At 34.6% G+C, this 121896-nt stretch overlaps 7 protein-coding genes across 8 annotated transcripts; 2 read left to right on the top strand and 5 right to left on the bottom strand.

Moving 5' to 3' along the window:
- Positions 1 to 655: 655 nt before the first annotated feature.
- Positions 656 to 11272, top strand: LOC106130680 (serine/threonine-protein kinase pelle). The gene is made up of 10 exons (XM_060950969.1): positions 656 to 848; positions 1567 to 1798; positions 2392 to 2456; positions 4387 to 4470; positions 4927 to 5092; positions 5640 to 5777; positions 6486 to 6612; positions 7530 to 7694; positions 8123 to 8316; positions 8907 to 11272. The coding sequence occupies exons 1-10, from the start codon at positions 732 to 734 to the stop codon at positions 9080 to 9082; spliced, it is 1464 nt and encodes a 487-aa protein (XP_060806952.1). The 5' UTR covers positions 656 to 731; the 3' UTR covers positions 9083 to 11272.
- Positions 11259 to 19630, bottom strand: LOC106130784 (myrosinase 1). Its single transcript, XM_013329711.2, has 8 exons — positions 19483 to 19630; positions 17771 to 17857; positions 16875 to 17447; positions 16403 to 16645; positions 15347 to 15504; positions 14697 to 14833; positions 11880 to 11984; positions 11259 to 11555 (listed from the first exon to the last, which is right to left on the bottom strand). Exons 1-8 carry the CDS (start codon positions 19544 to 19546, stop codon positions 11408 to 11410), a joined length of 1515 nt encoding a protein of 504 aa, XP_013185165.1. The 5' UTR covers positions 19547 to 19630; the 3' UTR covers positions 11259 to 11407.
- Positions 19631 to 21233: 1603 nt separating this feature from the next.
- Positions 21234 to 33888, bottom strand: LOC106130778 (wolframin). 2 transcript variants are annotated; one of them, XM_013329703.2, is made up of 9 exons: positions 33658 to 33888; positions 32837 to 32941; positions 32104 to 32203; positions 30318 to 30437; positions 29566 to 29681; positions 28935 to 29048; positions 27239 to 28425; positions 25996 to 26501; positions 21234 to 23306 (listed from the first exon to the last, which is right to left on the bottom strand). In XM_013329703.2, exons 1-9 carry the CDS (start codon positions 33689 to 33691, stop codon positions 22937 to 22939), a joined length of 2652 nt encoding a protein of 883 aa, XP_013185157.1. In that variant the 5' UTR covers positions 33692 to 33888; the 3' UTR covers positions 21234 to 22936. The 2 variants fall into 2 exon arrangements, with proteins under 2 accessions (XP_013185157.1, XP_013185158.1); XM_013329704.2 differs by having other exon boundaries at positions 28935 to 29045.
- Positions 33889 to 35241: 1353 nt separating this feature from the next.
- On the top strand, positions 35242 to 38305 carry LOC106130758 (protein SHQ1 homolog). Its single transcript, XM_013329681.2, has one exon. The coding sequence runs from the start codon at positions 35461 to 35463 to the stop codon at positions 36877 to 36879; it is 1419 nt and encodes a 472-aa protein (XP_013185135.1). The 5' UTR covers positions 35242 to 35460; the 3' UTR covers positions 36880 to 38305.
- A 603-nt stretch (positions 38306 to 38908) lies between these two features.
- LOC106130759 (peroxiredoxin-2) lies at positions 38909 to 42544 on the bottom strand. The gene is made up of 7 exons (XM_013329682.2): positions 42360 to 42544; positions 42225 to 42273; positions 41874 to 42015; positions 41261 to 41396; positions 40855 to 40957; positions 40335 to 40463; positions 38909 to 39876 (listed from the first exon to the last, which is right to left on the bottom strand). The coding sequence occupies exons 1-7, from the start codon at positions 42390 to 42392 to the stop codon at positions 39785 to 39787; spliced, it is 684 nt and encodes a 227-aa protein (XP_013185136.1). The 5' UTR covers positions 42393 to 42544; the 3' UTR covers positions 38909 to 39784.
- Positions 42545 to 53763: 11219 nt separating this feature from the next.
- On the bottom strand, positions 53764 to 55269 carry LOC106130648 (fumarate hydratase, mitochondrial-like). Its single transcript, XM_013329544.1, has one exon. It carries the CDS (start codon positions 55267 to 55269, stop codon positions 53764 to 53766), a length of 1506 nt encoding a protein of 501 aa, XP_013184998.1.
- Positions 55270 to 98577: 43308 nt separating this feature from the next.
- LOC106130703 (dopamine receptor 1) lies at positions 98578 to 106739 on the bottom strand. The gene is made up of 7 exons (XM_013329604.1): positions 106710 to 106739; positions 106353 to 106437; positions 104790 to 104970; positions 104484 to 104612; positions 102897 to 103142; positions 100007 to 100254; positions 98578 to 98885 (listed from the first exon to the last, which is right to left on the bottom strand). Exons 1-7 carry the CDS (start codon positions 106737 to 106739, stop codon positions 98578 to 98580), a joined length of 1227 nt encoding a protein of 408 aa, XP_013185058.1.
- Positions 106740 to 121896: the final 15157 nt, after the last annotated feature.

Below are 121896 nucleotides of genomic sequence, written 5' to 3'. Positions count from 1 at the left end.
CCCGTTCAATCACGGACGGACGCTATATTAGGTAATGGTAATTTTTTTTTATGCGTATGTAAACATATTCAATCCAAACGAAGTCGGGCTGGACGTTAGTAAAGTGTAAAGTGGCACATGCATCTTGCATTACGCGGTTCGCTTAACCGCAAGACAATGTGTATTGGATACACTTTACCCATTGTTTCTCAAGGGATAATATAGTTATTCTAATAAAACTTCATTAAGCCAAAGATCGGACAAAGTTTAGAAAGAAAATCAGAAGGCGGATCCCCGAAACATTGAAAAACAGAAGAAAGAAAGAGATCATTTTATTGGAGCATATAATATAAAGGTTAAGTGTACCTACAATAGACCGAGCATAGATCAGAGAAAGAAAACAACAATAAAACTCTACATGGCAACCTGTTATGGAAAATAATATGGAAGTTTATGCCGTATGCTACGTAACCGTAGTTGTGTACTTTTCATGTCTCAATATATAGCTATCTTTGCAACAATAAATAATTATGATTTGTAGCTGTCACTGTCAACTATCATATCGCTGTCACTGTTGTTTTTGCTTTGCTAGTAGGTACTTGATAACGTCACTTAACCATTCGTTCATTTCTTGATTTCATTCATGCAAAAGATAATGAACCAAGCAAATGCAAACTAGTTTCATTCCGACACTTGGTTGATCGTGTTTGTTTGTTATTTTGTTGGGAGCAAATGAGGAAAAAGTAGTAAAAATGTATATTTACGATCTTCCTTTTGAAATAAACAAGGAGCTGTGTAGATTGTTTGACAATGACGACGATTGGAAAGAACTGGCTGGTGCAATGCAATATTCCGCCTTCGAAGTTAACGTAAGTAAAATAATGATCACATTACGTTAAAATATCATTTGGGCTTTTCCAATAACATAATAAGCTTGGCTTACGTATCTGTTATTTACGTGGGATTTACTTTAATAAATATGGTAATTAACGAACACTTGAACATTAAATCTTTAACAGGATTTATCTATGCATCTCAGTAAGTATCTATCAAGATTTTTGGAATTACCTAGGTACTTTGTTCTGCATAAACTGGTTTCCCAGCCTTTAACGTAACAGTTTAGAAAGTTTACATGTTTTGAAGTAACATAGCAAAATGCTATAAATTGTTTGCAAAACAAAAACATCCATAAGCATCATAGAACTTATTATGTGAATAAAGATATTATGTACTTTTAACAATCTGATTTGTATCTTAAATGGCAGGCTATCATACTATTGGTCCCAGGATGAGATTTTATTTGTAACACAAGTAGGTATCCTAGATAATCGGTGGTCTCTTATTGGATGTTATTGGAAACCCCATCAAGTGATGTGTTGCTTGATGGGGTATCTAACAACATTGTTACTCATACCCAATAAGAAGATTTGTTTGTCATCTTTGGCACCAATTTCTTTAAGTTTATAACAAAAAATTTATTTCTTTCAATCAAAAGATAGAAACTGATAACCATGAAATCAACAAGCATTATTCACTTACCTTTGTTTTATTGGCAAACTTATATGACTTAAATAAATTTGCCTGTAGGAAATAGAACAAGCAGCCCGTCGTCAGACTTCGTCCCCCACTGGCCAGCTCTTCAAATGTTGGGGCCAGCAAAACCACACTGTGGAAGAATTATTCATCCTTCTGTATCGGATGCAATATGTTCCAGCCATGAAATGCTTAGTGCCGGTAGTGGACGGCCGGTTTCATAACCTGCTGAAGAAGCATATAAGCAGAAATTGTTTGGGCGGGAAAGATAGTACAGCAATTTTTGGTAAGTTTCAGTCATGTAGGTAGATATAATTCACAATGTAGGTAAAACACATAGAATAAAATCATTATTTTCTTGCATTAATTTCCTAGTGAAGGAAGGCTTCTATCTTTTCTATTCCTTCAGCACTTTTTAATGGAATTTGGAAGAGAGATAAGAGAAATAAAAATTGTTATGGCGACAAATGGATATCAACCATTGAAATGTGAAACAAAAAAGGAAATGCATGCATGATTAGATAGTTGTAAATTGTGTGCGTAAAGAAAATTACTAATGTCTTTGAACTAATTATTTTATGATACTTAGTATGTTATTGGATTTGAATTTTACCTCAGCACTGTACCAATAACCCATTTCTAAGTTTGATTTACAAGTTTATATGCTAACCAATGCTCTTACGGTGTGAGAAACATGGTTACAAAACCTGCAATCTCAGGCAACTAAATTTGTAGCCACAACCCAAGCTAGGTAGGGTTTCCGTATGGAAAGTCAACATTTCCTTTAAGTCTATTTCACACTGTTAATTTGACTATTGCTCTATGTACTTTCAAACGTCATTGGTTATTACCAAAGTCATGAAGTTATTCCTGTTTCAGATAATGCCAAAAAGCAAAAAATTAAAACTGACGAGTCATCTATACCTTTGCCAGTTTTAGAGCAGGTAAATTAAAATTAATGTAAAGATCAATTGCTTGTCTGCCTGTGCAGATTCAAGTACTTAGGAACCTGTCATGTCCTTTGCCAGAAAGACAGAGCCAGCAGTCTTGGTGCATGGAATTCTGATTCAAATTGTGACAGGTTACTAGCTTCGCCTACAAGAAGAATGCAAAGCTAAGCCTATCCCTTAGTCGCCTTTTACAACATCCATGGGAAAGATATGCGGTCCTGTTTTTTAGTGCCAGTAAACACATGGCACTCTATGCCTCGTTTTCCTTAAGAATATTGATTTTCATTTTATTATGATTCATAAAACATATTGTTCTATGAGAAATGTGTTTTAAAATGAATAAGAAGATAAATGTCTCGAGGAAAATACGCTGAATTAATTGATAAACATTATTGATACATATAACATAAACTTACTACTTATACGTATATAACTTACTAGAGGCCGCCCGCGACTTAGTCCGCGTGGAATCAATCCCGCGGATACTCCAGGATAAAAAGTAGCCTGTATGTTATTCTGGGTCGTCAGCTACCTACATACTAAATTTCATCGTAATCAGTTTAGTAGTTTTTACGTGAAAAAGTAACAAACATCCATACTGACATCCTGACATACTCACAAACTTTCGCATTTATAATATTAGTATAGATTGGTGAAAATGTAAATATAAACTAAGATAAAAAATTAATAGTCATAATACTATGTTTACCTATTTTACTTTGATGCATACATACATATAGTAACGTCCATATCCCTTGCGGGGTAGACTGAACCAACAAGGTTTTATGATTGGATTGAGATTTAAATAGTGACAGGTTACTAGTTCATCGTCTACAAGAGGATTCCAAGTTCATAATCATATCCCTTATTCGCCTTTTACGACATCCATTGGGAAGATTTGAAGTGGTTGGAAGCCTTAAGTGCTGGAAACCACACAGCTTTGGCATTTACTTCGATGTATGAAATTAACATTATATTGTGGTCATGACAAATATATATAAGTATATTCAAATTATGGGTCTGTAAAGTATGAGTCACTTTAAGAATTACTGTGATTTGTATTGTGTTATTGTATTCCTTGTAACAATACTATCTTTTTATTGATCTTAATATATTTCTTGGTACAACGATGAGCAAAATAACTTGAGCACATCAGTGGTGTACCTACTTAGGTTTATTTTTTTCTCTAATGTAACTAAGAAGGTACCTATAAAAAGGTATCGTTTCGAAAATATCCTGAAAAAAAAGCTAGTGTAAAGTCTGGATGGATTTGCTTAACTATCTTTCTATATTTGTTGAAGTTTGTAGACTGATGGGTGATTAATTTGGGGCGAAAATACATCGAATAGAATAGAATAGATTTATTTTCAAAATTGGATACAAGGTATCACTTATTGACGTCACATAACTTAAATCTAATTATAACTACTACCGCTTCCAAAGCGCATGTGTAGAAGAAGCGGCGGAACAAACTACACTGCAGCATCGTTGTACATATATTCGTAACACGATAACTTTTGAACAGACTTTAATGAAATTTAAACTGTAGGTATGTAGGATCTACAATAGAAATTTTAATTACGCATAGGGCATCAAAATCGGTCAAGTAGTTTTTGAGATATATAATTATATAATTTAGTAAAAAATGAAAGTGTTCGCTAGGGCTAAGTTGGCGACGAAACGACTAGTTATGATTATTAGGTATAGATTTTCTGCGAACGGCCGTTAAGCATTTTATACTTAACTTTTATTTTATGCAGTGGGGATTGCAATAGAGAACACGCAATATGAATTCATTCTTAAGTTCCTTAACGGAATTAAATAGTTTAAGTTATAACTTACTTACGAAACACGAACAGTACTCACGTACATTTCACACCAGAAGATACCATTATTATAGCTATCTTTTTGCCTGCGTCATCAGGTAATCGCGTCTCAGCCTCCATCTAGTTCGAGCAAACAAAATGGCATTCAGCCCACTGATGAGTCAAGCACCGATTTGAGTAAGGTACGTTGCGGTTAAAATATGTATTTACATTGTTTTGAAGCAGGTTTTGAGTTTGCGAAAGGAGGAAATATCGTTTATAAATTTAATACTTTAACTTTTAGGTCAGTATATGTAAGAAGCTAATATTATACTCGTATTTTAATAAATGCATTCCCGAACAATCATATACACTTGTCTCGAGAGACGACCTAGGGCCAATATCATTTAGATATTAAAAATCATTATTTAGATAAAAAAGAATCGTCGCTATAAGCATTTGTTATTTTTGCAAATAATACGATTACGTTTCTTAATATTATTAATGAAAATGTATCTGTTGCGCTTTCACAGCTATAGTGATTTAATAGCGAAATTAGGAATGTACTTAATTACATAATTCAAGATCGGAGTCAAACTTATATACCAGTTTTGGTAGGCCAAGTAATGAATAAAAGCTGGTATTATAATAATTTTCAGACGGTCTCATCGACACAAGGCGGTAAAAGCAATGATGTTAACGACGAAATTATGAAAAATGTTCTTACTATACCCATGCTGAAGTATGAAGACCTCAAAGTGGCCACAGACAACTGGAGCGCCGCCAATTTGCTGGGCAAAGGCGGCTTTGGACAAGTTTTCAAAGGTAAAATAATATATCATACCATACCATATCATATCTTCATCGGTTATATCGCGATGTGCAATACATATATACATACATACAGTCACGTTTATATCCCTTGCGGGGTAGACAGAGCCAGTCTTAAAATACTAAAAGGTCATGTTTAGCTTAATGATAATATTGAGATTCAAATAGTGACAGGTTGCTAGCCCATTGCCTGAATGAAGAATCACAAGTTTATAAGCCTGTCTATAGCCTGGCAGAGATCATGCAGAGATCGTGGCAAGTGGAAAGAGGTAGTCTCTGCCTACCCCTCCGGGAAAGAGGCGTGATTTTATGTATGTATGTATGTATAGCCTGGCAGTTAACTTAGTTTTTTAAGTAATAAACAAAAAACTTTGTCTGACTTCGCAACCCAAGAGCTAGACTAAGATACAAATATATATAAATATAATCACGTCTATATCCCTTACGGGGTAGACAGAGCCATCAGAATTAAATTGAAAATTCTCAAAGGCACTTCAGCTGTGTAGTGAATTTTAAAAATTACTCGTTTATTTACAAACAGGTCTATGGCTGAACTCGCCAGTCGCAATCAAACGCCTCCGGGATACGGACGCGTTGAATCGGGAGCTCATCAGGGAATTATGTCTCAATCAGTACAGACACGATAATATACTACCGCTCTACGGATATAGTTTTGGAGGTAAGCGTCAATCTAATTTGCATAACGTTTTTTTTTTGTATACATAGGTATAGGTAATCTGTCACACAGGTTTTCCTAGTATAGACACCAGTCTCACATAGACCATTATTTTGTATCTGCATGGTTCATCTTACTTCTTATTTTTTAACTGTGTAATTCTATGTGAGAGAGGAAAAATAAAGATTTATTATTATTAAAAAGTTACACATACACATAATCAAGTCTATATCCCTTGCGGGGTAGACAGATCCAACAATTTTGAAAATACTGATAGACCACGTTCAGTTTTTGGCTGGATGATAGAATTGAGATTCAAATAGTGACAGGTTGCTAGCCCGTCTTAGGCGCCTTTTACGACATCCATGGGAAAGAGAAGGAGAGGTCCTATTTTCTTTTTTTTTATTGGTGCCGGGAACCAAACGTGTGCGTTTTAGAAAAAGCAATCACGAAAGCGGCGCACTCCGAACACGATTCGGAGGTGATAACCAGGAGTTTGTTTGTAACAGCCGTGGATATGGGTTATATTCTATTATAGAATAGAATATATATGTGTTCTATAGAATAGAATAGATTTATTTTCAAAATTGGATACAAGGTACCTACCACTTGTTGACGTCACATCACTTATATCTAATTATAACTATTACCGCATTGTTTCAATAACGCAAGAGTTTCTTTTTTTATTGATTGATGATAATATGTTATTAGGTGCCGAAGCGTGCCTAGTGTACCAGTACATGGCGGGCGGTTCCCTGGAACAGAAGCTGCGTTCTAAGTCGCACTTCCCGCCGCTCACTTGGTCGCAGCGGTATCGGATAGCGCACGGTGTTGCCAGGTTAGTGAATTCATTTCTTGCTAGCTTTAAAATTGCGACATACATACATACATATGGTCACGTCTGTATCCCTTGCGGGGTAGACAGAGCCAACAGTCTTGAAAAGACTGGAATGGCCACGTTCAGCTATTTGGCTTAATGATAGAATTGAGATTCAAATAGTGACAGGTTGCTAGCCCATCGCCAAAAAAAAAAGAATCCCAAGTTTGTAAGCCTATCCCTTAGTCGCATTTTACGACATCAATGGGAAAGAGATTGAGTGGTCCTATTGTTTTTTGTATTGGTGCCGGGAACCACACGGCACTAAAATAATATATTTTACGTCCGTGGTAACATTAACCCAACCCAGTTTTAGACATGGTTCACTTATACATTTAACTATTATATTAGGGAAATTGAAAACTTTACTTCGATCAAATTATTTGAATCAAATGAGCCACGTGGTACCCGCACTATAGAATAGGATCACTTCAAATATTTTCCATGGATGTCCAAAAAGGCGACTAAGGGAAAATCTGATAAACTTGGGATTCTTCTTGTAGTCGATAGGCTAGCAACCTGTCACTATTTGAATCTCAATTTCATCATTAAGCCATACATATGATTGACCTTTCAGTCTTTTAAAAACAGGAGTCTACCCCGCAAGGGATATAGACATGATTATATGTTTGTATCAAATCGTAGACATTTGATGAAAAGTCAGGTTAAGGATATTATACACAGATGAGCTTGCATGAATAGTTATGAATGAGAATGAAATATGCAGGGAACATGGCAAGTGGAAAGATGTAATCTCTGCCTATCCGTCCAGGAAAAGGTGTGACTTTATGTATGTATGTACGACGAAATCATCAAAACTTTGTCTTTCAAAATGAGTTCAAATATGTATAAAATATATATAAATATATATGCTCTAGGGGGCTTCAGTATCTTCATACAATGGCTGGGACTCCCCTCATTCATGGGGATATCAAACCGGCCAACATCTTACTGGACCAGTGCCTCATGCCCAAAATAGGGGATTTCGGTCTCGCCAGGAAAGGGCCCTACGGAGAGGACAGAACGCATCTTAAAGTTACCAAGTGAGTTAAGATAATACTTTTAACACGAAAGCCAGTTTTTTTTTAATTTCAATACGAAGTAATATTATGACTTAGGTACTTAGAAAATAAAAGTGGTTTTCTGCCATGAGGTTTCCGACACCAAAAGAAAAAAGAATAGGACCACTATATCTCCTTCTCCTGAATGCCGTAAAAGGCGACTTAGGGATAGGCTTATAAACTTGATATTCTTCGGCAACGGGCTAGCAACCTGTCACTATATGAATCTCAATTCTATCATTAAGCTAAACAGCTGATCGTGACCTATAAGTCTTTTCAAGGTGGCAGGCTCTGTCTAACCTGCAAGGGATATAGACGTGATTATGTGTATGAATGTTTTTGAAAAAAGAGTGTACAGAACTTTATACATCAATGAAGACTCATCACAAATTTTCCCACTTTTCTTAAAGAGTTCACGGCACCCGCCCTTACCTACCCGACGAGTATTTACGTTCCCGCTGCCTATCCCCAGCGGTAGACGTGTTCAGTTACGGCGTGGTGATGGTGGAAATCGCCACCTGTCTACCCCCGATGGACCGGGCGAGGAAGACTCAGTTGTTAAGCGATTATATACAGGAGCAGGCGAGAAACAATGTGGATTTGAGTGAGTATAATTGTAAAATTAAAATATTTTGGTAGCTTGGGATTACGAGAAATGGGTAGAAAAAAGAGGCAAGAGAAACCAGATCTCAATTTTTTATATAAGGATGGTGGCGACATCTTTAATATGTATATGATAAGGTGAGAAACAATGCAAAATTAGTATGAACGAAACTGCAAGCAATCTTCTCTAGAGTGAGAATCATTGTTGAGAAATATATGTTCCTGAGAAAACAAAAAAGTTAAAGCGAAACTTAACACCATGGGCAATGCTTCGCTTCCACATATAATGGCCTCGTGGCCTTTAGACCTAATGCACGTAAGCTTAAATACATACATAAAACTTAATCAAAACAAGTTCTATAGTATTAATTTTGGTTTGTAGTTTTTATTAAACATTTTGAATTTAAATTTAAACATTGGTGAATTAATCATTTTACTATACTAATAAAAAAATTACAAAATATAAAGACGTGAATAGCTAATTATTTAAGCGAATCCAAATGGCCTATATTGTTTCCAACACATTATCAAAATACCTATAATGTGAGAAAAACAATTTATTCATTCATACCTACACTATTTCTTTTACAGTTTCATTGGAAGACTCGAAACTGCGCGGCACTCCTCACTCGAACCCGCCTCTTTGCCGGGAGTTCATCTCGGTCGGTATACACTGCACTAAGTACGACCGCCATCAAAGACCTACCATGTTGGAAGTGTACAAACGATTGGACAGTCTAGATTTTCCTGGAAAGCATTATATGTAGCAGTAGAAATACCGTAAATTCCCGTGGGAAATCCTATCTTGTTGTTTCAATTCCCCAAGGAAAATACAAGCACAATTTCAGATGTCTACGCCCAATAACGGCTATACGTTATTTGTTAGTCTAACAGTTTTATATATTGCCTAATACGAGTAGGTAGTCTTAAGCGGCTTTTTTCGTAGGGAAAAATACAGGAAACAATTGCTTCCATAAAGTGCCTTATAGTGCGTTTCAATTATTATCTATTGAAGTTGATGTGTGTGTAAAAAACAAATTAACTCCGCTTTAGTGTAAACAGTCGTATTACTGGAGCTGAGAAAAAAATAACTAGCCCATTAACGCCCAAAATGAAAATGCAGTATATTTTTCCGTATAGGAGCTATACGGATCTTTAATGAAAACTTTTTCGCCCGGGACAATATTCGATACTGAATGCTTATCGAGTCCCACATATTACGAAGATATAAATATATAAATATATTTAATATGTGTATCTTTGATGGATAAGCATTCAGTAGAAATTATTGCCCTGGGGAAAAAGAAGAGGTAAATGTTTTCATTATGTATGTGCCAGAAAGTAATGAGAATCAGCGAGAAACAGCGTTTTTAATTACACTCTGATTGCTTCAATTTATGAAAGTAATCAAAATATCATTTTTATTCTAAATTTATATAGGTAGGTATTCATATTTTGATTGTTAGGTTTTATATTAAAATATACATATTTTTGTAACATTTTATACATACATATAAAATCACGCCTCTTTCCCAGAGGGGTAGGCAGAGACTACCTCTTTCCACTTGCCACGATCCCTGCATACTTCCTTTGCTTCATCGGTTTCGGGTACTTTTGACCTGACCCTTTACCAGGACGTCCTTAATTTGATCAAGATATGTTCGTCTAGGTCTTCCCACTCCGACCTTTCCCTCCACACTCTCCATGTATATCTGCTTAGTCAACCTGTTTTCATTCATCCTCTCCACATGACCGAACCATCTCAACATACCCTTTTCTATTCCTGTAACTACATCTTCTTTCACATCACAACATTCCCTTATCACGCTGTTCCTTATCCGGTCACTCAATTTCACACCCAACATACGCCTTAACGCTCTCATTTCCACTGCATTTATTCTGCTTTCGTGCTTCTTTTGCCATACCCAACTTTCACTCCCATACATTAATGTCGGGACCAACACGCCCCTGTGCACAGCCAGTCGAGCCTTTTTGGATAGTTTCTGACTGCTCATAAAGGCTTGCAAAGCTCCATTCACCATGTTCCCCGCGTTCACTCTCCTTTCAATATCACTATCACACTTGCCATCTGATGTAAACTTTGATCCTAGATATACAAACTCTTTCACTTGCTCAACTTTTTCTCCTCCAATCAAAATATTACATGCTGTCATTTCTTTCTCCATTTCAAAAACCAGTGTTTTAGTTTTACTTACGTTCACTTTCATTCCTTTCTCTTTTAAAGCTTAATGCATACAGTTTACCATCTCCTGTAACTCCCCCGCTGATGACGCCAGTATAACCTGATCGTCGGCATAGAGCAAACATTTGACGAGTAACTCATTCATCCTTAATCCACTTTCAGACTCTTTCAAATCTGTCAAACAACTATCCATAAATAGGTTGAACAGCCACGGTGACGCAACACATCCTTGCCTAACGCCTTTCTCAATCTTAAACCACTCAGTGTGCGCTCCGTTTATCCTGACACAAGCACTCGAATCCTCATATAAGGATTTCAGTGCTCGTATTAAGAGACTGCTCACCCCATGCAAAGAAAGTGCTGACTACAATTCATTCCTCTCAACTCTGTCATAGGCCTTTTCCAAATCCACGAATGTGCAATAGACTTTTTGACTCTTGGCCAAAAACTTTTCGGCTATGCACCGCAAAGACCTGATCAGTACATCCCATTCCCTTTCTAAATCCTTTTATATATTAACGAAAAGTAAACCTTAAGATAGGTAGGTATTAAAGAAATAATTATTATAAGTTTTGAATAATGAATTTGAAATTGTAATTTAAATTTACTTAATAATGTTTATTAAAAGAAAACATGTACTTAACAATGTTTATTTTTGTAATTATTGACTGTAAATTACATTTTATGTGTTATTCGCTATGGTGCTTTTTTACATGGTTTCAGACTGATAACAATAAATCTATTTTCAAAACGTATATAATTTTGTTATGTTAATTTTTTGAAGTAAGTCACAATTTGTGTTTAATCTAAACTTAATATAATTACTTAGGACAAATATATAACCAATACAGCACATATTTCAAAAATTTAAATCGCCTTTGTACACATGTTAAAATTCAAGTTTCTGAAATTCTGTTTCACGATAGGGATCTAAAATCCTTGTCGCTACCAAATTTCGGAACCAAAATGCAGACATTCTTGGTCTTCTGGTCTTATTACTGTTTCCGTAGTCCGTTTCGAAAATACCGAATTTTATGCTGAAAATAAAAAGGTTTAAGATTATAAAATTATAAGTTAGATAGATCAAAGATTTACACACGTATTAACTCGTTTTGTTCCTCACGAGGTAGACAGAGCCACAGTGTTGCAAAGATTGAAAGGCCACGTTCAGCTTAATGATGTGCTAGTACATCGCCTAAAAGTTCGAATCCGAAGTTTCTTAGCCTTTCCCTTGATTGACTTCTACAATCTGCGCGGGAAGAGAAGCAGCCGGTACACACTATATATTTTTTCATAAAAAAACAAAATACATCAAAAAAATGAATCAAATCTAAAAATTTTTTCATCAAAAAAATAATTGCCTTAATCCATTGGCCCATTCGAAGTTATCCATCAAACTCCAAACTGTATACATTGTGACATTAACTCCGTCAATTTCAACGGCGTCTAAAATTGCATCCATGTACCTGAAAGAAATACTCGTAAAAGAAAACCATCATAATTTATTTCGCGCATCACGTAAATTGTTGTAACGTTCTTGTAATAAATAATTTAATTAATTCATCATCTCACTCTTGTATATTGTGGGATAACATCGTGAGAAAACCTGCAGATTCAGGTAAGTAGATGTGTAACCATAATCTAAAATGGGCTTAGGATCCCCTAAAAAGGTTGCGGAGGTCGTGAGTCGTGTAAAAACCTGACTCATGATCATGGTAAAAAAGTTGCCATATTTTGTGTGGAATATAGAAATGAATAGCCATCAAAAACATCCTGTAAATAATAGTTTAAAAAAAAACTAAAAAACTACGCTTTTATTGCTAATCAAACTAAATAATCAAACTAAAAAATAGAAAATAAAAATTAATGACAAAGGAATTCAGTAGTAGCAAGTTGAACAATCAGTTATAGTCAGTTGTAGTAGTAATTACCTCGGATTAAAATTATAACAAAATTAAATTTTTAAACAAAACAATTTAAATCAGAGTAAAAAGCGTGGGGTGCATTTTACTTCATTTTCATAACTCTCTTGTCATAAATATATGCTAATAGAATGATTTTAATATTTACTACATCAGGCACCCCACGCTTTTTACTCTGATTTAAATTGTTTTGTTTATAAATTTAATTTTGTTACAATTTTAATCCGAGGTAATTACTACTACAACTGACTATAACTGATTGTTCAACTTGCTACTACTGAATTCCTTTGTCATTAATTTTTATTTTCTATTTTTTAGTTTGATTATTTAGTTTGATTAGCAATAAAAGCGTAGTTTTTTAGTTTTTTTTTAAACTATTATTTATTTTCTATTTTTTAGTTCGATTTGCAATAAAACGGGTAGTTTTTTAGTTTTTTTATACAATTATTTTTTGGAAGTTAACACTTCTGGTATAACTATCTTACTAGAAAAGACTTTCGCAACCATGTGCCCATCGCCGGAGGTTTTTACAACTAACTTTCTTAAAGTTATATGTGGCCTGATTGGATTAAATCTCATAATATTCTCATCATCATGATTATTTTTAAGGCGATGGGCTTGCAACCTGTCACTATTTGAATCTCAATTCTATCTTAAAGCCAAATAGCTGAACGTGGCCTATCAGTCTTTACAAGACTGTTGGCTCTGTCTACCCCGCAAGGGATATAGACGTGATTATACATATGTATGTATGATGATTGTTAAACCCAGTTGAAAAGAATTTTATAGTGATAAATCACTGTTAATAATATTTTGACTATCCAGCAAACGTAATAATTTTCGATTGTGGCCTTGCCAGGAATCAAACCACAAGATTAAGAGGCAGATTGATACAGGAACAAAAATATTTCAAACATACCTCCACTGCCTTTACAACCAGGAACGCAACAAAGTTTATCTGAAGACATCGTGGCACTTTTGTTGTAAAATCTGTCTTTCACAAAAACAAACACAAACTTGGGACTCCTATCTCAAATAATAAGGTACTTTTTACAGGAGTCCTATCTCAAAATATCTGCACAACACAGTAAACACAGTCAGAGTCCAATCTCAGATGATAAAATCACACGAATATCCGGAAGAACAAAGCTCGACTCAACGGAAGATTCCAAACTCCAAATAACGACAAGTTATCAGCACAAAACAAAGTGCAAATAGGTAAATACACACGCACCGGTAAAAAACAACAGAAAGAAAGTTTACAGGTGTTCGAATCGAATTCAATCAAAACTTACTGCAAAACTTATTTGACATAAAAAACTGTCACTCATTTTCCAAACGAGTATTACAGTGTTGCTATTATAAATAGGCAAAAGATACCTAATGTTAATTCAAGAATTGCATTAATATGTTATATACGTATTAAATATCGCAAAGTTCTGTAGGTAGTAACTTTATTCTTGTAGGTATTTTTGTAAATTTAGTTGTTCAATTTTCATTTATTACTTTTGTTTTATTACTTATATATTTTTTATTGTTTTAAAATATTCTACTAATTCTACTATGGTTTCTAATGGTAATTCTAAATGGAGCAATGCGATGAAATAAAGAAGCCTCAGGTTAATAGCAACATTATATGGAAATATATTACATTTTTTTTGGACTCCTTATACGTCAGAACTTCTCGGTTTCTTGTATGGAAATGGCTAGCTCTGTCTCTCTTACTCTCTTACGAAGGATCTAAAAATGAATTTATTAATCCTGGCAGTTTTAATAAGGATAATGAGAAACTCTTATCAAAATATTGCATTGTCATCGGTCCTTAATACGTGTGCAAAGTTCCAAGTTGATCAGACGTTTAGAAACCAGTGAAAATTAAGGTCAAAGATTCCGTTACATACATACATACATACCTACATACATACATACAACCCAAGCTAATAAAAGCGTAGTAAAAAACCCAAGTCTCGCAGCTCAGTCTTTCTACCGCAAAAAGTTGTGAGAGTTTCATCTATTTAGTCTCTACTTAAAGGACCTTATGTCTTAAGTTATATACGTTTTAAACAAATAGATCGACTTCGAAATTCAGGCTTCTTGTTTTCGGGGGTCGAAAATAGCCTGAATTGCTTCGAGAAAAGTATGGTACGTCCGTGCCACTTTTTTTTTTGCTCGACTTAGCGGGGGTACTGCCGTGCCCCCAGATAAGGTGCATCACGCGAACGAAAAGCATACAAATTAAAATACATTATACATTACCTCGTGAGATACTTCACTCTGTCATAATCTTGCTGACCTCCCAAGGTGCCGAAACCGTTCTCTATAATGTTCACAGGTGGATTGTCGTAATTATCTTTCACCCATTTCAAGGCTAATCTCATTCCTTCTGGGATTTCCTGGATAGATAAGATGTGTTTGTTTAAAATCAAGATTTTACTTACACCGGAGTCTTCTGATCAGCAGCGTGATGTGACGCAATTGGTGACGTTGACGACATATAGCATACGAGTAAGTGTTTATAAGAGGAAGTCAAAAAATTTGCAGTAGGTATATATTATCAGAGAAAAATTATTACTATTGCAACGAAAAATATATACTTTTTTTTCAAAAAAGGATAAAATGTATTAGTTAACGATGTCAAACACCACTTTTAAATTTACTACAACCGATGAACTAAATCTGGCCACAGCAGCGTAGCACGACACGCGTGACGCCGTTTTTATCGCGCGTAAAACTATCGCTGACCCGTTGCACGTCTTAATAAAAAGCAAAACAGCGATAGTTTTTCGCGTTTAAAATACTTAAAGGTGTTAATGGCGGGCAATCAAAGCCAATAAATTGAAATCTGAACAAGAAAATGGTTCTATAATGAAAAGATTTAACTTAGTACCTATTAAACAATGACTTACAGTGCAATGAACAATCGCAGCTGGCTTGTAATCCTTGTACGAGTATATCGCTGCGAGATCATCTTCATATGACGGTATGGGGTACATTCCGGATTTGAACCCGTTGCGAGTGTAGAACCTGGTTGAGTAGTGGTTGAACCCGTAGAAGTCGCTGGTACCTAGTGGGAATAATCAGTTAAAATCATCATATGTTAACATGTCATATTCATATGTTAACACGTCGTCATCATATGTTAACACGTCGTCATCATATGTCAACACGTCGTCATCATATGTTAACACGTCGTCATCATATGTTAACACGTCGTCAACATATGTCAACACGTCGCATCATATGTTAACACATCGCCATCATATGTCAACACGTCGTCATCATATGTCAACACGTCGTCATCATATGTTAACACGTCGTCATCATATGTTAACACGTCGTCAACATATGTCAACACGTCGTCATCATATGTTAACACATCGCCATCATATGTCAACACGTCGTCATCATATGTTAACACGTCGTCATCATATGTTAACACGTCGTCATCATATGTTAACACGTCGTCATCATATGTTAACACGTCGTCATCATATGTTAACACGTCGTCATCATATGTTAACACGTCGTCATCATATGTCAACACGTCGTCATCATGTGTTAACACGTCGTCATCATATGTTAACACGTCGTCATCATATGTTAACACGTCGTCATCATGTGTTAACACGTCGTCAACATATGTTAACACGTCGTCATCATATGTCAACACGTCGTCATCATATGTTAACACGTCGTCCTCTTGGTTTTTATCCTGTTTGCGTCCTCTCTGGAGACTACTGGAATGGACAGGAAAAATTGAGTCGTTTCAATTTCTCGCAAGACGGTAGTCACTCCACTTTCCACTGTATTTTTTTCGGCTGATTTGGGAGATAGAGAGAAAGATAAGACATGCCTTGACAAAGTTAGTAAATAGCTGTTCGGCTTCTAACTATGAGAGAACACAACTGGAACAAATAACAAGGATAAGATTTGATAATTAAAAAAAAATGTTTATTAACCACCTTTGATAAACACAATTTCCTCTTTAGTAAAAGTAGGCAGCCGGCTTTTTTTGAAACCCTGTTCCTTGCTTCTCTCCGCGACTCTTCGCTTCACGCTTTCCGGAAAATCTCCAGTTTTCGAGAATATCGGATGCGCGTACAAGCCTACTTCAAAGTCCATAGCTTCAGATCCAGCCAGGATGTCTTCTGGCGAGTCCGTCATGCCTGTACGGAAGTCCGTTGCTATTGTGATACCGATTGTGCCTAAAAAATAAATTAATAGTAGGAATAAAAATACCCCCGATTGAAAGAATTTCATAACAAGAATATTCGGTAGTTTTATAGGCGAGTAGTCATTCTCCTGTTACACCCTCAGCCTTTAGGCCTGGCCCCGAAGGCCAGACATTGTCAGATAATAAATAACCATTAGACCGTAGCATTAGTATAGCGTATAATATAATACGATTATAACGTAGAGGACCAAAATACTGACCTTTTTGGTGCGGCCTGAACTGCTTATCATACAGATGCCAGGCTTTAGCGTGCGCTAACAATATGTGTTTTGCCGCCAAATATTCTCCAATTCCATGGGCATTCAAACGAGGCGCCAAATAACTCATTCCATAACCAAACAGACCAATCTGTTTCGGCTCATTAATAGTTATCCATGTTTTAACTCTATCTCCAAATGTTTCGAACAATACCTGCGCGTAATCAACGTACCAGTCAGCTATCATCGGATTTGCCCAACCTCCCAAATCTTGTAAATATTGGGGTAAATCCCAATGATATATCGTTACTATAGGTTCAATATTATTCGCTAACAACTCATCGATCAAATTATTATAATATTTAAGCCCATCATCACTTATTTTGTTCCGGAATCCGCTTGGCAATATCCTGGGCCAAGATATGGAAAATCTGTAGAAATCCACACCAAGGAATTTGATCATTTGGATGTCCCGTTTGTAATACTCGTAAGACTTGCAGGCGTCGTCACCCGTGCTCCCGTCCTTTATGCCGCCAGGAGTGTGGCTGAGGGTATCCCATATGCTGGGCAACTTGTCTGTAAAGAAAACATGATTTATGAACGCTTAAGAACCACAAAACGTATACAAAATCTTTGCCATGTGGAGGATTTAATGATTAATCTCTCTCATCTTAGTGTGTGCCCAGTTACACCTTCCGCCATTAACTTTGAGTTCTAGGGTCCGCTAGTTACGCAGCTAGTCATTGTGGAGTTCAATCCTTGTAACAACTATGCCAACAATAAGAGATACATAGAAGTGAAATGTGGGTGTTTTACACCTATATATCTTTAATCCGGTAGTGGGACAAAATACTAGACCAATAGAATTACTGAGGCATGTGTAAGCTGTTCAGACTGACCTGCTACATTCCATGCCCCCTCCACCTGGTACGCGGCTGAAGCAACACCGAGCTTCATGCCATCTGGGAGTTTTCTTGTTAGTATAGCTGAAAATATAGTTATTTAGATACAGATTAGGCTTATAAACTTAGGATTCCTCTTGTAGGCGATGGGCTAGCAACTATTCACTATTTGAATCCCAAATTCACCATAAAGCTATTATGGCTGAAAGTGGCCTTTCAGTCTTTTTAAGACTGTTGGCTCTGTCCACCCCGCAAGGGATATAGTTAAGTGTAGCTGAAAAATATTTAAACAATAACAATATACTTATTTGTGATTTTACAAAGCCATCGAAATAAAGTAGGTAAGTAAAAAGTCAGCTGATCGTGACGCCGAATCTCGTAATTGACTTTTTACCCCGTTAGAGAAAATATAAATAAATGAGTTAAGTGTTTGTGTGTCACTCATATTCTGTTTGTAACAAATAAACTCAAACTTCTAAACAGATTTTCTCGAAATTTGGCACAGATAAAGAATAAACCTTCGGGAGTTATTAATATAATATAATGAATTTGAATTGATTTATAAATAGGTATTTTATCTTTTTCTTCAGACCGTTTATAACCAGGCCGTTTTCCCTGAGGAGTAGGCAGAGACTACATCCTCCCACTTGCCACGATCTCTGCATACTTCATTCGCTTCGTCCACATTCATAAATGTTTTCATGCTCGGCGGTTTCGGGTAGGTACTCTTGAACAGTGGTTATTATATATTTTTATAGTCATAGCTTACATTAATTAAGTGTAGACTTCCATGATGTCTGGTCGTGCAACAAAAATTTAAATCTAACTGAAAATTAACTTTGTAAGTCACGCAAGTCAGGCAAAAGTTGATTATTAAAGAAATTTTAGAGATAAATTACACAACAATGTGAATTTCATAATGTGACGTCAGAAAAGTCAATGCATTCTTTAATTGCGGCTATCAACAGTTCCACTGATTATTTTTTTAATTACGATGTCATTAATTAAGTCATGTTTAATTTAGTAATTATTTGTTTTCTACTCCTTGGCGGCGTTTATACTTTGTACGCGCGGGATCTTAAATTTCATAAGGTTTTGTGGGTACAGGCAGGCAGGCAGAAAGGCGTCTATTTTCTCTTATAAAACTAACAAAATGAAATGACGAAAACAAAATAAATTTAACATTTTTGTACCTTACTAATTTTCAGATTGTTATCATTAAAATAATGTTAACCATCTACAAATTAGGTACATTAGGTAATTTCCAGTATACTTAGCATCTTTTTACAAGTGAAAGTCACTTATCTAAAGCGATGGCTCCCGCTTAGGGAAGTCTTTGATTTGACCAATAATCAGTTCGTAGTTTCAGACGCTATTCTAGAGTCGGTCTAGGTGCGGAAGTCAGACGGGATTTTCTTGCTTCGTGTAAAATCTTGACTTACCCAGGATCAAGGTCAAAGGGCGCACCCCGGGCTCATCTTCGGATTAGTGAGGATGCAAATAGGGTTATGAAGAAGAGGAAGAAGTAATTGATAATATAACAGCTAAGGCAAGTTCATACGACGTGACTTTAATAGTGTAACTCACAACTATGTAAGTAGTGTTCTTAGAATGTGTGAACGAACCCTAAGTACTACTACCCTACAATTGATAATTCGATACCTACCTACAAGAAAAGACATGAAAACAAGTATTTCGAAAGTACTTACTTTTATTATCATTTTGGCACATCACCACACTAAATAAAACATAAACAACTAAAGAAAACAACATGTTCACCTCGCCGCAGCTAATCCATTAATGCAATTTATCTATAATCCACCTTCGGTAAAATAACAATAAAAGAGATAGCATTAGTTAACAATGAGTAATTAAGATATTTTATGAGTTGACTAGCTCTTTACCGCTACTCTGATCGCCTGTACATACTTGGCACGTCTATCTAAAAACTGTCTATTATTTGAAAAAGTTTCTGAAGAAACTGGTTGAGAATGCCTTTACCATTAACTTTACCCTTTTAATGTGTAAGTATTGTATAGGTAAGTGCCGTGTGGTTCACGGCACTTAAGAATCACAAATGTTCACGAGAGTGTCCTAAGAGGCGACTAAGGGATAGGCTACTGAAGTTAGGATTCTTCTTGTAGGCGATGGGGTAGCAACTTTTTTGAATCTCAATTCCATCTTAAGCCGAACAGCTAAACGTGCCTTTTCAGTCTTTTCAAGACGTGAAGATATGTATCTATGTATGTACTATAAGGAAGTGAGTAAATACTTTGTTCAAAATAGCACATTAAAACTTGAAACAATTAAGTAGAAAGGCAATAGGTATATTCCTAAGTGAGAGTGCTGTGTTGAAGAATTAAGGCTATTAAAGTTTTTAAATATGTAGGTACCTAAATAAAATGTACCACCTTCATGTCAAATACGTAATGACGTGGTATATTTTTCGATATCCATGGTCAACTGTACTTAAAGTTAACCCGAACTTGAAGTACTTACTTTAAAAAATACCACCCGTACTTGTTTAACATTAATTTTACAAATACAGATTACATATTCGTAGAAAAAATGACGGCCTAAATATAGTACCATCTACCAGATTATATTTATAAATAGATACATATGTTACTAACAGGTTTAAATAACAACCCTCCTCTTTGCGTTGCTAGAAGGCAAAAAAGGCAGACAAAAAGATACCTAACAGACATACTGAATTACTGTAGCTGATAAATACAGATATAGCCACCAATATACAAGGTTTATAACACGGGATTCTACGCTATTGTTTTATGATTAGGTCACGGTGAAAGTTTCTCTTTTAATTAACATAAAATAATTGTAGATAATCAAAAAAATTGTTAATTCCTTTTTTATTTTATTGAGTAACAATTAGAAATAAATTAACATCGTTGATTTTATCATTTTCAATAATATAATAATTGTATACTTCAAGTCTTCCTCATGGCTTTAGTCACAGTGTATGGATGCCTGGGATATGCCTTTGACCATGGATCCTGGGTTGGGTGGGAGGTGGGATTCAAGCCTGAGGGTTTCTGCATATCATTAATTTTAACCGGGCATGTTACTGATTAAAAAAATAATAATAATTGTTGCTTATAAACAAGCAGTAATATTCAAACCGACGGCGTTTTTTTCGCTTGTTAGTTTCGTTTTTTTTTTGACGTGAACGGGACAACGATCCTCCAGGTTCACTGCACTCACACACATTTTTATTTTATTTTAAAGAGTTATTGGCCTAAATAAATATTGGCTCTAAGTGACTGAGGAAACAGGTTAACAAGGAATAAACATTGTGTTTAAAGCTTTGCTCATTAATTATCCTTCATTCTTAATAAATATCTTGATTTTCTCTCTTTTATCCTAAAGACGATAGTGCGTGTTCGTAATATTTAATTTAGGAAATCGCTTCATTAGCAAATATAATAAAAAAAATTTAACGTAAATTCATCATGTCATATATTTCGATCAAAATACATTAACTATGCCTGTTTGTTTCTAACAATTCATTTAAAATAGACTTCATTTAACATTTAAACATCAACACATTCATTACATAATATCATTTTAACGCCCATTTTATCTCTAACATAGGGCGTTTCACTAGGTACTTTGATGATATTTTATTTCTTGTCACTTTTTTAGTAAAGAATATTTTAATTTGGTTCTTTACCCTATTAGTTACTGTAAGTTTTTATTATAAACAAAGCAATAAAAAAATGTATCCCCTACCTATGTAGGGGTGTCCCCTAGGGAATACTCTTTATTTTTCATTTGATTATTAGACATCAAGTATAGATATAGATTCTTTATTTGCGTACAAAGTAATAATTTTAATAAATTAAAGCAATGAAAACCATTCCTTGAATATTTGTTTGTTCATAGATGGCAAAATATCTTCTGTATCAGAATCGCTGAAACTTGTGGCAAATTATCATCATAAGAGTAATATCTTTTAATGTCTATTAATTCTTATATAGGTACTTTTGATCTTTTTAATTTTGTCAATCTTTTATTTAATTAATTAAAGTATAAATAGATATATAAATACAAGAAAATATATTATAAAAACAAGATTGACAAAATAAGGTGTTCAAGTTATTAGCGCCCTTTATTTCATCTTGATGCGGCAGACGAATACATACATGATGTATAATATAACAACACAATGAAATATTAAGGAAGATACGTTAGAGAAAAAAACAATTAGTGCACCTTTTTAGGGTAAGATTACTAAAACGTAGTCCCTCTTAATTGCATATGTTTGTTTTGTAGTTACATAAAATAAATAAAATCTAATAATATCTGAGAAGACCTTATAATGTAGTGGTAAATGCATTTAATTAAAGTCTGAAACTAACTTATATATCAATCCACAAACCAAATAATAATATAATCAATTTGTTAATTTTAATATTTTTTGTAGATACATCACATTGATAATTCCAAACAAATATTTTACCATTGATTATAATTTTATCTCTTGTTTCAAACTGTGTATAATCAGACTAATCAGGCTAATATCCCTTTTTATGTCCCCTAGGGGAGTCTCTCAATCTTTAGCTTGTTAACAAAGACATCGATTAAATTTGTGATTTTTTTCATGTGTTTACTGCATTAGTAAAATACTACTTACTAAAAATTTATATTCAGTACTTAATTAAAATTTAGTAATGGGCTTCCAAGACGAACTGGGTTTTCTTTGAACTATTAAAGCCAAAATAATATTGTGTCAGTCTCTGGAGTCTGAGTTTATGAGATTCGATTTCTAGTTCACTGTTCTCACAGATATTCCTAATAGTTTCACATATAAGTAGCGTATGTAAGTAACACATTTAAATACGCATACCTACCTAAATAAATAGTTTTGAAGGCATACTTCAAGCCTGACATTAAACATCTTGATGAAAGACAAGAGATAACTGGTAGTAAGATTGAAAGAAAGGAATTTGAAAGTTACATTTAATCGGATTCAAGAAGATTGAATCCAATCAATCGATTAAATAGCAATTAAATCGTGCTTCCTATAGTCACGTCATTTACAAAGATAGGAGGCTTTTCTTTTCAGTCAAATTAATTCCCACAAGAATTCCAACTCCAAATCTTCCTACAAAACGCCACAAAAACTCAATCGACATAAACAATTTATTTAAACACAATCACTGGATTCAACAAGAAATTCAAGATATATTTCGTCGACACCACACAATCGTTCGCGATCGTTTTAAACAACTCTGAAAATTTCGACACCACTGGCGTTTTTGCACTGACGCTTCCTCTGTTGTTCTTGCATTCTACGCATTGTATCTCGTAGCCTTGTATTTTGAGGTTTCTGTCGCCGATAGAGTAGGATCCTGGTTCGTTCAAGAGAACTCCTTTGAAGCGGATTTTGTCGTCGGAGCGGAGAAGTCTCGTGAAATTGGTGAAGAAATGATCGAAAGTGACGGAAACTTCTGCAGGCCGAGAGAGGAGACCGCTGCTCGTTTCCATTAAGATTTTGACTTCGTAAGTGTATCTGAAATAAGGTTAGATTTTGAACGGACTGTATATGTCATGTCAAAAGTAATTTTAGACCTTATTACAAAAACGTAAGGTTTTCATTAACATTGAAGTACTTTTACTGATTTTTGAAGTCTTAAATAAAATTGTTGAGTGAAATAGAGAAATAATGCTAAGGGTTAATATAAAGAAATTCTTGCATTGAAAATATAGGTTTTTTTCACAAAAATTCCTTTTTCACGACTGGTTGCGGAACTGAGTAAACACGGCCGCCGAAAGGGCCTGATTTATGTCTCTTTTTGATATTATTACATAGTACATACATACATACATACATAAAATCACGCCTCTTTCCCGGAGGGGTAGGCAGAGACTACCTCTTTCCACTTGCCACGATCTCTGCATACTTCTTTCGCTTCGTCCACATTCATAACTCTCTTCATACAAGCTCGGCGGTTTCGGGTACTTTTGACCTGACCCTTTACCAGGACGTCCTTAATTTGATCAAGATACGTTCGTCTAGGTCTTCCCACTCCGACCTTTCCCTCCACACTCTCCTTGTATATCTGCTTAGTCAACCTGCTTTCATTCATCCTCTCCACATGACCGAACCATCTTAACATACCCTTTTCTATTCCTGTAACTACATCTTCTTTCACATCACAACATTCCCTTATCACGCTGTTCCTTATCCTGTCACTCAATTTCACACCCATCATACTCCTTAACGCTCTCATTTCCACTGCATTTATTCTGCTTTCATGCTTCTTTTGCCATACCCAACTTTCACTCCCATACATTAATGTCGGGACCAACACGCCCCTGTGCACAGCCAGTCGAGCCTTTTTGGATAGTTTCTGACTGCTCATAAAGGCATGCAAAGCTCCATTCACCATGTTCCCCGCGTTCACTCTCCTTTCAATATCACTATCTTACTTGCCATCTGATGTAAACTTTGATCCTAGATATACAAACTCTTTCACTTGCTCCACTTTTTCTCCTCCAATCAAAATATTACATGCTGTCATTTCTTTCTCCATTTCAAAAACCAGTGTTTTAGTTTTACTTACGTTCACTTTCATTCCTTTCTCTTTTAAAGCTTCATGCATACAGTTTACCATCTCCTGTAACTCCTCCTCTGATGACGCCAGTATAACCTGATCGTCGGCATAGAGCAGACATTTGACGAGTAACTCATTCATCCTTAATCCACTTTTAGACTCTTTCAAATCTGTCAAACAGCTATCCATAAATAGGTTGAACAGCCACGGTGACGCAACACATCCTTGCCTAACGCCTTTCTCAATCTTAAACCACTCAGTGTGCGCTCCGTTTATCCTGACACAAGCACTCGAATCCTCATATAAGGATTTCAGTGCTCGTATTAAGAGACTGCTCACCCCATGCATAGAAAGTGCTGACCACAATTCATTCCTCTCAACTCTGTCATAGGCCTTTTCCAGATCTACGAATGTGCAATAGACTTTTTGACTCTTGGCCAAAAACTTTTCGGCTATGCACCGCAAGGAAAAGACCTGATCAGTACATCCCATTCCCTTTCGAAATCCCGCTTGAGCATCCCATATTTTGTCATCAGTTTCATTCCTGACTCTATTAATCAATACCTTAGCATACAATTTGCCGACGACGCTAAGCAGGCTTATACCACGATAATTTTTGCAGTCCAGCTGTGACCCTTTTCCTTTGTAAAGTGGCACGATAACAGCCTTACACCAATCTTTTGGTACTCGGCCGCTTCTCCAACACAAATTGAAAAGGCAGTACAACTGACTAGCTACTACGCCTTTTCCTGCTTTAAGCATCTCTACCGACACTCTATCACACCCAGCAGCCTTTCCCGCTTTCATACTCTTAAGTGCTTCCACAATTTCGAACATTTCAATTTCGCCTTCCATCTCATTCTCTTTTTCTTCGCTATAGCAGAAATCTTTCTTATTTCCTTCCTTTTTTTCAAATAAACTTTCAAAATAGTCCTTCCATATCTTTAGTACACATTCTTCTCCTTTCACAACGCTACCATCCTGGCATCTGATCCTAGTCAGCTCTCTGGTTATAGTATTTCCTCGGGCTGACCTTACGGATTTCCAGAATACTTTCAGATTTGACTGAAAGTCTTCTGATAGCCTTTTATCAAAATCCTCTTTATACTCTTCTTTCTTTCTAATCACAGCTTTCTTAACCAAATCTTTCATTTTCTTATATTCCTTACGTGCTTCATTCACATCTTCATCAATAACCTCTTGCATTCTTAAGTTAGCTTTTGCTGCTAACAAATCCAGCCATGCTTTCTTCTTTAATCGCACAAGTTCTTGCACATCTTTACTCATCCACGCATTTTTGTGATTTTTTCCTTTCCTTCTTCTACTTACACCACACACTTCAACAGCTACTTTCACAATTCTTTCTTTAAATTCCTTCCATCCATCTTCAATATCGCTCATTTCCTCTAAATCTTCAAATTCATAGTCTCTATTGATAACTATGATGTTACGAAAAGGAATTATTGTTCTGATTAATTGACAATAAAGAAATAGACTAGAATCTCTTCTATCATTAAGCCAAATAGCTGAACGTGGCCATTCAGTCTTTTCAAGACTGTTGGCTCTGTCTACCCCGCAAGGGATATAGACGTGACCATATGTATGTATGTAAGAAATAGATGTATCATTTTTACTTATACTCACTCATCCATATTGTTCAAATGACAGATCTTCGCCGTATGCCTCGCGGAATTCATTATAAATTCGCATTCCTTGATCGAAAACTGGCTATCGACCCCGCACCAAGTCGCATACTCTTCCCCATAGAAGCACTTAAAATACTCCGTCAAAAAACTTGGTAACCACGACGCGATAACATTCCACCTATTCACCACACTTTTTAATTTAACATCCTTAACATAACCCTCCCAATTTACATTGGCGCCTTCTAAAATCGAACATTTGATTTGCGTCGTCGCCATATTATAATCCGCCCAAGATGGAGAATTGCAATTGTTGTAATAATCCTCCCAAGTTATGTAGTACGTGTTGTCGTCGTAATCTGTAATGTATTCGTTTTTGAGTAGGTTCCTGATGCTGGATTTTCTGTCTGCTATTAGTTCTATCAGGCCGGTGGGTAGGCCGTCGTCTTGTATGTTGGTTACGAACTGGTTACCAAAGTATACTAGGGTTATGAGGCCGATGGTGAGCTGTGGACAAAAAGAATTTAAGTTTTACATAAATGTATTACGCAGTTTTTCAACGACACGGAAATCAATTGTCAAAATATGATTTTTTTACTAGTAGATAGTAATCATGACCAGACCATGTGCTTTTTGATATTAATCATGTTTCCTATAAAATTAAGAACTTTTCTACGTGTAAACTACAAATGTTTATGTTCTTATTCTTAACTGGTAGTCAAGAGCTTAGAAAAAAGGAACGCTATTTTTAGCTGTGGCTTAGCAATAGAATTGACAATTGGTACCGTAACATAACAAAAACATAATTACCTGGACAAAAGGGGTAACACCCCTTTTTATAAAAAGGGATGTTACTCCTTTTGTCTTTGTTATGTTACACACAATCACTTTTTTGTGCCGTTTGGTTCCCGGCACCAATAGAAAAAAGAATAGGACCACTCCAATTTTTGGGAAAGTACCATGTATGACGTAAAAGGGGACTTAGGATAGGATTATAAACTTGGGATTCTTCTTTTAGGCGATGAGCTAGTAAACTGTCACTATTTGAATCTCAATTCTATCATTAAGCCAAACAGCTGAATATGGCTTATGAGTCTTTTTAATACCGTTAGATCTGATTATCCAGCAAGGGATATAAACGTGATTACATGTAGAAGTGTATCTATGTAGATATGTTTTTGTTCGCTACTCGACCTGCATATAAGCACTACATTAATGTATAAAATAATAAAACTTCATCTCACCTGAAACGGAGTGACAAACTTCTTCGTAGCCTCCGACTTAGCGAGCAAACACGACACGCTCACACTGACAGCGAAACCCACCACAATCGTCACAGTATAAAACACTTTAGACAACGTTATACACTGCAGGAACGCGAATATTGGCAGGGTGACAGTCGCTACGCCAATCAGAGGCAAGAACAAAAACGAACAGACCAATCCGAGAGTGCCACGTATCAAACCGTACGTGGTACACCCGTGCGAACACATTATAAACATTTGCAACCAACTTAACGTCACACAATGAGGTATTGCGTACTTGAAAAATCCCTGCCAATTTCGCCTTTTAGCCATCCCTATCAATATAGTAGGAATTAATAGAGAAAAGAACACGCGTGCGTTCAAACAAAACTCGATGCTATTGCCAAGTATATAAGACGGATAATTCGATATGTGCAAATCGAGAAACCGCCAACCCTGGTGTACGACTGTGTCTTTCTCGTACGGATATTTCGCCAGGACATTAATTCCGAACGAAATTAAAGCTAACAAATCTGGATACGAATCACTGTCAGTCCCAAACGTGAATAAAGTCAAAAACATAAGGAAAAACGACAAAACGCAAAACTCCGAAAACGGTACCCATTGCGTCGCTATAAAAGGGTATAAGAACAGATTCGTGAATAACGCTAAGAAGAATTGAAGAAACGGACCTAAATTGTTTCGAACGAAAAGATTCTCCGACTCATCGGGTTGGAGATTGCCGTCGCTGTATCTTAAGAATAGGCCCGACCATTTTCTGAAGTCTATAAATTGTCGTTTCGCATGCAACATTTTGAACGTACAAATAACCATAGCGACGAAACTCACGTAATATAAAACGAGCGGAACCAGGTGATAAAGACTGTCCGTTGTGACAGATAAATACGCTATTAAGAGTAATGATAATTCCACATTAGACAGTCTGAAGGAGAATGTCGCGAAGTAATATAAGAGTTTCAAGTATAATACTTGTAAGAAGACTATTGGATGTAGGAAGGCTTGGTGTAATATTGGTATGTGGTCTAAGGCCTTGAGGCCCGGGTCTGTGAGCGTTAACTCGTAGGTCACAAGGGGCAATTCTCCCTGGCAATAGTCTACGGCTGCACTGACTAGATTGTCTACGGTTAGATTCCGTATTTCCTCGTTGGGACATCGTTCTGGATAATCTGTGGACAAAATGGTTTTTTTTTTGCTATAAATTATTTGCTGACATCTGGACTAATTTTTCCATTACACTTATCAGCTTAAATCAGGTTGTACGAATGTAGTAATGACTCTGTTCGGTACATTAGTTTGATTGGTAACTAATGCTCTTATGGTGAGGGAAACATTTTAAAACTGAATGTATAACGATAACCTAATATGGTTTAGGTTCCAGTGCAAAAGTTGCGCAGGATTAAATCAGGTTGTACGAATGTAGTAATGACTCTGTCCGGTACATTAGTTTGATTGCTAACTAATGCTCTTATGGTGAGGGAAACATTTTGAAACTGAATGTATAACCTAATATGGTTTAGGTTCCCCTGCAAAATTAAGACAGGAGTCGCTTTGTGTAAAAACCTGACTCACCCAATCCAGGATCCATGGTCACAGTCGCACCCCGGTCTCCTCTCCAGAGTGGTGAGGATGCACAGACCATAGCCAGGTGGAAGAAGAGAAGAAGAGGTTTCTTTACCTTCGTCGGAAACCGAGGCGGTCCTGATCGCGCCGTTTGTGTGTGGGATGTCTCCGGCCTCCAGGGGAGACGGCTCCAAAGCTTGCTCGTCGTGGAGGGCGCGCGGTTCTTCTGCTAGAGAACAAAATAAGTATGAAATAATAGTGGAAACAAGTATTGAAATCGAAAATTATAATATGGAACATTAAATTAGTTTTTTTTTTGTGACAAATTACACTGATTGAGTTAGCCTCGAAGTAAGTTCGAGATTATATAAATAAACATCCAAGACCCAGGACAATAAAAAAAGTTTTTTTCTCATTATGCCCTGGCCGGGATTCGAACCCGGGACCTCCGGTGTCACAGACAAGCGTACTACCGCTGCGCCACAGAGGCCGTCAATTATCGACCAACAACGGCTATAGATACAGCAACATACCATCAACCAATTTTCTTAAAATTTCGCGTATATATAATTAAGAGTCTAGAGTAGGGCATTGGGTACCATTCATCCCGTTAAAAACTATAGTTCCCGTGGGCTTTTCGAAAAACCTATATTATTTTGTAGGTGTTCCTAAATCCGTGCGTGTAGGTGGCGTTAAATTCATTTTTTTTTTTGGATCCCCAGAGATATAAGATGTAGATTAATTACCTGGTTCCTCATCAGGCGAGTCCTCGTCCGGCTGTTTCCTGAGCGTGGTGCTACATATCTCCCGGATCCGCCTCTCCAACTGTGCCGTTGTAATGTACTGCTCGCCGTTTGATAAACTGATAATGAAAAATATATATTTTTTTATTTGGTAACCTACTTGGTATATTTATTATTTATTTATTTTTTATTTGGTAACCTCCTAGATATGTTTATTATTGAATTTTTTTTTATTTGGTAACCTACAAGATATATTTATTATTTATATAAGTAAATTATCGACGAGCAACGACAAATAGATTCACTAACTACCAAATGCACGATTGACTCGACTTTTTGACATTGACGATTGTGACATAAATCTGATAAATGTATAATAAAAGAAAAAAACCCTTATCTAGGGATGTTCTACGGACACTTATTGGGGACTTTTTTTGGAATTACATTATATGATTTAATATTTATTATATGATATAAAAAAAAACAAGTACAGCAACAACCAAAATTATATACGTTTTTCTCGTTGGCATCCTTCACCAATATAATTTCTTATCCGACTTCAACAAAAGGCGGGTAATGTGTGTCGAGTGTTTTTCTCTCTACTTTTTTAAATTAAAAATTTATTAATTATTAGTTAGTAATATTTTATTTTAAATGCCTGACGACGCTGCTTCACAAGCTAATTTGTATTCTAATATACACCAACCTATTTATAACCTAAGTATGTCTGACAAAAACAATTAAATAACAATTACCTAGCAAAAAGGTCCCGCGCAGCCTTCCTGGCGACTGTCTCCTGGCGGCTGGCGGCCAGGCACGACTTGGCGCGGACGATGGCCGCGCTGTCCTCGTCTATCACGCCGCTCCGGATGCACCTGGTGAAACCGAAAAATTTTTGAACCGGATTCACGTCTTTCGAATTCGATAGATAGGAATTGTGGAAAGGGTAATTAACTTGGGATTATTCTTTATCTATATTTGAATTTAAATTTCATAATTAAGCCTAACAACTGTGTCAAGAAAACAGGCTGAACATGACCTTTGAGGCTTTTCAAGACGGTTGGCACTGTCTACCTTGTAAGGAATATAGACGTGATTAAATGTATGGATGTAGTTAGTTATTGAAAATAAACCGGATTAACATATTATGGATTAGGTAGATTAGGTATTCCAAAACTTATTATTAAAGGTTAGCACATAGGTAGACAACCACTGATAAACTTGAGAAATATGGTTTAATGGAGAAATTCTTTTTTTTAAAGGCGGTAAAAAATAACAGATCCACATAGTTGGACTTCTGTGGATAGGTATGCTAGTTCCGGTACATTTGCAAAAATAAAGCCTTTTGACTTTTGTAGGCATGGTAAAAATTAAAATTAAAAAAACAATTACAATCTGAATGTATAAGATTCATCAAATTCCTATTTTACAACAATAAACTATGATAACAACAAGGTCTTGAACTTATGGGTATGTAGCGAGAGCGATGATTCGGCTCAACCGCCATTAAAGGAAGGGAAGATCTTCCGCCAGGTAATAAAATCTAAACATCCCTTAACGTTTCCATCCCAATTATTACCACTATTCAAGAGCGATGTAGTAAAAAGTCACTAAACGTATTTCTATCTAAAATGTAATTCGGACAGACATCTTACACAGCACGTCGCAATTCCTCTGTCACCAGATCAAACTTAGTCTTCCACAGAGAAAAATCATCCACAACCGCATTCATTTCGAATGCTGAACAAACCGCACACTCACGACCACCTCAACACAATACTAAGAACCGATCATTATGTTTGTTTACATACAATGGTATGTCACAGTCACAACATTACCTCATGCAGTCGCTTTTACGGCTAACGGCGTATTTCTCTTGAAAATTGTGGATGTTTTTAAGATACAAACACGCCACCCATTTGTGTTTGAAAGGATCGAAGTATCACTGTGATATTTCTTGACAATTGACGTTTAGAAAGTATGAGTGGCCAGTAGTAACATTTTTTATAGGTTTTCAAAAATGAGAAAAGAAAAGAATCTTTTCTTCAAAACGGCTACCAGAACTCTGTGATGCACTTAAATAACGCACAGGAACTTAAAACTCCCTTCATAGTTCACTATTTCAAAGAAGCTTAAAGATGAATCTTTGAATACGCTACATATTTATAAAGTGACCAGTGTACTTCACACAAATAAAAGTACTACTAGTTTAATATATCGAAAAATAAAGGCACATACATAAATATATATCCTTATTTTGCCCTGGCTTAATAGCTATGTAGCTAGTATAATCCTACATATATTACCTCCCATATTTCTATATATACCCCCAATATTTTATTTAATACTAGCTGCATCCCAAGGCTAGCTTCACACCTATATACATATTGGGATAATAATTATCCTATATATTATTATAGTTTATATTGTCAGTGCCACCCAGTCAAAATGTCATTAAAAAATTGTATGCTTACATTAATTTCCATTTGCGTACAATAATAATCATGCAAAGCGAAAGATTAAAAGTATTCAAACTGTTACCTTCTCAACATCCTCCTGGCCTCAGGGTGAGCCTGCTCAGTGGCACATATCAACCAATCTAATGCTTGTTTAAAATTTGATATTTTGTCTGCTTCAAGTTCTGAAAATAAAAAATATTTTTTTTTAAGTTTTATTCTTTTTTGCCCTTTGAAATATATTTTTTTAAATTTAAACAATGAAGTATATGTAAAGTGCCGTGTGGTTCCGGCACCATTCCAAAAAAGAATAGGACCACTCCATCTCTTTTCCACAGATGTCGTAAAAGGCGACTAAGGGATAGGCTTAACTTGAGATTCCCCTCTAGGCGATGGGCTAGCAACCTGTCACTATTTGAATCTCAATTCTATCACCAAGCCAAACAGTTGAGCGTGGCCTATCAGTCTTTTCAAGACTGGTGGCCCTGTCTACCCCGCTAGGGATATAGACGTGATCATATGTATGTATGTATGTGTTAAACAATGAATTCTGCCTGCCAGGTGGTAATTAAAACTGTGTATCTTTGTATAGATCATTTGATGTTATTAAATGCCTCAGTACAGTTTGTTGCCGCTGATTCTGCCCTGACAGTTTGGAGGCTGTAAACGTAAATAGTTTTAAGTAATTTCTTAGACGTCAACCAGTGTTGTGAAACCAAAAATTATCAAAAACAAGAATGTATTTTTGGTTATTGTTTTAACATTAATTGAAGACCCTGATTGTATTTGTTAATGAACAGAAACAATAAGGAACCTACCACATTTTTCTTCCAAGAGTTGTTTAGCCAGAACAACCTGTGATTCTGCGCACCCATCCTCGGCCAGCTGATTGCGAAGTCTTCGCAGAGATCCTTGTGGTCCATCTGAAGAGGAAACAGTTTTAAAAAGTACTAGTTCCCAGGTTAAAGGTCAGGCCAAGAGTACCCTAAACTGGCAAGCTTGCATGAAGTGAGTTATGAATGTGTTTTAAATGGATGTTTTTTTAAATAAATGCAAGGAAAGTAAAAAGGTATAGTATGTCAGAAAAAAAGGTCGGGTTTAATATAAGATATTTGTAGTTCTTATTGTTATCTACTATCCTCTTTTAATTCCCATAGTTGCAGCCTCCTTGAGGTAGTAAGTATTAAGACATAGTAAAGACATGGAACAACTATAATCTATTTCCTTCAGCCTCAACTCAAACTGAATCATGATTTCAAATTATAGTTCAACTTACCTCACAGAATTTCGTTCAACTTAAAATCACATTTAAAGAAGGTACATTATTATTCATATGGTCACAGTGAAAACTTCAAAACTATGTTACACTCTCATTAGTCTCACCACTTTTCAGTTCCGTCCTCTGGTGCTATGCTTTGGGACCTAGGGTCGGTAGATTCGTATTCGTAAATCAAAAAAGAAAGGATAGGCAGGCACTTACAAGGCTGCACTAAATTTTCATGTGTGACAATATCAAATTAGAACTATTATAATACACATCGCTTACGAAAGAACAGTTTATTATGAGATATTAATGTTACGTACGACTTAATACATGAATTTAGGTCAATTTTTTGAATAAAAATGTAAGAATACGTACCATGAAGGTTCCACCGCTTTCTGCCCACGGGCATTGCTGATCAAAAATATCACTGTACAGAAATGTTTATTGCACAAAAATAGAGCACATGAAAATAAAATTGTTTCATTAGTATCATGTAGGTAAAATGAGATGAATCCTTTCTGTATTCACTAATTTGATAATGTTGACAATCAATTCGGCAAGAAAATTTAAAATTGCACGAAAATTGCAAACCTTGACTTGGTTCTGTGTTATCTGTCAAAGTCAAATTGCGTAGGTGGATGGGTTGCCAAATTTTATTAATATGAAAACGCAAAAAAAACCTGAACAAATAATTAACCAACTTTAAAATGGTAAGGTGTGCGACCAAAAGTATAAAGCCAACTTAAAAATGGTAAGGATCGAACGCGATACAGTTATAATGAAAATAATGGAATGTTCTGTGTTACAGCTTTTAGAATTCATCAAAATTATTTCATTACAATGGTAAAAATCCAAAAACGTATAAACAGAAAAACCATACGTCTTGTTTCTATTACTGGAATTGAAAAACTTTGCGTGTGGTACTAGGTACCTATTTAGATAATATTATTAAGGATTCCAAAAATAGTTTACTTACAAATTCAGCAGGTTAAATTAGTCAGTCGTTTGTAAGTCTTGAAACGAATCTCATAAGTGTGAGGTAACACTTCTGAGATTCGATTCAAGAATTTGCATAAACCAATGTTATATTAGCCATATTTGTAGATATGATAGTCTTTTCAAGACTGTTGGCTCTGTCTACCCCGCAAGGGATATAGACGTGACCATATGTATGTATGTATATATGTAGATATGTTTGTGTAGCGGGAGCGATGCTTGGCTCGACCAAATGAAAGATCTTCCACCTAGCTGGGTGTTATACCTGGGGAACTGCGGCTCAGAAGATGTTGTGTCGGAGGTTGTATATATGCTCCAATCCGTGGAATCTTTCGCTGTTTTTGACTAAAAACGCTTTTAGTCAAAAACAGTGCGATTTTATTTTTGTGACTTGTGGCGTATAGATGTCGCCACACTTTTTATTATAATAATTTTAATAAAAAGCATTGATTGTTGTTTGTTTGTAATGTAAGGTATAGTCTTCGGAAATACCTAAGTTTAAATAGGTTTTCTATAGCTGCATTTACATTCGATCTTGCACAACCCAGGCCTCTCATTATTCTTTGGTTGAGTAGGTAGATCTTATTTTAAAATATAAAATAAAACTTATGAGATTTTTTTCCAATCACTAAGTTTTATCTACAAAGTTTTATCTATGCCATATTAGTTTTCAATTTTGACCTCGAAATCTATGCAGCGTTGGACGGTCCCCGCGATTGGATGGATGAATCATCTGGATGATGATAAAGTCCGCGGAGAAAGCTAGGTGGATGTGGGAGGGGCAGGCCCATATTCAACAGTGGACCGCTGAAATGATGATGATGATGAAATGTACTATGTATATATGTACGACCAAAAACACTGACCGCAACGTCTTGAACTTTGTTGGTTTAGATTTCAAAAGAAACAGGTTATTTCAATATTATAAAGCTCGGGTTGGGGTTGACAACACTGCTAATCACTGTCAATGTCAAAATGAGAAAATTTGTGAGTGAAAATATGGACAATGCTTGGGTTATTTAAGTCGATTAAGCTGTGAATTAATGAAGAATTTTATAACAAAGTAGCACATTTTTACTTTATTTGTGTATATAATTGTGCTTTTCAAGTAATTCACATCAACGAAGGTAAATTTATCTTCTTATGTTGTGAGGTTATTTTGAATACCAACTTAATATCACCATGCTTACGCCGCGATTCAAACTAACTCAGGACGATAATAATGTTTATATCAGCGTTCACGCGCCCTATACCAATATTGGCGATACTGAAATTGATGTAGATGGAGAAAATTTCCTGTTTGTGTCTAGTCCATACTTCTTGAGGCTGCATTTACCGGGGCGAATTCTCGACAATGATCGCTCAAAAGGCTCGTATGTATGCGATTCTGGAGATTTTAACCTCACATTTGTTAAGGAAACTCCAGGCGAGTATTTCGAAAACTTGGATATGATAACCAGCCTTCTAGCCCCTCGGGATATACCAGACATCAACCCCAGTTTAGTTGAGATGCTCGAAGAAGATGGAATAACCTTCGATGAAAACGAAAACCATGAATCAACTGATTCTTTTGGCTATGGCTTTGCTAATAAATTGACGACACAATTTCATGGCATTGGTAATGAATTTCCTCAGATATTTGAATTAAGAATGCCAGAGCAGGTCTCTGTGGATGAGCGAAATAAGTTGAGAAAGGAGTATGAAGACAACAAGTTTTCATCAGATCATTATTTAGCAGATTTTTTTGATGATGAACTTATAAGTCCATATGTGTCATCTGAGCCATTTTGGGATTCTTCTGGCTTTAATGTGGAATCAGATTTCAGTGAGGATGAAGTTGGAGTATTGAAAGAATTGCCAAATAAGAATTTCTTGTTGAATAATAAAGAGTACAACCAAGTTTTGTTTGGGTTAGTGGATATTCTGTATGGGTATTGCTATGATAAGAGAACAACTTTGAATGATAGTACTGTAGAGTCTAGCTGGACCATTAATAAGTTATCATCAACACTGAGTTGGTTTTGTGTCTTCAATGACGTAAGAGAAACACTAGTAGCTTGTTACAGGAGGGCATTGATATATCCAATTTTCAGAAACTTTGAACTGTGCAACAAAGTGAAAAATGATCTTGTATCATTGTTTCGTAAAGGCAAGAAGTTTATAATTAAAAGTTTAATAGAAATACATCAAATGTTTAATTCAAGTAACGACGCACGATATATCCTTAACCAATTATATATAAAAGATTATTTAATATTTCTACAGAAATGCAGAAGTGACGAGTTAGATGAATTGTGCAATAATATAGCCAATTTGGAAATTGCAAAGAATGATCTTGACCTAGAATTGGAGGAATTAGAATCTGCAGCTGAAATGGTGCAGCAGGACGAAATAGAGATAATGGAGAATAAAATGGCATTAAAAATGGCATCTATGTCGCTTTTACCAAAGAGGAATAATGCGTATGTGGAAGAGAGTCATGAAACTTCAGATTCAAGTAGGTCTTCAGATTGTTCGGATTCTAGTTCCGATACAAGTAGTGATTCAAGTTGTGAAGATGACTCTTCAGATGAATTGGATTCGGATGATGATCCGTTATAACAGTATGATAGCTTTTAGTATTCAAGTAAAGGCCTGTAAATGAGAAGTGGCTTTGATTTTATTTTATTACTGTTTACAAAGGAGCACTATGTACTCGTAGTGGTACCAAAAGCAATTAGGTTTATATTTTTTTAGGTTGGTTCTGATGGTCATGCAATTTTGACACATCTTCATGTAGAAAAATACATTTTAAATTAATTAATAGCCATTAGACGATAAAGCAAAAAGAAATACCAGATATAATGTTATGAACCAACCATAATTTATTTCATAAATGTATTTGCAACAAAAAGACCTATCTAATCTATCAAGATTGATATCCTTTATTTCAGTAAGTACCTAAAGAAATTGGGCTGTAAATGCTTGCTTCAGCTTGCAGCTTGCTAATTTAGTGTTGTATGGTAATAACAAGCATTAAAATCTTACTAAATAACTTCATTATCAGGAGTATCAAAGATTCTAATGCAACCACTTCTCAAATGGCCTTTATAGTTATATGCAGGCTGTATATTATCACAGCAGCTGATAAATTTAACATTTATTAGTTTACAATAAAATAGGCTATTATTAACCTAATTTAAATGTGCTGTTATAAAATTAATAAAAAATCGAGCAAATGCATTGTAAAAGATATTCAGAAATCCAGTTTACATTTGCAATAGTTTTTAACTAACTTGTAGAAATTTACCTTATACATACATATAATAACGTCTATATCCTTTGCGGGGTAGACAGAGCCAACAGTCTTGTAATGACTAATAGGCTACGTTCAGCTGTTTGGCTTTAAGATGGAATTGAGATTCAAATAGTTACAGGTTGCTGCTAGCCCATCGCCTAAAAGAAGAATCCCAAGTTTGTAGGCCTATCCCTTAGTCGTCTTTTACGACATCCATGGTAAAGAGATGGTGTGGTCCTATTCTTTTTTTTATTTGTGCCGGGAACCACACGGCGAATTTGCCTTATCTATTGATATATTAAGGAATATACAAATCAAACCCTACCCTATTTACTTCTTAGTAGATGAAGTTTACTGGTCCATATCTTATCCATATAATCTCATGCTTTGTTTATGATATTGCATAGCCACATCAGAAAACTGACCTACTATGAGGCTAGCTCAATCTGTGTGATTGCAAATCATGGTAGCAGACTTCTATATACTTATAATCTGTTAACATACAAAGATTTTATGTATTCTTAGTAAGTAAGTCATAAATGTTGTGATAAGTATGATTTGTTTAAGAGAAAGACTGAATAGCCTTTATGTTTAATATAATGATATGCATTTTTTCAATCTTAATCACATTATGTATATTTAACCCTATTTTTCCTGTAAAAGTGTAGGCTGTTACGATTACAGGAATTGATAATGATAATATATATTTTATACTCTTAAAATCAAAATGATTTCTGTTATGTACATTTAGTCAAGTTTAACTTAAATCTTATTAAAACTTAATCATTTAATGATATTATTAAATTTTAATAATACTCAGAATTATTTTTTATTGTATGAGCCCTTTACCTATGATTTTTAAACGAATCACAGACTCATAAGGGCATGTTCAGACGATAATGCATGCGGCGGAACGGTATAGTAAGTTTAAAATTTAACCCATAAAATTCGGAATAATTTGAGACTTATTTATCGTTTTCTCTGTATGAAACCTTACTAAGTAGACCCATTAGTCCGGAGCTCTTATGGAATTGGGAAGATGCCCAAAAAAAATCCCATTTTCGTTATACCAATAAATACATTTATTCATATTTTTATCTCTATGTAACATGGTCAACAGTGAAATGGATAAAGTGGAAAAAAAAAATATCGAAGAAGGACCCGGGCCCTGAAGCACAGCGAAGGAGAGACGAAAGGAAAGATGAAATAAAGAGGTTAATACTTCTTAGGTAACCATTGATTAGCATTATTGATGGCTTTGGCACATATTGGTTAAATTATTCTATATTAGAATAACAGCTTTTCTAATAATATTTCCCAATACAACAGGATTGAAGCAATAAAACTCACAAATAAACGGAATTTACTTTATTCTGGCAAACATATTGAAAATATCACAATAATATTACCTATACATGCCTCAAACAACAGATACAAGCCTTTAATATACATTCTATATTAAAGGCTTGTATCAGTTATTCTAGGTAAGTTATATATAAAAAAGTGATGAATCTATTTCATAAGACTATCCATGAACCATGCATGGATAGCTTTATAAGATCTAAAGTTAGATAATGTTTATCACTCTTAGAAATAATCGCAGTGTAAAAAACTACTTGGCGAAGGGGTCTTGCGAAAACACAATTAGATACATACATATTACTTCTTCCTAAAAATTACATATCTGGAAAGCTCTTAAACTTAGTATGAATTACAAATATTTTTATCCCCCCGTATTGTGGAAGATTGACTACATAGCCTTCTAAACAAACAAATATGTATTTAACTAGAGGCCGCCCGCGACTTCGTCCGCATGGAAACCCTATCAATCCCGCGGGAACTCTGGGATAAAAAGTAGCCTATGTGTTATTCTGGGTCTTCAGCTACCTACATACCAAATTTCATGGTAATCGGTTCAGTAGTTTTTGCGTGAAAGAGTAACAAACATCCATACAAACTTTCGCCTTTATAATAGTAGTAGGATGTAATAACAAAGAAAAATAACAGCTATTTGTAGAGACATCGAAAGAGTAAAACTAAATTAAACAATTCACGATAAAGTTTGTGATACAGTAAATGCGTTTAATGTAATAAAACAATTACTTTAAACGGAACTTTTTGAAAGTGAATAATATTGCACAATAAATGCTAAATATTTTGTAAAAACAGTTGCACAACAGTAAAGAACTCTGTAAACTATAAACTTAATTTGAAACTATGTTTACTTTCTTAATTAGCTTTTTTGAAGTATTCCTTGCTTTCCTTCGGGTTGGGTTTGATTGTGTCAGCATTATTGTCCGGATTCCAGTTTGCTGGGCATACTGAAATAGAAAAAGAAATATAAATAGAGATTCGCACGCCGACCTATAATGTATACTGCATTTCAGTGCCGATGCCAAAATGGTGACTATATTTTTTCTGGCGCTGATATTTGTGGAAACGTCCTTGGAACTAACTTGAAGAAACTTATTTCGCTTTCACTTTGATCGCGAATTTTACGACATACATATAAATGCCCCCTGGTAAATTTATTAAAACACAAAGCGTTTATTTCCGATTGACTGATTCATTTCAAGTTCAATATGCTTCAGGGAATGGCTAAAATGGTACTAAAAAGTAACTGTCATTCTATCAAGAAAAGATAAAATATTTAATCCAGTACATAAGTAGGCAATGCATTTCTGTTGGGCCCCTTTACACTTACTTAACTTTTGATGTTTTAAAAAACTTTTTTATATGACAATATTCATACGTTATACATAAATTTCTTTCTACAAACCTTCACCGTGTTTATCAGCAAATTGGAACGCCTTAACCAGCCTCAAGGTCTCGTCAACAGACCTTCCGACCGGCAGGTCATTGACTGACATGTGCCTCAGGATTCCCTTCTTGTCAATGATGAATAGACCTGAAATAAATTTATAACACATACTGGAGTTATATACAGAATATGATTTAGCTTATCATTCTTTCTCAATTTTTGAAGTTAACAGTAAGAGTGAGAAGATGACATTTTTGCCTTGTCAACATTTGTGATTAGACACTGGCCAAATAAAAAAGTAAAATGTAGTGCTCTTTCTTTTCTCGCCGATTGGTAAAGTTTATAGTATAGAAAGGGTTATAAACTAGGGAATTTTGGTTTAAGTTTAAGCAAAGCAACTCAATGTGGACTAAAAGTTTGGTTCCACTTTTCAGGTGAAGATGCAACCGGAACTACTGCCAGTATAACGATGAATCCATTTGGATACATGAATTAACTAAAGCAGGCAATTGCTCTGGAGCATGGTGGAAAATGTTACCTCGTAGGGCAAATCCATCGTCAAGCAGTACATCATAGTCCTGTGATATGGTCTTCTTGTAGTCAGCCAACAATGGAATATCCAGTTTTCCTAGACCACCATCCTGCAATATAAATTTACTTATGATGCTTTGAACTAAATATTATCTAGGTTGTTAAGTTTCAAAACTGTCTTAAGTTTCTTTGTATTCTTTCTTAGGTAGCCTGTTAGTTCATAAAATTTTAGATGTATATTCTACAGCTCAAGCTTGAGAAAATTTTCAATATATATATTTTTTTAATGCAAACAATTTTATTACTTAAAGGTATCTTGGACACAGATAAAGATTTATATTTCTAATGTATTATTGAATCCAATTTTAAGCTATTTGAATTAAATGTAAAATTTGACAAAAGTTAATTACTACCTTTCTAGGTGTATTGATCCAAGCAAGATGGCTGAACTCAGAGTCCGTAGAGACACCAATCACTTGACAGTCAATGTTCTCAAACTCCCTGGCTTTGTCGCTGAATGCTATGAGCTCAGTCGGGCAGACAAATGTGCTGAAAAGTTAAAAATGAATATAGTTTACAATTGACATTTAAAATAAAAAAGAAAGTAAAGGTATGAATTGTCAAACCTCCACAACTCACATATCAATATGATATGGATAAATTGTTACGTTTAAATAACTACATTTACCATCTTCACATTGTTATTTATTTCTTATAAGGGTAGTTTTATGTGTATATCAGACAAGATTGATATTTAAAATAAAAAAAAACAAATAATAGGTATGAAATGTCAAACCTACTGATTCTCCAAATTTAACAATGTCTTCTTGAATTGGTAAAATACATAATTTAAAAACTACATTTACCATATTCATATTGTTATGTATATCTGATACGAGGGTTTAATGAGAGTTTAATGAAATTATTGGATTTTGACAAAGTTTAGGTGGATGTTTTTTGAAAATTTTAATATACCAGTTGTAGAATTAAAAAAATACAATATCTCATTTTACATTTATTACTTACAAGTCCAAAGGATAGAAGAAGAGAACCACATATTTCCCACTGTAGTCAGAGAGCTTCAATTTGTTGAACTCGCCGTTTACAACGGCTGTGGCGGCAAAGTCTGGTGCTGGTTTCTGGATCCTTGGAGCTAGTGCTGTACTGGCTGGAAAATAAAAATTAAATATTGGTATATGTAAAAAAGAAATAGAACTTTTATTTGAAAACGAACCTGTATACTACATGTTCGTATCTACAGGTTCTGTAGGGAATTCTCGCACTAATTAGGATGTGGTAGGTACATCTTCTATTTACAAAAAGTTTATAGGTTATATAATGATAATTTTGTCTTTAAAAATATTAATATGCACTTACTGGTAGAGAAATTAAATTTGCTAGTTGTAGAAATAGCCGGCGCAAGGACCTGTTGATCAAAATCTGAATTACAACCAATATTCGTGAGTTTAGAATGTAAATAGATGATAAGTAAAAATTTTTGCTTGTACTAACCTTACGGGTAAACTGTCTTAAAATGAAGGACATAGTGTATGTTAAGTTAAATAAATTCTTTATTGAAAGAACTAGTTGCGTCTTTTTTAAACAATCAAGTTAAAATTAACAGAATGAATAAATAAATTTTATTTTTTTCTCACAGAGAAGTCAAGAACTTCTGTCAAGAACCTACTAGATTTAGTTTTTGTCCGATTTGACTTTGACTTATTACAAACTATGACAGTGGCATACGATAATGGATTCTACCCACGTTGCAATTTGTCCCTGAGTCCTCGCGGGACCAAAGAAACATTCAAATAGTGACAGGTTTCTAATCCATCGCATAAAATAAGAATTCCAAGTTTATTTTCTTGATTTTTATAATCTGCACGGGAGAGAAACAGCTGGCACTCATTATTTTTTCTTTGCCACCAGGTCAGCATGGATGAATGAGTACCTATTCCCTATGTCGCCTTTTACGACATCAATAGTAAATAGAGGCAGTGGTCCTATTCTAAGGTGCCGGAAACCACACGGCACTTTAAGTTCAGTTAATGGTAAGGACTTACTTACGGACGTACTTATTATATTTATATTTATTGCTTCATAGATAGATCGATATTATAATAATTTCTGCAACTCATTACATATTTATTCTGTAAATAAACACCCAAATTCCAATTTCAAATTTCCAATTTCAAACAACAAATATGGCAGCAAGATGAGGTTTGGCTTTCCCGCCATATCGTTGATTAACTAGTTTTGATGCGCGTTTAGCGTAATGTTAATTAACCGACAATATTCACATTGTTTGTATGGTGTTTACCGTTTTATTTTCTGGAATAAGAAATTATAGAATCTAACTAGAATTACAGCTAACAAAGCTGTAAAAAAACTACATTTTCAGTAAATTGAATTTTAGTAACTAATGCATATATTTAGATGTAAGCCATGTAAGCTGTATTTTTACGTATTGAAGCTGTGTCGCTGGCGTGTATAGGGTAGGATGTAGGTATAGGTAAGCTTTGTTACTCGTGCCATGTGGTTCCCGGCAAAAATACAAAAAAGAATAGGACCACTCCATTTCTTTCCCATGGATGTTGTAAAAGGCGACTAAGGGATAGGCTTACAAATGTGGGATTCTTTTTTTAGGCGATGGACTAGCAACCTGTCACTATTTAGATCTCAGTTCAATCTAAGTAGTGTTTTCAGTCTTTTCAAGACTGTTGGCTCTGTCTACCCCACAAGGGATAAAGGCGTGACCATATGTATGCATGTTACTCATAGTTTCATCCAAATCTTTTACATAAATGTTTTTGTTAACAATGAAAACTTTTCCATTCATATTTTAAATTGAGTTAAGATTTTAAGTAGGTACGTACCTATTTAAGTTTAACCTAAAGATATAAAAAACTAATTTACGAAAATTTCCACGTTATAAGGCACGAGCAAATAGCGTTTGGCATAATTTGAAATAAAATCGCTTAGGTATTGTAAGTAGATTGGTTTAGGTACTTACTCATGCATCCAAAGAGTACGAAATAATTTGCATATACCTAAATCTGGTGCATACAGATACCTAAAGAATTAAATATGTAGGAATCTATATAAGTACTTAATCTAGGTCCTAGATAACTTTTCTAAACACAAGAAAGCGTTCATTCCGATACAGATCAAAACGTGATTTCTCACAGGAAGCCAAGGAGTAAGAACCGAGTGGAGTTTTAATTGAAATTGAATTTGTATTGAGCTTGTCCCAATGTAAGACTTGAGACTTGTGCTATAAGTCCGAGTTAAGAGGTAATTAGAAGTAATTTGAAATAAACAAAATTTTAAATTTATATATTCTTTCATGGTTACAAGCTTCTTGTCGGAAATAATTTCGCGCCGGGAGACGTTTAATTGCACTTCGATATTGCTCAGTCGAAGTCGAATGCCCTGCAAAACAGTTTCCAATCAAAACACCTATTTGGAAGATGTAAACGTTAGAACTATGAGATTTATAGATGATCTTGTTACTAAGTTTCCTAGGAGCCTTATTATTACTTATTCCTTCATGGGGTACCAGTGAATTTATTAAAATTTTATTCTTTTTGGTACACATTTAGACAAGTAAATGAAGGAGTCATTCATCTTCCTCAGCGCCTTGGAGGGCTTAATTAATAATGGAATTAATAAGATTCTTATGGGTGTCCGGTTGCTAGTTAGGCAGCATTCTCAAGTTTATAAAGTCTAAGAATCCCAAGTTTATGAGATAAATTTTATTTTATGTAATGTCGACAAATGGACGATATGGTTCTATATATTCCATAGCACCAATAGGAAAAAAGTGGATGTCGTAAAAGGCGACTAAGGTATAGGCTTATAAACATAGGATTCCTCTTTTAGGATATGGGCCAGCAACCTGTCAGTGCTGCTGCAGAGTCTGTTGGCCCGTCTGTATCCCTTGTGGCGTAAAAAGACTTACATACATACATTTAATATGTATGTAAGTAGGTACAATCTACTCTTCTTTATAAGCTTTTGTAACTGGTGTCTCTTGGTACTGAAGCCGTTAAAGCTAAGAATAAATCGTTGAAAGCCTCATGAAATATCGAAAGATTGAAATTATGATAATTTCAATATATTCAGTACAAAATGGATGATGGTAATCGTTTTCAAACCTCTTTTGAATAATCAACTTTACTTTTTTTGTTTCTTGTCAGTCTGTCACTATTTATTGATGATGTTTAATCTGTAGACCATCTGTAGACCATATCTACCTTATTAGGTAGATATAGCCAATGGTCAGCCAAACAGGATATAGAGACGTCATATACCTATATACAGACAGACACATCCAAAACAGGATACATGGTCAAAGGCATACACCGGGATCTTCTCCAGAGTGATGAGGATGCAACCGGGACTAAATCCAGGAGGAAGAAGAAACGGCGAACTAAATACCTACAGCGTGAATTTTTATTTGGTTTAAGAAAATTTCACGACATGTTTGGACGATGAAACGGAGTAGGTTTCCTTTAAAATAAATATTTATGTAGAAAAAAGTTTTATTTATTTTCCCATACAAAGAAGTAAGATCGATACTGATCATCTAATTTGTATGGGAGAGTAAATTTTTCACCACTCTTTCCTTCTCATTGTTTTTATGAAAAGCTGTTTACAAGTTAGGTACTTATTTTATAACATTTATATTTATCATGCTGTTAAAATTTTCTTAAACAATAAAAATTCAGGACGAGGAACTTTCACATCTAAATTACTGAAAAGATTTTGATGAAATTTGGTACAGTGATAGAGTCTACTCTGAGGAAGGCGTACTTGTTATCGAAAAACACCACGCGGACGAAGTTGCGGGCGGAAGCTAGTGTACTATAACTTTACCATACCAAAAGTCCATACAACTTGTCGGCCATAACAATCCGTCATGCTGATAAAAGTAATATTATTTGGGGACACCCGCGTAGGACATCGATCATAATAGAAATGGCCCGAATATGGATAGAACTATAAATCAAATTGGGCAGAATATTTGGTAAATACTACCGCGCCGGTGGTCGAACGGTTAAGGTGCTCGGATAAAATGCAAGTAATGCATGTGGGGGAACAGGTTCAAATACCTACTACCATATCTAAATGTGGCCAACTAATTATATACTAATTAATATACATCTATTTTTGCTATCATTTAAGTATTTTAGATTTGTATTTGACCTAAACACCTTTTTTTAGCGTAATCTCTCACTAACCTACATTGCAACGTAATCTTTTACAAAAAACAGTAAAACAAAATGGCGTAAATCGGAACACATTTTTCCATTGCGTTAAAAGGATCTCCCGAATATCTTGATCTTTTAAAAGGACCCAGAAATCGTCTTAAGGTTTATCTACCAATCAGATTACCTAATTGAATGGCTGAGGCCCCAGATTGAAGCAAGTATTAAGTTACTTGTACGCTCTTTATATATTGTTTTTGGTTGCTTTTCTCTCTGGAATGAGTTTCTATGGGTCTTTGATTCAATTACACTTATCGATTTACAAAACTCATCTAAACGTGACGTCTATTCGAAGAAGGGATTATTCTCATTAGAGCAAGCTGTACGTGGGGCCTTAATAAATTAAGAATGTGCCGATTTATATACAGTAATAAGTACCTTTTGGTTTGTTAAACTCAGATTACATTGAAATATTTACTTCATTTTGTTGAAACTGTAAAACCGCATCATATGTGAACATGCTGTGGTTTTGCTATGCACTGAAAATATAAACGTAATTGAATTACAGAAATAAAGCTATATGGACAATTTTTCTAGACTATTACCACAAATTCCTTGTTTATTGGGGAGATCATCCAACATTCTGGTTGATCACATTTAGCTGATAGTTTCAAAAGCGAAAATGTGACAAACTGTAGAATAGATTAGTTATCGCGATCGGCTACAATGATAAATCCGGAGTTTACGACTAGTTTGTAAGTATTTGCCAATTTTCGATGTACAAGTTGTTAGTGTTTTAGCCTTTTAGTGCTACGACATCTATATAAAGGAAGGGAAATTTCACTGTTTTGGCAAAAATCTACTTAAATCGAATTTATTTACTTGTTATTTCGTAAGTAATTTAGATGTAATGTGAGTGTGAAATGGGCTTGTCATCTGCAGTTTCGATGTTTTGTGTTGAGAGCATTCGTTTTCGACAGATTCAAAGTTTGCGGTAACGGAACGGAAAACTTTCAATGGTAACAGTTTTACATTAAAAGCTTTTGTCTGTAAAAGTTTTTCTACAAAAAGTTTTATTGAATAGGTTTTTAGTAATTAAAAAAATGGGAATATGATTTCGTTTCATATTGTCGTCGTAATAGAATTTTCTGGAAATTATCAATCAAAAAAGAGTATAAAATCAGTGCCTGGCCTTGCTCATTTTGCAATTTCTTTTTGACAATAACAGGATTATTCACAATTCTCGATAAAGCATAATGTCATGTCTGATAAAAGCTTAAAAGGTTTTGTAGGAGGAACAAAACGCCAGAATTATGTGTGGAGCTTGGGGTCCACCTATTACAATGTTTCTGTAATGCAAAGCCCTGAGAGTGTTTAATCTTTAGACTAGACACTTGCCGTCTTCCATTCACTTCATGACCAGAAACCTATTGAAGTAACGCAGCCTATTTTTATGTTCGGTTTTAGTATTTGGACTAAACACTAGCTTCTTTATTTATCGATATGAATAAATACTGACCCGTCACGAATTCGCACGGGAAGCATTTACAGATATGAACATTCCTCAGAAAATACGTCTTTCCAATATTTCAAACAAGAACAAAATCCGTCCACAACTTCTCGAAATTAGCGCAGACACAGAAAATAGGGCTCTTAACTTTATGATGTGTAGTGATGACATTGATTTTATTAATGCTTTTATTAAAAAAGATCCGAATTAAACCTTTAGTTTAAAACAATCGCTTTTAAATTAGAGTATTAAATTCGCCTATTAACAGTGTAACACTGCTTTAAAGTTTACATCGTGAAAGTGAGTAAAGCATGAGAGTTATTATCGTATTAATGGAATCGAGTCCCGTACAGAAGAAAATGCCTGAATGTATTTATATTGTACCTTTTAATGAATTTTAATTTTATCACTAAGCCACCTAGCTGAACGTGGCCACGTTCTGGTGGCTCTGTCTACACCGTATATGTATATAAGTTAATATAAGACAAATGTTTTGATGCGAACGAATCCCACTTAAAAATATCAACAAACAGAATGTTTCACGAAATAATACGATAAAACCAAGCCGACGTAAAATCAATTTAGTATGACAGGCATTTTTGGGTCCAAGCTACATTGTTTTAGAACTTTAGTCTCTCGCATGCAGAAAATAAAACAGCATATCGTTTGCCGATCACGACCAATCATAGCCGCCACGTGATAGACACAGGAAGCGGCATGAAAGGGGTTTAAGCGAAAAGTTTAATGAAATAACCGTCAAAACTTGCCGCAGATGCCAGCAGACCACATCAACATGCCTTCTATGGTGGGCTCTAAAGGTGTTTGCCCATAAACACAAGGAATTCGTTACGGAAACGATTGAATTAGATTACAATGGGAGTAGGTGTAGATGAAGAAACAGTTTTATACAAAGAATTCTGTTTGTTTGTACAAGCTTATCGCCGGAGTTACTATACAATATGGAATGAAACTTTTTTGTTATAAAGCTATTAGGCTTGGAGAACATACAGGCTATAAATTATTTTAAAATCTAGAATTCTCGATGGAGACCCATGATGTTCCAGCTTAGCTATACTTTAATTAATATAGAAATGACGCCATAACAAAAGTCAGCCTGATGAGCATTTTCTGATGACGTATAAAAATCTAAGATCTGGAACACCTGAAGCAGCACCATTATGGTCCTGCTAAACAATAGGAAATGCAATATTAAGTAAAATCGTTCAGTCACGTGATTGAAGTCGCGGGCATCAACTAGTTGGATTTAAATCTAGTTCAGAATATAGACGAAAGTGGGTGCCTACCTTAACAGCTTTATAGACAGCTTACATAAGTTGTTCACAATGATGAGCATTTTCTGATGACGAATCTAAGATCTGGAACACCTGATGCATCACCATTATGGTCCTGCTAAACAATAGGAAATGCAACATTAAGTAAAATCGTTCAATCACGTAATTGGATTTAAATCTAGTTCAGAATATACCTAGACGAAAGTGGGCACCTACCTTAACAGCTTTATAGACAGCTTACATGAACTTTGCGAATCTACCACCTACATTTCGTGATTGGCTTTCATTCCAGAGTACCCGGATAGTGTACGAACAGACATATGGCCACATACTTGTGTGCTAAAAGATAGAAAGGTAGATTTTACAATCAATCCCATGTTCATGAGCCTATACTTCAGTCGCCTTTTACGACAGCCATGTGTTCTATTAGGCGATGACCTAGCAACCTGTCACTTTTTGAATCTCAATTCCATCATAAAGCCATACAGCTGAACGTGGCCTTTCAGTCTTTTCAAGACTGTTGGCTGTGTCTACCCTGCAAGTGATATACGTGAGACGAATATCTTATTCGTATGACTATATTATTTATTATGTACTAGCTTTTGCCTGTGACTTCGCCCGCGTTGTTGTCTTCTTCGCAATAAAAAGTCTATGTTCTTCTTCAGGGCAAATTCTATCTCTGTACCAAATCATCAAAAATCGGTTATTACTTGCCTCTTATTACCAACCTTTATTTATACGTTACGCCTTTTCCCGACAAGGTGTGTTGGTATTTAGAAGTTTTGCAAAAGTGAAAGAGTTACAAACATTAATTCTGAAACTTTCGGCGTAATAACGAATCAGCACATTCTTTGTAGGAACATTTTGTGAATTACGCAGTCTATTTATTACATTATTCAATATACATGAAATTTTCCGCGACATATCGTCGAAAGTATTCGAATTACCGGGAAACGAGTTCGGGAGATACGAACAAAGTTTTACAAAAGTTTGTCAGAGTTGCTATCGTTATCTGTCCGATAAAATTTGAGCTAAAGTTATCAATCGTGCTTACGGAGTTAAACGTTGACGAAAATATTTGAGAAAACATAATGTAATGTGTATGTTTATTTTATATGGAGTAAGTAGTAGTAATATATATACAGGCATACTTATGTTGGCATATACGTGACTATAGGTATGTAAGTAACTTTTCAGGAGCATTTATCTCTTCTTTTTCGATGGCTCTATCTACTCCGTTAGGGATTATTACGTGATATATGTATTTATGAATATACGTACACAGTATTCCCTCTTTGAAGTATGAGTTCAATATGTTCAAAGGGCCGAGGTTCGGATTTAGTCACGTATGTGTGATTTTTCGAAGGACGGAAAACATGCAGATGTTCAAGTTCTCACTTATATCCAATTTAAGGGCCATCATAAAAATTTATAATGTATTCTATTGGGTATTTTGCATAAGTACTTTATGTTTGCCTAACTTTCATACAGACCTTTATCAAGTCTTTATTCCTTATGGAGTAGAGAGACCACAAAAGTAGAATTCCAAGTTCCGAAAATAATTTTGTGCAATATGTACTGTACCATCGGATAGAGGATAATATTGATTTTGCTCAAATTTGCTCGCTCAGAGCAAAGTAATTGAATTTGTCACGTATGCGTGAATTTGGAGTAATATTGCTTGTTATACTATTAGTGAGGGGAAATTCATCAATTTTACTGGAAGAATGAATATTATTTAGATTTAAAATAAGTTTTAGGCTTACCTGGTCTACAGCAAGGCATTTCTTGGAAAATTCATACTTTATCTGTTTTTCTTCCTCTTAGCGTTAGTCGCGGTTACATACTCACCTTTCTGCAGCGGGTCATGGGATGCACTTTTGACTATGATTCTGGTAAGGTAAGTCAGGTGTTAACACAAAGTGACCACGTTGTGTTTTCTCTCACCGTAAAAGTATCGATTGTTATCAAATTTACACATGAATCTTTCTAAAAAATGGCTCTATCAGTGGAGCATAGTAGTGATAATATTTTTCATACAATACTGTACTTAACCAAAACTATCACTATTATTTTATGACCATTGTGAAAATGATTTTATCAAAGATATAAAACAATGATTACAATCTCGAAACTGAAAGAGCGGTGCAGAATTATTAATGAAAATATGATTAATGTACCTACCTTGTATGATTACCTATCATACACATGCATACGAGTATACAAAGTGGAAATCATTTTGGTCGCATCATGTAATTTTTTTTTTATTATTATGAACAATGTAATGTCACCTTTTGCGCAAAAAATTTTTCTTTCTTCCTTTCTTGTTTCTCCTAAAGAATATGTTGGATGGACAGGCCATAGAGATATTACCAGGATAGATAGGATAGAATCTGAACAGAAAGATTAAGTTTCCAATAATTTTAACTCGCTTTAGCTCGTAATTCACACCATTATTATGCGGTCATTAGGATCAATAAATATTTGCAGTAGAAGGGATCTCATGGAGGCAAGGCCATAATTATTAACAAAATCAATAATATGAAGTTTTGGGCTATTGACACAAGGTAAAATGGCAAGATAGCATTTCTGTCTTTTTATTTAAGTAGAGATATAGTTTGTTATTTATTTATTTAAGTTACTATATAAATAAAATATTAAAACTGTCCGAAAAAGGGTAAACTAATGTATTGTCTACTTGTTCACCTTTGTGTTCAAAGTGTGCTACATTAATCATCGTGATGACCAGTCTATTTCCTATAAATGTCTATGTGAAGAAAATAGTTGGAAAGGTCTTGACAAGTTTTCTATTTGTCCGACGTATTTCAGAACAGTTGAAGGGAGAAGGGACGGCTTATTATTGGCCTCACACGCTGCCCTCGTGACACAGTTTGTGTTGACAAATTTTTGTTTTGTTGGTCTGTCGTAAATAAACTGTCTTCTTTTCATCCTATTTATAACACAAAGGAACATTGTATCTATAACGGAACATCATATCTCTAATACAAGAATATGTTGTTCAGTATTTTTTTGTATACAAGATGCTGCCGACGACTTCGTCTGCGTTGAATTACAGGTTTTCTTTCTCACGATGTTTTCCTCACCTCACCTCACTTGATTGAAACTAATGTACTTGCATAACTTCGAAAATAGTCATTATAAAATGGCCAAGGTGGGATTCGAACCTGTGCCTTTCTGCGCATCGCCCATTTTAACCGTGCATCTTACCGAATCAACCACCAAGCTCCCTAATTATGTATACATTGGTCACAAATAGGTCGTAGTACAGACATCGGTCACTTCCAGTTGTATTCTTTATGTATATGTACGAGTAAAATGTGACTATTACAATTTCCGAACTGTTCTAATAAAAAATAAATATATACGGGACCAATTACACAGATTGCGTTAGCCTCGAAGTAAGTTCGAGACTTCTGTTACGAGATACTAACTCAACGATACTGTATTTTATAATAAATACTTATATAGATAAACATCCAAGACCCAGGCCAATCAGAGAAAGTTCTTTTCTCATCATGCCCTGGCCGGGATTCGAACCCGGGACCTCCGGTGTCACAGACAAGCGTACTACCGCTGCGCCACAGAGGCCGTCAAATATACCTAATTAAATAATAAACTAATATTAATTATTTAATAATTTAAAAAAAACTGTTCTAAATTTACAAACTAACTAACTAAATGTATGTATGTAAACAAACTAATTTACTAACTGTTTTTTTTTGTCCTTTTTGTTTTACATTTCTTGTCACGTCTTAAACTAGCTGTGCTTATGTGCAAGTTATTTTAAACTTATTTAAATGTTTTTTAATACTTACTTACATGAAGGCTTTTTTTTACGTGTTCAAACGATACTAGTATACCTAGTAAACCTGACATACCCAATCTAGCTTAGAAATATAGTTATGATTATGGCGCAACCCGGGCACCTCTCTATTATAGCGCCGAGAAAATAATATTAAAGTGATGCTATTTCACTCTATCCTCTCACATGGCAAAAGTACAAATTATGTTTCAAATTAAAAACGAATAAGTCTATTTGAGACTGTTGGCTCTGTCTACCCCGCAAGGGATATAGACGTGACCATATGTATATATGTATGTAAAAACGAATAATAAACAACGTAATTTTCCAGGTGAAAAACGCATTTCATGTTTCCAAAAAGAACATAAAGGGATTACTGAATTTAAAGTACGATTTAATTTCCGAAACGGATCAAAATGAAAGCGTGTTAACTGTTCATATTAACTTTGGAGCAACATTTAAACGTGTATTGTGCTCATTATATGTATATCTCGGTGCATAATTAAAGTCTGCGTTTGTCTCTGAAAATCTGCATGAAATTCCTTCATAAGGATGTGTTCACAAATTTTATTATGCCGTTAAAACGGAGTATAAAACCGTTTTGAGTCAAGTTGAGTATAAAACTTGGATTGACGGCACGAAGGATCGTATAATGCTTTTTGCATCATTCCGCAGTTTAGTGGGAGAAGTCATAATCGGGTAAAGCAATGATAAAAGAGCGGAAGAGAAAGAGTAAAAAATTATCTGAGTCTAAATTAATGTAATTGGCTAGTTGCATAAAATAATACAATTTTAAGTTATAGAAAGTACGCTATTGACAATTCGTTAGCAAACCCAGTTTTACTTTTTAAAATTAAATTATCAGCTTTAATTGAATAAATCCCTGTAGCCGGGAAAATTGTATTAAAGAATATTGACCAGTGACCACGAATGCTATTCAGTTAAAGATTAATTGATATTATTAAAATTAAATTGATAAAATTATTCACGTAGAGCAATCATTGAAAAATATTTTCATTTATTAGTTATCGAGTCGTAACGTTCCATAATCCTAAATGCTTTGATTTTAGAGTTAATGGAATTATTTGGGTCCAAGCATATTCTCTGGTTTAACCCATTGGTCGAATTGTTCAGCTGTTAGGATACCAAGTTTGATAGCAGTTTCCTTGAGGTTCCCGCCTTCTTTGTGAGCTGTCTTCGCAATTTGTGCGGCCTTGTCATACCCAATGTGAGGGTTCAGAGCGGTAACCAGCATAAGAGACTCACGCATGATTTTATCTATTTGTTTTGTATTAGCTTCAATGCCCACTGCACAGTTTTTGTTGAAAGCTTGGCATCCGTCGCCGATTAGTGTGATTGAACGAAGAACGTTAGCTACCATCATAGGTTTGAAGACATTGAGCTCGAAGTGCCCATTACTCCCGCCAACCGTACAGGCCACGTGGTTCCCCATCACTTGTGCTGCGATCATTGTGAGCGATTCGCATTGCGTAGGGTTCACTTTCCCAGGCATGATTGATGATCCTGGCTCATTTTCTGGTAAAAGTAACTCCGCAAGACCACACCTCGGACCAGAGGCCAGCAAGCGAATATCATTAACAATTTTCATAAGTGAAACTGCAATGGTATTCAATGCTCCTGAAACTTCGACCATGGCATCGTGTGCAGCTAGCGCTTCGAATTTGTTTGGTGCAGTCTCGAACGGGATGCCTGTAAGTTTAGCAATCTCTTCAGCGCATTTCTCAGCGAATCCGATTCTAGTGTTAAGTCCAGTGCCCACTGCGGTACCCCCCAATGCTAAGTAGTGTAACCTCGGTAGACACGCACACACTCTTTGGATTCCAAACTCAAGTTGTGTTACATAGCCGCTGAATTCTTGCCCTAAGGTTAACGGCACTGCGTCCATAAGATGTGTTCTGCCAATCTTAATGATCTTGTCGAACTCTTTCGACTTGTTTGATAGCGTTTCTTTCAGAGCTACTAGACCAGGCATAAGCCGATCTCTAAGTTCCATGGCTACAGCTATATGCATAGCAGTAGGGTAAGTATCGTTTGAGCTTTGCGATTTATTCACGTGGTCATTTGGATGAACAGGGGTTTTGCTGCCGAGCGTGCCTCCTAAGATCTGTATGGCACGATTGGAGATCACCTCATTGGTATTCATGTTGGACTGTGTTCCTGATCCCGTCTGCCATATAACTAAAGGAAAGTGTTCTTCGCGGTACAGCTTACCAGAAATGACATCATCACACGCCGTGATGATGGCATCGGCGATTTTTTGATCAAGGCCAAATTCAATGTTTACCTTGGCGGCAGCCTTTTTCAGTATACCGAATGCGATGATGACAGGGTATGGCATACGCTCTTCTATGCCGCCAATGGGGAAATTCATGACAGACCTGACGGTTTGGGCTCCATAAAGTTTATCATCCGGTACGTCCAATTCACCAAACGTATCCTTTTCTTTTCTCCGTATAATATTTGTAGTGGAAAATTCGCATCTTTTTATCGACTCGAAAATGTGTTTTAGGTTCTTAGAGTTACTGTTCAATGTTAATGATAGTTTGCGCATAGAATAAGCTAACATTATTTATGAATAATCGTCATAAAATTTAGAAATTATAAGAATTAAATATATGTTTTCTTAAATTGCCAATTATGATTATTGATTATGACAATTTTGACATAAGTTTGCATCAATCACGTCAATCAATATAGGCGCGGAAATCTTAGCGCAGCGAGTATAATAAACTTTTTGGTACAGTTTACAAATTCGAATAACTTAACTCGATTGCATCAGAAGAATGTGTATGTTTTTTATAATGTGGTGACATCTCTTCGCCACAAGTCACAAAAATTACGCGACGCTATCAGTCAAAAAACAGCGTATAGTCTAAATCGGGCAAGCAAAGATTTCACAGATTTGAGCATATATACAACCTTCGACACAACATCGTCAGAGCAGCTGTTCCTCAGGCATAACACTTAGCCTGGCGGAAGATTTTCCCTTTGGTAGCCGTCGCGCCCGAATCATCGCTCCCGCTACAATATATATGTAAGTATCTAGTTTATATTTCAGGAACAAACAAAAAAAAGGTTTTCATCATTATAACCTTATTCAATAAATTTGGTGAAGGCGTTTTTCAACCATTTTTTGTTGTTTTGGGCAACAAGCCAGTATTTGTTGACATACTCTGTGAACTACTTAATAGATTTTATCCTTAGATTATTTCTAAGTTGTTAAGGTTTCCATTTAATATACTGAACGTTACTAAATGACAGCTTGCACCTTAGACCTTAGAAAATCAAAAATAATTGTTTATATTTGACCTTTTTATTACATTCTTTCTACCCGCCAAGCCAAGGTTCAAATTCTCTGTGAACGAGACCTTGTATAATTTTCATCGCAGTATCCGAAATGCAAATGTTGGTGCTGTTATACTAAATTGATATTAAAATGAAGTATTTGTGATCCAATGCAACAATTTCCTCACTTTGAAATGTTTTTGGTAAAATTGTCACTAAATGGAATGTATTTTATTTCTTTGACAATTTTATGGTAAGTAAATACTTACCTTAAATCAAAAAACATCATTTTATTGGGTTTAAAAATGTATGAAAAACGAAAAAGGTGAATAACAAGGAAATGTTGCATTCAAAATACACGGATCTGAAAATATAAGCTGATTTCCCAATAGGCTTCGTCATTATTTGTTCTCATCAGAAAACGCTGATAATAAATACGGCGAGATTCTTCCAACGAACATTGTAAAAATACTAACAATGGAATATTAAAAGTAATATATACACAAAATATTTGGACACGGATGTGAGATAACATAGTATGATAAACAGAGGATAAATAAAAAACAGATTAGAGCCTTAAAAACGTGATACACAAGGAGGCACTGGTTTAACTCTTTACTCCGGCAATGTACCAACTTTTTTCAGATTTGTAAGTATATTAGTCTAAGTGCTAACCGGTACGCTTACGGCGAGTGAAAACATCGTAAGGAAACCTGCACATTCAGATACAAGCATAATTTAATATGAATTAGGTTCCTTTGCGAAGGTTACGGAGATCAGACGGGAATCGTTTCCTGTAAGACCTTGATTTACTCATTCCTGAATTGTGGACAAAAGGCGTTCCCGGGCTCATCTGCAGAGAAGCGAGGACGTGACCGTAGAAGAAGATATAATGAAGAATACTTAATAGTCTGTATTGATAGAATTGAAAATAGTGATAGGTTACTAGAACATCGCCAAAAAAAGAATCTCAAGTATACCTATAAGCCTATACCTTAGTCGCCTTTTACGACATCCATAAGAAAATAGGTGGAGTGGAAACCACACGACACAAATAGGTAGGTACATACAAGGAGATTTTATGATTATTACTTTGTTACGCTTATTTACAATGTACAATATTCATCTCTTGTAGGCTAATTAAGTCCTAGGCCACATTCTTAGCTGTTTGCTCCAAACTTTGCCGGCTGCTTTAGCAATGAAGTTTCGCAACCAGTTGTTAAAGAATAAGTTATTATGTTGCTAAGAAACTTGTTGATTAATTTTAATTTGCACATCTGTAGTCAGTAAGTAGATCTAGAATTGTAACCACAAATGTACAGTGGGACATTAAAAAGTACTTTCGATACATGCATACATACCAAAAAAATATCAAGGCCTCTTTCCCGAAGGGGTAGGCAGAGATTACATCTTTCCATTTGCCACGATTTCTGCCGACTTCTTACGATACGTCTACGATATGTAGATGAATTACTATTCAAATTTCACTCAAATTCAGCTGATTTGACGAGGAATTATTACCCTGTATTGTATACAATTCAGGGTTATTTTTACTTAACTAATATTTTACTTCAATTTTTATATTTTTTTTATCTATTATATAAAAAAATATCTATTATTTTTACCTAACTAGAATAAGAGAAACATAAATATAGAATAACAAGTAAACTATGATATAATCTAATGTTGATTTGTATGTATATTAAAATGCAAATTAGCAGTAATTTATGTAAATAAGCAAATGAAAAAATAGAATTTGACTAAAAACAAAATCAAGAAAATCTATTCCTATTTTGAAATTCTTATTTGTAGCTTTCAAATCTAAATTCGTATTCGCTCTCATAGAGCATGTTTCCAAAATAAATTTTATATTAAAAACTGTTCCACATATAATTAAAGTTTGCAGCTTCTGGTAAGTGCTTTAAAAACTATGATACTTATCTGGGATGCAAGCGCTTGAGCCGAGTTTTAATCTATTATAGAAACGAGTTTGTAATTAATTCTAACCGAGGCGCGACACTACGTAGTGAGGGGAAACTATCGATAGTTGGGTATAGAAAAGGAAATAAAAGCCAATATCTCATAGATGGATGATTCGAGTAATCGGTGAGGGAAAACATCGTGAGAAAACCTGCAATTACGGGATGCATAACCACGTACCAATAAGAGTTGGGTTCCCCTTCAAAGGTTGCGGGGGTCAACCTGAAACTATTGTATGAATTTATGTAAAAAACCTGAATTACTCAATCTAGGATCGTCGTCGCAAGGCTTAAGTTCCTTTGCAAAGAGGTATGAACGCTATAGGGAGTAACCCAAAATAATTTATTCAGAAATTCAGTCATATTTATGTATGAAGTTTAGAATAAAAAAAAATATTTTTGGTAAGAAAACAAATCAACAATTTTAATATCGGCAATTATTAAATAAGAGGAAAAAGTAAGACGAAGGCGTTTTTCACAGACAGATATTAATTTTATGCAAATGCATTATTTTAATATCGTCGCTGGTAGGTAAGGAAAATTAAATCGCAAATACAATAAAAATTCTGTTTATTTAAAAATACCGAGAATCAAATAAAACATTAATCTTTGTCGTAGAAATCTATATTTCCAAAAAATTTCTTCAATTCAATGCTATCATTGAATTGAAGAAAATTTTTGGAAATATGAAGTACATTTGAATCTCTATTCCATCACAAAGTTGGAAGGGACCTTGAAAGACTTCAGTCTTTCAAGTCTTGGTTCTAAATACCCTGTAAGGGATATCTAAAAGATACATTGTATATATATTTATCTTTAGATACTTTTCAAATGTCTTTAATCAATTTAGAATGCTAAAATTATTTAAATAAAAATATTGTATACCACATCATAACATAGGTAGGTAACAAAATATCCCATATTAATGTCTAACAAATACGTGTTCAAAACTAATAAACCATAGTAGACCTTGCAATCTTGATTGCCCAATAAGGTTAATTCTACAAATTCCGTCGCCCGATCCCTAAAGTTATGCAAACGGGAGCCAATCCCGAAATTAATCCATCCTAACAGCGGGATCAACAGATATTGTAATACATGTATCTCTGTTTGTTAATTATCCAAACCGCACATGTTATGTCGGTGTGTTCCAACTAGGGCACTGATTTGTGGAACAACCATAGATACCGGAATAGTATGAGACAATAGAATGCTTTATTGAACTTGGAACTATTGGAACCACAGATTTGAACGATGTATTGTCAACGCACGAAAATTTTTCAGATAAGAGAGTTGTTGCAGACATCATTTGCTACGTCACTTTGCCATTTCTTAAGTATTATATTACTCAGATTTCTACTGCACCAACTCAGGCACTGTGATCTGTAAAATTTTTTTTTTACTTCTTAAATTTAATTTTTTGGAATAAATAAATGTATTTTATGCCGTTTTGCAAAAAAAAAAATACCAGGTTCGTATGACAATTGATATGAATTTATGAGATAAGTAAAAATGATTTTAACTAAAACAAAAATATAAGGTATTTGTCTATTAAACTTATAAAATTACCTACATATAAAAATATATTAATTCACCAATATAGCTAGCGCCAATGAAACTAAAGTATCGATTTATGAATAAAAAAATCCATTAACAATCGATAACCCATCACAACATCGACACTCCTTCCTCTGGCGTAAATTAAATGTGAAGGGGTGAGTTCAAGTACCCTGGCAAGTTAGGCTCCACTTTACAGCGATTGCAAGTCACAATCTATACATATAGTATTGTTTCTGAAACTTGTCTGTACATCCATACGAATATTTTAAAACTTGAAGGAGTCTATTTTTACTGTTATATTAATAGTTGTTACTTTGTTTTAAACCTGCGAAACATTTCATTTTAATGTGTCACTAAGAAGCAGAGTTATTAATAAAATTAATTCTAAGCATATTTTTCATTCAAAAGTTGCTTTCAATTGATATTTTTAATCAGAGAGCGAGCTTATGTTTAGTTTAGTTAGTTTCACGCTTCATCTACTTAACCAGTCTTAAGTGTCTTAAAAAAATAGAGTATAATTCCAAACTAACGTTCTGCTTTATAAGTATGGCTATGAAAGATCGAAGCAGGGGAAAAAAGCTAGTCTAATATAAACAGAGCTGATAAATTTGGGGACACTTCACGTCACTTGCACAGTCCCCTGACACAATAATCTGTAATCTTGAGTTTGGAACTTAGATTGATAAGATGAAGTTATGTACTGCAGATTAATATTCATTTACGTGATAGAGTGTGCTGTTGTTTGTGCTAAGAGGGATGTTTGTATGGCTGTCTCAAAATATGGAAAATTTACTTAGTACAGTATATAACATTGGTATACATAGTAATGTCTAGTTTAAATGACTAGTAACCTGTCACTATTTGAATCTCAATTTTATCATTTAGCCGAATAGCTGAATGTGGCCTGTCTACCCCGCCATTCATTTAGACGTGATTTTTACACTGCTTGTAATTTCGTACGTTTTTATATATTTTCACATATTTAACTTGGAGGGGGTAAGACAGCGCCACACGATGAGAAGAATAGAGGTCCCACAAGATTAAAAATAAACCAGTAAGTAATACAGGTAAACATAATGCAACATATACAAGAACTCTATAATAACAATAATAATTTAGACAAAAAGCGCTGTAAGCTTTTTATTAAAAAAAAAACTGTGGCATATCCAAAATACAGTTTACAGTAATAGGTAATATTAAAAAAAAAATAAACATTAAACCGCTTAAGTCGTTACATAACTTCCAGTATGTGAACAAAATCGAATTACAAAATAGAAAAAAAAAACTGTAACTACACAATGTTAAAGCGATCTTTATTAATCAATGTCATGGCTAAACGAAATGGCGTGACGCTTTTAACACATGACTGGGCGATTTTATTGAAAGAACGTTTTTCTGAATTTAGCCTTTTCATTATAACGCGAATGACGTCTACGTTACAGAAAATAACGCTTGTTCACTATGCTTTGTACCTAGTTCCGAATATCGCGTATAAGATACGCACGCGGCTCTGCGTAAAACGAAATAAGCCCGTTAATATTAGTTTACGTTGGATTAACTGGAAACCTCTTGAACACATGGAGCCTACCAAATTATAACTATCTCTCTCTCTCTCTCATCCTTACGTGCTCCCATTTGCACCCTCCGTCACAATGTTTCGGGGCCTGGGGTTCGTTTTCCGATACTTTCCTTTCTTTTATGTCCGGTTCACGGTGTCTTCAGTTTGATGACCATTGGCACGCATATCGAATGATACCAAATGATAATATATGTATGTCAAATTAAAAATATTTAATCTAATAGCTAGTTTTTCCATAGGCGGATAAATTAATACATACATATTATAATCACGTCTATATCCCGGGTTGATAGAACCGACAGGCTTGAAAAAACTGATAGGCCACGTTCAGATAGAATATGAATTTAATATAGATAGAATTGAGATTCAAATAGTGACAGGTTGCTAGCCCATCGCCTAAAAGAAGAATCCCAAGTTTATAAGCCTATCCCTTACTCGCCTTTTACGACATGAGTGTTCTTATTGGTTTATTTTTAACTAGCTTTTGCCCGCGGCTTCGCCTGCGTTGATTTCGCTTCCATAAAACGATGGCTTAGACAAAGAACCGTGCATTGACATAAACTAATATTATGCAAAAAAAATAGATATACCTACGTGAGTGCGTGTTTGAGGATAGGAGCGGACGTGCGATACATAGCGAAAAAGGCCCTACTGGTCCTGTACTGTTTCTATTGCTATACTATAACTTCCTGTCTATAATATCCTAAACTGTATATTCAACAAGACGCTAAATAAAATTTTGGTTGACAGTCATAATAAAAAAAAAATGCTTATCTTTTCACACACGCGACAGCCGAGCCCGAGATATGAAAGGAACGAGTTCCATTCATGTGCTAAAAACAAAAATAGAAAAATTTATGAATCGCGATCGACGGACAAAAGAACAATGGAATAAAAAAAAGCAAATGAACGAAGGAAAATTCTAACGAATTCGTACGTGATCCGTGAAACATCATTTAAAATTTTAAATTTGGAAATGTTATTTTCCGTTTGTATAGCCTGTAATGTTTAAGTGTACAAAAAAATGCATGTATTAGGAGTATGATCGGTGTAAAATTGAGAATAAGGAACAACCTGCTAAGGGAATGCTGTCATGTGAAAAAAGGTAAATGACAGGAATAGAAAAGGGAATGCTTAAATGGTTTGGTCATGTGGAGAGGATGAAAGAAAGCAGGTTAACTAATATATATGTACAAGAAGAGTGTGAGTGGGAACCGTAGAGGTGAGAAGGCCTAAACCAACGTACCTTGATCAAATCGGAGACGTTCTGGCAAAAGATCAGGTCGAGTGTATCCTAAACCGATGGACTTGCATGAAGAAACTTATGAATGTGGATGAAGCGAAAGATGTATGCAGTGATCGAAAGGGTAAGCTTTGGAAAAAAGCAAATTTACTTTGGCTTTCATAACATTAATTTTGATTGAGATTAGAATGGAATTTACTCTTCAACACGCCAGAACATTAATTTAATTATATATACCTAACTAGAGTAATTGATAAAGTTTTCATGACACCTCTAGAAGTGAAATGACTTGGAGCCCCAGTAATTATGATCAAGAAGTGCAAGTTCTTGCATTAGTTGGGTAACTGCAGCCGTTGCCGACAGAAGACGATATAACTTAGTTATAGCAAGGAATTAATGGACGGGTGGCGTTTGTATGAATAAATAAATAAATATATACGGGACAAATGGCACTGATAAAGTTAACCTCGAAGTAAGTTCGAAACTTGTGTTATGAGATACTTACTCGACGAAACTATATTTACATACATACATTCATAAAATTACGCCTCTTTCCCGGAGGAGTAGACAGAGACTATCTCTTTCCACTTGCCACGATCTCTGCATACTTCCTATAACTATATTTTATAATAATTATTTTTATCAATTCCATTTTTATCAAGCCAATCAGAGAAAGTTATTTTCTCATCATGCTCTGGCCGGGATTCGAGCTCGGGACTTCCGGTGCCACAGATAGGCACACTAGGCCGCTGCGCCACAGAGGCCGGCAATGAATAGATAATAATAAAAACTTTTAAACCAAGTTAGTCCTAACAAGTCCTTACGAAACGCTTTTGCAAGTGAATTTCGAACCATGCCGGCTGAGGTTCTTTTACACGTTTCTATTTGTGTTCTATCATAGATTTTAATAAAAAAAAAACCATGTGCTGTCACAAAAGAAAGTTACTAAACAATAATTCAGATAAATAATAATTTGAATTGTAGAAATGACAGTGAACCGATTTCGCCTGAGGTTTGAAAATACTAGTAGTGCGCCGCCAATTTAAACCTCGCAATCTCAAAAATCTCTATTAACTAGACTCTACTATAGTCTAAATACCTTTTAAAATTCATTAGAATCAGTTCGAAAGTTAATGCGTCACAAACTTACATACAAATTTTTTTGGCCCAAGTTAATTGCTACTCGTAGACTTCGCTCGATCAATTAAAAATTCAATCGAATAACTATATGAAAACAGTCATACGAGTCTTATTAATTTAATGTATTATTATAAGACAATTGAAGCATTTCTGACGATCTTAAGACAAAACCGATCTTATAAACCGACCTTAACTAACGCAAAACTTATTATGGCACTTGAACCACCTACGAACTATCTAGTTGTTCAATTAAGTAAATACAGTTCTATTAGCGATGCCGAATGTTCAATATTCTATTCTCAGAGAACGAAATAAAAGTCGTTACAGAAGTATTGTATTAACATAAATAGGTAACCAGCTTAAATTTGCATACAAAAATTGTGTGTTTCATTATTTTTTACAAAAAATGTTGTATGTTTACTACTTTTATTGTGAAACTATAACTAAGTGATTAATCTGTTTTAAAATTAAACCAGATATTTTTGCAAAAACAAACAAACACAAAATCTCGTCTTGTGCCTTTTGAGTTTAACCAATAATCAAATCTTCTTTATCTGAAAGGCTTAGTAATGGACCTTAAGATCCCAACGGCTATCGCTTTAAAAAATAATTCCAAATTTTACAATCCCTTCCTTCGATTGATTTGTAAAAAAACAAGAATCGGCTTACAAAATTCAAAATTTTACCTACAACTAGTGCATTAAAATTCAAGTCTGTGACAGCCAACCATAGAAACAAAATAAAATCTTTAACAGCATGTAAAAATATGACATTTCTGTATATCATTTAAGAAAGTCTGAAGCTATGTAGCTAACAAGTTGAGGATGATTACTATCTATGGATACATATACAGCTCATGTATCTTTCTGTTTCATTTTTAAGTTACATCAAAATAACGTAAACTAATATTTGCTTTTCCTGAAAGCCCAGTGTTTTCCAACTGCGTTAGTTATTTTGTTATAACTGTTATTGTTTACTTGCTACAACGTGAATCGTGATATTGAATACAAGAATATGCTGCAGCTTCGCTTGTGTAAGACTAAGAATCTTGTTTATTATATTAAGAATTTTGGGATTCCCCTTATACTTTCCAAGGAATAGGCATGACGAGTTTCAGCTACTTAAGCCCAATAGTTTCATCCAAACTATTTCAATTTCAATTGAATTTCAACAACAAATGTGTCGTGTGTTATGTTGCTAGCAGATACTCTTAGGGTGAGGGAAAATACCACGAGGAAACCAGCTCCACATTTAAGCCCCTGGTTAATAAAGTTATTCGATCGTAGTAAAAGCTGCACTAGATGAATGCCACAATGGCTTATCTCCTTAGTCGCCATTTACGATATCCATGGGAAAGAGATAATGGCCTTATTGTCTAAAGGTGCCGGGAACAACACGGCATTATTCCAATACAAATGATTATTTATATTACTAACATAAAGAATAAAAATGACATGTCAGAATAAAATGTGTAAGCGAGGGAATCTAGATTGTAAATCAGGGCAATATATTACAGTAGTTAGCGGGAATTTTCCGACTGGCGTTTCCTGAGGGCGCAACGGGATATTCCCGGACAAATTGCTAGTTATGAGGTTTTTATTCAATTGGAGATTAGGCATACTTACGTCACATCTGCTTGGATGTTACAAACATACATATGTACAAGCTTTATCATAACAATATAATAGACAATATTTCATGTCTCTTATTACTCAGAATATATTTTTGTGATAATATTTTCCAGTAACTATACAATAAGACCATTCCGTCTCATTGCTGAGGTCGTCTTAGGAAGTGAATCCAGAAAAGAAACCGGCAAGGGGTTAAATGAGGATTCTCTTAAACATATTTTATTTTAGTATTTGTTGTTACAGCGAACAGAAATAGAAAACTTGTGAACAGTTTTAGTAGTCTCTGCCTACCCCTCCGGGAAAGAGGCGTGATTTTATGTATGTATGAACAGCTTTCTACAGATACAGACGCACAGACAAACAGAGAGGTATAATAGGGTAACGTTTTTACCTTGTAGGTACGGAACTCCAAAAGGAACTTTACACAGAACAACCACGATTTAAAGCTAAGATTATCTTGTTCATAGATCAGTAAAGGTGGTCAGACATGAATCTGAAATATGAATATATCTTTGCTATGTTCTAACGATTTTCTTGTTTAAATAAACCCAAAAAAATGTATTGAATGAGGGAAAAAAATGTAACAGTGAGTGACAAAACAGAAAACAACAAACTGGATTCCTTATGTCGCACCCACTCCATTAATGTATTGCATTTCGACGTATACAAATTGCCAAAATATATGACCGTGTATTATATATGTATATAATACACGGTCATACATACGTAGCGTTGATTTTGGGTTGAACTTGGAAAACCATCTATTTAATTATTTTTATATTCTACTCCATTTATTTTTATATTCTGTTCAAGTTTGGCACAGTATCATCAAAAACAACAATACTTTCCATAGTAATTTCTATCCATAGTTTTGGCCTATCAATAGTGAAAAAATGAAATAGCCCTCGATAATATTGTTTGCACTATCGATAGGCTAAAAATCTCAATAGTATCGATACTATCGACAGTGCTTTCGATATTGAGCTTCAATACTATCGATAGTTTTGTTGGCTATGAACTGTATGGTTTGTCGTTTGGTTTTGACGGTAACTGCTATCTAACTATTGATAGTCCTATCGATACTTGTGCTTTTACTCAACTAAAGATAGCCTATCGATAGTGGACTATCGACCGGCAACACTATTCATAAGTCAGCAAAAAGAGGTTTCGGGTTCGAATTTCGGCTAGGGCATGATGAGAAAATAACTTTTTCTGATTGGCCTGGGTCTTCGATGTTTAATTTTATAAGTATTAATTCTAAAATATAGTATCGTTGAGTTAGTATCGGGTAACACAAGTCTCGAACTTACTTCGATGCTAACTCAATTTGTGTAATTTGTCTCGTAAAAAAAAAAAGACAACTCGCCTTGACCGTGTGAGGCAGGCTTTTTTAAGCGTGAAATATACTACTGTAGTTATGTTCTATGCCAAATTTCGGCTATATGTTGTCGACAGTCTTACGGAAGAGTCACTTCCTCATTCTCGTTCATAACTCTCTTCTTGCTAGATCGGCCGTTTCGATCTTTACCTAACCTTTCTCCACATTGTCCATTATATAATTAATCATGATTACGGATCTATTTCGCGTGTTGAATTATACGTATAAATTAAGCAAAGTAATTATAAAACTTCTGAAACCCATACTGACTTAATTTGTAATGAGTTCACATCGGCGTGTGGGTGCTACGCCGAATTTCTTCCCTCACTGAACCGGGAAATTGAAAATTTTACGTCGCTTTGGCCAAACTATGGGAGATTAAAAATAGAACTGTGTTAGTATCACTTTGACGAAGTTTCTGCTTTTGTGTAAACGATGGAATTTTAGATAATGTACCGATAACGAATCTCGTGGTTTATTTTCGTGCAGTTAACATCTCTTTGTTCAACAGAAAAACGATCTTTCTGATTTTTGCGAGCAGAACCTAGATAGATACAGCTTATCTGAAATTGGTTTTAAATTAGAAATTTCGGGTCTCTCACAGTACCCATACATTAAATAGCCTGGTGGGATTTTTAATTGTGATCTTTATCTGGTAGAAACGTAACTGCCATTTGTTTTATAATTAATCTGTCAAAATATGTTTTGAAAAATATTTATTTTTTTTCAACCTATCTATCTCTTATATGTCTTTTAGCATTTCTTGTACTTAGTTATTGAGTTTATTCATTACTAAAAAAAGAAAAACGTATGCCTCTTTTCTACAAAACATAAGTATGTGTACTCTAAAAGGAGTGCTGTAACTAAGAATTTGTTCACAGAATAAAAAAAATGCGACTGCAAAATTAATAATTTTATATGACTTTTCGTCAAAGCGATTTATTAAAAAAACAAACACCGAATACCCCATCAAAACATACATACAGGTCAGACTGAGAACCACCTTTTTATTAAGGCGGTAAATAATCGCATAGGATCTAAATCTGAAATGAAATCATATTTTCCTCATTCGTTCCCACTGATTCTCGGTTTGACGCATATCTATGCATAATTTTGTATACGTTATCACTGATCTTCGGCAAATATGATTTGAATTTCTATGAATTTGATTTATTTTTGGTTTTATACCTTTAGAATATGGTAATTAAAAGCAAGCCCATTCACGGTGAGAAAAACATCGTGAGGGAACCAGCACTTTCAGAAAATTGGACGTATATAATTTCTGGTGCAAAGGTCGCGGTATTCAGATGAGTGGGTGGACCTGATGCGGCCAGCAAGCCCTCATCCATTCTCTAAATATTTTCATTTTTTTTTTTTTTTTTTTTTGACAAATTACACTGATTTAGTTAGTCCGGTGTCACAGACAAGCGTACTACCGCTGAGCCACAGAGGCCGTCAAACTACTACTATACTAATATTAAAAGTGGACAAAACCGCGGTCATAAGTTCCTATGTATGTGATAAGTTTTTTTATATCTTATTTGAGCTAAATAAAGTCTGATGTAAAAGAAAAATTCGAAGTAAGTGCTATAAATGTAAGATAAACACGCATCAATAAAAAAATATATTTTTTAAGTATAAAACAATGCTTAATGTAAGCTTTTAAAGTAAAAATAATGTTTCAGTGAACTGAAAATTGTAATTTACGTTAGTTTATTTAGGTCTATTAGCATTACTTAATCATTTGCGACGATAAAGCACGTGCCGTTGAATTGTTTTATCATAACGTAGAATTAATCTGTAAATTGTGTAATGAATTGTCCCTTTTGTTGAATTATCGTCATAAAAATATCCGTTAAAAAGAGTACAGATAAATTATTATTTAATGTGTTTTGTTTTAATAAATTTTAGCTTTAAGGTTTGCCAATTTGGTGAGGTTTCGAATAATTTAGGAAATTTTAATGCTCATATAAGTCATTAAGGTAAGTGATCTTTAGAAATTGAATGATTTCGGAAGTCTTATGAATTTTTAGACTTATAAAAGTTTTCTTAGTAAGGTATCAACTTTGACTAAATCTGAAAACTAAAGAACCGATCGGGGTGAAAATTAGCATGCAAGCGGTTACTAAGACATTCGCTAAAAAGTATTCCCGCGGGAACAAATAGCGGAATTTCTTATTTCAAAAGGATTATAACTGCACTCTGATAAATTTATACGCGAGCAAAGCCCCCGGCAAGTCACTTGTATAAACTAAGTACGATTTAAGTTAATTACACGGAAATTAATTTAGTTACACAAACAAAGTTTAAAAACCCAAGCCTGACGCCTAAAAGGGGCTTTGGGAGCGCAAATAGAAGGAAGGACAATATTTTCTTAAAACACATTCTGCTACTTCGTCTGACGAGGCTTAATATAGATCTTCAAATTTGAATAAGTTGATTACAAATACACGTATTCAAAGAAATGATGTATTTTAGGCCGTGTGGTTCCCGGCACCAATACAAAAAAGAATAGGACCACTCCATCTCTTTCCCATGGATGTCGTAAAAGGCGACTAAGGGATAGGCTTACAAACTTGGGATTCTTTTTAGGCGATGGGCCAGCAACCTGTCACTAGTTGAATCTCAATTCTATCATTAAGCCAAATAGCTGAACGTGGCCATTTAGTCTTTCAAGACTGTTGGCACTGTCTACCCCGCAAGGGATATAGATGTGACCATATGTATATATGTATTTTAGGCGGGATTTTTATTAGTATATTTATTTGGTGAATGGTCAGGTCAAGAGTATCCAGGACGGACGATGCATGAAAAACTGATGAAACTTGATGAAGCAAAGTAAGAAGCAGGGACCGTGCTGAGTCAAATGGTTTAGTCTCTTCCTTCCATACGAGAAAAAGGCGTAATTGTAGTGTATTAGGCAAAAAGTCTGGTTTCTTCAGGCTGTTTATCCCCGCTATATTCTTGCCCCTCTGAAGCGGAGCTCGGAGTCCTTATAACCATGATCCTGGTTTTTGCAGGAAGCAATTCTGAGCTGTCTGACATAACGTTTTCACGAGCCTGATGCATTTTGGATCATGGTATAAGTGGCACTTGATGAATGTGCTTACTATCTCGAGCGCCTTTTACGACATCCATATGGGAAAGAGAGATGGAGTGGTTCTATTCTAAAGTGTTAACATACGTACCTACACATAGTCACGTCTATATCCCTTGCGGGTTAGACAGAGCCATCAGTCTTGAAAATACTGAAAGACCACGTTCAGCTCTAGGACTTTGTGATGGAATTGAGATTAATAGTGACAGGTTTATAAGGCTATCCCTTAGGCGCCTTTTACGACATCCCTGAGAAAGATATCGGCGGAAACCATCCAGAAAACAGCGGTGTTTGATATCTGATAATATTTAGATTTGAGTAACTGTGGGTGCCCTTAAAAACATAGGTTGGGTGAAAAATAATCGTGGGTCTAAAAATTTTGTTGACATTACACGGCGCTCTTTACTTAGGAGGTGGCTGTATAAATTATGAAAGAAGTTTAAATGTACACCAAACTTTACGTTTTAAAACATGAGAACTTGGTGTTTACTTGCTTTTTGTACACAGATGTAGGTTAATGTTTTTGTGAAAATATCAATAACTAGAAAGTCCTGGGCCTCGTCGCCGTAAAAGTTTTGAGGTATATTATAGTAGCTCATGTTATTTTGAAGGGACAGGCTTATAAACTTGGGATTCTTCTTTTATGCGATAGGCTAGTTACCTGTCACTAATTGAATCTCAATGCTATCCTTAAGCCAAACAGCTATCAGTCTTTTCAAGCCTGTTGGCTCTGTCTACCCCGCAGGGGATATAGACGTGATTATATGTATGTATTTAATCTACTTCAGTTGTAATTTTTTTTAACTTATTAATAAATTTGGGTTTCTTAGGAACAAACAAATTTATGTTACAATATTTGTTTGTTTGTTTGATTATGTTTAGTGATGAAATATAATGGATTATAGACCAGAATTTGATATAATTAGAAGACCTACGTTATACCGAGGGTAAATATTAGTTGTCAGATTATTTTTGTTTGCTTATTTAGGATTTGCGGCGGCGCATAAGGTAACACAGTCTTTGGGAACGTATTATTTTCATATTAATATAACATTTTTATAAAATTGACATATTTCTTGTCTTTTTTTTTATTTAAATACGCCAAATATACAAAATAAAAGTAATTACTATTGTATCCAACAGTTGCGTTCGTAAAGTGATAATAACTTTACAAATAATCCAACACAAGTGCCGTGTGGTTTCCGGTATGCCGTGTAGTTGCCGGCACTTTAGAAAAGAATCGTTACATATATTTCCCTTAGGTGTCGTAAAAAGCGACTAAGATATAGGCTTATAAACTTGGTATACTTCTTGTAGAATATGAATTCTATCATGAAGCTGAATGTGGGCTTTTCAGTCTTTTCAAGACTGTTGGCTCTGTCTAGGTGGTAAATGATAATTACAAACGTAATCCAATACAAAGCCTGAAAATAGTGTCTAGTGTAGTTTGGAAATAAATCTGTCTAGTTAGAAACTCCACGTCTGGCTGAATTCCAACCTAGAATATGCTATTATAACTGAATGATATACTGGAAGTTAACTCGGTTGGATTGTACAGTATGATATTCATAAGACATAGATTGCCGACACACAAACAAACATGTCAACTTCCTTTATACTAGCAAACTAGCATGGTATGGTAGATAGATAAAATTCTTTATTGCACCATAAGAGTAAAACATACAAAACAGCACAAAGCAGATATACCTAGATGGTACAAAGGCGGACTTATCACTTAAGCAATCTCTTCCAGTCAACCTTTGGGTGGAAGGAAACCAAACAGGAGATCAGCGTTGGCGCAGAGCAAGATAAATAAAATGATACGTCAATCGATGGTTTTAAAATCACTCGTATGTACCTAATGTAGTTTATTAATGAGATATTTTTCAGTTATAGAGTTGAAAGGAGGAAATCTCTCCTTGGTAAGATATTTTGTGTATTTGGTTTTTGATAAATAAATTTGTTTTATTATTAAACTCACCTTCACGTTTAGGTAACTGACCGATCCAATACCGATCAGGTTTAGGGATAGGGATATGAGTATTCTTTTGTAGGTGGCGTTAAATTCGTGCGTATATGTAGCGCTTTATTCGCGCCTGAATGTGGCGCTAAATTCGGCGAAGCTGTGGATAAAAGATAGTCTTTTAAACATTTATACCTATGAACCTAAAACCTATAGTTTAGAGGCAACATAACCACCGCGCCAAACAGGCCGCCTTTTATATAGACTTACTGGCCATTTGAAATGCGGCGTGCCATAAAAACCAAGATGGGGCGAAGTCCCATATTACTGCGGGCTCTTATGGGGCTCCCGCTAATCCCTCGGAGTCTTGAGACTTCAATCTCTCCGGGGAAAGTCAAGGGATTTGCTAGATTATTCAGGGATGTGATTAGTGTGAAGATTGTCAGAAGAAAAAAAATGTTTTTTGGTCACAAAATATATACTAATAGGTGTTCGTTAAAGGTCAAAGGCATACCCCGACTCCTCTTCAGAGTGGCGAGGATGCAACCGGGACTAAGGCCAGGAGGAAGAAAAGGTAATAAGAAGATAAAAGATTGTCTGTTGTATGTAAACTCAATGATTAGGATTGGTAGAAATTTGCAAAAAAATATTTAACGTAGTTTATTTTTGGAGAATCGTCTGTTATAAAGTCTGATTGGCGTGGGTCTTGGATATTTATCTACTGTAAAGTATGTGTAAAATATCCTTGAGTTAGCATCTCGTAACACAAGTCTCGAACTTCGAAGAAAATTTGTAAGGCTAACTCTATATTTTCTACTAGCTGTGCCCGCGACTTCGTCTGTGTGGAATAGTTATTTTGAGCATTAATTTTCCCCTTTTTTTTCACATATTCCATTAATTATTAAGTTGAGATCTGCGACACAGTTTCATAACTTCTGCAGATGTCATCGTTATCCTATGTTACTTAAATTGTACTTGTTTTTTGTTTCCAAATAAAATATTTTCATTTTCAAAAAAAATATTTTCATTTTTAATTATTTGCTCCTTATAGTTGCAGCGTGATGTAACATAGCCTAAAGCTTTCTTTGATAAATGGTCTATTCAACGCAAAAAGCGATTTTTCAAATCAAACCAGTAGTCTATAGTAGGTAGTCACAAACTCTTCAGCTTCATAATATTATAGTATAGATTTATATATTTTTTGTTTATTAATTTATAGAAATATAATAGGATAGATAGAATACATGGCCGCGTTAGGATTCAACCCTTTACATCACGCTTTTATAATCGGGTAACTTTCAACAGATCAACTACCAATGCTCATTGGCAAAATCTTAAAGTTTTCTAAACTAATAGCGATAAATTGCTGCGATTCGACAGCAGAATTCAAGCTAAGATATACACACACGCAATACATCTTTATTTTTCCGAGGCAAAAGAACCAGTCACAAGACGGTCACGTTTAACTGGACGGTTAAATGATGGAATTGAGATTCAGAGATAGTCATAGATCAGGTTTATTAGCCTTTCCTTGTTTACCAAAGTTAATTAGCTTTTCCATGGTTTGATTTACAATATGTGCGAGAAAAGAAGCTGACCAAATAGAAAAACTTTAAGTTGGTGGTGCAATAAAGTGCATATAGACGTGACTTTATATATACCACAGATCTCTAAGGTAAATTCCAAAAGTACCCTAAAACAATGGCGATAAATCTCGATTGTTATACGAGAATCGACGCGGGATTACGGTATCGACTCGATCGGAATTCGAATCCAAGCTTAGAATTAATCTTCATGTCTAACATAACACGTCTTTATTCTTTACGGGGTAGACAGAGTTAATATTTACAAAACTCAAAGGTCACGTTTAGCCACATGGCATGTTTTTTTACGTTTTTTTTTCTTTCCATGCAATGACTGATACATAGCTCAGGAAAGAGTCATTGGTACACGGATGCTATTGGGTTTGACCCTGAGAATGATGGTATTATATTCAGGTAGGTACCTAACGTCTTAAAACGGAATCAACCTATAAATACGCCTACATTTCGTTTGCTCTAAGCATAATGCGACTCAGAACCCCCCGTAGTAGGCGTCTTTCGCGTATCGTAGTTCCAGCGTCGACGTAGCAGTAATATGCATCATACAGGTGCATGCTGCGTACGCGCTAGATACACAAATAATATCGTAAAGTGAAAGACACACTGCGATTATCTAACGAGTAAAGGAACCGTTCGACCATCGTACGTTCAGCCTTTCTGCCTTTTCGAGACTGTTGGCTATGTCTAGCCCGCAAGAGATAAAGATGTGACTATATACATATGTATCTACAAATGCTTTAAAGCCGAATCCAAAAGCACCCTAAAACCGATAAATCTTGATTGCTATACGAGAATCGATGCGGGATTTAGCCGTCGATTCGATCGGCATTCGAATCCGAGCTTAGATATTAATCTTCATGCCTAATACAAAGCTATATATAAACTTGATAGGAGCTTAAGTGGCGTTAGGTTGAAATCTTGGGTATAAGTTAAGTGCCTGTGGTTGACTCGTAAATATTTGATGAGCTTTATTATATGTGGTGCCACCTGCGTAAGTTTTTGGTATATACAAATATAGATGATTGTTTGTCTATTTAAAGAACCGATAAATCTTACTTTATTCATTACCATACCAAAGAGGTTTAACCTGAATTCCTGCATTTTACACCTCCAACCACTGGGCCAAGACATTTGAAATTTGGTTTATAAAATGTAGGTTCTTTAAGCAATCTTGGGGTGCAATATGAGAGAATTTTCCAAAAAATTCCACGGGACCGGAAATTAAATGCATATTTTTAAAATCAACACAACTTATCTTAATAATGTACAGAATGTTCCTTCGCAAAAGCTTGTTACTTTGTTAACAAGCGCACTTTTAAAGACTCGGCGCAACTAATTAGCCCGATGACTGTCGAAACGTAATCGAGCGAAAAAAGCGAAAAGAAACCGCTCGTGAAGGAATGACTGGCGCTGGTGTAATTGTTGATAGGCGAAGTTAATTGCCGGGAAAAGAAAACTGTTTTAGGTCAGTTGTATTATTTCAAAGAAGATATTCTTTCCTGTTTGTCAATTGATAGATGGATAGAACACAGCCGATCTAGGTAACTTATAAAACTTCAATTAAACATTGGCCTAAAAATTTTATTTTATATTTTCAATTATAATTTTTTTCGCTTTTTTGTTTTGTATTCCGTACTAGCTTTGTAAACATCGATTGAAATATATACCTATCTTTTTAAACCAAATTGTAAATACAACAAATAATTGACAACTGTCATTTTTTAACGTCAGTCGTTTTAAAAGTGAGTAGCGCAGTTTTATGTAAAAGCACCAAAATGTTGCCAGATGTGATGTTAATTATTATTCAAAATACATAGAGGTATGGTACGTGGTAGAAAAATTGATTTTTTAATGGCACAATGGCGAAAGTGAATTAATTTGTTTGTTTGTTACCTTTTCGAGGGCTCTCTTCTGAATTAATGTTCTTGAAATATTTATAACTTTTTATTACGGATAAAAACTAGTCATCTTTAATAGCCATTGTAACTTGATGCAAATGTCTATAGGAGTATTAACTTTGGCTAAGTTAGAGTTCTACTGCGAAGTTAAATCTCGAGAGGTTGCACAAAACTGACAGAAAATGGATTGCTGACTCTGTTATTCAATGGATTACTGGTACCTAGTTATTCAATGGTTTGTAGTTAAAATTACGGCTTCTGTAGCGCAGCGGTAGTGCGCTTGTCTGCGACACCGGAGGTCCCGGGTTCGAATCTCGGCCAGGGCACGATGAGAAACGAACTTTCTCTAATTGTCCTGGGTCTTGGGTGTTTATCCATATAAGTATTTATTATAAAATATAGTATCGTTGAGTCTTGTGACAAAAGTCTCGAACTTACTTCGAGGCTAACTCAATCTGTGTAATATGTCTCGGTATATATTTATTATTTATTAAAAAAAATTCTGTAAATTACGTTATTGTTTTCGACACTTTGTTATCTGTATTCTGTTAAGTAAATGTTACAATTAGGTATTTACAAAAAAACAAAAAAAAATTAACTTAATTAACATATAAATGTCTATGAATATTATAAACAATGAATATAATATTATTTAGCCTTCAGCCATGATCCTGGAGTAGTCAGGCTTTTACACGAAGTCATCTGAACTACTTTTTAAATGATGATTACGATTTTTTTTAAATGTTACTACTACAACCTTACCTTTCAGTTTATTCATGACTGCTGGTTCTGTCTACCTCTTCAGAGATCTATGTAGGTACATATATTTATATTTTAAAGGAAATGATAAAGGTCTCTAGTTACTCTTTATTTTTTTCCAATCTCTTTAACATTGAAATCGCTAAAAAACGATAACGATATTCTAAATTACAATATGAGGAGAAAAATTGAAAACGATTGTCTCGCCTACTCTCCTGCTTTGTCTGTAAAGGCCAACTTATCCACTTTGGTTCCAATCACTTTGTCGTTGCAAATCGATAGAGTGGGGTCCCTGCGGTAGCGGGTTCAATTCCCATGGAAAATGCGTTCAATTTGTGGGACCCAGCAAAATGGATACGGGTATAATTCGTGGCATATAATTTTGGTCGGTTTGTGAATTTCGAGGTAACTTTTTGATAAAATATCATCAAGAGGGTCAGTGGTCGAATGGTTAAGGTGACTGAATAAGGAAGCGACATACAAGGGAGACTCAGTTCAAAGTTCTACCGCGGCCATGAACCAATTATTCTTTTCTGAGTTATGTTCATTAGTTTAGCTAACTGTTTTCTACGACGATGGAAAAATCTCAAGGAAACCAGCACATTCAGGTAGGTGTCTGGATGTGTAACCATAGTCCGATATGGGTAAGGGTCCCATGCAAAGATAATGGAGGTTAGACGAGAGCTTCATGTAACCTGCCTTTACTAATCCAGGATTCAGGTCAAAGGCGCACCCCAGGCTCCTCTCCAGAGGGGTGAGGTTGTAACTGGGACTAACGCTAGAAGAAGGAACATACATACATACATAAAATCACGCCTCTTTCCCGGAGGAATAGGCAGAGACTACATCTTTCCACTTGCCACGATCTCTGCATACTTCCATCGCTTCATCCACAATCATAACATTCAGAAGGAAAAAGACATTTAATTCGTTACCCACAAACATGAATTGTTAAACTCATTAGGGTTCCCTTGTTTTCGTGTCAGTCGGTTAACAAAAGCGTTCCAAATCTAATTTGTAACAAGTGAATCAAGTAGAAAACAATTTCAAAACAGCCACCAGTTAATTTTGTTATGTGTTTTTTAGCGGGAAAATAAACAGCCTAAATGGATTATCATAATTTGACGATTTCGGGCGCTTAGCCAAATTTCATTAATAATATGCTGTCCAATGTGAACACAGACTTTTGAGGTGTTTCGCAATGTTTATCAAATTTCAAATTAATATAGGTTATAATTTTTAAAAAATATTTTCTATTATTTAACTTTCTTTTTTGGCGATGTACTAGCAATTAACCTGTCACTATTTGAATCTCAATTCCATAATCCTACTAATATTATACATGCGAAAGTTTGTGAGTATGTCAGGATGTCAGTATGGATGATTGTTACTCTTTCACGCAAAAACTACTGAACTAATAACAAAGAAATTTGGTATGTAGGTAGCCGAAGACCCAGAATAACATATATAGGCTACTTTTTATCCCGGAGTTCGCGCGGGAATGGTACGTTATGATTGGCTTCCACGCGGTCGAAGTCGCGGGCGGCCTCTAATTAACTCATACAGAAGCTAAACGTGGCCTTTAAATTTTTTTCCAAACTCTGGCTCACCGCCCTTTGACTAATAAAGATTACATACATACGAAAATTCGTATTATATACGAAAGTTATTTGTTTGTTTGCACCTTGAAATTTTATTAAGGTACATAGCTGTAGTATGTAGTACGGAAAACTTCATAGAGTACTTCCCACGCGGGTATAGCCGCGGGCGAAAACTAGTCCACTAAAAATTTATTGCAAAAAACTGTCAAACTGACACGATTTAAGACAAGTAGAACGTCTCTGTTGGTCTTTCCATTAATTAATTAAATTTGGAACACTTTGAGCGACAACTCTGTGAGATTTTGACAAATGGCGTTTACTTAAGTCTGTGCCTTGTCTATGCTAAATTGGAAATACAAAACATGACGTACCCAATAGAGACCCTTTATACAACTAGCTTTTTCCCGCGGCTCTGTCCGCGTTAAAAGTACTCTATGTACTATTCCGTAGTCCAGACTCTTCTTCCTCCTGGCTTGAATCCCGGTTGTATTCTCCCTATTCTGGAGAGGAACTCGGGATATGTCTTTGACCATGGATGTTTGATTGGGTGAGTCAGGTTTTTATACGAAGCAACTCTTATATGACTAATGTAACATACATATTACGTCACACACGTCTTTATCCCTTACGAGGTAAACAGAGCCAAAAGTCCTGAAAAGACTGATAGGCCACAAACAGCTTTTTGGCTTAATTATAGAATTGAGATTCAAATAGTGACAGGTCGCTAGCCCATCGCCTAAAAGAAGAACCCCAAGTTTATAAGTCTATCCCTTAGTCGCCTTTTACGACATCTATGGGAATGTGATCAAGTGGTTCTATTCTTTTTTCTATTGCTGCCGGGAACTACGCGACACTGCAATGGAGGGAAACCTTACACGTATTGGATCGAATATGGTTACGCATCCAATTGCCTGAATGAACCGGTTTTCCCTCATCATAAATCTTCTACCTCCTGGCTATAGTCCTGGTTACATCCTTGACCCGGGGTACATTCTTGACCATGTATCACGGATTGAGTGAGTCAGGGTTTCAGGGAGTCACCGTAAATCTATACTAATATTTATTAGCTGAAGAGTTTGTTTGTTTGAACGCGCTAATCTCAGGAACTACAGGTTCGAATTGAATAAACTATTTTTGCGTTGAATAGACCATTTATCGAGGAAGGCTTTAGGCTGTATTACATCACCCTGCAACTATAAGGAGCAAAGAAATAATGGAAAATTATTCATCCTTAAGGGTTCAATGATGAACAAAATAACTATTCCACGCGGACGAAGGCGCGGGCCCAGCTAGTATTATATAACTCGGAAAAGAATCACTGGTACATATGCGGTAGGTCTCCAACATGTTCATCACGCTTTTTAATCAGGCACCTTTATAGTTCGACCAACGCTGTTTATATTAGGCAAACATCGATGCTACAATTTCTAAAAAAAAAGATAAATTTCATATATTTTTCACGTATTTGACTAAGTTTCATTTGATGTGGGCATTTAAGCTTGAAGTTTTGAAGCGGCGACCAAAGCAATCCGCTTAGCAGTTTGTCAAACGGAAAGCTGTGTTTGAATTTCGAATTTCTTTTTTTTAAGAAGATAAGTACAAATACTGTTTACGTTTTTAAAAATATTTGCCGTTAGCTAGAACATTTCTCGACATTTTAATAATAAGTTAAGTCTTTTTTTATGTATTATTACTTCTTAGGACCCGTAAGAGGTGAATTTATCGTAATATGTCTAGTTATACGAAATTACTTTCAGGCAATTTTTTGGGAAAGCCAATAGAGATTAAACAGATATAAGAAGTTTCTTAAGTGAGTAACAAGTAAGTTTCATTACGAGTATCTGTATTGAGATAATTTGTACAAAAGTAAAAGAAATAAGTTTTCCAGGATCATGGTAAATGCATGAATAATGCGTCATTAAATGTTTGCGAGTCGGTATAGGTGTAACATAACAATTTTTCCGAATTTCCTTTCACAAAATAATATGAAACTTGAAAGCTTTCATACAATATGGGTTTCTTTGAACCCATCTTTCTATTATTAAGACACTACAAGAGTGGCGCGCTATCGGTTACTATGAGAAGCCATAAGAATGCTGGCTGGAAAGAATTCTAAACGAACTCGCCACGGTAACGTGAAAGACGTGACGTTCAAAGTTAATTTTAAAATTGGAATTGTTTTTGTTTTCTTTTTTCCATTATTATTATCAATCAACCATAGTTTTGGAATCCTTCTTTTAGGCGATGGCAATATGTCACATTTTGAATCTCAATTCTATTAATAAGCCGAACAACTGATCTCCGCAAGGGATATAGACATGATTATATGTATGTATGTATGCATGCAACTATACATTAAAAAATAAGCTTTTTCTCAAATTTAATATTTTAGTATATATAGATACATACCTACGTATTGTATACAATGGTTCATTTAATAGGTTCCTATGTACCCACATGGTACACATCCTATGTAACAAGTTTCAATTGTTTTAGTGCCATTGTCGAATAACAAAATATAAGCAAAGGAAATGAATTCAGCACGAATTTCAACCCTTCCAAATTGTCACTTACGCTTAGTTGCGTAAAGACTAAAGTTAATATCGTCTACTCTATTCAAACAAAACAAAGTTTAAATGTCACTGAGTTGATATTTTCGAAGATTGGAAACAAAACAAGCAGCGTTTATGAACAAAATTATGTATTGTAACTGTTTTATTGAAATGAGTTTGAAATTCGAATATTCCCAAAAGCAATTTAGATAAATTCTTTTTCCATATTCAAAAGAGGAGTTTAACAAAGGAATACTAGTTTTCAAAAAGCATCCAGGATTTTGCCTCGTTATCTTGTTACCGGTATTTCAATCTGTTCGATTTCAAATTTGGAAATGGAACTCCACTTATCCTTTCAATACGAATCGTGGGATCTTAAGTTTTTTTTTATATTATATTATATATTATTTTTAGTTATAGAACAAGTATAATGACTCAGGCTGACAAGAACATATATAACATGCGTAACTATGTGGCCAACTGTCCTTTTACACCTTTCAAGTTAAAAAGTATTGTGCCAAGTTTTGGAGGTCAGGGTATACATAAATATCCATTACCACACCATTATACCCCATAGGCTTGACAAAAACTTATGTTGTTAAACACGGAAGTCACATTAAACTGTTCGTGTACTTCCTGTGGATTTGTGGACTTTGAAAAAGAAGTTTTGTAACGGGATGTCTACATTACAGTATTACATACATACATACATACATATGATCACGTCTTTATCCCTTGCGGGGTAGACAGAGCCAACAGTCTTGAAAAGACTGAATGACCACATTCAGCTATTTGGCTTAATGATAGAATTGAGATTCAAATAGTGACAGGTTGCTAGCCCATCGCCTAAAAAAGAATCCCAAGTATTACACATAAGAGAAAACTGTTATACAGATTGTTTTTTTTTTAATACTAGGTAATTTAATAATATACTAGGCTATTCTGTGACTAAAAAGACTTGATGACTTGACTATGAAATGAACATGGAAGTCTCCATGTTCATTTCAGAATCTTTTTAGATCCCATTTAACCCATGCTCCTTTTACGTTATATCTTTAAAAACTTTATATTAAACAAATTGCTTGGCTTTTCTACAACCTAATAGACTAAAATCAAATGGCACCATTTGATCACTGAGAAAAAGAGACATACAAATGTTGACGAGGGAAACAAAAGAAGTAAGCCAAGATCGTGGGTAATGTAGTCTCTGCCTAGACCCCAAGAAAATGTCATTTTATTAATTTAAGAGTCCCCTCCATTCCCTTCTTACCTCGTCGCCTACAACTCAAGCAAACGTCTCGTGCTCGGTCTGCCTATTTGCTTTACAAAATTGAGCCGCCGTTTACACAGTTATTTTCGAGAACGCGGCTACATTAACTGAGACGCGGTTGGTAAATGAGAAATAAAGAAATTTTATCCAACCGGTACCTAAAACAGATTAAAAAAATGTTTACGTTTCCGGTCGCCATAATTTGAAATAAAAGTTATATAGATCTCACATATTATTATGATATTTGCTCGGTAGGGCAGGCAGAGACTACATCTCTCAACGTTTTGTAATCCTTAGATAGTCACTTATTTTGCTTCATTGATTAATTAGTTGATTTTTAAAATTACTTCTATTTAATAGTAGGGTTGAAACAGTTGAAGGTCACTTTTAACTTTTGCTTCCCTTTTGCTTTGAAAATCCACTCTAGCCGTTAAAATCCAGTAATGCCTTGAAAATCCAATTAATGTCGGAATTGAGAATCAGATTACTGGTTGCAAGACCGTCACCTCAAAGTAGAATTCCTCTTGATTAACTTTTAAAATCTGCGTGGGAGAGCAAGCAATTGGTACACACTATGTTTTTGTTCAATACCAGATGCAATGACGCAATATCATATAGTCAACACAATAAATTGAACTTTGTTAAATTAATAAAAGAAATCTTTACAAATCTAAAGACAAAATGATATAATACATAACTTTTTTGTGCGGGGGCTAATGGAAATAATTTGTGTGTAACTTCTGTTGTTAATTGTTATCGTAGCCGTAAGTTTAGGTGCTTAGTCGCGGAAATCCCTATTTGGTGGCAAATTTCCGCCCGATCTATTCAGTGGTTTGATTGCTGTCTTGATAAATGAAACAGGCAACAATTATTTGTTTGTTTTACAAAACAATCTTTTGTTTTAATCTCAGGCATTAAAATGTTAGTTTTGAAAGTGAAGTCTAGTCTCTTGTAAGTGTTTTTCAAATTTAAACAAAAAAGTAATGTTATGTTTAGCGGAATTTTTCGTTTTACGGTGGCGAAGTTACGGGCGAACTCCAGCCTTGTACAACATTTACTAGCGACCCTTTCTGACTTTACATGGGAAGCATTTCCAGATATAAACCTTCCTCGGAAAACTCTCCTTCCAACATTTTAAACAGGAACAAAATCCGTCCATAGCTTTCTAAGATAAGCGCATTCATACAGACAGAGAAAAAAGGAGGACTTCATACTATGTTCTGATAACATATGTACATATTTGTATGTTATTATTTTCAAATGATCAAAACACCAAAATACAAATTGTATACGCTTTCGCGATCCGTCAAGCGTGAACCGGCTAAATTTAACTGGGTCGTAGTTTCAATCGATGTCTCATTTCCACTCGGCTTAATCGGTAATTGGTCTGTTTCAATTATGCCGTTCAGACTTTAATCCAGCCGGGTAATAGTATTTTGATAGTATAATTAAAAGTTTCTTGATACAAATACAAAATACTTATAAGTATGAATGTAAAACCATGCTATATAATAAAATTGTAACTGACTGATGTCTGTATTTGAAAGCTATTGTCAAAAAAATATTAGGTGTGGTTTATCTCTATAAAGACCAATAGATGCCAAAAATGAGATATTAACAATTTCTGTCTGTATGTTTGACTGAATTTATACTAGGTATTTATTAATACTACAGGTATTTTACGTGACGCGTAATGCACCTTTATTTTACCTCGGACGTTTCGAATCACGTGACAATGATCCGTGGTCACCGAGCGAGTGTAGCTCGGAACCATACCTGTAGTATTAATAGATTGTATTTCGCATCACGCGAAAGCTTATTGCTCTCAAAATTTGAATACGGAATAACTGGTAAGTATACGCAATATTTTTTTTCCACTACGCCTCTAATACAAGGGGTTAAGTTTTTCGTTTTACGGCGGATGAACTGGCGGGCAACAGCTAGTTAATCACTACATAGTATAAAACAAAGTCGCTATTTTAGTCTGTTTGTCTGTATGCTTAAATCTTTAAAATTACGCAACGGATTTTGATGCGGCTTTTTGTAACAGGTAGAGTGATTCAAGAGGAATGTTTTTATGTATGATTTTTTCCGAATTTTGCACTCGTGCGAAGCCGGAGCAGGTCGCTAGTGATATTATAATTTAAGAATGTGAGTATTACTATGTCCTGCAATAAACATACAATAATATTAATTTTAACTTTAAAAAAGCAAATATTTGTATATTATATGTTTAATATTTGTTTTGCTTCGCTATCGCATTGGGTTTCTGTAATGATAGATGTAAATGAAATAAATAAATAAATTTAACAGGTCGCTTACTTCGCGGGTAGTTAAAGTCAAGGGATTTAATTGTTAAGTTTTGGGATTAATCTTTTAACATTACATCCACCACTTAGACAACTAGATTAGCATGGCCTTGCAGTCTTGTGACTCTTGGCTCTTTCTAACCCGTAAGGGATAAAACGCGATTTATGAGAGTTTTTGAGGTAATTGTTGATTCCATGTTGGTCCGGATGCGATGAAAATACACCTATTTACGCTTATTTTTCGCGCAAATTGTTCGTTAACCAGCATTCGAATTTTTTTATAATGAGTGCATCTGTCTACCTGGTAAAGGATAAAAACGTGAACTATGTGTTAGGCTCTATCAATTTTTATGTTTTTAATCCACCTTTTTGAAATTACTAATAATAACACATAACCATAACTGTACGTTTAATTAAAAAAAGGATAAGAACATATACTTTACCTTAAATAGTGCTGTTGTAGGTTTTAGCAATGAACGACTATACGAGTATACGAGAATGAAGCCACGGTAAAACCCTAGTTAACCATAAAACAACCTTTGTAAACGACTGACAGAATCAAGACGTTTAGTTTTCAGACTTTCGCATCAAATTTTCATCAGCAAAATAATTCCTATAGAAAGGTTCATAAGGTTCTATTTCTAAGAAGCACAAGATCAAATGAAATAGATTTCTCGCAATTAGATCAGCGAAACGTCGTTATCACTTATCAGTGATTGATGTCTTGTACAGCTGAGGGTTACAACAATGACAAATTACATTAAGATTGAAGTCGGTTAAAGCCAATGATATAAAGACAAAGTTTCGAATTAGTTCACTTTTGTTTTTGATGGTAGCGAAAAGACACCTTCTCTTTTGGCTGTTAAGAAGAGTTATTCCTGTCTGATCCCAAAAATCTGATACCGTTCTGTCTGGATCCGTTTATTTTATTTTTTTCTATTCTATTCTGATCCTCCGTTCACTGCGTATGGGGGATTGAAACGAAATAGAAAATATTTTGGAGTGGATCGGATCGGGCAAAAGTTATAATAATAATTAATAGTTGTATAATCTCAATTTAATCTCCATTCAGGCTATAACTAGAAAGTAAGAGATCCTCCTTTTATTTCACGCGGGCGAAGCAGAGGGCATAATCTTGTTATAGATACAAATACAATTGTTTATATACATATGTCTCTGGACTACAAGTTAGTTATTGGGAGGTCTTATCTAAAGTTAGGCGGATACTACGCATTTAAGTAAGTTTGTATCAGTATAAGTTTGGTATAGTTTATCCTTTATTTGTGCGAACTTCGTGTATTTCCATATTACTTGGTTGCTTATTGAGTAGGTAATTATTAATGTAAGTGTACTCTGGTGACTGAGTTCGATCAGGTCAGGTCAAGATTAAAACTGGGCTAAAAATGATATTCAAGAACTAGTTTTGGGGACAGTTCATATTGTATGAGATTTTTTATTACCTTCACTTCTCTTCGTCATCAGTTATGTAACGAACTTAGCTTTTAGACTTTTCTTTATAAAAAAAATACAAAGATTTCATAATGTGACAAGTTTGTATAAAGGTTGCTACAGACTTCCTAATTTTAACCCATTTTCAGTATTATGTGATGTAATCGACGATATTTACGTTTAATTTTTATTAATCGACTTCCTAGCCAATCTCTATGACGTGTCTAGTGAGAGACTAATCTTTCTTTTCCACCATAATCCTGGATATGGTTATACAAAAATTAATAAAAAGAAATTTGTGAACAGAACCCTGTCATAATTTTGAGCCAAACGACTCCTAACTTTTTATTGCCTTTGCCATTCGTACTATAATAAAAGGTAAGTATTTCAGAAAATGCGATTTTGTCTTTGATTTTGGGCGGAAAAAAGTAGATTGTTGAGAGAACGTCTAATAATACAAATTGGGGATCGTACAACAGGCTTTATCTTATTTAGACGTTTACTGACAAATTTTTGGGAAAAGCTTAAACTTGGCAATTTTGTTTTAGGCAATAAGCTATTGGAATCTTCACTTTAGCATAAATATGTTCACCCGTTCACCTGATTTAAAAAAAGAAGAGATAATGTACATTTTTTTGAATTAAGTATTAAGAATCCTTGTAACAGGCGAATCAGTATACCAAACTTACTTACCACGAAACTGCTAAAATAAAATCAGCTATTTCATATTACGTTTTTTTTGTCCGTGCGTGCACCTTTTGCATGAAGCAGGTGTAATTTTTTTAGCGATTTTCATGAAGAACCCATAGTAAACGACTAAAAGAACGGTTTAAAGGATTCTAGTGCATGCAGGTTTGCTTAGGGGGAAGTCCCGTAACGCCGGACGGCACCTAGCGCCGGACACTCGTACTATTCAAGCGAGTACAAATCAGTTCGATTCAAAATACAAGTGAAAGGGGTGCTGGGGCATACAGGTACAAGATCACGCGCCGTGCCTCGCCAGGGACGCACACGGCCGCGGCAGGAGTAACCATTTGCTGTTTTAGGCTCGAAATCACGGCGTCACCTAAATATCAATGTAAGTAATTCTAGTATATTTATGCATTTGCATTTGAGTGGTATTCAAAGATAAAATCAGTACTCGATTGTTATCCGTAAAATGGTAGAATATTATTACATCTTTTAAACAATTTTAGTAGGTACCATCTAATGAACGAAAATGTGTGTCCCTTAGCACCGGACACTAAGTCGTCCCTTAGTGCCGGACAGTAAACATATTGATATTTCTTGTAAGAAATTACGTATTTTATTCTAATTATTTAATTCTGTTTTAGAGTAAAGAAGAAAGAAGATAGTTAAAATGGAAGAGAAGAAAAAGAAAGGATCCTGGGATCTACAGAGCTTACAAACTGCTATTGATAAGGTTATGTCAAAAGAACTGAGCGTAAGACAAGCTGCAATGCGATACAATATTCCTAAAAGCACTATACATTAAATAAAGGCCCTAAATCGAGAAGAAGTAACAATGAAACCAAAGTTAGGTAGATTCACTAACACCTTCTCAGCAGAGTATGAAGAAGTCTTGGTGGACCACATTAAAGATTTATCGAATAGATGCAAGCCGCTCATGAAAAAGAAGTTTCTAAAATTAGCATACGACTTAGCTGAAGTCATGAAGATTCCTCATCGATTTAATAAAGAAAAAGGCAGTGCTGATAAATAAAAAATTAAAGTCTCAATAAACTTCATGAAAAGGCATTCTGACATTTCGTTGAGAACACCGGAATCGACAAGCATGATGCGCCCCGTAGGATTTAACAAACCACGAGTGGATCTCTTCTATGACAACCTTGAAAAGCTGATGAAACAGTACAACATTCACACCCTCAAGAATTTATAACTGTGATGAAACTGGTGTCAGTTGCGTGCACAAATATTCGTCCGGTACTAGGTGCCACTTTTTAAAATTATGTTTTTTGTTACCAAAGTTTGTTTGATAGTATTAATTATTTTTTAGCAGAGGTTGCATTTTTGTTAAATTAATTTGATTTCTAACTTTGTTATCTAATATAAGTCATAATTTTATAAACATTCCTTAAATATTTTATGTTTTATTTTGAAATAACCTTAGGTGTCCGCCACTGGGGGACTTCCCCCTACATTATCGCTTATCATGTTAATAAAACTATGATTAATCTTTTAGAAAATAAAAATAATACATACATACATACATACATATGATCACGTCTATATCCCTTGTGGGGTAGACAGAGCCAACAGTCTTGAAAAGACTGAATGGCCACGTTCAGCTATTTGGCTTAATGATAGAACCGAGATTCAAATAGTGACAGGTTGCTAGCCCATCGCCTAAAAGAGGAATCCTAAGTTAATAAGCCTATCCCTTAGTCGCCTTTTACGACATCCATGGGAAAGAGATGGAGTGGTCCTATTCTTTTTTGTAATAGTGCCGGGAACCACACGGCACGGCACGGTATAAAAATAATAACTTACTAAATTCTTTAAATTAAAGTATTACAAGATAATTTTGTGCTAGAAGGCCCCACATAGTAAAACCACATTACTAGCGAACGACTACTACTCAATTTATGATGGTATTTGAAAAGAAATAGTAATAGACACTTAATCAAAATTACAGTCACAATAAGTTTCCCTTCAAAGGCTTTAGTTTTCCAGAGAAATAAAGGTAGTTCAGACAGTTTAAGATTGTTCATTTCAAAAGTTAAGATTCATTGCGAGTTGAGGAAAATGAAATAAAAATAAAGACAGTTTAAAGTTGAACTGGCAGTCGAGACAAAGGAGTGAAAAAAGAAAAAAAAAACACCAATGAGGGACACCTGTCTTACTTTCTTATAAAACGTTGCATGAACTTAAAAAATTGCTTTATTTTAGTATTAAGTACTCTAGGTAGGTAACCTCCTTTGTTTTATTTTTATTTCTTTGTACGAACGTAGCATTGAGTAAGACATTTTGGAGATTCACCTGCGGGGCTAATAGTGTTATTTTTATTATACTCTGCCAAAACCCAGACGGTTGAATACGCTCTTGTAACGTACTCGTATGTATCTATAAGATTGATGAAAAACATATTCATGCAAGAAAAACTTCTTACTGCTAGTACTAAAGTAAAAAGAAACGCAATTAAAATTGAAATGTGCTTGTTTATTTATTTCTTGAGGAAATTGCTTGAAGTAGGTTAGTACTGAAACAGAAAATACAAGTTTATTATCACCTTTTATTTTCAACAATAGTTCCATTACTTACAGTGTATAGGTACTTCTTTTCTTTCATCCACATCCATCAATCTTTTCATCCAAGCTCGTCTATTCAAGCAAATATTTATGTTTATAACATTTCGCAACTACTATGTAATAAATCGTTTGTGAATATGCTACGTTTATTGCCGAAAAAAGTATGAAATTAAGGTATGTCTCATATAAATTCAGGTGACGTTGGAGTGACATTGAATTCGGGGGTGAATGAGAGCTGTGCTTTTATATCTTTACGACTGAAATAAAATTGTCGTAAAGGCGAAATCTTCCTGGGATATGGTGCAAGACATAAGCGGTAACAACCAAAACATTTTTACATGTCAATAGGTAAGTTTTACGTAAATTTATCATCCTATTTGATTTTAATTACTCGTAATACAGAAAAAGATGTACAAAAGTAGATTTTCAATGGTTAGATCAATGATTTTCTCCGACTTAAAATAATGAGCCAAGCCAAGCCCAGCTTGAACTTTCAGGGAAATAAAAAAAAAAGGTTAGAACTTGTTGCACTCTAGTGAAAAAACAACAAACTTTAATTATGATATAGAAATAAACTCACATTGATTCAATACAATGTCTAAAACATACTATAATGAAACGAAGCGTTTTGAAAAAAATGTCTTTCAACCACGTTTAATTTTTCCAAAAATCACTCCTACGAATTAGAAAGCAGGCAAAATCAACAAAAAATAATCAAACTAAAAAATAGAAAATAAAAATAAATGACAAAGGAATTATAAAACAGTAGTAGCAAGTCGAACAATCAGTTATAGTCAATTACCTCCGATTAAAATTATAACAAAATTATTAAATTTATAAACAAAACAATTTAAATCTGAGTAAAAAGCGTGGGGTGCCTGATGTAGTAAATATTAAAATCATTCTATTAGCATATATTTATGACAAGAGAGTTATGAAAATGAAGTAAAATGTAACATTATATGGAAATATATTACCTACATTTTTTTTGGACTCATTATACGTCAGAACTTCTCGGTTTCTTGTATGGAAATTGCTAGCTCTGTCTCTTTTACTCTCCTACAAAGGATCTAAAAATGAATTTATTAATCCTGGGAGTTTAAATAAGGATAATGAGAAACTCTTATCAAAATATTGCATTGTCATCGGTCCTTAATACGTGTGCAAAGTTCAAAGTTGATCAGACGTTTAGAAACCAGTAAAAATTAAGCTCAAAGATTCCGTTACATACATACATACATACCTACATACATACATACAACCCAAGCTAATAAAAGCGTAGTAAAAAAAAAACCAGACGTAAAACGAGACAGCGATAGTGTTTCGCGCGATAAAAACGCGGAGCCATGCTAAGGGGGCAGGTATTGGTGATCAAAATCGCTTTAATCTCTTATTTGTGGCAAACGCTACGATTGGCCCAGAATGCGGTATGGATGTTGGCGGGACTGGCAATGGAGGAATACTTGTAGAACCTAGACGGCAGACGAGCTTACATCATTGTATCCATTAATTATTATGTTGAGGGTTCTTGGTAGGCATATTTCAAGGCGATTGTAGTAAGAGACCAATTGAATTAAGTGGTGAAAAGGTCTTTGAAGTATCTAGTTTGAAAATTTACTTAGTCTTCCTTTTTAATATTTTAATATTTTTAGTTTGTACGTAGGTGTTAGGTTAGTGTTTAAAAAGAAGGTAATTTTGTACTGAGGATGCTATGCTCGGATGTACATATATATTTTATATTTGTGACAAAGGCAATATAAACCGATCATTGCGCTAACAATTGCAGATAGACAGAGCCAACAGATAGCACACATTCAGGTGTATGGCTTATTGATAGAATTGATATATAAATAGGTTATTAGCCCATCGCCTAAAAGAAGAATCCCAAGTTTATAAGCCATTCCCTTAGTACCCTTTAACGTCATCCATGGGGAAGAGATGGAGTAGTCCTATTCTTTTTTCTTTTGGTGCCGGGAACCACACAGCACCATTCCTATGCCATCACAGTTTCGTGACCATTGCAGGGAAACCTGTTAACAGTCATATTTATGTACACAACTGGAAAAAAGACATTGATACCATGATCTCGGATTAAATCACAGGTTTGAATCCTGCATCACGCTTTTTATTCGGGCACATTAACCCTACGACCATCGACGCTCTAAAAGATGTTAATGTACTAGTTATTAACCTGTAGTGTAGGGTCGCCGTGATCGTTAATGTTACGACAAGAACCCACGATGATCCAAACGGGACCTATCGGACCCTTCGAGTATAAACGGGTTAAGTACCCAATTTGGAGAGTTTCAGCCGTAATGTGGCCTTAATGCAGATAGAGTTTTTGTAAGACTTTTTGTTTTCCCCTCAGTTAATGTGTGTCATACAAACATACATGTATATATAACCACGTCTTTATCCTTGACGGGGTAGTCAGTTTAGTAATATATGTCAGTAATATATGTCAGTACCCGAAACCGCCGAGCTTGTATGAAGAGAGTTATGAATGTGGACGAAGCGAAAGAAGTATGCAGAGATCGTGGCAAGTGGAAAGAGGTAGTCTCTGCCTACCCCTCCGGGAAAGAGGCGTGATTTTATGTATGTATGTATGTATGTCAGTAATACCAAATACAATTTTGTCCTTTTGTGTTTCACATAAGTACAGGTACCCTACAAAAAATATCGTTACTTTTCGGGAGGAATAGACGAAGACAAATCTTTCTATTTACTATCCCTGCATATATTACACTTCACCCACATTCATAACTCTTTTCATGCAAGCTCGTCAGATTTTTTATCTTATAAAATTATATCACATTTTTTAATACTTGTGTTTTTTTTTACATGAGGCATGCTGTGTTTTAAATTGTTTTTAAATATTTAAAAATGTGTGTAGTTTGTTCCGCATGTATTCATATATTTTACATATAAAAGATGTCGTAAAAGGCGACTAAGGGATAGGCTTACAAACATGGGATTCTTTTTTAGGCGATTGGCTAGCAACCTGTCACTAGTTGAATCTCAATTCTATCATTAAGCCAAATAGCTGAACGTGGCCATTCAGTCTTATCAAGACTGTTGGCTCTGTCTACCCCGCAAGGGATATAGACGTGACCATATGTATGTATGTATGTGTATTTTATAGGTATCAAGTAAGATGTTTGATGAGCGAGTTCCGAGATTAGTTTAGTTACTAGTTCATTCATATTTTTTTTAAATTAATTTCTATACAGTAACTGGGTCTCATATGTATGAGCTATTTACTCATGTGTTCTATGGGTGTCCCCGAACAAACACACAGTTTACAGAATGCCCCGCCTGTTCTTGTACAGCTGAGACTGCCTCCTGTTTGCAGAACCCTCGGCGCCGTTGGTCTTAGAGTTTGGACAATCAAAAGGTACATTAGCTTGGCAGTTGTTGTTTGAATTGCTATTGGTTCCATTATTAATTTATGTAGTTTTGAAGAGTACGCGAAGTTAACGTGATTGAATGAAGAGACTTGTGATTTTAATTTTAATGATTTAAAAAAAAGAAGTATGCACTGATGCGTAGTATGTGGAATGATGTAGCGTTTTACTGGGATGGTGGTGTTTAGATTAATTATAATTTCTCATTTAAAAAATCTTATTATGTCATGTCTGAAATAGTACAATGTTCTTTATTAACCGTCAACAAAGTCAGTTTTTATTAGGTCGCGCCGAGGAAGTCAGTACCGAATACAAAACCGAATAGAGTGCAATGTGAATATCGAAATATTTGTACGAGTATTTCACAAAATATACTGCAGACATTTTTCGAAGATACAAAAACTTCAGCCAAAGTTCGAAAATAAGTAATTAGGATTTTGAACTACTTTATTAAATTAAAATGAAAAAAAATAGGGAGGGGGGGAGGGGGGGGGGGTAATAGTTAAACCACATCGATTAAACTAGTTTAAAAGTAACAAGTAACTAGTTTAAGTCTAAAATTATTTCAAAACAAACGATCACTTTTGTAGCATATATTCACGTCCTTATCTTTTACGGGGCTGACAAAGTTTTAATTAATGACAGATTAGCCCATCCCAAAAAAAAAAAAAACAAGTTAGGTACTCGTAAATAGCCGTTCCCTTGATTGAGTTTCTAAGGCATGAAGCATTATTATTTAAGTTACTCCATTCCATTCCAAGCTTCATGTTTTTGGAGTTCATTCACAAAATATTTCATTGTCCGCAGAAAGAGGGATCGTTTTTATATTACTTTCGGAGACGAAGATTTTCAATGGAAGATGTTTTGTTTGTGCTATAAATGTCGTGGTTTTTGCATAATTAACGTTTCTTTCGGAATATTTTAAAGAATATCCTAAAATGCTAATTTCGAAAAAGTTTGACAAAAGTAGATTTCTTTTTGATTAGAATTTTTTCGAACTTCAAGCAAATAAAGGCCTAGTGGTAATTTTCTTAAACGAGATATATGGGGGTTGGAATTCTTGACCCTTTTTCTGAGTTAAGTTCTGACCTATATTCGCTTGAATCGGAACCGATGCTCTAACGTCGGTTATTCTATATTCGTATCTTGTTAATAAATTTAGTAACATGACAATGACGAGGAAGACAGACAATGCCTGTAAAAGATAATTATATAAAATATTATATATAAAAATAACACTTGAAATCAATCAAATCAAAATTAACATCAACATAGTACTTACAATAGTTGTAAGTTTGGTCTTTTCATGCCGTGCAATTTTATTCACGAAAAAGAACCCAATAATAAATTCTGTGCATTCTTTTTTGGACAGATTCCATCCGAATGAATGTTGCTCGTCGTTTTTGCCAAACTTTCGTTGATGTATGGCTTCTATTTTCAAACCATTCATTTCATTTTATTGCGGTTTTTTTCACTTCGTCGAGATATTTAAAAATCGTAAATATTTAGTGGGAGTTTGTATTTAGAATGAGTCAAGTTATTGATCAAGTCGCATCGAGTCGCAAATAGTAGTAAGTGTAGTTCCGATGGAGTGAGTACTACAATTTCTCCTATTAAGGAGGCGACTAAAGTAAAAAGTTTCCCAATTGTTTACTTTTTACAGCTAGTAATGTAAGCGTAGTAGCAACTAATGTAAGCGTGCTATCAGGTTCTGCAAATCGGAGCAATAATAATATTATATTATGTTCTTATGTAGATGTGGTGTTTGGTAAAGTTTCTTTTTACATGACGTCAACAAATAAAGTTGTATTTAGACCGTAATCTGAACTTACAGAGTTCCTGTAACTAATTATTAGTTACATACTGAATGCCGACTATCCTCTGCCGGGGTTGATAAAAACAAAACGGTGCAAGCATGGCACGCACGATATACTACCTGCTGTTCCGTTGCACGTTATAATAAAAAGCGTAACGGCGATAGTTAATCGCGCGATAAAAAAGGCGTCGCGCGTGCAATGCTAGCCCCGCTTAAGAACGAAGTTGCAATATCAACTAAGTATGAGGAAAGTATACGAAATGTACATATATGAGAATACTCCCCTTTACTTCAATAATCGCATTGCGCGCACTCAAATCCGAGCTGGTACAACTTTTAAACCGCCGCTTTGACACTGTAAACCTTTTCCGAACTCGCAAAATGTAATATAAACGGCACGCCGCGAGTGTAACTGACTTTATTCTATAAAAATAAAATAGACAATTGTATTTCGTTTGGTTAGTAGATACCAAGATTCGCAGGGTTTCTTCACAGTTTTATTAGTCTATGTATTCTTACACTTCTTCTTTATGACAAGGTAGACAGAGCCAAAAGTTTTGATAAGACTTAACGGCCACAGTAATAAATATGATTTAAGCTGGTTTAGATTCCTCTGTGTCTTTTTGCCATTTTCGTAATTTGCTTTTGAGATGTCGCCATAGTTCTCTCGTTTTATGGTTAAGGTGCAGGTCTCATCGGTACCTACTATTTTATTTTCTTTGAAAATGCGGCATCCAGGTTCTTTCTCAGTAAGCACGCAGTCGAGATAAACACTATGAAGACGAGTTTCAAATAAGACACCAAAAGAGTATTTTAACATAGTTTATTTTTGACTAGAAATTTCTTAAATATACCAAATACCAGCTTTGGCGTCATGTTCTTTAGTTAGACGAAGCCATATATGAAACATTAAGATTTATAGAAAATACTATATACAACATTTACTGATACTAACATTGCTTTTCCTTATATAGTCTAAGAGGTTGAAACCAAAATAGTAACTAAATGCATAAATTATGACAAGGATCTGTCGAAGAATATTAATAAACAGTTGATTTTCGGTTCATTTTGAATAATCTTTGACACTTTTGGAGGCTTTGTAAGCCACGTGTTTTTTAATTGCAATATTGTAACATATTCTTTAAACAAATTTTATATCAACTTCATACATAAACTAAATCATTTTTTGAGTAATTTCAATAATATGATATTTACAATATCTTATTGTTAAATACCTAAAAGTTAAATTGTGATAAGTTAAACTTACAATTAAGTTAGATATAAATTGAGAATTCGACTATTTTATTGATATGATGATTTCATATAAGTGGTAAATTATGACATTTCATTAAGATACTCGTACTTAAGTCACTTACAGTCTATTTAATTATTTCGGAAGAAGGTGAAAGCAAGCAAGGAATAAACCTTTTTTATGTTCATGGACTGTTTTTGGGAAGAATTAAAATCTGTGAAGTACTAACATCCTGGATGATACATACTCGTATGTAGTTACACAATGGAACTACGAAGTTAAAATAGTAATTTGTTAATTGAAAACCCAACTTTAGGAGCTCGCAAATTAATGAAAAATTAGGCAAATTATTAACCCAATGTTTTAATTCAATTGGGACACAGAAATTCTATATCATATTAAATATATAAATCAATAAAGGGATAATTCTATATTTACTTAAGATTGCGAATCAAAGAACATTTACAACCATACATTTTAGCGAACAGCGTGAATTGTTAAACACTGAATTCTTTTACAAAGAATCATCTACGTAGAAATAGTCTAAGAGCACGTAATAAAATAATAGTTTTCAAAGTCAGAACGGTAGACCTTTAGCGAACGTGATCCGACGACGGCAGAAAGGACTGAATTATAAACGAGAGGAAATGGTATCATATTACAGAAATGGAGGAAGAACAATGAAATAGATGATAGAATTTATACGGAATACTATTTTATTGCCTATTACAGTTTAAAAATTCAATTATTTTTGGGTACATAGTCAATATAGAACGAATATTTGAAATTTATTAATGAGACTGATGACTCTTTTTAACAAAGAGCAGAAATTGTTTTCCAGCGTTTTATTCAATGATCGCTCTTTATGTAATATCAGGAAGTAATCTTTGTAGCAAGAGGTTGTCATTAAAACATATATGTATCTAATCTCAATTGGATATTTAATTACATTCACTTATGTTTTATCATTAAAAATTACAATATTTACAGCATAATGACACGATGTAATGAGGAAGTGTATTTGTGAGATCTAAATATTTCAATTTTATGTGCTTATAATATGGTTAAATTGGAAATAAAAATAAAAGATTCTTTATGACTTTACAATTAAAATTTACAACGAATTAATTTTCGAGATTTACTTAACATTCATAATATTTTATTTACATTATTAATTTACTCGTAATTATAAATTCACTTGGAATGACTTGATATGTCCTAAGATATTTTTTAATACTTAGGACATATCAAGTGTTTGTTTCCTACAATAATATAATTTATACAATTTATATAACTAATAAAGTTCATTAGCGCTTTTCCCCATATGTTTTAAATTATATATTTCCATTATATGTAACACTGAGTGCTCTCTACCGGGAAGTGAAAGAAATACAATTTAAAGAAGGATAATATAAAGCTAATACGTTACGTATGTAAACATACATATTTTTTATAAAGACTGGCAAATATAACAATCAATGAAAAGCAGACATCGTAGCGGCTACAGAATCCAGTTCATTGGCTACGGCGTAGCCTATGGTCCTCAGAATTGCGCGCGTGCGTTATTTCGTTATTTTTATGTAATTCTTGGTTTCACCGTAAACAATGGTGATTTAGAAATCCAATTATTACACTTCTACCGTATAGTTTAGTGCTGTTTGTTTTATTGACGCTTAATATTTGGTGGATTGATTGTATAATCTATAAATAATAATAATAAAAAAAAAGCAATAAGCAGATTTATACAATAAAATTTCTGCTTCTGCGTCGAAATTAAATCAAATTGCAAACTCAAAGCTATAGATAAATTACTCGTGTCTTCACTATGAAACTTTGAATCATTATTTCTGAATTGAAACTTGGTTGAATCGACAGATAACTATTGCCTAACCAAGCAATATTGTGAATATCTTACAGTTCCTCAGAAATGTGAAAACTTAGACAACCTTTGAGAAAGTTATAAATAGAACTTATTCTTCATTTAGATAAATATTCATTAATTTAATTTAAAATGGAACAGGATTAAATTCTATTATGGTAGTATTAAATTTAATTTCGAATTGTGATAGTGATTCACGATAATATTTATGTGATTGTAACAAACGATTTTCCGTTTAATATAACGATATTAGGCATATATTTGTGTGACTTTACTTTGAAACAGATTGTCAAATTAATTTCGCTTTAGCGTATTTATGATCAAAAGACGTACAATACACAAAATACGGTAAGACAATATTGTATGACAAACATCGCTCATCGGAGCGTTATGAAAAATATAATTTGGAATAAATTTACATGTTCTTTGTTGTTATTAGGCAAATAAAGATTTGATTTATTCTTAATCTTTTGCTGGAAATAATTCAATATCCAAAGTCTCAATATAGTTTTTGTGTTTAAAAACGAGAGTTAACGTATTTCCTAAATTTTTTGTTAGATATAGGTACATTATATGGGTATTGGGTATGTATTTGTATTATATGATTTATTCATGTCTTGTTTTAATACAATTCACAATTATTGAAACATGACATGAATAAAATAATTCAATTCATGTATATGATAATTCCTCATTGCAAATGCGATTCTATTTTTTTATTGATAACTTTTTAATAATCTCTCATCAACACATACTTGGCTAGTTATAAAAAATCCTAGATTTTTTGTGAGGAGATTAGCGATTTAAAGAAGGATTCTGGTATGAAACTAAACGTATAACCTTTTTTGAAATTTAAATAAAAACATTAATGATAATGGAATCATAATATAAACCAAAAATATAGTTATAATTTTTAGAGACATAGGAAATGCTTACAGATTGGAAACCTACAAATAATTTCTAAACATCACATAAATATTCAAATATAACATAATAACGAACAGTCAGCTTAGAGCATTTTATATATTTACATGTATAAAGTATATTTACAAAAGTATCACAGGAATCTTAATATGAAACTGGAAAAGGTTTTTAAGACTAGATATAATTCATTGTCAGTCATGACATAACTTGTTTAGGAAAAAGTAAGAAAAACTACTGAGCTCATAAATAATCCATTCATTTTCAATATAATATATTTGTATAACTTGTATATCACAAAAATAATTATTTAGGACTCAATGTTTAACAAAAGAAGTAAAATATGATATGAATTATTATTTCAATAATTTTTATTTATTATTTATAATATTTTAGGTATAATTTTTAAATCCAACAATCCTGTCTGTCCTGGTCTCTTTTATACTACGAATAGTTTCAAAAGTTTTTATTTTAATTCGGAAACATTTTCGATATCAGATATGTGCTTAATTATTAATATTTCTTCGTTATCTATATTTTGAAATGAAAATATGTATAATAGTTATTTATCTTTGGTATAGGAAAATGGTATATCCCATTATTTATTGTTTTTTTTTATTAAAATTATTCAAACATAAAAAAACGCATGCGTACTTACATGAAACATAAACGTAGCGGATTTTGTGTGTAATATACATTGAACATTTACATCACTCAAGAAAATTATGCACAGCTACCATTTAAATGCTCAACAATTAAATATAACATCTACTAAGTATTAGCATCTGTAATGGCAATATTATTTTACGATCCTAAATCTAACCATTTATTTCGAGATATTTATCTAAGTATTGCTTCTGTAACTATCGCTTAAAAGGCCGAATTCATAATCAGGTCATTCGTTCAAACGCTTCATACGTTGACTTCAGAACCAGCCTCCCACCGATTGTTACCAAAAGCACACCGAGCTCTTACTCTAAGCATATTAAACTACATCACTCTTATCGAGTAGCCCGTTGTTGCTACTCCCGTCTTCTTGTCAGATGTGATAATCCCTGAGAGGTCTGACTGACTCCGCTGAAGACCTAGGAGTAGGGTCTACTCCGGAAAGACCTAAAGAGCCACTTCTTCGGACTACTAAAGTCTTCGTTCCGTAGTCAGTGACGAAGTTGTCGTTTCTTGTAGGTGTGTTGGCTCTGACTGTCTGGTAGCCACAGCATGGGGGGTACCTGGAGGTAAGGATCTTCTTGAAGGCTTCCCGGAATTCTGTGTTGAAGATGGAGTAGATGATCGGGTTGAAGGCAGAGTTGGAGTAGCCGAGCCAGGTCAGGATTTTGAAGGCGAGGTCTGGAACAAAGAATGTAATTTTAGGGGTTTAATCTGAATATTGGTTTAAGAGAAAAGATAACTTAGACCTTTCGCTCTTACAATTTTTAAATTCAAATATAAACCTTAAAAAATGTGTGTACTTGTGCGATAAAAAAAGTAAACTTTTTGTACAATTATTATAAATATAAATTAAAAAAAAACAAATAACAAATAAGTTTAAATAAAAAATATCTGCAATTGTAATAAAAATATTAATGAGTAATATACTCGTATCTTCATTGGTGTAAGAACATTACCAAACAAAATAAAAACATTACCAAACAAAATAAAAACATTACCAAATTATTTCGGTATACCTTGTTACATATTAGATTGGGCTATACTTTGTCTGACAGTCAGTCATACTGTAACTCAAGAGTTTGCTTGCAAGCGGTCCAAGAACTAAAATTCTCATAAATATCCTACAGAAAACAAATGCGATTACTATACCACTGCAATGAATTTAACCGCCATCTTTAACTATTCTTAGTTCTCACAGCGTTTAGTAAAATTCCTTTAAAAGCGCTTCATTTCTAGTGCTAAAGCCTTCTTTTATGTTAAACTCCTGTAATGAGTTGCTAACGAACTGTAAACACGTCTTTTGAGTGTACCCGCTTATTTCGGCAGCTCCTTGTAATTTTGAAGTGTATTATGTTATGTTAGAAACGTTAATGAACTTAAGTTTGACTATTTGGCTAGTTTATATATCTAAAGTTATTATATTCATGTCTTTATACGTTACGGGATGGACAGGCCCTAAGATTGGGAAGATAAAAGATACGCTCAGCTTGTAGACTTATAAATGGTTATATAACAACAAGTTACACGTTTAATAATTATAATTTAATACATACATATAGTCAACTCTATATCGTTTGCAGAGTAGACATAGCTATCGACCCCGAAAAGACTAAAAGGCCACGTCCATCTGTATGGCTAGATGTTGGAATTGAGATTTAAATAGTGACCGCTAGCTAGCACATCTTGTGGGCACAAGAGGTATCCCAAGTTTATAAGCCTATCCCTCAGTCGCTTATACGACATCCAAGGGAAAGATATTGAGTGGTCTAAACTAACCACGCTAATAAATGAACACAAACCTGGTATACAAGTCTTGCAGAACGCAGCGACGATGTTGACGCAGAAGAACGGCACCCAGCACAAGAGGAACACTCCCATGATGATGCCGACAGTGACGGCGGCCTTGTGGTCCGACACGTGGTACGGGGACGAGTGCACGTGCGTGTGCACCCTCGTGCGGACGGACTTGGTCCTGTTGTCCGGCATTTGGACCGTCCGGGTGACGGCGCGGATAGATTTCACATGCTTCTGGGCGTAACAGTACAATCTGTGGATAAGTGTTGGTGTTAATCGAAATAAAAGTATCATATTTCTAGGAAGATATATAGAGGTTTTTTGTGATTTCTTGCATACACAAGTACAGTATTCTGCAAAGAAATATGACACCATATTTATACAAACCCAAACTTTAGGCGGCCTGTTATTCTGCAGGTGATTAGACATAAAATCACACCTAAAGACTATATCTTTTCACTTGCTACAAGTACTGCATATTTTTTTTAACTTCTTCCATATTCATCAATCTTTTCATTGGACTAATTCGAATTTCTTTTGGGATACTAAAATTTATTAAGAAAAATTAAATTACGTTCGCGTTATAAACAGCCAGTATTCCTTTGCAAAACTTATCAATACCAGCATTCATAATCCAGCGGCCTTTGAAATCTGCGGATTAATTAACTTAACTGAGAATTTATTTAGCACGAAACTCTCAATCTCGAATTTTATCAACAGAGAGTTCGCTAAATGCTTCGCAAAGTTCGCAAGTTGTAAGCTTTCACTTGTAAAGTTGTATTTATTGGGTAATCTTTTCAATATTAAAGTGCTTTCTGTTTTAGTTTGATAAATTCAATTTTTCAGTTTGACTCATCCAGATTTCAGATAAGTACTAGATTTTACTTTGATAAATTATGATTAGCGGTACTTATTTTTTCTGTATTTTGTAGGTATAGTATTTACACTTATTCATCTTTCTGGCGTTAGATCCAGTTGTGTTCTCACCTCTTGAAAGAATAGCCATGGGATCTATGATCTTGATCCTGGATTAAAGTCAGATTTTTACAAAGCGACTCATATCTGACCTCCGAAACCTTTGCAGAGGAGCCTAACTAAAATTGGATTGCAACTAAATATCTAGGTTCGCCTAAAATATGCAAGTTTAATACTTACGGTGTTTGCCCTTAGAAACTTAAATAAAAATTTATTTATACCATATACCTACTAACTGTATAAATTAATTTATATTTTTTATTCGCTATTATAAAAGCATAGAAACTTGCGCAACATAAACTTAGTGACCTTTTACGACATTCATGGGAAAGGTATGGAGTAGTCCTACGCAAATGTGCCGGAAACCAATCATCCCTTAGTCGCCTCTTACGACATCCACGAGAAATGAGATGGAGTGCACCTATTCTTTTTTATGTTGGTGCCAGGAACCATACGGCCACCACTATTATTATATTATATGTAACTTTAGGACGAGATGCGATCTTATTTAGACGACATTGCATAACGGCTATTAGGTGAGCACAATAGTTCAATTCAGACCATTCTAGGTCAGATTTGACCGACAATAGCTAAGGAACTACCTACTTATACCATTGTGAGTGTAGAGGCACTTAATATTATGCTGAGTGGAGAGGAAACAAAAGATTTGAATTCACTTTATTGCATTCATACGATTTTGGAATGTAAAAGGTATCTGTGGGTTCTTTCAATGTGTAAGTTCCGATTCGATTTAAATTTCATTTTCAGCCAATATTGAGTTACCTTGATCAAATTGAAGAAGTCCTGGCGAATGATCTGGTCAAGAGTACCCGAATCGGAAGAGCTTGCATGAAGAAAGTTATGAATGTGGCTGATGAAGCGGAAGAACTATGCGGGGATCGTGGCAAGTGGAATTTGCCTCTGCCTACCCCTCCGGGTAAAAGGCGTGATTTTATGTTTATACGTACTTTTTTTTTTGTACGTTTGTAGGATCGGATTGTATTTGGTTTTATAATGATATTTCATGAATTGAAGCAATACGAACAGAATTCGACGTTGTTAATAATTTATGGACACAAAAATTGACACAGCGCGCCCAAAGGTATAAAATATGTGAAACAAGATTTTCAATGGCTATATATTTTGCTTTCATTTCGTTCGAAAAATGTTTTTGCCAGTTGCTAATAAAATTTTATTTCTATTTTCAACTCTGTGAGGTGAGCGTGTACATTTTTTTTTTATAACTTGGGACGTAATTAGGAAAACACTTGTGAAGGTAAATTAAATTTGGAGTACAAATAGGTTCAATTTTATCGTTTGTTCAGTTTGACGTTTACATCAGAGCGATGCCGAGTTTTTAAATTAAAATATGAGATGAGACATATAATCAGCTATCTTGGTGATTATTTTCTAAGTAACGTACATTCGTTTAATGCCAACCCATGCCCAAACGGACAAGTAATACATCGCAAACAAAGAAAGTCGACAATCATAGACGCCATTATGTATTTAAGCGACCTTTGTTTGAATACGTAAACTCACGCCTGTCTCCTGTAGGGGTAGGCAGTGACTACATCATCCATTCACAACGATCCCTGCCTACTTCTTGCGCTTCAAATACATTCATTACAAGTCTCTTCATACAAGTTCGTCGGATTCGGGTACTTTGACCTATACTTGTGCCAGGACGTCCCCGATGTGATCAAGAAAATCATTAATTTGTTTTGAATTACTCAATATATACATACATAAAATCACGCCTCTTCCTTCGCTTCATCCACATTCATAACTCTCTCCATGCAAGCTTGGCGCTTTCGGGTACTCTTGACTTGACCCTTTGCCAGGACGTCCTTAATTTGATCGAGATACGTTCGTCTAGGTCTTCCCACTCCGACCTTTCCTTTCCTTTTGAATTATTACCTGCAATATATGCTGATCATCACGATACAAGGCAGTATGAATGATATGCAGCTAGACACGATCGCGTACGTCGGAGTCAAGACTAGAGCGCACGTGGGGTACCGCGGCGGTCTCTGAGTGGCTAGGGCTTCCTCGTCAGGCCGGTGGAGCCCCAGCGAGATGGGCAGGAAACTGACGAGGGCAGCCAGTATCCAGATCATGGCTATCGTGATGATGGCCACCCGACGGGTGACCCAGCGACCGTATCTGGAAGAAATTTTGGATAAATATTTCTGGAATACTTGAATCCTACCGTGGTTATATACTAACGAGTTTTTTTCTGAGTTGTGTTTTAAATTTGATTTCTAACCGATGTTCTTACGGCGAGAGAAGACATTGTTAGGCAATATGCTCTTTCAGACAACTGGATGTGCTATCATGATCTATGGGTATCGTATGTTAAGGTCACGGAGGTCAAACCGGAGTCACTTCATTGAACGCCCAGACTGACTCAATCGAGGATTGTGGCTATATGAAAACCACGGGACCGTCTATAGAGAACTGAAGACGCAATCGGGACTTCAAGAGGATGAAGACCCCTTGAGTAACTAAATAGACTTGAAATAATTAATTTGTGGCTGGGAAATCTTTGTGGACATAAAATAGTAACTTAGTAGGTTTGATGTTCAAAAATTAAATAATGCGTATTACCTAGCAGTACTTTTAGTATCCCTAGTTTAATAAAGGATAGAATTCCTTTTCTATGTCTGCAGGTAAAGGGTGTAAATTATTTGTCATATTTTGACAAAATAACGCTTAGATATTACATCCTTAAAAATCCGCTCCAAAACGCCAAATCATACCAAACACTCACATTGTAAGATACTGACAATATGGTTCACTTTGTCGAATACCACAAAAGATCTGTCTTCTCTAATACCTTCAGTAATGATGCTATTCAGAAAATACGAGTAGATAAGTAGTCTCATAAACATTGTCAAAGGATTTCGCCCAATCCCAGATAAGCGGATGAATTTGAAGGAAATATTTAGGTACGAGTAGTAGCAAGTTCAGGACTATTTTCCTGGCTCTGATGTTTTTGTAGGGATTACAACGAGAAAGACGACTTATGAGCCCAATTTGAGATAAACGGTAGGTAGGAATGATTCACGGTGTACATTTAGATTTCCTTTCAAACTTTTCCAACCAAATATTTTTGTCCAATTAAAAAGATTAACTTTCTCGATTTCGTTTTTTCTTTATTTGGTCTTATAATTAGGTCTGGGTCCGCTTTTTACTCTCTTAATGAGTAGAAATGGCTTTACTATGTCCAAATATCAAATAGACTAAATTTATTTTAAAAATCTTTTACTGGAGGTAAATGATTTAATAGACTTTTTAGGGATTATTCTTTTGGAATTTCCTAAGATAAACATACCTCTAAAGATCTAGAGTATCTTTAATTATCTGCCAAATTTCCTCGACACTATCGAGTAACATTTCACTATATTCTATTTAGTATACCTAGATAATGTATCCTATAAAAAAAATTGTAATATCCACAAGTGCCTATTCACAAAATATGATATTTTAGCATTCAACACTCACCTTAGAGGGTCCTTGATATGTATGTATCTGTCGAGAGAGATGGCGCACAGATTTAGGATGGATGCGGTGGAACACATGACGTCACAGGCTACCCACGTGTCGCAGAACTGCTCGCCGAACACCCAGTACCTAGGCGAAACAATTATCAGAACAAATTTTAACGAGACTCATATACTTAAATATTATGGAGTCAAACCTAAACCCAAGAGGTTGACGATAGTAAAAAATTGACGGAGCGGTATGGTACCCAACAAAAAAGTGTGATGCACAGATTGTAGAAATTATTTGAATGATGTATAAACTTACCCAAGCAAATCGTTGACGCCAGCAAAAGTCATGACGGCTGCGGCAACTAACATGTCGGCAATCGCCAGAGACGCGAGGAACAAGTTGCCAATGCGCCGCAGCCCGCGATCTGTGTAGATCGCGATGCAGACCAAAATGTTGCCGGCGACGCTCAGGAAAATCAGGAGCGATAGGAATATGCCTGTGGGGCGGAAGACAAAGTTTCTTTAAAGACAAAAATACTGAAAGGTCACGTTCAGCTGTATGGCTAAATGGTTGAATTGTAATTCAAACAGTTTCAGGTTGATACCTAAAAGCAGAATCAATAGTTTATAAGCCTTTTCCTTGATAGAATTTTATAATCCGCATGGGAAGAGAAACAGCTGGCGCACGCTGTGTATTTTTGCTATTCGTACGAGACCAGCATCGAACAAATAAATGCAACCTGTTATTTATTTTTATGATTTCTAACCAAGAGCATCACTAATGTAATGCCTATTGCTAATGCCTATTGAATAAAAGAAAAATTTTAATTATTTTATTTCTCCTAATAGCTTTGTCAGTTGTGTGTTTTCCATCAAAATAAATGGCAGTTTAAGATAAGAAGAAGTACAAAATTAAAATATTTACAAACAAAAACATGGCCAAATCTTCTCACTACATGTTGGTCTGTAACATATATTAACAAAAGGAAAACATTTGCGTAATCACGTCCCAAAAGTAGATTATAATAGGAACCCCAAAAAACTTAAAAAACAAGCCAAAATATGTATAACTAAGACAAATTTAATTAAACATAATTAAAAATACACACACGCCGTTATTTAGCCTCCGTATTTTAATTCTATTATAATTACAGACAGAAAATGAGGGTCCACGTACATAGTAATTTTTTTTCGGGACTATGTTTTATTTGAAAGATACTCTTGAAAACTAGAAATGTATGATGTTTAGTAGTTAAATTTTAAGTGACTCTTCTCAATTTTTTATCAATTTATACTTGTATTGAAGGCTATTATTCTTGGAAAAAAGGCTGTTCATAAATAACCCCACGGGTCAGATGGTAGATATTTTTACAAAGATAAAATTAAAAATAGATGGTGTTCCGATATCCATTATTGAGAGGTCGACAAGGACTAATACATAGAGAGAAGCTGAAGTATGTCTAGGGAAGCCGTTTGATACCTACTCAAGTTGATCGAAATTCAATTTCGCTTAGAAACACTGGTAAGAAGATCTACCTGTCTTTCCATTTCATTAGTTCAGTGGCATAGTTCTTGCTTCTTAAACTGAGGTTTCAATTAGGTCATAATAGCAAATCGTTTTTTTATTCATCATTGCTCTGAATCTTGAAAGTTTGCTTATGTGTTTTAAAAAAGACGGTCATATCCGTTCCCGTTAGAAATTGCGAGCAAATTTCAAAATAACGTACACGTCAAATTTAAAATCTTGATCCAGATGTGTGGGCTGCGCTTTAAAATGTCGCAATCAATAAGTCGGTATTCGCATTTTTTCTCTTTAAAAAACTCCTATCGATAGAGTAAAAATAGGAGTTGAAACAAAAATAGAGATTGAGCTACAAACCGACGAGCAGTATCGAGAGCAGCGTCACCGCGTCTGGTTCCCCATCTTCGAAATCCACCGTCGTCTCATTCTCTTCTAGCGCCACCTACAACAATTATTTTGTTTTGTTCAGAGGACTAGAAAATGAGTATTTTTTAAAAAATTACAAATTTAATTTACTACTTTTTTTAACATTTTTATTGGCGTTGTTCGCTTTACGTGATGGGTAAAAAATTTACATTCGCGTCAGGATATGTGACCTGATGGAAAATTCCTAGGATTGTCATCGTGTGTTGCATAAAAAAATATGACTATGTTACAGTTAATAAGATTGGGCGTTTCATCTTAATTTAAGAGTAAATTTCTAATTCTACGTACATTTGTAGGAAATATAGAGACGAACTCCATCTTAGTCAGTTTGTCTGCGCATGGTTCAGGTCTTAGTGTCCACCTTCAGCAGGAACGTCTCCCGGGCCGACCAGGCGATGTGTAACGCCGCCATTGTTGGCTGGACTCACATTTCTGGAACAAATCAAAGAATGAATCAATACAGTTAATATTGGTTTAGGCAATTTTCACAACACGTTTAGACGACAAAACTTTGATGGTTTTTTTTAAAGTACTCATATATACCAGAAAGCGATAAACGTTTTGCTTTCCTTACTAAAACCGAATAGCTGATCAACCAATAGGTATGGAAAACATTATTTTTAACTTTTTCCGGGTAAACCCACACCTCACTTCTCTGGAGAGGATCCGGGATCCGGGATTAAGGCGAGGAGGAAGAATCAATATTAAGTACATCTCAATTTTGAGATTTATTTGACAACTCTGGTGTAGTAATAAATAATGGAAGTAGATAGCTTAAACGTTTTTATTTGTTCCTTAAGTATTGTAGGAGTTTAATATCTTTTTTAAATTCTCACGCACGGAACGGGATTTTTCACTGTACAAGGGGGCACGATCTAGATAAATATAAAATTACAAATTCTAATTGCCTTTGAGGTCACTACACATTGAGGTCAATGAATTGTGTAAATTTAATTTATGTACGTGTACAAAATCCAATATCATGATAACCATAAAACCGCATAATCCTCCCTAAACGGTGTGGGGTTTTCTATTTGGCTTGAATAAATAAGCCTCGGGAAGTTTCGTCTTAAGCCGGCTTCTCAAGACACGTGTTTTTGGAAGGAAAAATATAGATTTACCGATCGCAAAGTGTTTTAGGATGACGTTTTTTGCGATGTCCTCAATGTAAAGACAATTTTTTTTAAAACCATGCATTTTCTTTGGTTTTATAATAAAGTGAGAAATAGAGTTTCATACCTATTCATAAATTTTATAAATACTTATAATAATATTGGAATTCTTTTCGGCGATGGGCTAACCTGTCACTATTTGTGGTGTATCAGTATTTTTAAGACTGTTGGTTCTGTTTTCCCCGCTTGGGATATGTGATTATTTTATATATGTACCAAAGCAATTCAAGATTTCATACAAATTGTTAATTATTGTTATTGTTCAAATATTTTTAACGAGAATATTGCTTTATCGAATCCGGAGTTCCGAGGACAGTATAAAAAAGAATACACTATAAAATGAGACAAAATATGATAGAGAGAGAAAATTTTATACAAATTCATAAACGAAACGAATTCCTATAATTTCATAAAATTCGCTTTACAAATACGGAAAACTTTATACGCTCCAAGTTTCCGATATCCATAACTCAAGGCTTTTATCATTACTTTGTTATTTTGTTTGTGTTTCTTTGGATTTACGTGTGTGAGTGTGAGTCAATAAGTCGGCGGATACAGGTCTAATGCGGAGTTCGATCTGACACGTTTAGAAAATATTGTTTTTATCTTCGATTTGGCAAGACTTTGCCGTGTTGTTTTTGATATTCCTTTGATGATTGGTTTATGATTCAACAGGAACTTTCTCTGTATCGATATTGTTTACTTAAACTACGTAGTTTGTAAAATCTGACACTTCTATAGAAATCTGAGAATCCTTTCTAACCTAACCTAAAGGTTGACTGGAAGAGATTGCATTGCGAATAAGCCCGCCTTCGTACCAACTCTGCCTCTTTTGGGCTGTTGTTGTATGTTTTACTCTTGTGGTGCAATTAAGTCTTTTATCTATATATCTTTTTACTTAGGAATATTTTTTTCTACTGTATGGTCTTATCATAGTTATTAAAGGTAATAAAATACTTTGATTATTGCTTGGTCATTTCAAAGGCCTTTATTATTACAAAGTTTATTTTTGTACCTATAAATATAAAAATATATTATCTGTCTCTGATGCACCATTGAGAAACACCAATGGTCAGTCCTCTACAGTACCCAAACTTTAATAATCCAGAAAACGATTAAATTAATTTAGTCCACAAGCATCAAAATACAAACATAAAATGTACCATTTTAACAACAAATCCTAAGACATGGCAAAAAATGGCCAAGTAACTATGGGCCTAATATGTTCATACAAACCATTACGCCTGCCTCCCATTGGAGTCAGCAGAGGCTGACTATGGCCATATATATACAATATGGTACATAAGTATCTGATTTCAATTTGTGATTGAAACTAATAGTTTCTTGCTATATATTAGTTTGCTGGAAACAACACGGCTAATGTCTCTTATTTACCATATTTACCCGATTCAGAGTGACTCCTTTCAGATTACTGTTTCTAGGAATATGATGTAAACCATCGTGAGTCGTAAACTTTTGACGGCTTTTTGTATGTTTCGTGTGAAACTTGACTACTGCATTATTATACGGGTTACACCTCAGAAATGTTCCTATATCATCATAGCATCTTAAAGATCCGTTTTTTCCGACCCTCGGGTAAATTCTTCATATAACCAAGCCAAAGTTAAAATGCCGACAGTCTAGAAGACAATCTGGTTTTATTTTGTGCTATGGACGAATGGAATCTTCATTGAAAATTTCGCAGGTTTTAGGCGACGATCACAATATGATAAAACATAAAGCAACTTGAGATTTTTTCATATTCACCAATGTCTCGCAACAGAGAATTATAGATTATGAGTATTGTATGATAAGGCCGCCTTTTGCTACGATGTTTTAAAAATACATGTGAATTTATTGTGTGTAATAAAGAGTTATTGTAATGTCATATACTTTATCTTTCTCTCTTTTATCTCTGGGGTTTGCCGCAGAGTGTCAAAGACTGGAATAAGACAATCTTCGATATAAACGATTTTGAATCGGCCTCTAATAAAACCTAGACGCTTTAAGCAACAAGTCCGCCCATTGTACTTTACAATTGTATTTGTACAATAAAGTTAAAATGCAAAAGATTTAACCCTAATTCTATACACGAAGCTTTATTTCTCTACTCTCACTTATTCGTGACAGCACCAACATCCCATTACACAGTCCTTACATATAAAAGCATCATATATAGGGGGAAATCCGGGAAATTTCATATGAGTACACACCCTTAAGTACAGACTGAACGTAAAGCCGCGTACAGACACGACGCATCCTTATTTGCATATTGTTACAAGTTGTAAGGCAGCTGTGTGATCACGTAGTAAAATCCATAAATTTTACGCTTAGTTACTTTTCTTTTATTTTGACATTGGTTACTTATTTTCTTGATATAGAAAATAATCGTAGTTGTATCAACTTTGCTATCTTTTCAGTACCGTTAATTTTAAAAACTCTTCATTTAATAACCCCTCTGTTGTGATAGCAGTGTTTTTTTCATGCATTTTTAAAATTTATATATCATAAAAAATATAACAACGACAACTAAAAAAACAACTGCCTAGGTGATAATAGATCTTCCTTATGCAAAAATCCAATAACTAAGTAAACTCCTGCATTAGTGATTCATTGACTGACAGCCAACGAACAGCAGACACGACGGTACTACTTTTAAATTGAATTACCTGAAATTTGGTATGTTGGTTTCTAAAAGCACGCTAAAAGAAAAACGCTCTCCTGAGAATTTTCCAGAATTCCCACTAAAGCGGGAAAAACTGTATTAAAAATGTCACGCAGGCGAAACTACGGTACAAAGTTATTAGTGACAATAAAAGTCATACCCTGTGTATGACTTTACAATACACTAAGCACTTTTTTTTTCGGAAGTCATGTAAACATTGATCCACATTTCCTATTTGCCTTCACCTGTACATAAGAATTGAAGTGCCTAAGCAATTTTCGTCACGACAGTCCAAATACCTCGTGGTTTATTGCGGTATGGTATCGTATAGTACATTATTTTTTATATGTAGGTGTCTCATAAAAGCAGGATATAAAATTAGACTGTGGTTGGGACGTGACTGAGCTTAACTTTGTATTGTGTTAAAATTACGATTGCCAAAATAAATACTTATTGTATAAATATTTTCTTCCTATTCCATTGGATATATACATACATATAGTAAGTATCTTTTGCAAGGTAGACAGAGCCAACAGTTTCGAAAAGACTGAAGGGCCACGTTCAGCTGAGGCTTAGTGAAGGAGTTGATTCCTCACACGATGGGCTAGGCAGGCTTCGCAGGAAGTTTATAAGCCTTTACCTTAGCCACCTTTTACGACATCCATGGGAAATATATGGAATGGTTCTATTCTAAAGTGCCGCAAACCACACAACAAAAGTAATCTAAGTTGTACATACACAAATTTAAAATCGATGCAGAGGTTTAGACGTTAAAGCCTTAAATACAGACGGATGGACATATAGGTGTAGGTATATACAGATACACAATCGAATATAAAACTCTCGTTCTAAAGCAAGAAACCAGATGCTTTCGACTTTATAATCTGGAAAAAGCCGAAATGTGACAAATACGTTTATCCGAAAATTATTCCATTTACGCCTTCCGCCTGTTTTTATGCTCGGAGTAACACGCTTCTCAAAATCTGACGTGACATTTTTTTCTTTATCATTCAAACCAATTCATAATTCCCATTTTTAGGGTTCCGTACTCGAAACGGGTACGGGATAGTAAGTAACATATTAAGACCCTACTGTCCATCTTGATAGATTGATTGATTGATCAGTTGAACTTTTTACAAATGTCGTATTTTTGAAACCGCTTACTTTTTTTTTTTACTTTTTGCTTATTATTTAATTATCTAGTTCCTTTATTATTTGCCGGTTGACTGGAAGAGATCCCTTCATGGGATAAGTCCGCCATCGCAAGTGATTTGTTTCTTTTACTCTAACTATGTACTCTTTTCTTGTTACTGTGTAAAGATATTACAAACAAACAAACAACCAATATTGAAAAAAAAACTAAGACTCTAAACTAAAACTAAAACTCTGCTACCTCACTCATGACAGTAGAACAATAGAGGACGGTTCGTTCGTTATTTGTTTAGGATCAATTATTTTCGCGCTATAAGAATATATTATGACTTCTGCAAAGGTACCTACATCGGTGTAACTTATAAAAGTGGTCATTGGTAAGGTAACTGTACTATATATATTATGTATCATATAGGGAATTTAATTCATTCCTGTTCTGGAGTTTTTGTAGATAACAATATGGGACTCTAGAGTTTGAACCCGACTTACTCTTGGTCGGGGTTTTTCGTGTATTTAAGCACTCGTCTGGGCAGGCGTAATCTGTCATTGTGTTTTCATTTAATTTTGTATTTCCGTTTCCGATTTCCTTTTTTTCCTGTTCAGAGATGAAACATTGTATAAAATAGAAATAGGTCTTTTAAGATATAAAACTTAAAAATCATTCATTTATTTTATTTATTTATCGTCGTGTACATTATTTTTTTTAATGAATTTGTAATTGTTTCTTTTAATCATTATGCTAGTCATATTCTTTTCTGGTTTTGTGTTTTACTATCGGTAATTACTAATCAATTACCAACTGTGATGACTTTCCGGGCTGGTATTCGTTCTCGGTACAAAAAAAAAAACATTTAGATGATAAACGGTAATGAAAAATAATTCTTAATGGCTGTTGCTGTGATTGGCCAGATTAATCTGGAAAACTTTGGCACAGAATTCAAATACCTTCTAAAAGTAAACACTTTTAGAAGGTATTTGAATAATTGATGCAAGGAAATTAAGACGAAATACCAGACATTATTTCACCAAATTATAACCTTAAATTTCAGTTTCCTGCGTTTATTTAGTTTTGGCTATGTTTTCTTTGTTAGTTTATAAAACTTGAATAGAAATCGTTCTCGCGGGAATTTCGGTAAACCCTTTTTTAGTACACCCCTAGACTATAAAAGGAATCTACATACCAGATTTTAAAATTTCTAGACCCAGCAGTTAGGGCTGTGCATTGTCTATCAGTCAGTCAGTTAATCATTCAGTAATGAAAGAGTTGTATATACTTAAATTGATTAATATAGTGCCGAAATTTTAAATAGGGCATGTCCATAGATATTTTCTTCTGGAATATCATCTTAAAACTTGAGATTAGTATTTACTGGGCAGTGATGGCCGATTTCATTATTTATTCATAGCGATGAAAGCATTAATCAATTTAATAATAAATACTCCATTTTATCGATTGTTTCTTAGTGAACTTACTTAGCCAACCTAGGTGTCTAAATTCGTACTGCTAAACTATTATTGAATCAATGTTTATCAGTGTTACCTTTATTTTTTAATGAAGTATCTTAGGATTGAATTTTTAAACAGCGTAGCATGATATCTGTCCGGATATAGCATAAGTAAAGCCTTTTATTTTTTAATCAAAAAATTACAATTTGCATCTCTTGATGCAGTTATTTTTTAAAGTCTTCTATGACGTAAACAGAAAAATATTGTTACATAGGTACATAAAATCATGCTACTTTTCCGGAGGGGTAGGCAGTGACAACATCTTTCCACTTGCTGCGATCCACGCATACTTACTTCTTTCGCTTCATCCACATTCATTACTCTCTTCATGCAAGCTCATCTGGAACTCTTAACCTGACCTTTATTTCTAGTTCCTATTTTTAATTTCTAGGAGAGATAAGAATCAAATGCAAGTAATAAGTATAATAATTTACCTTAATAACGAAACCGACATAGCTTGGTATATTTTTTTGACCATTCCCTCTTTCCCCGAGTCCTTTACGAACATCTTCAAAGAAGGCTAATAAACTGGCAACGAGAAAACTTTTGTCTTAAACACTGACAATTCGCATTTCGCCAGTTTCTCCAATTACGAGGAAACGTCAAAACTTTGTTCCATTTTTTTTTTTTGGGAGAAAAATAACAGTTTTTCTGACGTTGTGACAGTTAGAATTACAGTGTTATTTTCAAATGTAATTGAATACTTCATATCATGAAGCCTTACGGCTGAAATTAAAATTACTACCTAACAGTAGGTGTAGTAAACTCAAAAGGGAAAATATCGTGAGGATTTACCCACTCTAGGGTCGTGGTCACAGGCGGACCCTGGGCTCTCTCTTTAATGTTTTATGTTAAAAAATACAACGTATCGTATCGGGAAGTTGTCATCCCATTATATAATCATTAATAAGTCATCTCATACTACGAGCCTGAAAATTTGGAGTTCACTCAACTTTTTATTTTCATTTTTTCTAGAAAAGAATGAAGTCAAGTTAAGTATATGTACATAATTAGATTCCAAAACTGAAAAATTCATAAGATTGAATCCATATCAACCGTTTCTGTCTCAACAGGATTTTTCACCAAATCATGTAAATGAATATGAAATATGTATGAACTCTAAAAAGTCAGCTGGAATGTAGAAAACAGAAAAGTGACCTCACTAGGGTTGCCATTTATCTTTTATTTAGATTTAGTGTTTAAAAATTAGGATACCTTAAGTTAGCTGGAGGAATGTCCTCGGACTAATGTACGTATAACTCAGAAAAATGTCATTAGTACCGGGGTAGGATTTGAAACATTACCACCTTGTGAATTATGCTTTTTAAATTGGGCACCTAATTTTCTTTAAGTATTGTACTTTTCTTGTAATGTTCTTAATTTATGTGCAATAGAGATATTAAAGACAAACCATTTTTTTCTTTAATAACTATGTACTATTTCTTGTTACTGTTAAATATCTATGCAATAAAGATATTAAAAACAAACAAACCATTTGTATCGTGTGATTTCTAGCACTTTAGAATAGGACATTTCTTTCCCATGGACGTTGTTAAACACGACTCAGAAATACGCAACAATTTATCTAGTACCTACAGATTTCACTTTTTTTGTTGGCTCTGTCTATCTCTCAAGAGAAAAAACGTGATCATAAGTAACTTTATATGTATGTTTAGCGGCAATTTGTTAAGATTATCGATATCAAGTTACAACCCTATGTGTTGTCCCTGCATTATGTAGTGAAGTGCACTCCAAGGGGTTAGTGGTCGAGACATGTCACAGGCAGGATTTCGAATGATATACAATAATAGTTGGAAAGGGTACGTTGCAAATAATAATGTAAACCGTTATATACACTGTCGTGGGAGCTTTATCGGTAACATTACTTATAAAAAAACAACAAATTTTATCAACCTTCGATTTTGGTGGTTCACTAAATTAATCAAAAATGTTTGATAGAATGCCGATGTTTTGTTAATAAATGACATCGATTTAACTAGCCAAGTTTTATTACTGTAACGATAAAAAAATAAAATAAGAGTTGTCAAATAGGTATGACATTTGTGTTGCATCATATAAATTTTTCATTCCATTTTTGTATTACCGCTGACGTCATGGTGAGGTTCAAATTCAAATTTGAATTAAAACAAAAATATTCATTACTATGGAACATTTCATCATCACTTATCTTTTGATCTCACAACATTGGTTGACGACAAATAAATTAAAAGCGTCAGAGCAAAAGAAGGCGGTAACAAACTGCAGCGTTTTCTTCAATAACGTCAATTTCACAATTATCCAAACTTAGAATTAGAATAGAAATGTGGACGAGTGAATACATTGTTATGATTAAATGAAAATGTAATTTTATTAACTCTGTGAATTTCTCATTCCCAATTTCACTTGTCAGTTTTCATTAATAGAAATAACACAGAAACACAGACACATCAAAGCTAAACACAACAAATATTTGTAAGAAATGGATAAAGTTTAGAAAAGGTAAACAAATTTCAAAGTCGGCGTCAAGATTTTACAAGTTAAACAATGAAGGAATTACACTTTATTTTAAATATGCTGTTTGGTGTTTTAAATTCAATTTAATTTCGGAACTAAGTGTCCGAATTGTAGCGAATAGAGCAACTGAGTGAGATTGTTGAGAGTGAAGGTGTTTGTGATTTGTGGTTTTGGAGGTATTTACTATTTATGTGACAACTAGAGGACGCTCGCGGCTCACCCCGCCTAAATAGATAAATCCCGTTCACGAGGGAATTCTGGGAAATTCTTTCTAAGTGCAACCCTAGATCATATAAGGAACCTACATGCCAAATTTCAAGTAGCTCAGTAACTGAAGAGAAAATTGATATAGATTTAGCATTACACATACAAATATATTATCTTCATAACTTACCAGGTAGACAGAGTTAATAAAAGTCATAAAATGATAATACGGGACCAATTACAGAGATAAAGTACCTAAGCCTCGAAGTAAGTTCGAAACTTACGAGATATGAACTCAACGATACCTGCTATATTTTATTATAAATACCTATATGTATAGATAAACGCTTAGTAATAGAATTCCTATTCAGAGATAGTGTCAGGTTAGCCTATCGCCTAAAAAAAAGATTCCAACTGATCAGTCACAACAAAATTAACTCTAAAACTTCGTATCTCTAAGGTAGGTAACAAAGTACTAACATTGTTTCTATCTTCCTTGGGCTTACATAAAGGGTGTCCTATCCGAATTTTCGGGTAATTTAAGCAGGGGATCTCAATAAACCGGAGAAAATAAAACTGCGGTCCCGCATACATTATGCTTTCCATTGTTTTTCGATCATTTTCAGATCTGCTATTGGGTAAAATTGTGTGTTTGGGCACTTTGTGTGTGCGATATTACAATATTCTTGTAATTTTCTATCTATACTAGAATTCATACCCGCAATAGTAGAAAATATCCCGTTTATTTCAGTTTATTTGTCTAAATAGCGAATTTTCTGAAATACCCAGCGAATTGATATGGATAGTCAGTCAGTCAAGGACCTCTCTTTTTAATTTACCTTTAATTATATAAATTATAATTAAAGGTATCTTCCTGGCATTAGTCCTGGTTGCGTCCTCATATCTCATTTCGTATTCATATTTGTAAATAAACTTGAGGTACAATACAATACATACATAAAATCGCGCCTTTTTCCCGGAGGGGTAGGCAGAGACCTCTTTCTACTTGCCACGATCTCAATTTGAATTTGAATAATACATGTGTATGTTTGTAATACGATTACGTTCAAACCGATCATCTGCTTTTGATGAAATTTAAAAGGTACCTACCTATATGAGGAATCAGGTTTATTAAGTATCATGGTTACACATAGAGTTGCCTGAATGTTCAGTTTTTTTACGATGTTTTCCGTCTTCGTAAGGGCATCGGTTAGCACTCAAACTAATTATCATTATTCAAACAAACAATATTAGTAAAAATTTTAGGTGTGGAAACAAAATCGGTTTAGTCGTTATTGTGATTACAATTCAAGTCGAAGTTCCCATGGATATATTAGTTAGCTTATTGCATAGTCAATTCTATACATTTTTAAGTCATTGGCAAAATCAAGGACTAGAGTGAAACGAGTTTTTATAGGCGGCAATGAAAAAGCTATTTATCCGTTTATAACAGCCGTAAATTTATGGAATACCTTCATAGTCGTCTCGACAGCTTGCCAATACATTACTTTTCAATTTGGCTTCATAAAGGTAATATTTTACGCGATGAGACATCAATTGAACCAAAAATACATTTGGTGGCCTTTTAAACAAAGCTATACTCGGAGCTCGCTTTATTGAGAACTAGCGACCCGCCCCGACTTCGTACGTGTAGCATTTATAAATATTAACCTTCCTCAGAAAATCTTCATTCCAATATTTCGAACAGAAACAAATTCCGTCCACAACTTTCCGAAATAAGCATATACATACAAAATACACAGACAAAATTATATGTTCAGATGAGATGATATTGAGAATTTGTAACAATTTTTTACCAGTTAATGCTTATAAGACTGTCCATGGGAAAGAGATAAAGAGACCTATTCTAAAAGGCGACTAAGGGATAGGCTTATATAATTGGAATTCCTCTTTTAGGCGATGTGCTAGCAACCTGTCACTATTTGAATCTCAATTCTATCATTAAGCCAAACAGCTGAGCCAACAATCTCGTTTTTTTACATACTACATACATATGTTTGTATGCCTCAGTACGTTGGAATTATGTACGTTGGAATTATGAAATTCCACATCACGAATTCCGTCGCATACGAATAATATTTTTGAAAATTCAGTTTTCATTTGCATCTCTCAGTCATGTTTCCCGTTTGCCTAGGTTTCTGGGTGCCAATTAAAATGTCTGTAGCGAGATTTTTCTAAACGACAATTTCGGGCTGCAGAGAAAAGTACATCGCTTTATACTTACTCTTTTTGATTCAGTGTGATTATTTTAGGCGATAGGCGAGCAACTTGTTGCTATTTCTATTTTACTCGTATTTGATTACAAAATTTTATCCGCAGCTTTGCCCGGGCTAATTTGGGACCACGTACAAAAGAATACAGGTTTTTCGAAAATACCACGGAAACATTAGTTTTTACCGGGATGACAAGTATCCTCTGTCCTTTTTGACACTCTTTATTATATGTTTACGAAAAATTCCAAGAATATTGGTTCTGTAGATAACGCGTAAAGATACAACAAACAAATAAACTTACTTTCGCATTTATTAGGATTGAAACATTTTACGCACGTCAAGCGTATTGTAATGGTTGTATTTTTAGTCTTTTAAAAGCCTTAAGTCTCTAGAAGCATAAAGACGTATATGTATATTTATGCAATATAATTTTATTTATCTTAAAAGAGATAGTTAAAACAAAAACATATAAAATTATGTTATTTTTTAACTGGTTTACTGTTTCCCTAACCTTACTTTATGAGAAAACTCAGAAATTCCAAATTGGTACGCCCACCTAAATGGCTGAGTTAAGAAAAAAACCATAACCACGCATTTCGATTCCAAGTGTCAAACAAGGGATGCCACCCTGACACCCTGTCACCCTGTTCAAACCAAGTCCAAACTACAGCCGACATGTTTACAGAACTATGACGGGAAACATTACTGTATTTTCTGTTGACTTTGAAATAAACGACGGCTTTGTTTGTGGTGCGACCTGTATTCTGATATCAATTATCTAGATGGTTACACGATTATAGATATAAAATGTGATATTTTTATTGGTGTTTACTAAAAATATTTATGCTTACGATTTTTCTTTTATTCTCATAGGTAATTGCAACCTGTAACTTCTATGTACTACGTTTCAACCGGGTTGTACCGAGCGTGGACGAAACAGTATGATCGCGTTAATTCCCGTTTGCATACATTAATAACATGTTACTATCTCTCAACTACACTTTCTTCAATAAAGCATCAGATTTGTGTCTACTGGCTCTGTCTTCCCCTTTACGGACGAAGACGTGATACATTTGTATCTATATGTTTGTAAGTATTTCTAAAATATCAAGAAGATATTTGATTGGTACCTATACTGTTAAAACTAAATATACTGTTGAAGTAATAAAGCGGCCCCATGGCCCTGACGCTTAATGCAACTGAGCGAGAGAGACTTTTAAAACTATATATAAAAATCCCACGAAAATTAGAATTAATATAATAGTCGGATCTCTAAGACGAAACTATATAATATTTCAGCATCGTTTAACATTATAGATTATCGTGAAAGTTTTGAGTTCAACAGTACTTACTATACTTGATTGAACTGATAAGTATAAACTAACTGAAGTGGGGCTTAATAGTTAAGTTAGGAAAGTTTGCCACTTAGATACCGTACAGCGTAAGAAAATAATGATTTATTTATTCATGCTTAGTTTCTCATTTCCCATGGATGTCTTAAGAGGCGACTAAGAGATGGGCTTATAAACTTGTGATTCTCGTTTTAGGCGATAGGATAGTAACCTGTCATTATTTGAAACTCAATTCTATCATTAAGCCAAATAGCTGAACGTGGCCATTCAGTCTTTTTAAGACTGTTGGCTCTGTCTACCCCGCAAGGGATATAGACGTGACTTTATGAATGAATGACTTAATTATTATGTTTTCGATACTTTTTCGCCCGATGCTAATAACTATCTTTTCTTTCTCCTGGCGTTAATACCGGTCACGTTCTGACTTCTATAAAGAAGAGCCCGGGGTGCGGCCTGTGACCATGATCCTGGATTAAGTCAGGTTTTCTACAGGAAGCGACGCCAAACCATAAACTTTATAGAATCATGGCAAACGCTGCACAAGATGAATGTACCTAATCCTTATATTACAATTATGACATTCACAAGAATGAGATGGAGTGGTTCTATACCGCGCCGAGAACCACACGGCACTAGTATCCGAGACACAAATCACCTCATCATTATGATTGATGATGATTGTTGTAGGGGTTAAAGGCCGGTTGCGTCCTCTCCTCTCTGGACAGGTGAGAACAAAAACTAACTGATTCACTTAAAACTAATGACTAAAATAACAGTTCTTATAATCCACTAAAAGGGTCGTTAAATAAAATATCCGAAGAGCGACGCGGCGATTCATTACCCCCGGAAGCGGCTGTAAAACAGATAATTGCTACCTTAATCTTCCATCAACATAAAATGTTTCAATTAAGAATAGATTAAGACATTTATTTTAGAAATTTAAAAAAGAAAAAGAAGTATATTAGGGATGTATTTCTAGACTCGCCTGCACCAGATTTCCCATGAAGCAGAAGAAGTAAAATATGATTTTATGTTATTATTTTTAAAAATTTCGTAATATATAGTGCAGTTTTTTTAGACTTTAATGTACCTAATGAGTTTTTTAATTTACTCGTACCACCCAATAAGGGATACAGACGTAATGTACATGTATGTATCGGTGTGTGATAAAAAACTAAATTGCTATTGAAAGAATATTAGCCAACTTTATGCATTAAAGTCACAACTGGCAGCGTTACTGGAAATTCATATAATTTATATGAATTTCCAGTAATCGTGAACTAAATTACTTCACAAATTGGCACCCAATGCGGGTAATTAACGCGATCGTGAATGAAGAATTGACAGCTCAAATGAATTTCGAATCGATATTTTTAATTGACAATTAATGATTTTTTGTTCTTTTTATACCGTGTGGCTCCGTGAATGGTGTTTATATTAACAATGCTAATGATGTCTACCGGCGCTGGTGGTACGGGGGGAGAGATTGCTTTTATTTCGTTTGTATTATTCAAGTTCTAAATAAATCACCCTTCTATCTAGTTATTAGATTTATTAACTGTAAAACTTGAGAATTACACTAGATTAATTTTTTCAGTTACAGAGTACGGGGCTCTGTAAGCTGTTTGTTCAATATAAATCCAGCGTAGATAAAAAAGTCAATCATTGGTTTAATTTTCAATATATACCTAAATCAATCGTTTTAAAAAAAAATTATTAACTGTTCTTTAACGTAATTGAAATATTTTTCTCGTAACATCTATGTAAATATGCAATTTAAAAGATATTTAAAAATGAGACTGTTAATTTTTTTTAAATAATATGTTAAATGTAGCTCAGGTGGATTAAATGCCAAACCAAAATTCCAAACTAATTAACAAATTTGAATGTAAAAAAAAATTAAAGCATACCTTAAACTTAGACTAAGAGCTAACAAAAAAAAAAGTAAAAAAAAATGTCAAGAAATTTATTTATCGAGCTTAAACGTGTGTCCACGAAGACTGATCGATGCCTATGAATGAGATCCCTCACTCGCCCGCCCGTTCTGCTGGAAACGTTATCCGCTCCACTGCCCTTTCTCGCCCAACACACTGCTTTGAACTTATTTTCCACTCTGGAAATTTGTTTTCTTTCTCTATATTCGTTATAACGCGTGTTGAATAATATGGGAATTGCAATGCATTGGGAAACATAGCCAATAAATTGATTATTGATTATCTAAATAAAATACGTGACGAAACGCAAAGATGATAGGTACGTTTAATAACTAGCGATACGCCCCTGCTTCGCATGGGTAGCATTTTCAAATGTGTTTCTAACATATTTAAAAATCAAACTTCTTTCTAATTTAAGTAATTATTTTGAATATCACAAATGTAACAACACCCAAGTCGCTATTGAACAAAATATCCAGTAATTTCGTAATGAAAGACTTATTATTAGCTTTATAAAATTAGGGCGGATTTCTACGGCCCCTGCCCTTTATAATTGGATAATCTTTTCACACTCGGTAGTCTCGTCTTCGGAGTGTAACGTTTAATTTAATGTTCTACAATTTTGGTGCCAGGAAATTGCGAAAGGCTTATTATTCTCATTCCGCGTTCTTTGGGGTCTTATGGTAGAAGGAAGCACAAAAAGTAGATGTTTAAATGTGGACAAAATGTGTCTTGTAAAATA

Source organism: Amyelois transitella, chromosome 23, assembly GCF_032362555.1.
Source record: "Amyelois transitella isolate CPQ chromosome 23, ilAmyTran1.1, whole genome shotgun sequence".
Taxonomy (NCBI): Eukaryota; Metazoa; Arthropoda; class Insecta; order Lepidoptera; family Pyralidae; genus Amyelois; species Amyelois transitella.
Note: the sequence above shows the minus strand (reverse complement) of the source record. Positions and strands in the feature narration are given on the sequence as shown.

What these genes read in the sequence shown, in the direction of transcription:
- LOC106130680 (XM_060950969.1), top strand. Translation starts at nt 732, where the DNA reads ATGTATATTTACGATCTTCCTTTTGAAATAAACAAGGAGCTGTGTAGA. An exon ending in AGATAGTACAGCAATTTTTG is followed by an intron (nt 1,799 to 2,391) that starts GTAAGTTTCAGT and finishes TTCCTGTTTCAG; the next exon opens with ATAATGCCAAAAAGCAAAAA. An exon ending in CAAGCACCGATTTGAGTAAG is followed by an intron (nt 4,471 to 4,926) that starts GTACGTTGCGGT and finishes AATAATTTTCAG; the next exon opens with ACGGTCTCATCGACACAAGG.
- LOC106130784 (XM_013329711.2), bottom strand. Translation starts at nt 19,546, where the DNA reads ATGTTGTTTTCTTTAGTTGTTTATGTTTTATTTAGTGTGGTGATGTGC. An exon ending in GTGCCAAAATGATAATAAAA is followed by an intron (nt 17,858 to 19,482) that starts GTAAGTACTTTC and finishes CTATATTTTCAG; the next exon opens with CTATACTAACAAGAAAACTC. An exon ending in GGAAATTGTGTTTATCAAAG is followed by an intron (nt 15,505 to 16,402) that starts GTGGTTAATAAA and finishes TATTCCCACTAG; the next exon opens with GTACCAGCGACTTCTACGGG.
- LOC106130778 (XM_013329703.2), bottom strand. Translation starts at nt 33,691, where the DNA reads ATGCCCGTGGGCAGAAAGCGGTGGAACCTTCATG. An exon ending in CGCCTCGGTTTCCGACGAAG is followed by an intron (nt 28,426 to 28,934) that starts GTAAAGAAACCT and finishes TTTTGTCCACAG; the next exon opens with ATTATCCAGAACGATGTCCC. An exon ending in CATTTGAACAATATGGATGA is followed by an intron (nt 23,307 to 25,995) that starts GTGAGTATAAGT and finishes ACCTTATTTCAG; the next exon opens with ATACACTTACGAAGTCAAAA.
- LOC106130758 (XM_013329681.2), top strand. Translation starts at nt 35,461, where the DNA reads ATGCTTACGCCGCGATTCAAACTAACTCAGGACGATAATAATGTTTAT.
- LOC106130759 (XM_013329682.2), bottom strand. Translation starts at nt 42,392, where the DNA reads ATGTCCTTCATTTTAAGACAGTTTACCCGTAAG. An exon ending in CGATGGATTTGCCCTACGAG is followed by an intron (nt 40,464 to 40,854) that starts GTAACATTTTCC and finishes AATTTATTTCAG; the next exon opens with GTCTATTCATCATTGACAAG. An exon ending in TGCTGATAAACACGGTGAAG is followed by an intron (nt 39,877 to 40,334) that starts GTTTGTAGAAAG and finishes TTTCTATTTCAG; the next exon opens with TATGCCCAGCAAACTGGAAT.
- LOC106130648 (XM_013329544.1), bottom strand. Translation starts at nt 55,269, where the DNA reads ATGTTAGCTTATTCTATGCGCAAACTATCATTAACATTGAACAGTAAC.
- LOC106130703 (XM_013329604.1), bottom strand. Translation starts at nt 106,739, where the DNA reads ATGGAGTTCGTCTCTATATTTCCTACAAAT. An exon ending in TCTCTATATTTCCTACAAAT is followed by an intron (nt 106,438 to 106,709) that starts GTACGTAGAATT and finishes TAATTGTTGTAG; the next exon opens with GTGGCGCTAGAAGAGAATGA. An exon ending in CATATCAAGGACCCTCTAAG is followed by an intron (nt 103,143 to 104,483) that starts GTGAGTGTTGAA and finishes AATTTCTTCCAG; the next exon opens with ATACGGTCGCTGGGTCACCC.